General features: G+C 32.6%; 6 protein-coding genes across 8 annotated transcripts; 4 read left to right on the forward strand and 2 right to left on the reverse strand.

The window, feature by feature from the left end:
- Nucleotides 1-19,110: 19,110 nt before the first annotated feature.
- Nucleotides 19,111-39,190, forward strand: LOC108452465 (peroxisomal 2,4-dienoyl-CoA reductase [(3E)-enoyl-CoA-producing]-like). 2 transcript variants are annotated; one of them, XM_053028881.1, is made up of 6 exons: nt 19,111-19,470; nt 20,508-20,667; nt 20,767-20,936; nt 21,026-21,248; nt 38,599-38,892; nt 39,005-39,190. In XM_053028881.1, the coding sequence occupies exons 1-5, from the start codon at nt 19,276-19,278 to the stop codon at nt 38,751-38,753; spliced, it is 903 nt and encodes a 300-aa protein (XP_052884841.1). In that variant the 5' UTR covers nt 19,111-19,275; the 3' UTR covers nt 38,754-38,892; nt 39,005-39,190. The 2 variants fall into 2 exon arrangements, with proteins under 2 accessions (XP_052884841.1, XP_017605747.1); XM_017750258.2 differs by lacking the exons at nt 38,599-38,892; nt 39,005-39,190 and adding an exon at nt 34,506-34,697 and having other exon boundaries at nt 19,115-19,470.
- A 4,622-nt stretch (nt 39,191-43,812) lies between these two features.
- LOC108449971 (uncharacterized) lies at nt 43,813-48,630 on the forward strand. Of its 2 annotated transcripts, XM_017747374.2 has the most exons (11): nt 43,814-44,118; nt 44,231-44,419; nt 44,591-44,644; nt 45,435-45,545; nt 46,389-46,451; nt 46,583-46,837; nt 47,042-47,188; nt 47,309-47,336; nt 47,450-47,520; nt 47,654-47,713; nt 48,230-48,630. In XM_017747374.2, the coding sequence occupies exons 1-11, from the start codon at nt 43,915-43,917 to the stop codon at nt 48,296-48,298; spliced, it is 1,251 nt and encodes a 416-aa protein (XP_017602863.1). In that variant the 5' UTR covers nt 43,814-43,914; the 3' UTR covers nt 48,299-48,630. The 2 variants fall into 2 exon arrangements, with proteins under 2 accessions (XP_052883646.1, XP_017602863.1); XM_053027686.1 differs by lacking the exon at nt 48,230-48,630 and having other exon boundaries at nt 43,813-44,118; nt 47,450-47,573; nt 47,654-47,707.
- Nucleotides 48,631-48,925: 295 nt separating this feature from the next.
- On the reverse strand, nt 48,926-52,681 carry LOC108449972 (DNA-directed RNA polymerases II, IV and V subunit 8B-like). The gene is made up of 4 exons (XM_017747375.2): nt 52,478-52,681; nt 50,091-50,248; nt 49,481-49,572; nt 48,926-49,265 (listed from the first exon to the last, which is right to left on the reverse strand). Exons 1-4 carry the CDS (start codon nt 52,551-52,553, stop codon nt 49,154-49,156), a joined length of 438 nt encoding a protein of 145 aa, XP_017602864.1. The 5' UTR covers nt 52,554-52,681; the 3' UTR covers nt 48,926-49,153.
- Nucleotides 52,682-74,069: 21,388 nt separating this feature from the next.
- LOC108452501 (UPF0481 protein At3g47200-like) lies at nt 74,070-75,855 on the forward strand. Its single transcript, XM_017750296.2, has 2 exons — nt 74,070-74,297; nt 74,449-75,855. The coding sequence occupies exons 1-2, from the start codon at nt 74,208-74,210 to the stop codon at nt 75,853-75,855; spliced, it is 1,497 nt and encodes a 498-aa protein (XP_017605785.1). The 5' UTR covers nt 74,070-74,207.
- Nucleotides 75,856-101,279: 25,424 nt separating this feature from the next.
- Nucleotides 101,280-102,023, reverse strand: LOC108452766 (E3 ubiquitin-protein ligase RHA2B-like). Its single transcript, XM_017750561.2, has one exon. It carries the CDS (start codon nt 101,896-101,898, stop codon nt 101,485-101,487), a length of 414 nt encoding a protein of 137 aa, XP_017606050.1. The 5' UTR covers nt 101,899-102,023; the 3' UTR covers nt 101,280-101,484.
- Nucleotides 102,024-111,625: 9,602 nt separating this feature from the next.
- Nucleotides 111,626-114,010, forward strand: LOC108451914 (hsp70-Hsp90 organizing protein). The gene is made up of 3 exons (XM_017749620.2): nt 111,626-111,979; nt 112,669-112,857; nt 113,106-114,010. Exons 1-3 carry the CDS (start codon nt 111,800-111,802, stop codon nt 113,628-113,630), a joined length of 894 nt encoding a protein of 297 aa, XP_017605109.1. The 5' UTR covers nt 111,626-111,799; the 3' UTR covers nt 113,631-114,010.
- Nucleotides 114,011-144,179: the final 30,169 nt, after the last annotated feature.

Below are 144,179 nucleotides of genomic sequence, written 5' to 3' on the forward strand. Positions count from 1 at the left end.
CTTTCAATCTAGCCCCAATTTTTCCTAAATCCTAAACTTAAAGGAAATCAAGTTTGACAAATGGTTACATTTAGGTCCACTCATATTCAATTATTTACTTTTAAGTCATGTCAGTTTATCCATTTCCATTTTAACACTCATTGTGATTATAAGTCCAATTATCATTATTTATGAGCACATGGAATACATCAATTTTGTTTCAATTTTAGCAAGGCATGTTCATTAATGATTCTTATTAGTAAAATATTAGAACACTTAGCCCTTAGTAAACCTTAGCAAAATACACTCAGATACTCAAGATTCCAACTGAACACTCTAACACAGATTGCACTAAAGGTGCACCCACCCAAACACCTTGAAAAATGGGCTTAAAATGCAATTACATACTATGCCATAAAGTATATATCGTTGTCTTCACACTAAACACCATCTTCAATACAAGTGTACACACTAATCTCTATGGCATGCTAATTATATCATAATTATTTCAATAAATTTACTAGGGCACTTCACAATTTAATCACTTAAGCAATAAGAAATAGTTTATGCATTTGTAAATATATCAATAATCACTTTTAAGTTCTCATTGAGCTATTCCATTAACATTCCTCTCCAATTATTAATGAACATTTTCTCCATTCACAACACAATCACATAAGCACTTATAAGCAAAAATCACTTCACAGTTATATATGTATTATTGATACTATTACACTTATTACACCTCACTTATCACTTGTGTGAGCTATGTCACCAATTCACTTACACACGATCATAATACTAACGACTTCCATTAACGCCTCTTAATTCTTTCTCGTTTTCTCTTAGCAACCATTCGGTTACTTAAAATTTCACACATGTATATAAAAATTATAATTATATTTTTCAGAGCATAATTTCAAATTACTAAAATTTTCGCATTTATAGTTTTTAATATAAATTCATTTCTTCTTGTAAAATTTTCTCATATAACGCGTTCAATACATTTTCACTTAAATTAAGTTATATCTCATTAGTAGTATCACTGTCAAGGTTTTCTAACTGTTTAACACTTTTAACCATGGTTTACACATACATACTTCACTTTTAACTTTTTAATAATCAATCATTCAAATCATATTCACTAAGCTTTTAACTTTAATTTATATACTGACTTTAAAACAAAATTGATCATAATTGCGAGTAAAATCCTTGAATATAGTTTTACTTTTTTAATTTCTATAAACTTTTATCATTTTTGTTTCTCAGCACATGAAACTTTTATTATATATTCAATTTAATTTTTAAATTTTCATTTTATTATAATTATTGATTGGTTTTGTATTTTTAATTTTTTCGCTATATTTGTGATTTAATCGTGTGACAATCAGTACATAATTTTATAACTTTTTAAAATTATTTTCTAATATATTATGCATTAGCAATTTTAAATTTGTTTCTACAAACCCAGTAAAAATTAAAATATTTAAAGATGAAAACTTTCAATTATTTTAATTTTAATTTTAAATTTGTATAACTGTTAAAATAATGATTAAATAAATTTTCATATTTTAATTTTTAAGTAAAACTTAGTTAAATAATATAAATTTCAAATAATATTTTAAAAATGTTTTAAATATTAATTGTGTTTTAAACTAAAATTTTGAAAAATAAATAGAAAAATTAAAATATATAATAAATAATTTAATGTGTTTTGTAAACATATTTATTCTAAAATTAAAATTTTTGTTTTCATAATTAGATGCAAATGTTTAATTAAAGTTAAAAGAATATTTGAAAACAAATAATTCCCTTTACCATTTTTATAAAAAATGTATTTTATTATTGATTAACTATTTAAAAGCTGTGAAAAGCATTTTATTCTAATATTGAAAATTTTTAAAACAATTGTATCAAAAAGTTTTAAAACAAATTTTTAAAATTAGTTTAATTTTTTAAAAATTTATTTTAATTACATATTTTAAGAACAAAGATTTATTTAAAATTATAAATTTGATTATTAAGAAAATAATTAAAAAATTAAATTTAAGAATCTGTTGACTTTTAATTTTGAATATTCAAAAAATAACAATTAATTATTTAAACAGAAATATTGAAAAGATAAATATTTAAATTTACTATATTCTACTTTACAACATTTATTATTTAAATTTTAAAATTTGTTAATGTTAACTTTTTAAGTTTACTTTCAGAAAAAGAAAGAAAAAGTTTAAATTAATGTTAAAAGTAAAAAATTAGTTAAAAGTATTTTTCTAAATAAAATTAAAATATAACTTAATATTTTATTTCATTTTATAAAATGTATTTTAAACTTATACAATTTTTATGTATCCTTTAATTGTTTTTTAAAAATTAAACACGGTTGTAATTACAATTATGTATTCAATTTTTAAAATATATATATAATATCTTTAATATTGAATATTCAATTTTAAATTAAATTATTAAAATAAATATAATATATATATATATATATATATTACAAGGTTTTATATAAAAAAACAATGTTCACATTACAATTTTTTGACATAAGACACTCTTTATTTAAAATATTTATTTTCAATTTAAATAAATTACTCTTTTATTCATTGCCTTTTAATTTTTCTAAATTATTCTGCACCTTTTAACTTTTTTATAATTTTTATATGTTAAATAAAAATTTATTTAAATAAATTATATTTTTATTTTAAGATTTTACTTATTAAATTAAATTTTAATGTTATAATGTTAAATTAATGAATATTAAATAATTAAACTTAAAATATAGTCTTAAAAATCATATTAATAACATTTACCAAATTAAATTTATATTTTTCTAATATAATAAGATTAATTATATTCATATATTAAAGTAGAGGAAAGATAAATATAAAATTAAAAAATAAATTTTAATATTAGAACAAATTAATTTAACAATATATATTATAAATATAATATATATAAAAAATTATTAACAATATTATTTAAATTATAATGTATTCAAACCATGATGAAATTTTGTGTAACACCTTAAGTCAGGCCAAAACATCTAGAGCAAGTTGGAGAGTTACATCAACCGTTCTAAAAGCCACACTACCATAATGCAATCAAATTAAACCAGTCATCACATGTTATTCATCACAATAGTAATTTAAAGACATAATCTTCATAAATCCATAACATCCTAAAACAAATATTCCTAATAATAATGCTAACAGATTATCAATAAGTGTTTGACCGAGCTTCCATAACACCGACCCTATCAAGATTGATTACCATCTGAAACCCAAACAAAAACTGGGTGAGTTATAAACTCAATGTGTAAAAAAGCAATGTAACTCAGCAACTGTGACTCATAGAGAATTTCTAGTTCAAATATTCAATTCATCTTAGAAACATATTTGATCTAGGTTCAGAACAGAGATGTTGCATATGAATACATGTATTATTCCAGTTCAGACATAGCTCACATCAGATTCAAATGCAATGTTTCTATTTTCATCCTCTACACACCAACTTCAGCCATCCTAATACACCACTATGAACATTTAATGCCCGTCCATCCCTACACACCTTTAAAGTGTTCAATGACACTTTCATAGAAACACAGCTTAGCTGCTGGTTCAATGTGCGACAAGCGCCAAAATTAGAGTGATGCTTATTGTGGCATAGCCACGATTTCAATACAAACTCTCCTTCTTCTTCACAATCTCCCACCACATGTTAATGCAGAATACAATAATCCATATCACAAGTTTAGCCATTCTGATACAGTACATAATTAATAACACAGTTCAATAATAAAATGATGTTACAATGCATATCCAAGTATGTGATATTCACAGGTCAGTCTCATATAAGCAAATTTAGTCATTCGTATATCGAGGAAACCAACATCAGAGTTTAGAATCCTTCTCAACTTCAAAAATAGTTTTCGGATCCAATATCTTGCCACACGGCCTGGGCATACGTCTGTTTCCCTGGCCGTGTGGTTCTATTCCCCCAAACAATAAGTTACACGACCTAGGCACACGCCCGTGTCCCTAGTCGTGTAAACTCTGCACTAAAATGGCTACACACAGCCATGTGGCCGCCCGTGTGGTTTTAATTCGATAAACAGTGAGTTACACGACAGTTCACATGGCCTACTGCACGCCTGTGGAGAGCACACAGCCTAGTCACACACTCGTGTGTCTAGCCGTGTGGCATTGACAGCCACCATTTCCAGTGAAAAAACTTGCAAAATCTAAGGTTTCTGATACGCACCTGTGACGATTTCAAAGTAGTGACAATGAAGAGAAGTTTTAAAGCCTAAAATGATCATTCAATAACTCAATCAATCAAGTTTATCAATAATAATGCACAATTATACTGAAAGTAACTATGTCGAAAATTTCGACATCAACTTTCAACGAAACCAAAACTTACAAAAAATAAACGAAGATTACTCGAATTGACTTGCTGAGGTTCACTACTCACAATATCCCCGCCTAACAGGGAAACCAAATGAGTGACTATCAGAGATCCACGCAACACACTCAAACAACCATCTCAAAGTATATTATGCAAAGCAAAAAGAGAAAACCAGAAATTTAACGAATCAACATAAAAAATTACTCGATAACCTTCCGATAGAGAATACTAATAGCATAACTTTAACTAGTCCATATTCCTTATGACAATTAAAGGGAAAAGGGAAAAGTCGAAAAAAGAAAAAGTAGAGAAAAGAAAAATAAAAAGGAAAAGGAAAAAGAAAAAGAATGGAAAAGAAGAACTAACGTTAATTAATTATCAATTAACTTCCATCCAGACTTCCAGTATTTAGCAAAAATATTTTCCTTGTGCATACTACAGGATTCGAACTCAGAACCAGATAGAATACAGACAGATGCTTAACCAGTGAACTAGCAGGCTCATTCTTGTTACACTTTTACAAATAATTGAATTTAAGCGAGTAGTGCGTGCTTGTAGGTTGATTCTAAAACAATAAATTTTTTAATGATGCGACTCAAACTCTAGACCTTAAACTCAAAAGCAGAGCACAGAACCACAGATACAAAAATCTAATTAATGCATATTTTCACAAACAAGTTCTTAAAATTTTGAGGCATTACAACTCTCTCACCCTAAAAGAAATTTCAGCCTCAAAATTTTACTTGAGTTGAACAAATACAGATACAGCCGTTGAACAGATTCCTCTGGCTCCCACGTGGCTTCCTCAGTACCGTGATTCTGCCAAAAGACCTTCACTAGAGGAATAGTTTTCTTCCTCAGTTTCTTAACATCATGTTCTAAGATCTGAACAGGCTTTTCCTCGAATGTTAAGTCTGGTTGTAACTCAACCTCGTCAATCGTAATAATATGTGACGAATCTTATCGGTACCATCTCAACATCGAGACATAAAACACATCATGAATTCGATCTAGCTCCGGTGGTAACTCTAACTGGTAAGCAACATGTCTAACTCGCCTTAAGATACGATAAAAGCCTATAAATCTCGAGCATAGTTTACCCTTGCGTCCAAATTAGAGGACTTTTTTCTAAGGTGATACCTTTAGAAACACTTGATCACCTACCGAAAACTCAATACCTTTCCTTTTTAAATCTGCATAAGACTTTTTTCGACCAGATATGGCTTTCAGTCGATCCTGAATTATTTTCATAGTGCTCTCAGTTTCAGAAACCAGCTCAGGACCCAATACACGGCATTCACTCAACTCCGTCCAACATAATAGAGTACGACACTTACGACCAGATAAAGCTTCGTAAAGTGCCATCTGAATACTGAACTGAAAGCTATTGTTGTAAGCCAACTTCGCTAATAGTAGATACTCCTCCTAACTACCCTTAAAGTCTATCACACAACCCGGGAGCATATCTTCTAGGATTTGAATGACTCATTCCGACTGTCCGTCGGTCTTAGGGTGATATGCAATACTGAAATTAAGTCGAGTGCCTAAAGCTTCATGAAGTTTCTTCTAGAACCAAGAGGTAAATCGTGGATCTCTATCAAAAATAATTGAGACAGGAATTCTGTGTAGCCTCACAATCTTAGCGATATACAGTTTAGCTAACTTGTATAAGGAATAATCCATTCGGATAGGAATGAAATGAGCCGATTTGGTCAATTGGTCAACTATGACCCAAACTGAATCCTTTTTGGCAGGAGTTAAGGGCAACTCTGTAACGAAATCCATTGTTACCTGCTCCTATTTGCACTGCGAAATCTTAACTAGCTGAAGTATTCCAAAGGGCAACAGATGTTCGGCTTTAACCTTTTGACATGTCAAACTGTGGGATACAAAAGTGACTACCTCCCGTTTCAGTACTGGCCACCAGTAGAGTTTTCAGAGATCTCGATACATCTTATTCCCACTATAGCATAGGGGCTACTGTGTGCTTTCTGCAGAATTAAGTGCCTTAATTCTTTGTCATTGGGTACACAAATCTGACCTTTGTAGCATAACAGATTATCGATATTCAAGCTAAAATCAAAATTCTCATCTAAGCCAACATGTTGCAATTGATGTATTTAAAAATCGTCGTTTTGTTGTTTAGCTCGAATTTGCTCTATCCAAACCGGTTTCACCTGGAGTTTAGCTAACAACCCTCCATCCTCAACTAGACTCAAACGAGCTAACATTACTATCAGATCCACCACTACTTTACGGCTAAGGGCATCAGCTACCATATTAGCCTTACCTGGATCATATTCTATAGTGCAATCATAATCTTTAAGTAACTTGACCCACTGGCGCTGACGAAGGTTCAACTTTTTCTAGTTTAACAAATATTTGAGACTCTTGTAATCGGTGTAAATAATACACCTTTCACCATACAAGTAGTGCCTCCAGATTTTCAAAGCAAAAACGACCGCAGTTGACTCAAGATCGTGAGTGGGGTAGTTACCCTCATATGCCTTCAGCTGCTGCGACGCGTAAGCGACCACCTTATCATCTTGCATAACTACATATCCTAACCTGACATGTAAAGCATTACTGTAAACCATAAACTCCCGTCCTGATTCAGGCTGAACCAAAACAGAAGCTTGTGTCAAAACAGACTTGATTTATCGAAACTAGACTATTGTGCTTTAGAACAGACGAATAGAGCATTCTTACGTAACAGCTTTGTTAAAGGTGACGCAATCAGAGAAAACACTTCGACGAACCTTCGATAGTACTCGGCTAAACCCAAAAAGCTATGAAGTTCTGACACGTTTTTTGGTTGTTTCTACTCAACAACAGCTTCAATTTTCTTGAGATTAACTCGGATCCCTTCTGCCGTCACCACATGACCTAAAAAGGCAACCTCCTACAACCAAAACTCACACTTGTTGAACTTAGCACACAATTGTTTTTCTCACAGTATCTAAAGTACAATGCAGAGATGACCATCATGCTCAATTTCAGTTTTAGAGTAGATCAAGATATCATCAATAAAAACCACTACAAATTAGTTCAAATATGGTTGAAACACATGATTTATTAAGTCCATAAACGCCACCAGGGTATTCATTAATCCGAAAGGCATTACTAAAACCTCATAATGTCCATAACAAGTTCTGAAAGTAGTTTTGTACACAACAGTCTCCTTGACCTTAAGTTGATGGTAACTCGAGCGCAGGTCAATTTTAGAAAAGATGGACGCTCTCTGAAATTGGTCGAACAAATCATCAATCCTCAATAACGAATATTTATTCTTGATCATGAACTTGTTGAACTACCTATAATCAATACACAACCTCATTGACACATCATTCTTTTTAACGAATAATATCTGTGCCCCCTACGAAGACATACTTGGTCAAATAAATCCTCTATCAGGGAGATCCTGAAGCTACGCTTTTAATTCAGTTAGTTCTTTCGGTGCTATACGATAGGGCTTAATGGACACTGGGGCAGTACCTGGTACCAGATCAATTCCAAACTCCATCTCTCTATCCGAAGGTACTCCAGGCAATTCCTCGGGAAAGACATCTAGAAATTCTCTCATGGTACAGATATCTCCCATTGACAACTTTTTGGAAGCAGAATCGAAAACATAAGCTCGGTATGCTTCACACCCTTTTCAAACTAATTTGTTTGCTACTAGAGAAAAGATTACGTTAGTGAGGTAATCTCGACACTCCCCAACCATTACCACCTCGCCATTTTCAGTCGGTCTCAGAGTAACTTTTTTTGTTGCACAATCTAGACTAACTCGATACTCAACGAGCCAATCCATGCCCAGAATTAAATCAAACTTGTTAAAGGGCAATTCCATTAAATCAACTTAAAATATCATACCTTGAAGCTCTAAGGGTACTCACCTATATACTCTATCAACTCAAATTGACTAACCCAATAGACTAATCATAGAAACCTCTCTAGCAATATTATCAGCAGTTAAACCCAGAGTTACAGAAACAACACTAGCTATGTACGAATAGGTAGAGCCAATATCAATAAGAGCATAATACGGTACAGAGTGGATAAAGAAGGTACCTGCAATAACATCAACATCATCGCTTCCCTCGCGATGTCTAGTCACATAAACCAGTGCCTGCTGACGAGCCTCAGCCTGACCAGCACCTCTACCCGGTGTTCACTGTCCTCTCCCAACTCTGTTACCACCACCCTTACCAATATCACGACCTCTGAAATGTTGTTGAGTCTCTCTCAGAGGTCGAACAGAGTTTGGGGCCGAAGTCTATACCATACTTGACGCTGAATCAGGTCGACGGGGACAATCCTTAACTTGATGCTCCATCGAACAGAACGGAGGCATGCTCCTAATTTCCTCCAACACTCACCCGGGTGGCGCTTTCCACAACTTCTAAATCTCAGTTACTACAGCTGGTGTCTCAGCCCTCGGGTGCCTGTTAAACCTCGCCCACTTCTTAGGGCGCTGAGCAGAACCAGAGGGACCCAAATCCCTCTTAACTTTATTCTGATTCTTCTCACGGTCTGGCCATTCACATTCAATGTGCTTCACTTCTTCCACTATTTTCACTTTATCAACCAAAATAGCGAAAATACGCTCCCTCTGAAGAGCTATCAAAACTCGCAGATCATATCTCAAGCCTTTTTCGAATCTCACATACTTGTCATAGTCAGATGCTATCAAAGTCCGTGCATACCTGCTCAATCGTAGAAACTCGGCTTCATACTCAGCCACAGATCGAGCATCAACATAGCTTGCCCCACATACTTACCCTAGAAGGTATTATTGAAATAGTCTTAATTCACTTGCCCAGACTGAGCACCTTGCTCAACGGTTAGCCACCACTGGTAACCTTCGTCTTGAATTAGAGACACTAAGCCCCTCAATTTTTGAGTAGTAGTGCAATCAAGATCTGTCATAATATGTTCGGTAGCCTCAAGCCAATACTCAACAACAGTAGGAGCCACTCCTATGACGCCCCTGAACAGTTCAGCACCATTTGACCGGAGTCATTCAGTAATCGACCCTCGGCCTCCTGATCCCGGATGGGTCCCAGCAACCCTCTCAAGAGCCCGAATCATAGCCTAGGACAGTATGTCATCTTCAGCTGTAGAAGTCTGAGACTCTGTATCTGCAGTGGAAGTACCAACTATCTCGCTGGTCTTCAGATTAAACATGCTACCCATAGAGGATGACTAGGCTTGAGCTCCTCCCCGGCGTTCTCGACGCCCCCGCTTCCACGACTACCATTCGAACTCATATTGCAATCTAACTACAATTTCAGAGTACACAGATCAGTTCATACATCCAGCAAACGGTTTCACCAGTTCATACCAAGCAATCTACCAATAACAATTAGGTACCGTAATATTTACAATAGAAATAAAATACTTACTAGGTCAGCGTCGGAGGCTCGATCTTTCCCTAATATTTTAGTGTTTCTATATTAGTTTGGTTACTAATTATTACTAGCCACTGTTCTCACACATTAAGAGCCCAAACACAATCCGAGTGTTCACTAACCTGGCTCTGATATCACTAAATGTAACACCCTAAGCCCGGCCTAGACATCCGAATCAAGTTGGAGAGTTACGTCAACCATTCTAAAAGCCACACTACCATAATGCAATCAAATTAAACCAGTCGTCACATGTTATTCATCACAATAGTAATTTAAAGCATAATCTTCACGCTTTTTTATAAAAATAACCCAAAAAATTTAATTAATTATCAAAATGACCTATTTTTAATTAAACACGAAAAAATCTATAGTAAAAGTTGGTGGAGCCAAAGAGTTTGGCTCCACCAACATGCCATGTCAGCAACCGGGAAAAAAATTAATTTTTTGGTTGAGCTATGTAGAATTACGTCTCCTGTATAAATACCAGAGAAATACTGCAATTTCTAAAAATACGGAGACTTCAAAAAAATTTCCATTTCCTGGTTGAGCCAATTCATTTGGCACCACCAGATTCATCTGACACCCTGTTACTTTTTTTTTTACTTCTTTTAAGTTTTGTCTTTATCCTTATTTATTTTATTTATTTTTGTATTATTAATTTTTAAAAAATTGAAATGTATATTTGAAATTTGTTATAATATATATTTTTAAAATTTTAAATATTATTTTTAAATATTAAATATATTTTTAAATATTAAATATATTTTTAATAATATAAAATTTAAATATTTTAAAGATATAACCTTTCAAATTTATTATTAGTTTTATAATATTTTAATATTTTTAATTTGTTTTATAATATTTTTAATATTTGTAATTTGTTTTATAATATTTTAAATTATGATTTTAAATTATTTTTAAAGATATTCAAACCTTTTTTAAATTCTATTTAAAAGTTAAAAATAATATTTTACTTAAAAAGTGAAATTTGAATAAATTAGAAAAATAAAAAAATATTTGTTAAAAAAGATTTATTTGTTAAAAAATAAATTTATTTAAAATATATATGTTAAAAAGTAAAAATTTAAATTAAAAATTAAAATATATATTATAATTGGTCACATCATGTCAACAATGTAACCAATCATAAACTTAAATATTAAAAAAAAGGGATGAATGTTATATAAGGAGTTTGGTCTCCTTTCGAAAGAAAGAAAAGAGGAAAAAAAAGTAAATTACTTAAAATTTTTATTTTGTTTTTTTATGTTTTATAGTTATTGTACTATAATAATTAATTATATTTTATTTATTTTTTATATTATGCAAATATCAAAATGTCTTCTAGAGAAAATGTGAATAACACTTCATCGAAGATTAACGAAACAGTAAAATTAATTATAAATTAAAAAATCGTTTTAGTTTCTCCGTTTTTCTTGCTAAGCACTATTTTGCTCAACATGTTTTGATTGCGTGAAACTGATATCTATTTAGTTATTATTATTCCTTTTAACTATTTTCTTGCATGAAATTAATCTCTACGTGTTAGTTATAATTTTTAATTTTAGTACACATTCATAAATTTATATATTAATTTTTAATTTTAGTACACATTCATAAATTTATATACTTAATATATATTTTAATAGGTAAAGACAAAAAATATTTTCTTAATATATTTAAAATTTCAAAAACTTAAAAAATTAAATATATTAAAAAATGTTAAGTATAACCAATTTTAAAATTTTAATATATTCAATATATTTTTAAATATATATTTTAAAATGTTAATATATTTAATATATTTTTAATAGGAAAAGAGAAAAAAAGGTTTTAAATATATTTAAAATTTTAAAAACTTAAAAAATTTAAATATATTAAAATTTTAAATATGTTAAAAGAAAATGTTGAGTATAGAATATACTTAATATATTAATATATATTAATATATTATTACTTATTTAATTTAATATATTAAACTTTTTAGGTTAATTTTATAAAAAAGTCTAATTTTTGTAGTTATATAGTTGCCTTTAGTTTTAATGCTTAACTATGATTAGGACATAATAATCACATTTGATTTCTACGTGTTATTATTAATATTTTATGACAAATCTTCATTCTATTATTAATATATTATTAACATATTAATATTTAATTTAACTTAACTTAAATAAAAAATACTTAGAATGGTTACGTTGATATAGTATAAGTGTGATATTTTTGTTTTCTCAACCTTTCAATTTTAGTCTTTAATATATAATTTTATGTTTAAATTATATAGATAATTGATTTATCATATTTTTATAAAAAATTTACTATACAGGATGGGTATTGGGTTTTGAGGTCGCAGTTTCATTTTCCCAAGTACGATCCGGACGAGCGGATCATGCCATACTTATAGTTGGCGGGATTTGGGAACGTCGCATTGATCCGGAGGTTTGACCTGAGGGAGAACTTAATATCCGCCTTGGTTGAGCAGTGGTGTACGGAGACCCACACCTTCATTATGCCGTGCGAAGAGTGCACTGTCACATTGGAAGATGTCACTATGTAACTTGGGTTACGAGTTGACGGTGCTGTGGTCACGTTGAAGGAAAGTGTTGGAACCTTCGGTACTATGCCACAGATTGCTTGGACGATCCCTTAACGATGGGGAACAGAATTTCACATGCTTGACATTGGCATAGTTGAGAGAAAATTTTAAGGAGTTATCGAGCACTACTATTGAGTACGAGGTGATGTGTGCTGTTCGAGCCTATATTATGCAATTGATCGAGGGGTTACTTATGCCGAACAACACGCCTAATAGGGTCCACTTAAAGTACTTGCCTCTATTGGAGGATTTTTCTCGTGCCGGTAGTTACAGCTGTGGATCGGTAGTGTTGGCCGCATTGTACTATAAGCTTTGCCGAGCAACAAAACATGGGGTTAGTAACATGGCTGGTTGTTTGGGTCTACTACAATCTTACGCATTATATAAGATGCCGTTTCTAGGCGGCTGTTAAGCACCAACCATATTCGTTTCCACTTATAAATAGGTAAAAACAAAATTATACTTAACATTTAATGACTCATAAGTGTGGATAATATTTTCCAAAGTTTAACTGCTAACGTGTTTGTTTCAGTTTCAGATTGGCCATATCTCTAGGAATTGGTGCGAGCCAAACCTTAATCATTTATTGCCAAATGATAAAGACGTACGTCGGAGAGAAAGTAATATATATTTATATAGTTTAAGTAACGTTGATTTAACTTATCCACTTGCAGTATGTGATGTGACTTGACTCATTATGTTATATTGTGCAATTCTTGTGGATGATGTATTCTGCACTGAACATTGCAACCCTTATTCCTCAGTGGGTTTACGCTGAAACCCATATGTGGTGTGTTAACACGCCGGTGCTCAACTTCTCAACCGTTAAGTGGTACAACGGTGATCGAGTTATGTGACAATTTGGGTGTAGACAATTTGTGCTAATCGAACCACAATAATTTGTTGATGTCCACGGTAAGACCATAAGGGGGAAACATACAACAGATTGGAGTGTGGAACATCAATCTTAAGTAACACTATGGAATGCCCCGTATGACGGTGGCCTGAGATGCACTCTTGCATGTTTGACGTCAGTCTCTCGACTGAATACATGTAGTGGTACATGACTCGATGGTGCGTTTATTTATATGGTGGACAACTTATGATAGTACTGGGTCACGACTATAGACGTGGAAATCAACCTATGGGGGAGCTAGAAAATCAATATATGGCAGAGCTCGACTCGGAGGACCAACCTTTGAACATATCGGACGAATGGGTTGAGGCTTTTTGTGATGAGTCGTAGAGCAGTTCCTATCACTCGGACATTGGTGGTTCAAGTTCATATCACCGGGACATGGGTGGTTCGAGTTCATATCACTCGGACATAGGCGGTTCGAGTTCATTTCACCCAGAGCAACCACCAATATCATTTGATATGTTTGACAATAACATGTACTCTACCCCTTCTTAGGCCACGTTCGGTCTAGTTGCCAATCCTTCTGATGTGTATAGTACACCCCAACGTCCACCTCGTCAACAAAGGCCTGTAAACCGCTATACCCTGAACGACAATTACACTCCCGGTTCTTTCCAATTTTGAGTTATATAAATTTCAAGTGTTATGTAAGATTTTTCATATTGGTTTAGGGTTCCACAAATTTTATATTAGTCTTTTTTTGTATAATTTATAATATCTTTTAAAGTATTTAAAGTTGCAACTGTTAATTTTAAATAAAAGCTTAACACTAAATAATACAAACTTTATTTCTAAAAGATCATAAAATGCAAACATCAGGTACAACATTTAATTTCTTTCAGACTGTGAAGATTGACCAGTGTAGACGTCTCCATAGGGACATTTGCTCTGACTGTGGCCAACTGTTCTGCATATGGTGCAACGCTTTGGATCTACTTGTTCTCTTATATCCATGTCGTTCCGAATCCTTATTGTTGTCGGTCTACCTTTGACTTTCCTACATAGTGACCGATCTGGCAACATCTCGAACGCAAGCGATTGCACTTCCCACGTCGATACATCCCTTAATACGGGGAACTCGTTACCCCAAATACACAATGTACGTTCAAGAGTGTACACATCGTTGATATATTATTTGACATTCAAACTGTAGGTAGCACATGTTACAACCACATGTGCACACGGATACCGTAGTGTTTGGAACATCCAGCACACACACCTCCTATTTCAGATATCAACTCCGTAGGACCGTGGCGGGATCCCCGACCGACGACCGATATACTCTGTTACTCGAAAAGTTTCCAAATTTTGGGAATATAGTTCTGCATTCATCGACCTAGCCCTTTGAGTGTTCTCTTTCATGGCATCCCTAATTTTTTCGACGTACACGTGTCCTACCTCTAATTGTTTTGCTTGTTTCAACCCCATTTTTGGCATTAAGGTTGCTAGCCTATAAAATGTGGCTGAAAAAATCGTTGAATTTGGAAAGTGACGCGTACACCTCAAGACGGAGTTAATGGCCTCAACGAGGTTAGTTGTCATTTAAACATACCGGTACCCCTTGTCAAAATATTGAGCCCATTGCCACGGCTCCATGCTACCCAACCACTTTTTGAGAGAAATATTGGACCCCGCCATATCAGTCTCTAACCTCGCCAACTTATGTCTGAAACAGTGTACTTCCAGCTCGTATCCTACATATGTATTCTGATAAAATAAGTTACCATCCGAATTAAGAAACAGACTCGAAATAATTACAAGCACGAATTTAAATACGATATTTTTACCCATGTTAACATTCGTTTGTGCCAGTCTTTGTTCTTGTACTCATTGTGGAAGTTGACAGCGATGTGACGAATACAATAGACGGACCTCCATAGAACCTCGGATTGTCAAATCGCAGCTTCAAAACACTTTGATTTTTTGGAGATAATGCAAATGTTGTCTTGCCTAACAACATGTCTTTGCAAGTTTCGAATGAAATATGCCCACGATTCAGAGTTCTTAGACTTTATGATGGCAAAAGTGATCGGTAGTACATGTCTGTTACCGTCTTGTGCAACCACAATCAGAAGTATTTGTGTGTGTTTTCCATAAAGCCATGTTCCATCAACTTGCACGCAGTGGGGGAAGGCTCTAACACATGATCGAAAGTCCAGAATAGTCGACAAAAAACTCTTTTCCCCAGTTCCAATTGTCCATTAGAGCCTCTATAAAGCAATGTTTGCAAGTCCACGACAGTTCCTGGGATGTACTCCACCATCGTTGAAATCCAACCCTGAAGTTCACTGTATGACTCATCCCAGTCGCCGTAAATTGTTGTATAGCGATTTGTTTCACCCACCACGCTTTCCTGTACGACACTCTGTACTGAAATTGTGCTTGCATGTTTGCATTTAATGTTGACATGGGAATGATTGGGCTATCATTCACTAGTGGCATATGCAATTGCAAATACTTTTGACATCCAATTTCCGGTGGTCTTGAGACATACGTGTGACAGTACATGTATGACGCCCTTCTGATTTTCGTATTTGTCACTGTTAAGTCCTCTGTATAAATACAGATCGAACTCGCCAACCACACCCATCACCTGCTCTCCAACATTCCCCAACATATAATGTCGGTGTAGATTTGAAAACATTGTAATCGATCAACAACTTCATGCTGTATTGTTTGATGGCAAACACACAGTCTGCCTTATTCTCGAACTGTTGCCCAAAGAACAACTCCTTGAACTGTGAATTTACCGCCAATCTATGAGGAGGTACTATATCAGCGTACTAAGGAAACTCAGATGCATGCGTTGCATCTGGATCTACGTTCAACATGTCACCCCCAGATTCATTTCGTAAAATAGTGCCATGATTCGAGTTACTGAATGAAGGGTCGTGAACATCTTCAACCTCCTTCGGGCCTTCATCATCGATATCGTCCAGAACCTCATCAACATCAGGGTCACTAAAATCTTCAACGTCTTGATCAGAATCTTCACCATTATCGGTCATTTATCTGACATTTGCCTCTGTGCTTATTATCACCTCAAGATGTATTTGTAGACGAGGACCGAGGGTAGGGTTGTTATACGAACTCCCACCATAATTAGGATTTTTGGGTATCTGCAATGTCCCTTTACATTCCAAGTGGTTTGTCCATCCAACATTAAAATCAAATTCAAATTCGCGATGTTAACTTATTGGACTAACATTCTCAATAGGCTTTAAGTCTGCTAACTCGGTAAATAATTCAACTAGTTGCTGGTTCTCACTCCTAGTTGACCACCATATTTCCATCATAATGCTGAAGTCATCATTATCTAACAGTTGCATCTCACAAAATTTGAACGGATCTGTAGAGACTGGAAACTTGTAAAATAATTTGGACATTGCCCTTCAATAACAGATAGCTATTTTGGCACTGATCTTCCTTTTCATTTTTCCTAGCTTCACATTTTTTTTGCATCGCAAACCTACTCTTTGTCGACCTTGAAATACACAACCAATATCACCTTCTATAATTTCACCATAAAAAAGAACGTACACCAAAAATACCTCATTATTCATCTTGAGTAGATTTTTGAAGTCTCCTATTGAACATAACAATTTCACCATTCTATATATGGTAGAGAACCAAGAGGTGGAGTCATTCTAAATAGCTCCACCAAATAAAATATTAATTTTAAAATTTTAAATTTAATTTAAAAAACGTTTGAATATCTTTAAAATTAATTTTAAAATAAATAATTTATAAAAATTATATTTAAAATTTTAAAAATATTTTAAATATATATTTAAAATATTATAAAACAAATAATAAATTTGAAAGGTCATATCTTTAAAATAATATATTTTAAATAATTTAAAAATCATAATTTAAAATATTATAAAAAATTAAAAATATTTAAAATTTAAAATATAAATTTAAAATATTATAAAACTAATAATAAATTTATAAAGTATTTAAATGTTTTATATTATTAAAAATATATATTTGATACTTAAAAATAATATTTAAAATTTTAAAAATATTTTCAAAAAATATATTTAAAATTTTTAAAATATATATTACAAAACATTTCAAATATACATTTCAAATTTTTAAAATTAATAATAAAAATTAAATAAAATAAATAAGGATAAAGACAAAAATTAATAAAAAGTAAAAAAACAAGAATAGTGTGTCAATGAATCTGGTGGCGCCAAATGAATTGGCTCCACTAGAAAATGGAAATTTTTTTAAAGTCCCTCATATTTTCAGAAATTACAGTATTTCCGTTGTATTTATACAGGTGGCGTCATTTTACATGGCTCCACCAAAAAATTACTTTTTTTCCTGGTTGCTGACGTGGCTCCACCAACTTTTACTGTAGATTTTAGGTCATTTTTGTGTTTAATTAAAAAAAATAGGTCATTTTGATAATTAATTAAATTTTTTGGGTTATTTTTTTAAAAAAGCCTAATCTTCATAAATCCATAACATCCTAAAACAAATATTCCTAATAATAATGCTAAAAGATTATCAATAAGTGTTTGACCGAGCTTCGACAACACCGACCCGATCTAGACTAATTACCACTTGAAACCCGAACAAAAACAAGGTGAGTTATAAACTCAGTGCGTAAAAAGCAATGTAACTCAACAACTGTGACTCATAGAGAATTTCCAATTCAGAGATTCAGTTCATCTTAGAAGCATATCTGATCTAGGTTCAGAACAGAGATGTTGCATATGAATACATGTATTATTCCAGTTCAGACATAGCTTAGATAAAATTCAGATGCAATGTTCCTATTTTCATCCTCTACACACCAACTTCGGTCATCCCAACACACCACTATGGACATTTAATACCCATCCATCCCTGCACACCTTTAAAGTGTTCAATGACACTTTCATAGAAATGCAGCTTAGCTGCTAGTTCAATGTGCAACAAGTGCCAAAATCAAAGTGATGCTTATTGTGGCATGGACACGGTTTCAATACAGACTCTCCTTCTTCTTCACAATCTCCCACCACATGTTAATGCAAAATACAATAATCCGTATCACAAGTTTAGCAATTTTGATACAGTACATAATTAATAAAATAGTTCAATAATAGAGTGATGTTATAGTGCATATTCAAGTATGTGATTCATAGGTCAGTCCCGTATAAGCAAATTTGGTCATTCGCATATCAAGGAAACCAATATCAGAGTTTAGCGTCCTTCTCAGCCTCAAAAATAGTTTTCGGATCCAATATCCTACCACACGGCCTAGGCATACGCCCTTGTGCCTTGGCCGTGTGGTTTTTAAGCACAAACAGTGAGTTACACGACCTGGGCACAGTCCGTGACCGTGTGGTTTTATACCTTAAACAGTGAGTTACACGGCCTAAGCACACGCCCATGTCCTTGGCCATGTGAACCTTGCACTAAAATGGTCACACACGGCCTAAACGTATGCCTGTGTGGTCTTAATTTGATAAAAAGTGATTTACACGTTCGTTCACACGACCTACCACACGCCTGTGTAGAGTACACGGCCTAGTCACATTCCCGTGTGCCTGGCTGTGAGGCGTTGATAGCCACCATTTCCGGCGACAAAACTTGCAAAATCTAAGGTTTCTGATACGCACCTGTGACGATTTCAAAGTAGTGACAATGACGAGAAGTTCCGAAGCCTAAAATGATCATTCAATAACTCAATGAATCAAGTTTATCAACAACAATGCAAATAATACTCAAAGTACCCCCATCGAAAATTTCGACATCAACTTTCAATGAAACCAAAACTTATTAATGTTATAAAAATATTAATGATTTATTTAAAATTTATTAGTGACTTTTTTCAAATTTTGGGTTGTTAGTGCTTGTTCTCGAAATAGAAACTGGGGTTTTAACTTTCCATTGTTTGGTTTGGATTGAAACATTGAGAAAGAGAAAGAAAGAAAGAACTGAGATATAGAGAAGGCCGGGAAATGGCAAAGGAGGAGTCACCATACAAGGCAGATGTAGTGAAAGGAAAGGTTTGTTTGATCACAGGAGGAGGGTCGGGCATTGGTTTTGAGATTTCAACACAATTTGGGAAACATGGAGCTTCAGTAGCCATAATGGGTCGACGCAAACAAGTCCTTGATGCTGCTGTCTCTTCTCTTCACTCCCTTGGAATTAATGTATATTCTCATCACCATTCCTCTATTTTCTCCAATCTCAATTCACTTCGGTCTCTTTTATTTTATTATATTTATGAGAATTGCATGAATCAATAGCTCTGGATTCATTATATTTATGATTTACATGCAACCCAAGACTCGATCCATGTTCTTTTCCTCTGAATTCAATTAATCTCTTTTCCCCCAAATATATGATCTTCAGTTCCAATGTGGGAAGTGGTCTTATCTGATCCCATGAAAACCAATTTGAGCTCCTGATTTTCAAATTAGTGTCCCTTTTCCTTGGGACTTAGTTCATTTATCTTAAATTTTTAATTTTGTTTTGTCTTGTTGCTTATCTTATAAGTCATCAATTAATTCTCCTTGGTATGTGTCATCTATAAAAAAAAAAATAGTATGAATTATTGGAAAAAACCAAACACCACATATTGTACAAGATCATCTTATATGATGTCATATGCATAGAGTTAGAAGCCAGGAATTGTCAAAAACTATGCCATCTTTGTTTGTACTTTGTATTCGCCCCATCAATTCTTTTTCCTTTTCCATTCTTCAATCACATGTTACGTATAAATCAGCTTCAATACATAATGTGAAACTTTCACATGCATAATATATACACATACACAATTAGTTTTAATTAGTTAATTGATTCCTGATACCAATTGTTTGTCTTTTTCAGTGTTACATGCACTGTTGATTTCGTTGTAGTTTAAGAGCCGGTCAAATTGTACTTGTTTGGTTCCTGAAAAGACAGATTGTTCACCAGTATGATTAATAATGGAAGAAGAAAAAAAATATGAATCAGAAGATAAGGCTTATGACGAGATATATAAACTTAACGCACTGCACAATTCTTTGGATGCTCAGTTCTCACTTTGTTGCACCTCCAAGTTTCTGATGATACAAGCATTCAATTGAATCAGTAGCTTGCTGCTTTGTTTTTTGTTATTGATCCAGTAAATGTTTGCATGCTGGTTTTGTACTTTCTGCTGAATGTTACAGACATTTCATTTTACTTTCAATTTTTTGTGAAGGCTGTTGGCTACGAGGGGGACGTTCGCAAGCAGGAAGACGCAAGAAGAGTGGTTGAATCAACTGTCAAGAATTTTGGCTGCCTCGACATTCTTGTGAATGCAGCTGCTGGCAATTTTCTTGTGTCTGCTGAGGATTTATCCCCTAATGGGTTTAGAACCGGTAATTTGATAAGGTTTGCAATGCCCACAGGGTTATTTCGGTTCTAATCATATTGTAAACAACTTAGCTAAATGTATTTGTTCTTACCTGCACATCCAGTTATAGATATTGATTCAGTCGGCACATTTACAATGTGCCATGAAACACTCAAGTATCTCAAAAAGGGAGGACATGGAAGGAACTCATCTAGGGGTGGATCAATTTTGAATATTACTGCTACTTTACACTACACAGCTTCTTGGTACCAAATACATGTCGCCGCAGCCAAGGTTTGTCATATAAACTTCTTCCTCCAATGTCTCTGCAGCCAAGGTTTTACTCTTCATTTATGCTTATTTCTAGAGTTTCATTATGTTAGGCAGCCGTTGATAGCATTACTAGAAACTTGGCACTTGAGTGGGGAACTGACTATGATATTAGAGTCAATGGTATCGCCCCAGGTCCTATTGGTGATACTCCTGGCATGAGTAAACTAGTACCGGATGAGATTAAAAGCAAAACTCGAGAGGTCATGCCTCTGTATAAGATAGGGGAAAAATGGGATATTGCTATGGCGGCTCTCTACCTTGCTTCTGATGCTGGTGAGTTACTTTGTTCCCTATTCTAGCTTATTGCCATTTACCAATACCTCTACAAATTATATACCTTAGAACTGAATCTTAATTCGCATATTAATGGAATGATGTATTATAAACTGCATCATTTTTTTTTTCTTTATGGATATTTCATATTTAAATTTCAGTTGGGAACATTTCAGTGCATATAATCCATTTTTTCTTGCCCGTAAAATAATCAATTCTATATGAAAGTTCAATTTCTTTTCTTTTTTTTTTTTCAATATTAGCTTCAATATGCCTAAGCTCAACATATCCAGATGCTTGTATCACGGGGCTAGAACTTTAACTTTCCAAATTGCGTTGCCTTAGGTAAAAATTTAGCTTCAAATTCACATGAGCTAGTCCAACTCTTGAAAGATGAGAATTTACAAAAGAAATTATCTAAGGGACCGAAATAAAGCGAAAGCAAACTCAAAGACAAAGAAACAACAACCATACATAAAAGCCACAAGAAAACTATTTACAAAAGTGTTTGATTAAATGCTCTCAAATATGTTGTATTACTCAATAATGGGATGATTATAAATGAGGAGGAAGATCTCTATTTATAGTTGAGTTTTCCCAGATCCAGTGGTACAATTTAAATTACATTGATGATTGAGATTAAAACCTTTCTACAAGATGAGTGTCAAGAGATTTAAATACTATATAATATTATCCTTTAGGCTACAAAATATTCACCATGGTAACTCTAGTTTTATTGGAGTGTCTCATTAGGTTACTAAGGCTTCAAGTAGATGGGTTCCTGTATGTGTTCAATGAATCAGACCAATTCATGTGAGTTAAATAGGTCTCACTTGATCAATTGATTTCTATGATTTTGTACGCAATGCTCATGGCTTTTAATTCGTAGCCCATGACATTCTTCCTCTTATTCTCAAGAGGCTTTCGTCGCATCCTCAGAATGATATTGGTGTTACTCGTCTCAAAACTGCCTTAATACCTCAGTCGATTCTTAATTAGTCTCTTTGTTGGGTAGTTCCTTCTCTCGAAACATTTGCCTCGTCTTATACTTCTGTCGTCGTTTAACTTAAACTGTTTCTCTACTTTGTATATCTCGATTAAAAGAGACCACCACTCTTTCTTGTGTTGAAAATTATAGATTCCAAATTAATTATTCATTAGCACTATTCAAATTAAAAGTGATGATTTATCATCTTACAAATTTAATTATTCATAAGTACTATTCAAATTAAAAATAATGATTTATCATCCAATTGATACATTTCCATGGGACATGTTTCTTTTAAGAAGGATGTCCAATATGAAGGGTTGTAGCTCTTCAAAATTGTATTCATTGAGTGCATATAAATAGAGACATTATTGTGCTCACAAAATATACAATTACAATCAATCTTATTTTCAAAAACTAGAGTAAGAGTTAGGGAATTTCTCGATTTTGCTAATCAAAGGAAATTCAAAACTTCGTTGTATCTCGAGAGGACCTTTTTCTTAACCCTCTATCAACTTTGTGTGGGGGAAAATAGTTCTCTTTGGAAAGTGTCATCTGCGACTCGAAGTGCATTGTTTATTTCCATATAAGTCTCTGATTCTATCGTCTCCACTCAAATATCCAACAATCAAAGAGAACTAATTTTGGAGATGGCGACGGAGGCTAACACCGCGTTCAAAGTGATAAACTAAGAGTTTGTGAAACTTGACTGATTTGATGGTTCAAACTTTAATCGTTGGAAGGATAAGATGTTCCTTCTTACTGTCTTAAATGTGGCGTACGTTCTAGATCCAAACCTATAACCCGTAGAGGATCTCGCCCCCAATGTAAATTTCAAGGAAATTGTAAAAGTAGCTGAACTCAAGAAGAAGCGCGAAGAAGACAATTTCACATGTTAAAGATATGTCCTCAACAACTTGTCTGATCGATTGTATGATCTTTACATGTCGATGCAATCCTCGGTGGAAATTTGGAAAGCTCTTGAAGAGAAATACAACACCAATTGACAAGGTACTGATAATTTTTTTATGATGAAGTATTTCGAATTCAAAATACTCGATAGTATCCCGGTCATGGATCAAGTCCATGAATTACAAGTCTTTGTAAGCAGGCTTCGTGATTTGAAAGTTGTTATTCCAAAATTGTTACAAGTTAGGGCTATCATCTCGAAGTTACCCTCGTCTTGGACCAATTATCGGAAGAAACTTTTGCATATGGCAGAGGACTTTACTATGGAGAAAATACTTAGGCATTTGCGTATTGAAGAGGAAACTCAGAAGCGTGATACGATGTATCTTCCCCAAAGTTCTAAAGTGAACCATGTGAACGAGTCCAAGAACTCTCGAAATGGTAAGCGAAAGGTCACATCCGAGACCAAGGACGTGCAAGACAAGAAGAGAAAAAACTCGCAATTGTTATAATTATAATAAGAAATGACACTATATTAAGGATTGCAGACTTCTAAAAAAGAAGCAAGATGCCACAACTTTCAAAGCCAATATGGTGGAGAGCATTGACTTAATGGCCATGATTTTGGAAGGGATAAAAAATTTGGAGATTGGTAGGATTACTGAACTCAACATAGCCATGAATGATAAGTCTTGTAATTGATGGCTCGACTACGGAGCTACTGTCCATGTGTGTAATGACCGACAAGAATTCAAGAGTTATGAACTAGTGGCAAATCATAAAGTGCTTATGGGGCAACTATCAATCAGTTAAGGTGCTCAGTTAAGGGATAGTGGAACTCAGCTTCACATTTGGGAAGAAACTGACTTTGACTAATGTGTTGCATGTTTCCAATGTGAGAAAGAATTTAGTGTTTGCAAGTATTTTATGTAACAAGGGGTTCAAGATTATCTTGGAATCTGGTAAGCTTGTCTTGCTTAAAGGTGATATATATGTAGGAAAAGGATATTGTAATGAGGGTATGTTCAAGTTGAGCATTGATATGAATAAAGTTAATTCTTCTTTTTATATTGTTGAATCTTATCCTTTGTGGCATGCGCGTTTTGTACATTTTAGTTTTAAAACTTTATAATATATGTAAAAGAATGGTTATCTAAATCTAAGTAATGATGAGTTTGAGGATAAATGTGAAATTTGTATTCAGTCAAAAATTACCAAGAAGCCATTTCCTAATAAGTGTGAAAAGAATTCACAAGTGTTAGATTTAATTTATTCCAATATTTGTGAATTAAATGGAACACTAATAATAGGTGAAAATGATATTTTATCACTTTTATAGTCGATTTCTCTAAATTTACTTATGTGTATCTCATGAGAAGTAAAGACAAGGCCTTTGATATGTTTAAACGTTTTAAAAATAAGGTTGAGAATTTGTTTAGTAAGAAAATCAAAGTGCTTTGTAGTGATAGAGGTGGTGAATATTTTTCAAATAAATTTAATATATTTTGTGAGGAACAGGGTGTGGTACATGAGTGTTCTGCGCCTTATACTTCACAACAAAATGGTTTGGCAGAAAGAAAGAACCGTACTTTAGTAGATATGGTTAACTCGATGTTGTTAAATACTAAACTTCCATATAATCTATGGGGTGAAGCATTATTGACTGCGTGTTATATTCTTAATAGAATACCATCAAGAAAATTTAAAGTATCTCCATATGAGTTATAGAAGGGTTGGATGCGAAACTTAGATTATTTCAAAGTGTGAGGGTGTTTGGCTTACTATAGAGTTCCCAACCAACAAAGAACAAAGTTAGGTCCAAGAGTCGTCAAGTGTGCATTCGTTGGATATGTCAAACACTCTAAGGCTTATTGTGTTCTTGACTCAGTGTCAAATACGATAATTGAAAAATAGATGTTGTAGTCATTGAAAATACGGTTTTCAATGATTTAACAGATTCGACAAAAAATATCAACCAATGATCTCAAGTGATCAAACCAAAAGAAGTCTTTGTGATAATAAGGATACGGAGCCAAGGAAAAGTCAAAGAGTGAGAAAAGTAAAAGACTTTGGTCCTGATTTCATTTCCTCGCAATCTCTAGCATTCCTTATTGAGGGAAATAGAGAATCCGTAATTAGGAATATCCCTATAATGTTTAATGTGGATAGTGATCCACAATATTATGGTGAAGTCATGACTTCTAGGGATGCAGCATTTTGGAAAGAGGCAATTAATGATGAAATGGATTCAATATTATCCAACAATATTTGGGTTCTAGTTTATCTTCCTCAAGGATCGAAGCCTATTAGGTGTAAATGGGTGTTTAAAAGGAAGAATACTCCAACAGGGGGTTCTCCAACCTTTAAGGCTAGGTTGGTGGCTAAAGGGTTTAGGCAAAAAGAAGACCTAGATTATTTTGACACTTATGCACTAGTGGTTAGGATGACCTCCATTCGAATTATTATAGCACTTGCATCTATCCAGTAAAAAAGCGAGTTCCATCTTTGACAATATAAAACTTTCGAAGGTCCAAGACGATAAGGTAAAATTGTCTGATCAGCTTCAGCCTGAGATACCATATTCGCCGAGAGCACACTTCAAGTTACATGTACATCAAATGGATGTTAAGACAACTTTTTTGAATATGATCTCAAAGAGAAAATCTACATGGAGCAACCAAAAGGTTTTGTGCTTCCTGGGAATGAACATAAGGTGTGTAAGTTGATCAAGTCATTATATGGTTTAAAACAAGCGCCTAAACAGTGGCATGAGAAATTTGACTCGATTATCTTATCATATAGTTTTTTACATAATAGTGCGGATAAATGTATTTACACTAAATTCACTGATAGGTGTGGTGTAATTATTTGTCTCTATATAGACGATTTGTTAATTTTTGGTACGAACATGGAAGGTGTTCGTGAGACCAAAGAGTATCTAGCCTCAAAATTTAAAATGAAGGATCTCAATAAGGTAGATACAATTCTAGGTATAAAGGTGAAAAAACATGAAAAGGGCTTTACACTAAGTCAATCTCACTACATCGAGAAAGTATTGGAAAAGTTTAAACACTTGAATATTAAAGATTCGAAAAGTCCATACGATTTGAACTTCAAGTTAAGTGAGAATAATGGAAGGGCTATACCGCAACTTGAATACGTCAGCGCAATTGGAAGTCTAATATATGCAATGCATTGTACTAGACCTGATATCGCATTTGTTGTGTACAAATTAGCGAGATTTAAAAATTGTCCTCGTACCTATCATTAGAAAGGGATTTGTAGAATTTTTGGCTATATTAAGAAAACAAAAAATTTGGGATTATTCTATAGCGATTATCCTGCAGTACTAGAAGGTTACTCGAATGCAAGTTGGATTACAAGTCTAAGTGACAATAAGTCCATATCGGGATGGATTTTTGCAATTAGAGGTAGAGCCATTAGTTGAGCATCCAATAGACAAACTTGCATATCACATTCAACTATAGAAACTGAATTTATAGCCTTAGCAGCTACTGGCAAGGAAGTGGAATGGCTAAGTGATCTCTTGCTAGATATTAAGTTGTAGGCACAACGTAGGTTTGCTATTTTCGTATATTGTGATAGTGAATCTACCATGTCTTGAGCGTACAATAAGATGTATAATGGAAAGTTTAGACATATAAGTTTGAGACATGAGTATGTGAGACAATTGATTAGGGACGGTGTGATAACTGTTACATATGTTAAAACCATTTTAATCATGTCATTGATAATGGAAACCCTACCTTATTCTAGCCAAAAGTTAGTTTCAAGGTTCAAAGGGTAATAACAAGTTATCGAATGACAACGTACACTAAAGATCAAGATTTAGTGTTTATATTTTAGAAGGATGAGTTTTACTCTTAATAGATGAACATTAATTGTCATGAAATCCACCTTTATGGACATGAAGTGGTGTCACTTCAACGAGATTTTCTTTATGGTTTTCTCTCGTACATGCTCATGAAACGGGATGAGCATATGGTCATAATGGTGCTAAAGCAAATTAAACTCTTACTCTAATACTTTACGATTATGTGTGAAATTTTCTTGGTATTAACTTTGAGAGTGATGGTTTAAGCGACTAGCCACCATTCACTTTGTTGATACTCTGAGAGTTTGTACTAAAGGAAGGTTCAATCTACGGACACCCTTCTTTATGCATTATCGTTGTGTACTTATTTTCTATAATTCGCAATCTAATAGGGGATTGTTGGAAATTATATATTGTAAATTAATTAGTCATAAGCACTATTCAAATTAAAAGTGATGATTTATCATCTTACAAGTTTAATTATTCATAAGCACTATTCAAATTAAAAGTGATGATTTATCATCCAATGGATACATTTCTATGGGACATGTTTCTCTTAAGAAGTATGTCCAATATGAAGGGTTGTGGCTTTTTAAAATTGTATTCATTGAGTACATATAAATAGAGGTATTATGGTACCCACAAAATATACAATTACAATCAATCTTATTTTCAAAAACTAGAGTAAAAGTTAGTGAATTCCTATATTTTTCTAATCAAAGGAAATTCAAAACTTCATTGTATCCCAAGAGGACCTTTGTCTTAACCCTCTAGCAACTTTATGTGGAGGAAAATAGTTCTCTTTGGAAAGCATCATCCGTACCTCGAAGTGTACTGTTTATTTCCATATAAGTCTTCAATTCTATTGTCTCCACTCTAATATCCAACATCTTGCCCCATTGTAACTTGTTTCAATTAAGATCCCCTTGATCCTCATGAATAGGCTTAGACATGTCCACATTAAACACTAGGTTACCCTTAAGTATTGTCGTTAATTTTGTTTTGTAAGCCCTTCGACTTATCTATTTTAGAGCTTTGAAAGGTACTTTATGTCTTTGCCAAGCCAACAATAAGTCATAATGAAAAACACTGAATAAGTGTTTAAGATGTATCCCGTTCAACATTTACTTTGTTTAATTACTTAGTGTGCATCACTTCTTTCCCCATGAAGTTTAATGTATAACCCATCTCTCTCATAGGTGGTATTCCTATTGATAACTCAATAGGTTTTGTGTCGATTTGTTGCACCTTTAGCATTTCCAATGGGGTCTCCTTAGTATTACGATTTACCAAGTCAATGTTCTCATTGCACAGAACATCCTTGGCTAACTAGAATGTCAAAAGTTTCTTGGATTCACTTATCATATTTTTAACTTCTCAGCACAATGCATTATTTTTTTCGAGTTTTCAAAATACACATGAAATTGGTAAAAGTAACAAAAGAAAGCGACAGTTTTGTTAAGCCTTGAATAACGTCATAATAATCTAAATGAATTATCTCGAAGTCTTCTTTTTCTTTCCACTAACTAATTTGTAGCTCAACTTTTTGTGTTACTCTTATAGTTGAAACCTTTTTGGAATTAATAGTCTTAATCCTCCTAGTTGTCTTGCAAACTATGAAACCAAGTTTACCTTTTTTTGGCATGAACAAATCAGATGTTTCTATATCAACAAGAGTACTTCTCATTTGACTTGCGATGTTGATGTCCACAAACATTAATAATATTTTTTCTTGTGACCTCTCTTCGCTCTTTTGTAGAATTGAGTATAATTGACCCAAGCTTTAAAACCTCAATATTTGGCTCCGCTTCTTTATTGATTGCAATGAACTTAGATCGTTATGGGTAATTTTGCACTCTATGCGAACCACAACATAAGAAACATTGTATCTCACATTTCTTTTACATTGATTTGTTTTTAGGTTTCCCTTTTTCATTCTGTGGTGTCCTATTGCCACCATTACCATTGTCGTTCCCAATTTATCTATCTTCATCTCTCCCACTATTACCCTTCTTTTTTGGGTTTGGAAGATTTAAACTTATCAACTCTTTCTACTTGGGATCCCTCTTTTCGCTTTAGCAAAATTGAGTATTATTGATATAAGATTTAAAGCTCCACTCTCATTGGACTTTACTTTCTCTTCTTTAGTAACTGCAGACAACTTAGATTGTTCCAAACAGCCCCACATCCTATGCGGACCACATCATAAGTACTTCACTAGCTTCTTCTTATTTCTTTTGATCTCTTGGCTTCGACACCACTCACGATCTAATGAAGCTTTATGGGTGTTTTCTTTTTTAGCTCATCATCCCCTTTGATGGCAGAAAACATGGATCGTTACGAACAGTCCCTTACCATATACGGATCGCCACATGTATCTCGCTCTTTTTTCTCTTTTGGGTTGTTGGGGCTTACCTTTCCATTTCGTAGTTTCTCAGTACCACCATTATTATTACACTCAACTTGCATTTCATCTTCCCCATCATTACCTTTTCTCCTTGGATTAGGAAAACTCAAACTTGGCTTTCCTCAGAACAAACTCGATTAAGGACTCTACCACGATCATGGCTTTAAAAAATTCTTGGACCTCTTGACGTTCAAATTCATGTTTAATTCATGACTACAACTCATCTATGAAATAGAATAATACTTCTTTCTCCCTTATATTATTGATTTGGAGTATTAGTTCATTAAATTCCTTCACATATTCCCGAATTGTGTCTTATTGCTAGAACCGACGTAATTTCTTCTCGGCATGTTATGGGTAAAATTGATCCTTTAACTCTTTTCAAAACTCCTCCTAAGTCTCAATTGTGGCCTAACCACACATTTCATCTGTAGATTTACACTGCCACCATAAAAAAAATGGAATCAGTGGAATATCTAGTAGTAGTATTTACCTTAACATCATCATGCTTGATGCCCATGACATAAACTATTGCACTATCTATCACAAGCAGTTATTCACCTCTTTTGTGGACCTTGCTCTTTAAACTTTTTCAGTTTGGGAACTTCTATCTCATTGTTTAGTGTTGCACTTAACACCTTTTTACCCACGACAGCTTGGGACACAACAAGCTCTTCTTTGAGCTCCTCAATTCTTGTGCTTAAAACTCTCATCGTGACCTTAGTTTCCTCCTTCAAAGTTATCACCATAGCCTCGAGAGCATTGTCCCTTACTACCAGCTTATTTGCAGTGGAATTGGAGCACCCCTCTTATATTTTCCATATTGGAATTGAGAAAGACTCCAGTATGCTTTCTTTGAGTTGCTCTTCTATCGAGTCCAACTTTGCAGTTCGTTCCTCAACTACCTCGCATGTCCCTTATATCCCTCATGGACTTTTCAAGATTGACAACTTGACTTTCTAAAGCTGATAACATATTTCTCGATCGACTAGCTTTCCTGGCCCTCCCACGGGTCTCCATTGACTCAACCTGTCTGTCTACGTCTTTCATTATCATGATCGGTGCCATTGAAACCTTAGCTCAGATACCAACTATCACGGGGTTAAAACTTTCGTCTTACAATTCGTGCGGTCTTAGGCGATTTCTTGGGTTCAAATCCGCCTAAGTGAACCTAACTCTTGCAAAGTGAGAATTCTCGATAGAAATTCTCCAAAACACCAAAAATAAAGTGGAAGCAATTCAAACGAAAGAGTAGAAAAAGAACAGAAAATGCCACAAGAAAAGCCAAGTTTTTGAGTAAATATTCTCAATAGTATTCAATTATTTTGAAGGATTACAACTAAGTGATTACAAATGAGGGGAATATCTCTGTTTATAATTAAGCTTCCCCAAATTTAATGATACAGATTGAGTTACATCGACGGTTAAGATTTGCATCTATCTATAATATGAGAGTCCTAAGAGATTTAAACACTGTACATCTTTATTTTTTAGAATTTACAATAATTACCTTAGTAACTCTAGTTTTACTAGAGTGTTTCATTGGGCCACCAAGGCTTCAAGTAGATCGGTTTCTACATATGTTCCATGAGTTAGGTTAGTTCAAACGGGTCAAATGAGTCTCATTTAATCAATTGACTTCCATGAGACACTCTTTGTGCATTGGTCACAGGCTTTGATTTGTAGCCTGTGAGACTTGTACTTAGTTGTATGGCTTTTGCATTTACATATTCTTCTATATATATGAGCAACTTAGTTTTCTCCTCATAACTTTGATACTTTCTATAATTGTTTTAATTTTCTCACCCTTCTATTCTTATGGTATATCACTAACCTATAGTAATAAAAAAGATAAAATTACTTCTTTATTGGATTTAATTTCTATGCTCTGGGTGCAATAGTAGTATCCTCTTTATGAAATATAGAAATATTAGTGTTGTATCAATTGTTAACTAATAAATTATGATTGAAGTTTAATAAATGGAGTTTTAACTGTTGTATGAGTTAGTGTGGTTAGTTATCAGCGAATTGCAATAGGGTACACAAGGAAATCAGTTTTTCTTTTTGTGTTTATTTTATCAATAGTCTCTTTCTTTGCCTTTTATTTGAATAAGAAACTATGTCATTCAGGTTTAGGATGAATGTTGGATATGGGTGTATTCAATTTTTTAAAATGTTTTGTTTTTCATAGTTTTAGAGGATCATGCTCATGTCCCGGGGCTAGAACTTTAGTTTGGCAAATCATGCAGCCTTAGGAGATTTCTTAGTTTCAAATTCGTCTAAGTCAGCCTAACTCTCGGAAAAGTGAAAATTCTCGCAAAAATTCTATAAGGTAAAACTCGAAAGACAAAAGAAACTATGAATGAAGAAAAAACAACATAAAAAAAATACACACCAACTATTTGAGTATATGATCTCAAAAGTATTTTATTACTTTAAAGGTTTACAATTGAGTTATTACAAATGAGGGGGAAGGCATCTTTATAGTTAAACTCCCCAAGATCTAACAGTACAGATTGAGTTACATCAGCGATCAAGAATGGTGTCTATCAACAAGATAAGAGTCTTAAGGAATTTAAATTATATTTATCCTTTAGGATTTACATAAATTATCCTAGTAACTTTAATTTTATGGGAGTTCGTATTGAACCACCGAGGCTTTAAGTAGATGGGGTTCTCCATATGTTTCACGAGTCAGACCAGCTCAAGCGGGACAAATATGTAACGCCCAAATTTTCGGGAATTCTGTGAATGTTGGCAAAATTTCATGCTTTAATTTTGTCATTTGTGAGTGAAATTATGAAATAGGACCTATGTGAAAATGTTTGAAAATGCTATAGGCTAAATTGAAGTGGCCAAATAAATAGGAGTGCAAAATAGGAGGATTTGCATGACAAACCTCCCATTTTATATGAAGTGGTCAGCCATCATGTTGTTGTAGACAATATGTGCACTTGATATCCATAATTTATGGTACAAATTGATAAAAATTGATAATGGGTTAGGTAAATGTTTCATGATAAAAGGTTAGGTAAATATTCCATGATAATGGGTTAGGTAAATGTTTCATGATAATGGTTTAGGTAAATGTTCCATGATGGACATTTCATGTCTTTTGAATTAAAGAATTAAATGGATGAAATATGAAATTTTATTAAAAAAAAAGGGGGTGAAAAGAACAAAGTTTTGTCCATCTTTGTTTATCATAGTTTAAAGTTAGAGAAGAGAAAGGAGAGGAGAAAGCTCTTGAATGTTCGGTCACTTGGGGAAGAAAATTGAAGGTAAGTTCATGGTAGTTTGCTTTTATTTTGAGGTTCATGAGTTCTTGATTCTACCTTAACTCTTGAAGCATATTTTGGTTTTTAGTTGTGTTGTGAGCATTTAGTCATGAATTAAAATGAAGGAAATAGTTGTTGTTTCATGTTCTTTTGATGAAAAATGGAAGATAGGTGAAGTTGAGCCAAACAAATGAGCATGCATGTGCCTTAGATGTTAAAGGGAAAAATAGGCTAATATGTTGTGCTTTAAAATGATGAAATGGAGATTATACTTCAGTAAAATCATAGATATGTGATGACTGATTGGTGATATACATGTTTAAATAACATGCATGCAAGTTATGTGTGAAAGAGTGATTTGGTAATAAATCTGCTTGGGACAGCAGCAGTAACGTGATTTTGGAAAATCACCATAAATTGTTAGAGAAGAGTTAGAAGGTGAATAAATTATGTAATTAAAGCTTGTTGAGTCTAGTTTCAAATGGAATAAACGAGAATATATTTTGAATTCTGTACAATGAGAAATTTGATTCGTAATGAAGAGTGGTCAGATTAGTCAAACAGTGAAACATGCGAAAATTTGAGAAAAATTTGGTATTGATTGGCCAAACCAAAAATTCTAAAAATTTTATGGATATAAGATATATGAGTCTATTTTCAGGGAAAATTAACGGCACTTGATTTGGAGTTTCATAGCTCCAGTTATAAATGATTTAGTAACTGTTGTTCAGGAAGACAGCTTGCAGTGAGATTATGATTATGTGGTAAACATTGACAAAAATTTGTTAATGAGTTGCTTATTGATTTCTTATAAGCTTACTATGATCTGTAGGTGTGGTTGGCTGAATATTGTAAGGCGTTAATACGTAGTTTGTATTTGAATAGTTAGATTAACGTGTTAGTAATCCAATTGTAGGCGGTCGTATGTGGATCTCGTCAGCATATCGTCGCAAACAGGTGTGTAACTAACACCCTCTTTCTTAGTCTGGATCGGCAAAAGTCGAAAAGCTGAAATGTCGAAAATCGGTATTTTGTAGATTTGCGAGTGTGCGAATGCTCGTGAGGTAAATCGATTAATGTTTTTGGTAAGCTACAAAATTTGGACTGCAAAGTGCATGATTTCTGTGCCCTCGATATTTTTGGGCTTAATGGGCCAAAATTGGAATGATGAGCCAACGAGCCCAATTCGGTAAGAACCCTCGGTACGTGATTCTGTTAGTACGTGAAAAGTAGGACTATGCATGAAAAACCCTAAAATAGATAAATTACTGAAATACCTTTAAAAGTAGAAAATTTACAGTTTTACCCCTAGTAGATAAATTACCGAAATACCCCTAGGTTAAATTGACCTAAATGCATGTTTGACTGTTGTTATTTACTGCATGCCATGTTGTTATTATCGATGCATGGGATTGGGATATTGACGGAGGAAGTCTTGAAAGTGGCTTGTCCACGTCTTGGAGGCTTTGCCTCAATTATCGATAAGCGAGCAAAGCAAATTTGCAATCTGTGGAGTGTTAAATTTGAGTGGGTTGAGCTATTCCCCACATGGAGTGTAGGGCTGATGCGGTGGAGTGTAGTGGTTGGTGGGTTGAGTAGTCTCCCAAATGGGCTTGCATATGTTATTGATATTGCATGTATTTTGAAATGGGCGATGGGCCATATCATTATCTGAATAAGGGCTAAGGCCCGTTTATTGTAATCTGAAAAGGGCTCGGTCCAGTACCATGTTACTGAATGGGCTTAGGCCCAATAGGCTTGAGCTGACTTGGGCTTTGAATGGGTTTTTCTTACACACTGAGTTTCCCCAAACTCACCCCTTTTATTTTCATCCACGTAGGAAATCCCCAACCATAGTGTGCTTGGAGCTGTGAGGGAATTCGGAGTGGCCACCCGTTCTGAAAGTTTGGTTTTCTTCTGGTGAACTGGACATTCTATTATTTACGTTGAGGTTTGGGTTTTTTAAATGTAATAAGGCCGCTTAATTATTTTTGATGGTTTTAATATGTATTACTAAGATAGGTATTACTTATTTTAACTGTTGAAATTGGATAGCTTTAGGGCGCGTTTTCAAAAAAAAAAACAACAACAATTGATTTCAAAATAACACGACAACAAGCAAAGCTTCCGCAATGAAAGTATTTTCCAAAATTAATCACTTTTCCTAAAAATGACTTAATCAAATTGGTTTCCTAGAAAAATACATGACGTTAAGGTGTGGCAATGGCGGTGTGCATGTCTAGGATTGGATCCGAAGGGAGCTTGGTACTTAAGTAGTCTGATAGACTCACCTCCTCTTTTCCGGTTTCCTACCTGGTGCACAGCTTCCATTCACTTTAACCTATAATGAAATTATCTTTTAAAACACTAAGTAGGTTTTTCTAGATCAATAATATAAAATGTTTTGAACGCTTCGATGTGGTATCTCAGATCCGGCCATAACGTCTGGGCCGGGTTTGGGGTGCTACAAAATAAGCCCCATTTAATAAGTATATGGACATTCTGTGCACAATAGTTAAGAGTTATAATTCACGGCCCGTGACATTTTCCCCAACCCATTCTCGTGACACCCTCATCGTGTCCTCGAAGTGACATTGGTTTGACTTGTCTTAGAACTATCCCGATGTCTCGCCTGATTCTCAACTAGTATCTTTTTCGGGTAGTTCTCTCCTCGGAACATTTTTCTTCGCTTATAATTTGTTGTCACCTAACTCGAATTGTATTTCTCATTTGTACATCTCAATTGTAAAAGGTCACCGCTCTTACTTACCTCCATTGTGTCTTGCCTTGATTGGGATTACCTTGATCTGCATAATAAGCTTGGACACACTCATATTTAGCACCGACTTAAACTTGAGTATTGTTGCTAACTCTAATTTGTAAGCTTCTCAGCCTACTTACTTTAAAAGGGCTCTTATGTTTTTACCAAGCCAATGGTAAGTTGTAATGTAAAAAAATTAGATAAGTGTTTGTGATGTACCACGCTCATAACGTTTACTTGATCTGATTGCCTAATTTGTATCATTACCTTTTCCACAAAGTCTGATGCATGACCCACCTATCTCATAAATGGTAGCCCCACTGATGGCTTAACAAGTTTCACATTGGTATTCAGCCTCTCTAGCATTTACAAAAGGGTATGCATAGCACTTCGATCTACCAAGTAAATATTCCCAACACACGAAACATCCTTTATTAGCTGGATTGTTGACAATACATTAGTTTCACCTCTCGTGTCTCAACTTATCAACACAATGCATTATTGTTGCCGAGCATCCAAGATACAAAAGTAATTGGAAAAGGGAATAAAAAAGTATTAATCTTATCAAGGAAATTCAAGCCAAGCACGAAATCATAATCATCTAAGTGTATTATCTCAAAGTCTTCCTTGATTTTCCATTGTCTGATCTATAGCTCAACTCCTTGTGCTACTTCTACAATTAAGACCTATTTAGAATTAACAGTATTGATCTTATTGATCGATTTGCTAAATGAGAGACCAAGTTTACCCACGACTTTTTTCGATATGAATAAGTCTGATGCCTTCATATCAACAAGATCACTCCTTCTTTGACCTACAATGTTTATGCCCACATTTATCAACTCTTTGTTTCCGGTTCCTCTTCGTCTTAAAGCCTCACTCTCAACAGGCTCCGCTTCATTTTCTTTAATGATTGTGGATAGCTTAGATTACTCTAGACAGTCCCGAATCATATGCGGACCCCCAACATAAGAAAATTTTCACTGGCTTCTTATTCTCTCTAACTTTATTGGCTTCGATAGAATGAACAATCGAACCAAACCTTATTTATGCTTTGTTTGCTCACTGTCCCCTTCGATGGAAAAAATTACAAATTTCTTTAGACAGTCCCTTACCATTTGTGGATCATCACAAAAGAAATGTTTCATTGGCTCATTCAGTTTGTTGTTGGGTTTCTACTTCTTTTTATGTGGTCTCCCATTATCACCATTTTTATTGTTGTCACTATTGCCACTTCCATCTACCTTATGGTCTCCACCATTTCTCATCTCTTTGGGTTTGGAAGACACAAACTTGTTTTTCCTTTGTCCAAGCTTGATAAAGGACTTCGCCTCGACCATGACTACAATAAGCTTAGTGATACCTTATTGATGCAACTCTTGCTTCACCCAAGACTTCAAACTCTTTCAAACTAGTAGTAACCTTCTCAATCAAGTCAAAAATTTGAAGCATCAACTCATTAAACTCTCAAATTTACTTTATAATAGTGCTTTGTTGCATAAGTCGATGCAACTTAGCTTAAGTCTCCTTCTCGGTATATTGCGGGTAAAATTGTTTTCTCAACTCTTTTTGGAACTCCCCAAGTTCCAATTGTGGTCCCAACTCGTTTATTGTCTATGCAGCTATGACACCACCATAAGAGAGCAGCATTAGTAAAATAAACTACAGCAGTGTTTATGTTAGTGGCATCGTCCTTGATGTCTATCGCACGAAAGTATTGTTCCATCCTTCAAACAAAATTATTCAAGTCTCTTATAAACCTCATCCTCTTGAACTCTTTTGTCTTAGGGTTATCCATTTTACGTTGTTTAGGGATAGAAACTAACATCCCTTTCCTACAGTAGCTCTACACATAGCAAACTCTCCCTCAAACTCCTCAATTTTTGCCATCATTGCCTCAACGTCTTCTTTTAAAGTCATGATCAAAGCCTTGAGAACATCATTACTCTTAGATATTCTCACAATCTGGTCTTCAATAGAGACATTGAGGGTCTCCTTCATCACATCCCAATTAGCACTAAAAGCCTTTTCCTTTCAGTCCTTAAGTTGCTCTCTCATCGAGTCTAATTCATTAATGCGTCCCTTAAACACCTCGATTGTTTCTTTCAAATCATCCATGGGTTTCTTGAGATTGGTGGCTCGACTTTTCAAAGTCGACAGCATATTCCTCGATCTGTTATTTTTCTTATACCTCCCATTGGTTTTCATCGAGACATTTTGCTCATCTCCTCCTTTCGTAATCTCAATCGGTGCCTTTGAACACTAGCTCAGACACCAATTGTCACGAGCTTAGAACTTTAGTCTAACAAATCATGCTACCTTAGGTGATTTCTTATTTTCGAATCTGCCTAAATTAGTCTAACACTTGTAAAAGTGAGAATCCTCACAGAAATTCTCTAAGGCATCGAAGGAAAGCGGAAGGAAACTTGAAAGACAAAAGGAGCTACAAACGAATAAAAAGCCATAGAAAAATAGCACACACCAAGTTTTTGAGTAAATGTTTTCAAAAGTATTTTATTATTTTGAAAGTTTACAACTGAATGATTACTACAAATGAAAGGGAATGTCTCTATTTATAGTTAAGCTCTCCCAAATCCAATAGTACAAATTAAGTTATATCGACAATCAAAATTGGTGTCTATCTACAAGATAAAAGTCCTAAGGGATTTAAATTCTATTTATCCTTTAGGATTTACATAAATTATCCTAGTAACTCTAATTTCACTGGAGTTTTTACTGGACCACTAAGGCTTTAAGTAGATGGGCTTCTTCATATATTTTACGAGTCAGGCCAGTTCAAGCAGGTCAAATAAGTCTGATTTAATAAGTCCATGGAACGTTTTATGCGTAATGGTCACATGTTTTAATCTGCGAGCCGTGGCACACACCATGATCAAATGTGTCAGTCACAAGTGTCAAAACATGGGGTATTTTTTATGTAGTCAATAAGGTATTTACTAATAATATAAGATAAAAGCTGCAGTCGAATAGATGAGACACTAAAAAGAAGTAAAACCAAAAAGATGAAATGTAAAATTTGAGTGGCACCTAAAGTCACCATTAATGACCGATTAGCATATATTTCCCCCATCTTGCCGTTGCTTTTCCATCTTTAATACTTTTCCTGGGAAGTTTTGTGCTATTGATTCATTTGAATGTGAACTTTTTTAAGGTAAATATGTGAATGGCACTACCCTTGTAGTTGATGGAGGACATTGGCTGAGCCAGCCTCGCCATATACCAAAAGAGGGAGTAAAGAAGCTGTCTCGGGATATTGAAAAGAGATCTAGAGATAAACCAGTTGGAGTTCCTACCAGCAAGCTATAATGTTCATCTAAATGCTTCAACATATAGCAAAATCTATAGTTTCATATCTGAACATTTCAATAAGGCCTCTCATGGTGGTTAAATAAGTAATGAAACTGCTTTACCAAGTCTTCTCAAGCTTAAACGACACAGGGAAAAAGTAAGTTCCTTTAAGTTCCTTTCAACACTAAAGGAACCTACGCATATTTCAGCTTTTACTTTCAATCTACCTTCTCAATGCTTTTGTTTTAACCTTGTCGTTGTTATCGTAGGATACAAAATTGGATTGCTTTAATCAAGATTTGATGAGTTGTTTCAATTCATGTGAAAATTTGAAGAGTCGCTATGCGGGTGAAAATATAAATAGAATGTTATTAAGATTGAAGATATTCAAGCATAATATGTTGAAGAAAGAATTGTATGAAACTCTGATTTTATTAATCTATTTTATTTACACACGTGCAGTTTAATTAATATATTATTTAGGTAAAAAAATTGACTTTTTTTATCTCTCTACATATGAAATAAGAAAAATGTTTAGTAAGACGGGGAGTAAATTACTTAATAAAATGGTTAAATTCTTTAAAGTCGACACCTGCTGGCTTCATATCACTGGTTTTTCTGCTCAAATGAAAAATGGAAAATATCATGAATAGTCTCTCATTTTTTATCAAATTTTCATGATAATAAATTGTAGTTACTCTTAATTGTTTTTTATTTTTCAATTGCAATACAATATTAATAGGTTTCAAGCCTAGACTTACGTAGGAAATGCAAGTAAATATAATATTGATTTTATTATTTTTTCTATTCTATATTTTTCTTTAAGTTTTGATAAAATTATGTGGGACCATTTGTGATATTATTCTATTTTTAGTTGAGTATAACCTAAAAAAAATGGCTTGTTTCTATGCTTTAAACTTAAAAATGGAACAATGTCATGAATGTTCCCTCATAATTTTATCAAAATTTCAAGACAAATTTTTAAAAGAAGAAATTAATAAAACCAATGTCATATTTACTTGTAGTTCCACCAAAGTTTTGAAATATATTAATATTGTATTCAAACTGAAAAAAAAAAAGTAACTACAATTTGTTATCATGAAAATTTGATGAAATATGGGGGGACAATTCATGATATTTTACCAATTTGTATTTGAGCAGGGATATAATTATATGGAAGTCAGCAGCTTAGAGGTGTGCATGGGCCAGGCGGCCAGGCCCGAAGGCCCGTCCAAAAAATGGGAGGGTTTGGGTAAAAATATAGGCCCGAAAAATGGGTCTGGACAAAAAACGAGGCCCGTTTAGGAAATGGGTCGGGCCTCAGGTAAGATTTTTTTAGCCTGGGCCCGGCCCGGCCCGACTCGATTTTAATATTAATTTTTTTTAAAAAAATTATTTTTAAGTTTAAGTAACTTTAGTACTTTTACTTTACTCTTTTTAATGTTATTTTGATATTGTAAAACTTTTATTATTAATATAATTTGGTTCTTAATTTAGTTCTAATTTGTTCAATTTTTCAATTTTAATATAATTACTTTTTATTATATTTTTAATTTATGTATTATTTTAAGAATTATTTTAGTCTCATTTTTTATTTGTTTTTGTTTTAATATTTGTTTTATGTTTTTAAATGTATTTGATTTATTATATTTTAAAATTTTTATTTAATAAAAAAGCAAAAAAAATTAATATGGCTGGTCAGGCTCGGACCAGGCTCGGGCCTACCATTTTTTCTGGGCCAGGCTTGGACAAATTTCTAGGCCCGTATTTCGGGCCGGGCCCAGGCCCGGGCCTTGAAAATAGGCTGAAATTTTTTTATGGGCTTGGCCCGAACCCGAACCCGACCTAGCCCAGCCCATGCACACCTCTACAGTAGCTGGAGGTGCCGACTTTGAAGTTGGATCCTTCAACTTCAACCATTTTGCTAAGTAATTCACTTTCCCATCTCTTTTGCTAATTTTTTTTCTTTTTTTATCTTTAAAAGCCAAAAAAATTCTATATAGCAATTTAGTTAAGAGTTCGTATTAGGTACACTGTATAGTGTATTTTTTTAAGTTTACAAGCAATACTAAAAATTCGCCATATGTCTCACTTTTATATATATTACTATACCTTACAGGATATTTGTCTTTACCCCAACCTTGCTTGTGGAGTTTAAAAACTCCACTTGCAATGTATCAAATATTATTTTGGTGATATTTTGCATAGTTGTGAATTTAGTCATTATATTTGAATTGATTAACTTTAATTTTGTACTTTTAAATTGATTAATTTTAATCTTTATACTTTTAAAATATTGAAATTCAATATTGGTCCAAATTGTAGTAGTTAAATTCGTTAAGTTAAATTCGCAATTACTTATGTAATGTAGATTTAGGACATTATCTCTAATTGAATCATTCTTAGTCTTTATATTATTTTAACCTTAACATAAATGACAATGCTAAATCCATTAATTGATATTTTTATAAATAATATGTGAAAATAGTAAGGTGACATAATATTATTAATGTGATAATATGTTGTTGCATCACAATTTGGAAATGGAAAAACTTAATTTAAAAAATTTTATAGTTGCCATGCAGTCAAGACTAAAATTTTAAAAATGAAATAGTATAAGGATTAAAAATGACCAAATTAAAGTATAAGGACTAAATTCACAACTTAAGCTTTGTTAAGGGTGAGTATTTGCTTTGGAATGTCTCACTCCCTCAATAGGGTGTCTTTGCTCTGTTTTAACTAGAGTTTTTTTTCTCCCTACTATGAGGAAAGCCAAAGGGGTTCATTAAGTTTCGATGGGAGCACTTAAGTCCACCAATGAAATGTTTTATCAATTGCCTTTACCTTTGGGCTCTCCCTAGAGTAAGCAAAAAGAAACTCGAGGCTAAAATCAAACATAGACACCTCAGGAATAATACCTCCACCATTGAGGGAATGAGTCACTTTAGAGTAGATACTCGCCCTCAAAATAAAAGGCGCCTTTTATGAGTTTAAACCCCACCAAGTCCAAATCATAAATCATTTTCTTGGTGGATCTAAGCACTTCCACTGAAACTTTGTGAACCCCTTTGGGCTCTCTTTGGAGTAGGAAGAGAAAAACTTGAGGCTAAAATCGAGTATAGATACCTTAGGAACAATACATTTACTGTTGAGGGAGTGAGACACTACAAAGTAGATACTCACCCTTAACATAAAAGGTGGCTTTAATGGGTTTGAATCCCACCAAGGCTAAATTATAAAATATTTTCTTGGTGGACCTAAATGCTTCCATTGAAACTTCTTGAACCCCTTTAAGCTCTCCTTAGGGTATAAAAACCAAAACTCAAGGCTAAGATCGAGCATAGACATCTCGGGAACAATACTTCCACCCTTGAGGAAGTGAGGCACTCTAGAGCAAATACTTGCTCTCTACAAGCTTAATGCAAGAACTCCTTTGGGCTCTCCTCAAAGTAGGGAGAGAAAAACCCGATGTTAAAATCGAGCATAGACACTCTAGGAACACTACATCCACTGTTGAAGGAGTGAGACACTACAAAGTAGATACTTACCCTTAACATAAAAGATGGCTTTAATGGGTTTGAATCCGGTCAAGGCTAAATTATAAAACATTAACTTGGCGCACCTAGATGCTCCCACTGAAACCCTATGAATACCTTTGGGCTCTCCTCGAAATAGAAAAACAAAAACTTGAGGTTAAAATTAAGTAAAGACATCTTGAGAATAATACCTCCACCCTGGGGGAAGTGAGACACTTCAGAGCATATACTCACCCTCAACCAGCATAATGCAAGAACTAATAATAGCATTTAGTAAAAATGGTATAATATATATGGTAAAGTTTTGGATTCCTAAATACAACTTTGAATAGTATTGCAAATTATATTGTAATTAAAGAAAAGACATTATGAAAACATAACCAAATCTTAGTTAATTAAATGGAAAACTTTTACAACAATTATATATTAAAGTGAAACAATATAAAATATGGATAAAATAAAATAAAAATTGTTATTGAAAAGAAAAGAATATATACGAGAATAGAATGGAGGTTTCATCTCTTGACTTGGTATGTTTATATACAAGTCTATATAGTCTATAAATAAAGAAAGAAAAATAAAATAAAATTCTAAAATAAAGACTAAAAATTTGTAATATTCTCCTCAAGAGCATAAATATTGATCATGTGTAGTTTGTTACATAGATAGTTAACCCAATTCCTATTAAGTGTCTTTGTGAACAAATCAGCAAGTTGTTCTCCTATCCTCACATAACTTGTAGAGATTGACTTATCCAAAATTTTCTCTCGAATAAAGTGAAAATTGACCTTGATGTGTTTGGTTCTTTCATGATAAACCGACTTTGAGGCGATATGAAGAGTTGCTTGATTATCGCTAATTCACCCAAAATTTCGAATCTGAAGTTAATTACAATCACTGAAATGAGTTAATCTTCCTTATTGATTTAATTGGTTTAGTTGTTTGTTTATTTTATTGTTTATCTATTTTTGTTATTTAATTTCATATTTTTATTTCTTTTATGATTCATCCTAATATTTTTTAATAGATTTAATTCATCCTTCATTTTGTACGATGCTCGGAATATTTCCCTATATTCCATTGTAACACAATATTACATTACAATTTGATCCGTATGCTTATCAACATCATTGCTTTATTTCTTATATTTTTGATGTAGTATTTTCCAATTAAACATTCACACGTTTGGCGGTGGTCAGCGAACCATTGATAGCATATTAGATAATTAAATAACTTGTGTAGTTTGAATGTTGAAAGTAATTTTCATAAATCTCAAGTCATGTATGGTTTTATCTAATCTATACGTGAGGTGATGAATATATTTGGCTAAAAATGTCAAAATTTATTGAACTTATGGAGTAAAATATAGAACTAAAGCGAAATAAAAGTATGAAGTTGGTCGAATAAAAACCATACTAGGCAAAATGTTCATCAACCTCAAATATATGACACATATATGAAATTAGATAAAAGGAAACTACTAGAGATAGTTTAAAAAATAACAGAACTTTTGGGGGAAAAATTAAAATTCCAAAAACTTATAAATCCTGAAGGCTACAAAAGGCAGTAACCAGCCATCCCAGCCAAATCAAAACAGAACCAGCGGCCAATTCTTTTATCCTTTGAAGCCTTTGTCTTCTAAAATGGCAGTATCAGCCTGCAATAACCTATTTTCAACTCTAGCTTTTCTTCCTAACAAAGTCTCCATTTTCACCAAAACTTCTCAGTTCATCACCGCTTTGAATGGTTCCAAAACGAGATTATACTCTTGCAAAGTAAGCATGAGCCTAAGAGCCGGCATTGTTGGTCTTCCTAACGTCGGCAAATCAACTCTCTTCAATGCTGTTGTAAGTTTTACTCATTTTTGAACTTTGGGTTTTCCATTTTTTTCCCCTTCAATAGAACAGGTAAGATAGATTTTGATGAGTGATTTATTAAATTTTGAATGAAATATTGTAGGTTGAAAACGGGAAAGCTCAAGCTGCGAATTTTCCGTTTTGTACTATAGAGCCAAACGTTGGGATTGTTGCAGTTCCGGATCCTCGACTTCATGTTCTTTCTGAACTCAGCAAGTCTCAAAGAGCTGTCCCTGCTTCTATTGAGTTTGTTGACATTGCTGGACTCGTTAAAGGTGCCAGTCAAGGGGAGGTAAAACTTCTTGTAATATTTGTTTTTGTTGCTATGGTACAATTTTTTTTTTCCATTGCAACAAATTGCATTTCATATGTTAGCAAATTTTTCTCTTTAACACTATTATCTTTGTTTTTAAAGATTCTGTTGCAAGTAGGTTCTTAATTTCTTATCTGTTATTAATTGTAGGGTTTAGGAAATAAATTCTTATCTCACATCCGTGAAGTGGACTCCATTCTTCAGGTTCTTTTCCACCATTTACCTGTGTTCTATTGTGCATTTGCATATGTTCAACTGATTGATTTTCTTATATTTCTTTACATGGTGTCATTTAAATGGAGCTTTCCTAATAGGAAACAAAGGATAAATGACGAAAGGCATACATATGCTAGCACAACCATCATTTCGCTATCTAAAATTAATGGTGCTTCGATCTTGTAAACTTTCCTGAGAGGAGTTTAGCTTAGGCACGAATGCATACTATGCTCTGTGTTAATCAGTACCTCACTTGAAACATTAATTCTCTGGGCGCCTACCTTTCTAATACTTACCCAAGTCTGAATGAGTATATATTTCAATCTCAGTAGACCAATAACCTTGGAAGCACAGATATGGATACAGTACCGCATGACAGGATATGGACATAGAATTTTCTAGAAGAATAGGACGCAGGGCATGGACATAAAAATGTAAAATTGATGTTTTTCAATCAAATATAAGATGCAAATAGCTCTTCAGTTTTTTAAAATCAATTCTGAATTTAAAAGCTTGAACCTTAAAAAACTCAATGGCACCAAATAGCTCACACTCAAAGGCCAAAGCACTGGAGACTGCTCCGTATATTTAATAATTAAGGAATCCAACTAAAAATCCCTGCCCTGAACGATTTCTGACTCTTTTAATTGAATCTGAAATTATTCTTTTGGAGACTTTGTTGAATTTTATGTGTTATCATTGTCCATTGAAAGCTGAGCTTCCTTATCATTAATTTTTATGTTTTGAAATAAAAATGCTGGTTTGATTACTGTTTCAGGTTGTACGCTGTTTTGAGGATAACGACATTGTTCATGTGAATGGAAAAGTTGATCCTAAGTCTGATATTGATGTTATCAATTTGGAACTTGTTTTCTCAGATTTAGATCAGGTATGCCCAATGGAGCCTTAATGCAACTTCTGCGTCTTTCTCGAAAAAGTGGGGATGCTGATTTAATAGTCTAGAATACATTACTATCATATGAGTGCATTGAAAACATCTTTTACAATGAACATTCTTTTTGCATGGCTTGTGCAGTGTCTGGTTTACTTGTTAAGATAATTTTAAGAAGAATTTGCTCATTTACTGCTCTCTCATACACTTGGGGCAGTATTGATTCAAAGAGATCTCTGATTGCGAAAACTTCCCCCCTTTTAACAAAAAAAGGGTGGACCTATTTTCTTAATTGATGTATTAATTTGAGAATCCTAGTTATATCTGATTGATAAAACACATCCCTCTGTTTAATGGCTTATGGTGATGTGAACCAAATTTCTACTTGTGTCTTTTGCATATCCATTGTATAATGTGGATACATACAGCTAAGCTATTCGCATACCATTGCATATTGCATCCTGTAAATAATATGCAGGTATACATTTCATATCAGTGTCAGCTTTTCCCAACATCTGATATGACATTAACTTTATGTACTCTCATATCCTTGTGCATGCTTGTGCTCCTTATCACGCAGATATTTGTTTACACACATTTATTCATAAATTCAAATTAATAATTTACTGTTCGTGTGTTATGTTTTTACTCATGCACTAATGGTCAATAAATTTGCTTGACTGTTCTTTCTTAATGAACCTCATACCTTAAATAGGTTTTCTTGAATGCTTTTTTCTCAATAACCTTTATGAACTCCTCTATGGCCTTAGTACCTTCCTTTGACAGCCTACACCCAAATGGGGCTATATGAAAGTATTGTATCTTTTATAACAAATGCAGATTGAGAAAAGATTGGAGAAGCTTAAAAAGGGGAAGGTGAAGGATTCACAATCTAAACTAAAGGTGAGGTTATTTTTCCTGTTCCAATTTTATTGTAAGTAGCCTCTTATCTTTTGCCTGTCGGTCTGTCTATATTTTCCAATATGGTGTTTGTTCGTGTTAGCATTGACTTTTTTAAAGTAATATTATTTTAGGAGGAAGCAGAAAAGTCTGGCTTGGAAAAGATTCGGCAGGCTCTTATGGATGGAAAGCCAGCACGATCAGTTGGATTAACTGACTACGAGAAGGATGCTGTGAAACATCTTTGCTTGCTGACAATGAAACCAATCATATATGTGGCTAATGTAGCAGAATCAGATCTCGCCAAGCCTGGAAATAATCCCCATGTTAACGAAGTGATGAATCTTGCATCTGAATTGCAATCTGGAATTGTAACAATTTCTGCACAGGTTTGGTGATACTCTTGAAAAGCATGTTATAGTGGCAAGTAATACAGAGCTTTGCATGGTTGAGCCTGTTGGCAGATATTGATTTGGTGTCATCTTTCACTAAAATATGAAAATCTATATGTTCATATAATGCCTGTTGTTGATTGATGCTATATCAGCTATTATTCTATCATGCAGAGGAACTAAGGAAGCTTAACATTGCAGGTTGAATCAGAGCTCACCGAACTTCCATCAGAAGAACGAACAGAATATTTGAAATCTCTCGGTGTCAGTGAAAGTGGACTTGGAAACCTTATTAGAGAAACATATAGCCTTCTAGGGCTGCGCACATACTTTACATCTGGGGAGAAGGTGAAAAATACTCTCAGAATTAGTTTAACGGTTTTTATTTAATTCTATGAAAGTTAATTTCAAGTCTGCATGGATCTTTATTTGTTGCATTAGTTGAAAATGTTGTTCTTAATGCTGCAGGAATCAAAAGCATGGACAATACTTGCAGGTAGCTATAGCTATGCTGGTGTTTGATCTGTACTATGTGCAGGCAGTCTTTTCTTTGTCATGAATCTTAAATATGTGTGCCAATGTTGTCCAATTTTGTTCTTTCTTGATCAGGAATGACTGCTCCTCAAGCTGCTGGAGTCATTCACTCTGATTTTGAGAAAGGCTTCATTCGTGCCGAGACAGTAAGCACCATCAATAATTCTGTGGAAGCAGTTTATCATTGATTTTTATCCTTGTACGGTGTATGTTTTAGCATTGATCATGAAATGAAATATATGCTCATTTTCTTATAAACAACTTTCTTGTGCTTAATAGGTATCCTATGATGATTTCGTCGCATCTGGTTCACTAGCAGCAGCAAGAGAAAAAGGACTTGTAAGTTGTTCCATTGTTCTTAGCCTATAAACTCCGAATCCATGATAAATTTCTTGAATGGTATGTGCTTAATACCTAGCATCAGTTTCACTTTTGCAATTGGGAAGGAAACATTGTTTTGCATGTATGTATTTTGCCTCAAAATGATGAAAGTCTTCTTAGGTTTCTATCTTTGTTGCTCTGGTTCTCTTCATTTTCCTTGAAACATCCATGTCCAACGCACAACTAACATGTGTATGGAGGTACGATCCTTAAAGATCCTCCAAATACATGGAAGGACTTATCTGACATATGCTTATATCTGACACTGAAATCCAAATCGGAGTAATAATTTCCTATTATCCCTATCCAGCAAAACCTACATCAAACTTGTATTTAGTTTCATCTTTTCCCTCATTATTCTTTAGCTTCATGCATATATCAGCTACCCGCATTACCAAATTTTCTTCACCTCTCTCAGACTTAACGCTCTTATATTTTTTTTTTTCTGTCTTGCTTATATTGAACTTTCTGCAGTTGAGATCCGAGGGTAAAGATTACGTAGTACAAGAAGGTGATGTGATGCTGTTTCGTTTCAACGTTTGATGACTGTATTTCCGGAGCTGAAGGCAAATTCATCATTCTTTTACTTATCAAAGCACCAAACAAGAAATGTAAACGTCGATGGTTTTATATCATACAGCGGTCTAAGACCATGTTCAATATCAGAAATATAGCATAGGATTGCAATTATTCTTTCACCATTGCTAAACCGAGAAATATATATATTCAGAGATTTTGCTCGAAGAATTGTTTGTTTGTAATCCAAAAGTAAAACAAAGGTTCTTACAGCCACCCTTGAGTGTCGGGATTTGGAGTTCAACATTTATAACTTCTTCACTTAATGCAATTCGCAGTCTCGTTTAAACCAAAAACAAGTTAAACATCTGTAATCTCATTCCTATTCACAGTTGATTTAAACCCCAATATGTATTACCCTTTTTTCTTAACTTGTAATATTGCAGTCATAATGTGAAAAAAATCTAATTTCTGCTATTTTCTTTCTTACTATAGTTGTGTTTGTGTTTCGACAAATCTGAAATGCAATACGACCTTGAAAATGTTGAATATAATATCTCATCAGAAAATTGAACTTGAGAGCTTCTGAGACTAATATGGCAACGTACTATCCTTTTCTTTCTGGCCAAAAGGCAAATTACCATCTAAAATGCATTTAGCTTAATTTAAATATTTTTAATATGCTAAAAGATTAATGGTGTAATATTCTTTTTTGAAATAATAGGGTAACCTAAGTAATTACAAATCAAACTATGAAAAAGAATTTGAAAACCAATTTTTTAGCCGTTGAGCTCATTTCTGACCACTTGAAAACTTATCTAGTTATTTTTTTATACACTGAATTAATTCAATGGATAATGCGTATTAGATGCAGTTAAAGTTTCAGAGCTTCCTCATGAGAAGAAATATTCTCTGGTCGAGTTCAAAATGGGAGACATGAGAAGCTTCTCCCCTGAGTAGCATTAGAAGCCCTCCATATGAAACATAGAGCTCCCTGAAAATAAGAGCGGATATTTAATTCTAAGCTCAAGTAAGGAGACTATAGAAGCACAAAGAGTTCACATCATGTAATGTAGTGTAATAGCAACAAGTTCAATACTCTTGGATATCAAGTCAGTAACTGCAGCAATCAAGAAGCAATAATGGTGGAATATATAAGATACTAGTGAGACACAAAAAGGTAATGGCTAACTAGGTTAATAAACATACGCTTTAAGTCCTTTGCCTGAAGCGTCATCTGTTATCTTGTATAGCTTCCCATGCATGACATACTCGTACTTATCAGCAAGAGACTTCCTTCCCTGTAAAAGAAGTCCAATTTGTTAGGTAAATGACAACAAAAAATTGCATATCTGAATGATAGAGGTTCCTTTACATATATACATGTAATATATAGCAACATAGAGCTAATAAGCCATGGCAAACTCAATTTATGCTAATTTTCTATTTTACTTCCAACTGTGATAATGTTTTCATATATGAAGGGCAACTAGAAACAAGATACAAGATGACATACAAAAATATAGGATTTTGGTGTCCTAGAAACATACTTTCGGAATAGCTTTAACGACAGGCAAGATGGTTTCACCTAGGAATCATATTAGGGATACAAAACACCCACTAGAACCAAATGGAAACTGAAGCATAGTTCAAGTTTGCACTCCCATAAGAAGTGGATGTGATAAATGCTACAATCAAACTCAAGCCCTGGAAATAATAGTCATGGTTATCTGAATACTTCTAAAAAGAAAGTATTCTGTTGCAGCAAAGAGATTAGAAAAGAGTGCTAAACGTTAAATTTCATCTGTAAGAAGACTACCGGAGTGTAATAGCCAGATTCAGGAGTTCCATCCAAATTCAAGGTGTGAGCTAAAGCCATTGTGAATTTGTCACCAACATGCATGGGGTATATCTCTGTATTCACATCTAGGTGCATGAACATGTCACAGTTTTGGCTCCGTGCTTCAATTCGAGTAACTGCATGATTTACAAACATGTAAATGGGAAGTACTAATAGAACACTTAAACTAGAGCAATTATAAGTGCATTACAAGGATGTTGGTGAACAGACTCACAAAGCATCTCCCAAGTATTATAGCAAAGAACCAGAGTGCTTTCGTTCATGGGAGAAGCATTTTTGACAATATATTGTTTGCTCAGGAGTTGGTTAGAGGATATGGTACAAGCACACTTTCACCAACGTGTGCTTTGAAAGTTGATCCTCCAAAAGTGTTTGATTCAATCAATTGGGAGTTCATAATGACTATTCTGGCAGCTTTTGGGTTTCCTACATTGTTTGTAGATTGGATAGGAAGTTGTGCTACAAATCGAGGTTCTCAATCTCTGTGAATGGAAGTTTGGTGGGTTATTTTAAAAGTGCTAGAGTAAGGCTGGGGGGATTATGCTATTTGTCATTGCTAGAAATGTTCTCTTTAAGATACTAGATTTAGCAGCAAGTCATGGTCTGTTTAATTACCATCCAAATGTTATAAAATAAAGCTGACAAACTTAAGTTTTGCTGATGATCTTATTATTTTCTCCAAAGGGAATCAGGATCTATTATAGGTATCCAATGTGTGCTACATCAGTTCTATAATTACTCAGGATTGCAGTTGAATTCTACCATCAGGGAATGATCGAGCTGGGTTCCTTTCCTGTTAGGTACCTTGGAGTACCTTTGGTTACAAGAAAGTTGACAGAAAGTGATTGTTCCCAACTGATTGAGAAGATAAAAAGAATAATTCAGGAATGCAAAGCTAGGCAGCTTACTATGCTGATAGAGTCCAGCTCATACAATAAGTGCTTTTCAATTTACAGAATTATGGTGTAGACAATTTGTACTTCCGGAAGCTGTCATTAAGACTATTAATTAGCTTTGTGCCAATGTTTTTATGGAAGGGGGAGAATGTGGCTGCTAAGGGAGAAAGGGTGGGATGGTCCGTAGTATGTAAACCGAAAGCTGAAGGAGGCTTAGTGAGGGAGTTAGAAATCTAGAATCAGGCCTGCATCATGCAGCAACTGTGGACAGTTCTTATTCAAGCAGGTTCTCTTTGAATAGCATGGATAAGGGCCTGTGTGCTTAAGGAAAAACAATTGCTGCAGATTTCACCTACTTCAACAAGTAGTTGGAGTTGGAGAAGATTGCTCAAGATGAGATGCTGGATTGGGCAAATGATTGATCTTCAAACAGGGGATCTTGTTATTTCAAGACATAAATACCCTGTTAGCAAAATCAGGAATCTGGAATGGAATTAGAAGTAAGGAAGAAAAAGTCCCTCGGAACAAGCTGTTATGGTTTCCTTTTCATATTCCCAAGTACTCTATGGTTGCCTGGATGGCAATCCTCAACAAATTACCCACAAGAGATAGATTGCGGGCAAGAGGGATGCAAATTGATGGGAGTAGTAATCTGTGTCATGCTAAGATGGAAACTAGAGATCACTTGTTCTTTGAGTGCACTTACTCAAGGCAGTTCAACAATACTCAGACAACTGAACAAGAACTTCTAACAAGAATAATCGATATGATATGTTCTGGGCATGGCAGCAATAATCAAAATAGGAGATGCTGTAAAAGATATGATTTGTATAGCTTGGGGTATAAGGGATACTATTTATTGTTTTTTATTATTTTTTGGCAAATTGGCCACTGTTATACTTGTGGCATAACACCGCCTCTGGATAAATGAAATACACAGCCAATTCATCCAAAAAGAAAGTTCGATCGGTACCATTTATTCTTCTTTCCAAGAGATATGCAGAATTAAAACTACTCCATATCTACCACTGATAAACATTATTCCTACAAAGGTAGTACTCCGAATACTTAAGCTTTGCCATAAATTTTTTCAAATGGCATATGAAGAATAAACTAAGCAACTATATAAAAGCTTGACATCAGCATAATTGCAGTATTATCTTATTTTTCCTGTATAGCTCACGTATCTATTTTAGTTTTAGATTATTATCAGGGAAGTTTTAAACAAGTTTGATGCCATTCAATAATAATAAAATAATTGGGAAAACAAGAAATACTCGCAATAGAAAGCTTTCATGCTTAGAAAATTACTTTATCACAACAAAGGTAAGTTGACAACACATACATATACTGGCAAAATATTACAAAGAAAAAGGGGGACAAAACCCAAAACGATTAAATTATAAAATGATGAAAAAAAAAAAGCGAAGGAAAGATTAAAGATTTGACCTTTATCAAACTTTTTACCATCTGGGTCAAGCTTATCAACCACAAAAATGTCCTCGAAAAGTATTATGCTTGACATCTTCAGCAAATTTTACTCTCTACACTAAATTCACAGCAAAAAAGACTTTAAAAGGAGTTTAACAATGAGAGTGGCTCTGAATGAGAAGGGAAGGGAAGGTTATGTTGGTTTATGGAAAGCCGGAAACCATGCATTCGGATTCGGAACAGCTAATAAACTTATATTCTTAAAATTGGTAAATATGTTATAAAGTCCCTCTATTACACCTCAAATTGCATTTTAGTTCTTCTAGTAATAAATAAATAAATTAGTTCTAGATAAACGAATAAAATAGTCACTCCACAAAATTTGTGCAGTTAAATTATTATTTTGGTGTTTTATAAGAATGGATAATAAATTTAGCCTTAAACTTTTAAATTTGTATTTAATTTGGTTCTTACTCTTTTATTTGAAGTAAATTAATTTTAACTCTCCATTATTAAGTTGACACTATTTTGTTGTATATGTCATATTAATAAATAAGTTAAATTTTATAAAAATAATAAATAAAAATTTTAATTCCAAAAATTCTAAAAATTATAAAAAATCGTTAATAAAAATTACAATTCCAAAAACTACAATTCAAAATTGAAAAAAAAACTAAAAGTTTTAAAGAATTCATAAAATTATAAAAGTTTTTCTAAATTTCAATAAAAATTAAAAAATTTAAAAATATTATAGAAATGCTAAGGAATTTTATAATTTTTTAAAATTTCCAATATTATGGAACAAAATTAAAAATCAAATATATATTTTATAAAATTAATTACATCAAATGGTTCAAATATTTTTATAGGTCAATAATATTCCCACAGTTTTACTCTTAGATTTACCAAAACCTTTATTTATGTAAATTTAATAATTGAAAATAGGGTTTAGTGATAAAGATTTTAATTTTACCGTAAGTCTCCAGATCTTGATGTTTATGTTTTGAGACAATAGGCTTGTCTCGAGAGTCTAGATTGAATTTTCTATAGTTTAATTTCAATGTTTTATATCTCGAGATAATGTCACTATGTCTTGAGACTTGCCACCTTACATATCTAGAAATGCATGAAAATATTTTTATGGTCTCGAGACATGTTCTTGATGTCTTGAGACATCAATGCAGAAATATAGAAAAATGACATTTCAAATCATGCAATTGATCCCCTAAATGCACCTAAATATGTTCATTATGTAACCAAACTATTTCATACATAATTGACATACCATAACAAGTCTAAAACATACATTTACATTACATATAACACATTAGATCAAAATCTCAATAGGCATAAGCAAGTAGAATGTATAAACTATGTATAAGGCATATAAAATCACTTTCAAAATTCATCATAAATGTAAGCAAAAGCGGAATATGGTATAAAAACATAAACTACATGAAAACACCGAAGTTCAACATTAAAAGACATAATCGTTACCTAGAGACTTAGGTACATGCCATTTTATAAAAGACCTAACATACAAACTCAAGTAATAAGATCACCAAACAAACTTGAGAGTACTTTAGACACTTGAAAACAAAAACAAACTATATGCACACTAAGCAATAAAAAGCTCAATAATGCTAACATAACCAAAATTCTTAATATAATAATGTTAAGCGATTAAACATGCTAAATGCTAATGTAACATAAAGTTCATTTTTTATGAACATTATAGAAACATTAATCATCATTTAGCAAGTCCTATTCAAGAGCAAGTCAAACAAAAATAAGATAAATAACATTCTCACTTAATATTCAAATGATCACATATGTCAAAATCGTCAACATATCATATTTAAAGTTCATCATACATCATAGAATTTTAGAAAAATTTCAAGCCCTATTAATCAAATGCATAATTAAGCAAGACACATAGATTAGTGCACACAAGTACTAATATAAAAGTGCGCAAATGCCTAATGAAATGCATACAAGTGTCAAATTCTTCCTCCAACACAAAGAAAATTCTATGACAGGTCAACTATGCTCAAATTATTTCTAACATTGCTTAATAGGACAAATAAGATTAGAGAAATTTTTGAAGTCTTTTAATGCCACCAATTATCGAAAAATGTCATTTATAATTAGTTAATATTTATACATTAATACTTTCATATGACTTTCTTAAATATTTCCATGACTTACATCACAACTAAACCAAACATCAAAACAATCATTCTTTAAGCCACACACATATAAGATATATATTACCAACATTCAACATTATCAACGATTTCTAAGTTACATTACTTAAAACAAAATTATATCCACAAATTCAATTAAGTTAGCACAAATCGAAAATTGTCAAAATTCGGCAACCTTTCTCCTTCCCTTTAGCCCTTGAGAATTCAACCACTTCTTTCGCTACAATTAACAATCAAAATAATGAAACATAGTTATAAAAATATACTCAAGTAGTAACTTCACCTAGAACTAAACATGAGATAAGCGAGTATCAACCAATTAATTAACCAGTTAGAGGTCGGGAGGTAATAATTGGTTAATTAATAGCTAATCTACCCTAAAACCCTAATCTGAAGTTAATTACAACCCCTGAAACGAGTTAATCTTCCTGAGTGGTTTTATCGGTTTAGTCATTTGTTTATTTCATTATTTATTTATTTCAGTTATTTAATTTCTATTCTTCATCTATTTTATGATCTGTCGTAATATTGAATTTAATATTACTATTTAGACTTATTATTGTAAAGATATTCTCAGTAGATTTAGTCCATCCTCCCTTTGGTATGATTCTCGGAATAGTCTCCTATGTTTTGTTGTAACACAAATACTATATTATAATTTGACTCGTATACTTGCGGACACCATCGATTTAATTATATATATTTTTGGCGTGATATTTTTACTATAAACGATAACACATTTATAGACGGTCACCTCCCCATTTAAGGTTGGAATAATCCCTCCAACGGGGATTGTAGGTATTTGAATAGGGATATCAACCTTTATTACCTATGTAGCTTGCTTTTTCTGGTTGGTTTTCAAAATATGGCTCCACTCTCGTCGACTTGACAGTCGTCTCCAAACACTTCAGCTTCTTTAGGATTCATTAGTATCAATCATCTTTGTTATTTTCGATTATAGCTTTTACCATTGGAGGCTTTGATTTGTATGTGAACCTTTCATTGGGCCGCATATAAAAATTCATAGCCATATTATCAATGATTTTGTAGGATCGTTCGTACATGTGGAAAATGATAGATCCTTCGGCTACTCCGTCTAGGCTGGACCTAATATTATTGTCAACACCGTTGTAAAATATCTGAATTTGGAGCCACGCTTGTAGTCTTTGGTGTGGGGACTTCTTGAGCATCGATTTGAAATGGTATCATGCCTCGTATAGGGATTCACATTCTTATTTCTTAAAGTTGGCGATTTCTCGCCTAAACTGAATGGTTTGGCTAATCGAGAAAATTTTGTGTAAGAATTTTTTCGCTAAATCATCTCATGTGGTGATGGAACTTGGTTCTAATGAATCGAGCCAATCAGCTGCATTATCGCACAAAGAAAAAAGAAATAATCAAAGATGCACAGTATCATTGGATACTCTGTTGTATTTGAAGGTGTCATACGTTGCAAAAATCACTTCAAGTGTTGGTTTGGATCTTCTATCATATTCCCCTTTAATTACAAAGTATTTTGGATAATCTGAATTGTGGTCATTATTATTTTAAAATTATTGGTGTTGATCGTCAGCTTTTCTATATTGTCTTGCACCTCTTTGAGTATGTCCTTTGATCCATTGGGATTTCTTCTTGAATATTTGCTTGTTACTCTTATGGATCGTTGAACAGCGGATTCTCCCAAGGTTGATTAATTACCACGGGCGGATTGGTGTTCATCAACAAATTATGGCGTCTAAGTATCTACTCAGGGTCTGGATATGGATCGGTTAGGGTGTTTCTACTTCGGGTCATAAACAACCTAAAAATTAAAAAGAAATTCAATAATTATAAATAATTAAAAATTTAAAAATAAAAGAAATAAAAATATTGTATCTATAGTCTTTAATGTTCCTATTTATCTTATTAATTGCAAAGATATTTTCTAGAGTTAATGTCAATATCTCCCCAGCAACAGTGACAACAACTTGACCGCCTATAAACGTGTTATCGTTTATTGTACATATATCACACCAAAAATATATATAATTAAATCGACGGTGTGTGCAAGTATATGAGTCAAATTTTAATATAGTATTTGTGTTTATAACGGAACACATAGAAGTATTTCGAGGATCGTACCCAGGGGAAGATGGAATAAATTTGTTAAAAATTTCTTTACAATAATAAGTCTAAATAGTAATAATTAAATCCTATATTACGACAGATCATAAAATAGATGAAAATTAGAAATTAAGTAACTAAAATAAATAAACAATGAAATAGACAAACGACTAAACCGATAAAACTAATTAGGAATATTAACTCGTTTCAGGGGTTGTAATTAACTTTGGTTTAGGGTTTTAGGGTGGATTAGCTATTAACTAACCAATTATTACCTTCTAACCTCTAACTGGTTAATTAATTGGTTAATACTTTCTTTCAAAAGAAGTAGCTTTAATAGTTCTGTTTATTTTAAGAAATACGATGATGGTTCTTTTGTATATCTACTCTTATAAGTTAATAACATGTTGATAGCACCCAAAGATGAAGGAGAGACAAGAAAGGTTAAAGCCTAACTTAGTAACTAATTTGAGATGAAAGATGTAACACCCCTTACCTGTGTCCAACACCGGGACAGGATACGAGGCATTACCAGACATAAACACAACAAACATACAAAATCGGGCCATAAAATTTCGTTCAAATTAAATTCATTCATACATATGCAAATTGTTTCTTATATGGGCCTAGAAGCCCAAAATAAACATTGAGAGTAATTCGGGACTGAACCAAGAACTTTAGAAAACTTTGGGAAAACTTAAAAAATTTTCATGAAACAGGGTCACACGCCCGTTTGGGTAGGCCGTGTAGTCACACATGCCTGTGTGGCTTGGGACACGCCCATGTCCTCAACCTGTGTAACTTTCTATTTATGACGTCATCAACACAATTAAGGTTGCATGGCCAAGTCACACGCCCGTGTGCTTAGGCCGTGTGGTGAATTAAATTTCAAAAATTAAGTGCAGACTTCACACGGCCTAGGCACACGCCCATGTCCTGAGGCCATGTCCTTCACACGGCTGAGACACACAGCTGTGTCTCTGCTCTGTGTTTATTACTGGGCATTCTTTTTGCCTAATTAGAGTGCAGGTGACACACGGCCGGATCACACGCCCATGGGGCAGACCGTGTGTCACACACGGTCTAGACACATGCCCGTGTGTCTACCCGTGTGGACAAATTCTAGGCTAATTTCCAAGCCATTTGCCACCCTTAAATGCTCACTCACTTATACATTTTTTATGGCATGCAACATAGCATATTTAGTCACTCAAATACTCACAGTCATGATTAATCCATGAATTTGAATTGTCAACATATCACATACTCAAACCATCATGCTTTCATATGGCATTCCATACCAATTTCATATTTATTCTTTCTTATAAACCTACCTTCAACCTACTCAATTATACCATGAACATGGTCATACCTATTAGTCCCAATTCATTCATTAAGCATATGTGCCATTTATCATATCCATTACCAACAAGCAACCACCAACCACATCACAAAGCATAAACACATTGCATGTATGCATAAATAATTAAGGTTACAACCCGAGAAGCAAATATAAGCCACATCTCATGGCCTTATACAAAATGAATCATAATACCATCATGAGCCAACTCATTTGGCTAATCAATATGACACATAACAAAATGACCAAATCCCCTATACATGCCATACTCAAAATGTTGAGACTAACTATACCCAAATGTTCAATTGATAGTGTGATCGAATCTCTGACGTCCTTCAATCCTCGAGCTACCTTGGTGACACTATAAAAGATGGAAAGGAAGGGGGTAAGCATTAAAACTTACTAAGTTCATATGCAAATAACATGCTATCTAAACGAGTATTTAATATACATTTAACATAATGAACATAAATTTGTATTTTATCAAATCACTTAAACTTACTCATCACATAAACAACCTTGTTATAAGTTCATAACATACCAATGCGTTACTCATGAGTTCGGTATACATACCTGTATCAACTCATAACATAATCTCTTACTCATTCTTCTTATTGACTTACCCCTTGGATCTTCTGTCAAGTTACTCGATAATTTACCCATTGAACACTCAGAATACTATTGGATACACGGAAGGCTCGCACATAAGTGTCACATACGTAGCTAAAGCTACCTCATATCACATAACACATAAAAGCTCATTCTCGAGCTACTCACGGGTCTGCTTATACAAGCTGTCGGTCAGGATGTAGCTACACAGGCTGCTCACACAAGCTGTCAGGTATCCATAACACATGTCGAACTACCCAGCCATCGTTAAGACGTACAAGACCAGCACCCGGAACCACATAATCATATATCACATATCTCATGAGATCTTAAATCACATGGTTTCTAGTGACATGTCACTTGTATCCTAAACTATTCCTAAGGTTCAAATGGGATTTTTCGATATCACATCTCTATCAAGCTTGCTCGTAATGTCGATTTCAATGTCCATAATACCAATCACTTACTCATGGAGTAATCAAAGCATAACTCATAATAGTATTAAAGAATTTGAATTCATATAATACTCAGACATTGAAAATATAACATAACATCACATTATTTGTATATGAGCTTACCTCGGTACAAAATGATGAAAACAAGCCCATTCTTCGTAAACCTTATTTTTCCCCCGATTAAGACCTGAATCACGTTTTTCTTGATCTATAATGCCAAATTTAACTTATGTAATACATATATTGTTCGAATCAACCCATAACTCATACTTTGATAAAATACCTTTTTACCCCTAACTTTTCACTTATTTACAAATTGGTCCTTAGGCTCGTAAAACGAAATGCATGCATTTTCTTTGTTACCTAAACCTAGCTGATTCATATTTCTACTCCTAGCAGCCCACATTTTTCTTTATTTCATATATTTACTACCCATTTTACAACTTTTACAAATAGGTCCTTTTTAGGTGTTATCCTGCAAAATCACTTTGTAAAATATGTTTATCACACATCAAATTTTCATATTCTTCCATTAAATATCAAAATACATGCAAGTCATACATGGGTAAAATTTTTAACATAAATCCTACTTCAAAATAAGGGTACAAATGGATAGATCACGCTTCAAGGATCTCAAAAATGTAAAGAACATTAAAAACGGGGCAAGGGTGTACTTACTATCAAGCTTGAAAAGTTGAAAAACCTTAGCTATAGAACCCTTAGGAATTTCGGCTATGGCATGGAGAAGATGAGCAAATTTTGCTTGATTTCCCTTTTTATTCTTTTAATTACTAAATGACCAAAATGCCCTCAAGACTTTTCTTTCAAAATTTTCCTATTCATGCCCATTTTTGTCCAAAATTTTAGAAATTGGTGAAATTACTCTTTAAGGACCTCTAATTAATAATCCATAGCAATTTCATGCTTAAAGCTTCTAGAACTCAAGTTTTGCAACTTATTCAATTTAGTCCCTAACTTCAAATTGGACACTTTAGGCATAAAATTTCTTCATGAAAATTTCACACTAACATGTAATCATATCATGGATCATAAAATAATCATAAAATAGTTATTTTTATTTCAAATTTGTGGTCTCAAAATCACTGTTCCGACTAGACCCTAATTCGGGATGTTACAAAAGATTTGGGAGCAGCAAAGAAGATATTTGGGATGGAGATTCTCAGAGATAAAAAAACATGTAAATTGTACCTAAGTCAGAATGGGTACATTGAGAAAGTTCTTCACAAGTTCAATATGCAGAATACCAAGCCTGTTAGTACTCTATTAGTAGCCCACTTCAAACTTTTGTCAACTTTGTCTCTGGAATCAGATGATGAGATTGACTACATGGCATGTGTTCCATATTCTAGTGTAGTGGGATCTCTCATATTTGCTATGGTTTACTCACGTCCAGATTTATCATATGCAGTTAGTGCAGTTAGTAGATACATGGCGAATCCCGGTAAAGAACACTGGGAAGTAGTTTAGTGGATTTTCAGATACTTATGAGTTTTTACTGATGTTTGCTTACAATTTTGAAGAACTAGAGATGGATTCATTGGATATGTTGAATCTAATTTTGCTGGAGACCTTAAAAGAAGATCTCTCATCGAGTATATCTTTACTATTGGAGGTTGTGCAATCAGTTAAAAAGTCACTTTGCAAACTACAATTGCTTTGTCTACTATGAAGCTAAGTACATGGAAATTATCGAGGCTTGGGAAGAAGCTATTTGGTTAAAGAAACTCTTTGGTAAACTTAATAAAGACCTTCATATCAGTACAGTGTTTTGTGATAGTAAGAGTGTCATCTTCCTTACGAATGATCAAATGTTTCATGTGAGGACAAAGCACATTAATGTTCGGTATCATTTTGTGTGTGATATTATTGCTCATGGTGATTTTGTTGTAAGCAAAGTTAGTACTCATGATAATCCTGTAGATATAATGACTAAGTCACTTCTTATAACCAAGTTTGAGCATTGCTTGGACTTGGTTAGTGTTCATTGTTGAAGAATACCCTTAAGGGGTTTTGTGGAAGAGGTGGAGAACTTATTCATTGAGAATTCGTGCCAAGGTGGAGATTGTTAGATTTGTGTAACCCAAATTCTAAGAGATTGCTTGCAAGTCAAGTTAAACAAAATATATTTTCTTTCTAGAAGATTTAGAATTTATTAGTATAATATATTTAACATTTATAAGCATAATATATTTGACATTGATTAGAATCAGGTTTTTTCAACCTATAAATAGATGTAGTCAAAACTCCTCTTGTATTCATTCGAATTTGACATTAGTGAATTTTCTTCTCACCTGCCTGTGGTTTTTTACCGAAAGGGTTTTCACATAAAATCTCCTCGGCAACAGTGACAAAACTTGACCACCTATAAACGTGTTATCGTTTTTAATATAAATATCACACCAAAAAAAATATATAATTAGATTGGCAGTATCCGCAAGTGTATGAGTAAAATTGTAATATAGAATTTGTGTTTACAACGGAATACATGGAAGTATTTCGAGGATCGTACCCAAGGGAAGATGGAATAAATCTATTGAAAATTTCTTTACAATAATAAGTTTTAAATAGAAAGAATTAAATTCTATATTACGATAGATCCTAAGATGGATGGATATTAGAAATTAAGTAACTGAAATAAATAAACAATGAAATAGACAAACGACTAAACCGATAAAATCAATCAGGAATATTAACTTATTTCAGGGGTTGTAATTAACTTCGATTTAGGGTTTAGGGTGGATTAGCTATTAACTAACCAATTATTACCTCCCAGCCTCTAACTGATTAATTAATTGGTTAATACTTGCTTACCTCCCGACCTCACTTTCTCAACCAGTATAGATTACGATTTACTCGACAAACTTATCTCTCGAACTCGTTTAACCTATGATTACTTCCTAGGGTTGTCAAACATATGGCTTAGGAATACGTAATTTAAACCAACTAATCTTATCGGGAAACCCTAAATCTTCTGCTAATCACATCCCCATCCACTCGTTAATCTCCCCCTAAGGGATTTAGCCACTCATGATATTCATAATTTCAAACTCAATTGAAGTAAGCGTGTAGATAACACGAATAAATCAGAAAAGAGAAGAGATTAGAATAATCCTGATTTGATTTTAATTTGAGAACAGAGTAACAGATCTCTTGATTGAAATAATCAAATCTTGTTGCTTTTGAAAGAGAAATAACTGAATACTTTGATATTATAAAATAACTCTTTGATTGAAACTGATTCCAAAAGGAAAGAACAAAGCGTTTCTGAAAAACAAAGGAAAACCTAATCTAAATCCTACTCCTAAACTATGAGGGTTTTTGAAGGTGTCTAAGATGACTTAGTTACATCAAACCCCTAAGGTTTTATTGTAGAAGTGTTGGCAACTCGAATTAGGTCTTTGGCATATCCTAAATCTTCGTATAAAGTTGATTATGCAAACTAAAATAACCCTGGAATACTTGGGCACCACGTTAGGTCTATGTCGGGCCATGCAAGGCCTATGGCACAACACAACAGGTATTTTGTTCCTTCTTTGTTTCGTGTCTTGCTTTCACGGCCTAGGAAGTTTGTGCATCACTCGTCCCTTACTCCCACATCCATTGGGCCTATAATTCATCATCCTACACACTCAATTACACAAATTAGAACTGCCTAGGCCTATGTCAGCCTAATAGGTCACAAACACTCACAAATGTGTTGAAAAACACTTATCTTACTAATATTTAATACTAACTACTAAATACTGAAAATGTAATAATTATTAATAAAAGTGCTAGAAAACAAGTGTAGAAATAGACTGAAATAATTATTACATTTGATGTTAGGTCAAGCACTGCATTTAAGTGCTTAATGAGGGCCCTAGTGCTTGGTGTGATAGTTAGGTTTCACCTTTAGTGCAATAAGTATATGATGTTCGATTGGAATCCCAAGTATCCTAGTGTATTTTGCTAAGGTTTGATAATGGCAAAAATGTTTAAAATTTTGCTAATAAGAGTTAGTAATGAACATGTCTTGCTATAAGGGAAACAAAGGTGATATGTGGTAAGTGTTTTAACTAATGATACTTGAAATTAAAAATGCAATGTGTTTAAATGGGCATGAGCAAAGTGCTATGGCTAAAAAGAGAAAGAAATGAATAACTGATTAAAAGTGGATCTAAGCATGACCAGTAATGTTATCAAACGGCGAAAATTGTGAGATAAGAACTTAACTTTAAAGTACCATATGAATTTCAAGGCAAAGAATTCAAATGATACATTTATAATATCTGTATTAAGGAAACTTAAAAGCATTAGTGAGTAACCCATTAATGGTTAAAATGACCTTTAGCTTAAATGAATGCTCTATAGAAAAGTAAAAGAGCTAGTTAAAGGTAATCGTCTTTTAAGTTTATAAATTGATTAAACTGAATGAAGTCAATCCTTTTAGTGAAAGAAATCATTAAGTGAAGAAAATTGAATTTCTCATTAATAAACGACAGATTAAGGTGAAACCTCATAGATAAAAAAAAAAAACATCATATAAGGGTAAGAAATGAATAACTAAAATATTTTAATGTATAACCACGAAAGTTCGATACTCGTCTTGAGTATAAAATATCATTAAAACTCGTGGCCAACATTTATTTCTTTAATAAATCTATAAAATATGGAAAATTAATTAATGAACTTACTTCAATAAATATCTTAATAAAAAATTTTAATGTCAGCGTTAATTTATAAATGGAATACCTATCCGAAAAGTTTGAAACCATTTCAATGAGAGATCACATTCCCATATGAGATGAGATTTAAAGGACACAGTGAATTTAGTTGTATTACTTAATATTTAAAGAATATAACTTTATTTATATTAAAAAGCTCACTATAGCATTAAAATTGGATCCTATTTATGCGGTGTCTTCGAGTCCATTGAAATCCTTGTCATAGTCGAACGTTCTATTAAAAAAAGGGCCGGGGGGTTGGGGAGGAAAGTCAAAGCAAAGCTGTATATCTCTAGTAATCTATGATTATAAAGTTACTAATGACGTATTTTTTAATACGTAGCATGCTGACATTTAGAGAGGTTCGATTTTGGTCCAGGTTGTCATCATTAAATTTATTTTATGGTTTATATTAATTTGAGTATTACTATACTTATTCATAGGTAGAGTCACTCAGTTAAGTTTGAATGTTCGTCTAAAATCTAAAAAAGTTTAGGTAAAAGTATAAATTCAAAAAATGAGTTTAGTCAAAAAAATAAAGTCCGTTTAAAAATTGAGTCGGGCCTCGAGTAAGACATTTTTAACTTTCGCTCGACTCGAATTCACTAAAGGAAAAAAATAAATTTTTTTTATTTTTTAATGCTATTTTCTTATTGTTTCATCTATTTTGTTACCATTTTACTATTATATTCTGCTATTTTGTTGTTATTGTTTGGATATTGTATAAAACTTGTTTTATTGTTAATTTTATTATTATTTTAGAGGCATTTGTTAATTTTGTTATTATTTTAGAGGCATTTACTTGTTAAGTTATATCTATTTTAGTGTTATTTAAGTGTACATATTTTTAAAATTTATTTTCAATTTGTTGGGAAATATTTATTTTTTTGTTTTAGTATTTTTGATGTATTATATATATTTAAAAATTATATAAAATATTATAAAAATTAATCTGAGTGGTCCAGTTCGAGTTTTAGAAATTTTATCCGGGCAAGGCTTGGCCAAAATTTTAAGCCCATTTTTTGGGTCGGGCTGGGCTCGAGCCTAGTTAACTGGCCTGAATTTTTAGTTGGGCCTGGCTCAAACCTGGCCCGACCCGTGAACACCTCTAGGTGCTACTGATCTATTCCCAATTAATATTATACATATTGAAACTAGATATGAGTAAAACCTATGATAGAATAGAATGAGTTTTTGTGGAAAATATGATGAGAAGTCTTGGCTTTTGTGAAGGATGGGTTTCACTAATAATGAGATGCATTAAAAGCGCCTCCTATTCAATTGTGCTTAATGGGGAACAAAGTGTAAGTTTCAAACCCACAAGAGGACTAAGTTAAAGAAGACCCACTAAGTCCATATTTATTCATTATCTGTGTGGAAGGTTTCTCAAGATTGCTAAACACTAAAAAAAAGGAAAGGAAAAAATCGAAGGAGTAAGGGTAGGGAGAGCAGGGTTATCGCTAACACATCTATTCCTCGCAGATGATAGCATCCTTTTTGGTAAGGCAACATTGGAAAGGGCTCTGGTGATAAGAGAAGTGATTAAGGGCTATGAAGCATGTTTGGACCCTTGATTTATTTTGACGAATCCTTGATTTATTTTAGCAGAAATACAAGTGAGGAAGACAAAGTGTGAATAAGAATCAATTGGGAGTTAGAATGTCTAATAATCCAAGTATCTTAGGTTAGCAACAATGGTCAGAAGAAAAAAGAAGAACGCGTTTACCAATTTAAAGGAAAGATTTATTAATAGAATAAAAGCACGGAGTACACGCAATCTATCAATAGGGGAAGGAGGTATTTATCAAATCCATTTTGTCATTCCAATTTACGCAATGCAGTGCTTTTTAATGTCAAATTCTTTATGTCGAGAATTAGATATTATGATGTGCAAATCCTAGCGGCGCGATTCGAAAACAAATAAAGGAATTCATTGGTGCAATTGGCGTTCTATGTTTACCGATTTAAGGAGCTATTATTTGAGATTTTAAGGAATTATGAAATTTGAATTTCAAAAATAATGTTTAACTTTCGAATAGAATTTTGTTGTCTACCTGTTCTTAGTATGCTAATATATATTTCTCTCTCATAGCTTTAATAAAATAAGGTTGATAATAAATGCATAAAATGATGTTCATAACAAATGGGAATGTATAAAGACTCTACAAAAGGACGGGAAAAACAAGAAATAATGATATGATAAATACAATCTTTATGCTTGGAAAACTTGGTAGGTTTTTTATAAGGTAAACTATTAAAATAGTCACTTTTGTTTGTCTCATGTTACATTTTAGTTACTTATGTTTGAAATGTTATGTCTTAGTAACTTAAGTTATCATGTTGTAACATTTTAATCACTAAGCCGTTAATTACCGTTAATGGTGTAACAGTAGGCTGATGTGTCATGTTAAATCATCATTTCAAACGAAAATTTTAGGTTAAATTATACAATGGGTCCCTATATTTTTTTTCGTTTTGAGCAATTTAAATTTTTTCTTTTATGTTCTTTTAACTTTCTTCTTTTTTATCTTTTTTTTTCAATTCTCTTCTTCTTCTCCTTCTGTTTTCCTCCCTTTTCCCTTTGAGATGATCTTCGTCGTTGATGCTCCATCTCTCCCTTATCCAACAACAACTCCTAGCCTGCTAGTTCTCATCCTTGCCTCTTATCGACACTTCAAACGTCAACCCCAACAATAAAAAGCGTTTCTTTTCTGACACTTTCGTAAGATGGGTCTCCGAAATCGCTGTTGGTTTGAACTTAGGTGTAGCCTATAGAGTCATTCAACTTCAGCTTCAAATTGGGGTTTTTTTTTTCAAGAAATCCTTTTTGTCTTTTTTCGAATGGTTAATGAAAAATGATGAATCTACTACCAATGATTCAAAAATAGTGTTTCATAAACTAGCCCTCTCTGACAATATCTCTAAGTTCATCTTTGGAGGTTATTTTTCTTCTTTCAAGTTTCTCTCAATCTATTTTTTCTTTTAATTAGTAGTAAAATGTAAAAATAAATTTGATGGTACATTTTCATTTTCCATTGTAGATGTGTATAAGAGGAAAGTTTTCTTTAACTATGAGAAGCGATTAAGATTGCGGAGTCCACCAGAAAAGGTAAATGGTTGAATACTTCATTGATTACATTTGGTTACTTGCCTTTAGATTGTAAAGATATTGTCTTTTGCATTGAGTTAGTAATTTGTATTTGGTTTTTGTATAGTATCTTGTAGATATTGTTGTTATTTACTCTTTGTTGCTTCTTCATATATCTTCATGCTTGCAGGCTTTTGAGTATTTTTTCTCTTTTCAAACCTCGAAAGGGGAACTGTTCATGAGACCAGTTAATCTAATGCGAGTTGTGGTTGTTGTTTTTCTTCCATCTGAATCCCACCTTGTTAAAGATGGCTATTTGACAGGGGAAAGGAAAGTTAAAAGAACGTAAAAGAAAAAAATTACTCAAATCAAAAAAATGTGGGGACTAATTATATAATTTAACCTAAAATTTTAATTTGAAATGATGATTTAACGTGCCATGTCAACTTACCATTATACCTTTAATGGCAATTAATGGCTCAATGACTAAAATGTAACATTTCAAACATAAGTGGCTAAAATGTAACTCGAGGTAAACAAAAGTATTTTAATAGTTTACCTTACTTTATATGCCTTTAAGCGAACAATGTATTCCAAAGATCTAAAAACAAAAAGGTTAAATTATGTTATTAGTCTTTGTATGTTATGAAAATTGTGGATTGAGTCTTTGACCTTTAAGTTGGTCATTGTTAGTCCTTATCTTTTCAAATTTTAAAATTTAAATCATCACCAAATAATAATTGTTAAATTTATTAAGTTTTGTTTATTTCTAAAATCTATTGGGAAAAATATTATCATATATCTAATGTCATGTTGGCTTGTTATTTTCACATTTTACTCAATAAAATCTAGTTAATGAATTAACGATTGTCATTTGCGTCAAAATTGAAAATTTAAAATTTGCAAAAAAAAAATAGGGACTTAGAATAACCCAATTGAAGAATATATACAATTGTGCATATAATATAGGACTAGTAATTGAATTGCACTAAATAAATTTAATTGTTATTGTTTAGAATAGGACTAAAATTTCAAAATTCAAAAAGTATAGAAACTAAAATTGATTGGTGTTAGAGTTGCGTGACTCATATTCTAAGAGATTGCTTGCAATTCAAGTTAAACAAAATATATTTTCTTTCTAGAAGATTTAATATTTATTAGTATAAGATATTTAACATTTATTAGCATAATATATTTGAAATTGATTAGAATTAGGTTTTTTCAACCTATAAATAGATGTCGTCGAAACTCTTCTCGTATTCATTCGAATTTGACATTAGTGAATTTTATTCTTCTTTACCCGTGAGTTTTTCCCGAAAGGGTTTCCATGTAAAATTTGTGTGTTCTATTTTTCTTTCATTTTCTTTGCGATATTTCTACATTGCCATTATCGACGTTCAGATTTTAACAAACTAGTATCAAAGGGTTTTTGGGTTGTTTGTTTCGATCACAGTAATGACGACAATGAAGTATGATATTCCGCTATTGGATCGGAACACCAGATTCTCATTGTGGCAGATAAAAATATAGATAGTTCTTGCACAGATGGATTTGAAGGATGCCCTGCTAAGGGTAGTTACAATGCCTTTGACATTGATGAAGGAAGAGAATAAGCGTAAAGATCGAAAGGCTTTAACGCAATTACATCTACATCTATCAAATGAAATTTTACAGGACGTGATGAAGGAGAAGACCGTTGCTGCATTATGGCCAAAACTGCTACAGTAGCTATGCATGTTGAAAACCCTAACTAGCAAGTTGTATGTGAAGCAACGTCTTTATGCTTATTTTTTTCAAGGAAGATGCATCTATGCATGAATACTTAACTATGTTTAAAGAAATTCTCTTGAACCTAGAGGCCATAGAGGTTCAGTACGATAAAAAAAGATTTAGTGTTAATTCTACTCTGCTCGTTGCCCCCCGTCTTATTCAACCTTTAGAGACACGATTTTGTATAGCCGCGAATCTCTCATAATTGATGAAGTCTATGCTTCTTTAACCTCATATAATAAGGTGCAACATCTTGTGGTTAGATTCGACTCTTAGTAAGAGGGTCTCATTGTTCGTGGGAGACAAGAACGAAAAATTGAGGATGATTGTGGAAGGACATAGGAACGAAATTTTCGCGATAAAACTAAGGGTAGATTGAGATCTTCAAATAGAGGTAAAACCTGTAACTTCTGCAAGAAGAAATGACACATTAAGTCTGAGTTCTATAAGTTGCAGAATAAGATCAAAAGGAAGGTGGCGAATCTAAAAGGAAAACAACTAGAACAATCTGGTGAAGCTAATATTGTAGAAGACTACAACAATGGTGAACTCCTAGTTGCTTTTGCCAACAACCTAAAGTGAGTGATGAGTGGATCCTTGATTCTGGTTGCACCTTCTATATGAGTCCCAATCTAGATTGGTTTACAACATATGAAACAATGTCTGAAGGTGTTGTCTTGATGAGAATTAATGCTTCATGTAAAATAGTAGGTATTGGCATGATCAAAATTAAGATGTTCGATGATGTCGTCAGAACACTTAGTGGCGTACGACATGTACCAAAATTTAAGAGGAATTTGATTTTGTTGAGTACTCTTGATTTAAAGGGGTACAAGTATATAGCTGAAAGTGGGGTTCTGAAAATTAGCAAAGGTTCCCTCATTATGATGAAAGGGTAGAGAAAGACTGCCAAGATATATGTTTTGCAAGGTTTAACTGTTACTAGTGATGCAGCCGTCGCTTCCTCTTCCTTGTCAAATGATGATATTACTAGATTATGGCATATGAGTCTAGTGTATATAAGTGAGAACGACATGACAGAATTGAGAAAAAGAGGGCTTCTTGATGGACAAGGCATTAACAAATTGAAGTTCTATGAGCACTACGTTTTTAGGTAGCAAAAGAAAGTTTGATTTATCAGAAGAATCCATAACACGAAAGGAACGCTGGATTATATTCATTTTGACTTTTAGGGACCATTTAAAGAGCCTTCGAAGAGTGGTGCTAATTACATGTTGACAATCATTAATGATTTTTCCAAAAAGGTTTGGGCATTCTTCCTGAAGTAGGAAAGTGATATATTTTCCACGTTTAAGGCTTGGAAAAATATGATCAAGAAGCAGACATGAAAATAGATAAAACCCCTTAGCACAGATAATGGCTTGGAATTCTGTTCTGATGAGTTTAATGAATTGTGAAAATCAGAAGGGATCGTGAGAAAGGATCATGAGACACTTGACATTTCGTCATACCCCACAGCAAAACAATGATGCAAAATAGATGAATAGAGCAATCATGGAAAAGGTTTGATGTATGTTGTCGAATGCTTGTTTATTGAGTCGTTTTGGACTGAAGCAACCTCTACTGCATGTTTTTTGATTAATCGGTCTCTGTCCAATGCCATTGGAAAAAATACTCCACAAGAAGTATGGTCTGGTAATCTTACTGATTATTCTGATTTGAAGATTTTTTGGTGTCCTGTATATGCTCATGTTGTTAATGGGAAATTGGAACCTAGACCCATTAAATGTGTTTTTCTTGGTTATAAGGCTGGTATTAAAGGATATAAGTTATGGTGTCCTAAAAATAGAAAAGTAGTGATTAGTAGATATGTTGTTTTTTATGAAACTGCTATGCTGCCTAACTTACCTCTTAAAGACTCTTCCAATGAAGACCAGTAAAGTCCAATCACATATGTGAAGTAAGTGGAGCTACAAATTTATCCAGAATCTACAATAGAGTCTATTCCTCATGTTAGTACAGAAACTCAGAGTAGAGTTGCTTCTTCACCATAATATTCTATTAACAATAATAGACCTAGAAGAGAAATTAAACCTCCAAAGAGGTACGTCGAGGTTGATCTAGTTGCTTATGCTTTTAACGTGGCTAAACATATAAATGCAAATCAAGAGCCATCTATTTATTCGAAGGCAATTAGTTGTGAAGATTTAGGAAAGTGGATGTTTGCCATGCAAGAAGAGATAGAATGGCTCTATAAGAACAGAACATGGGATTTAGTGAAAGCTTTCTAAAGGTAAAAATGCTATTCGTTGTAAATGGGTGTTCAAGAAGAAAGAAGGGACCCCAAGAATTGAAAAACCCAATTATAAAGCAAGGTTGATTGCAAAAGGTTACAGTCAAATTCCAGGTGTAGACTGTACAAATGTGTTTTCTCCAATTGTGGAACATAGTTAGATTCGAGCTTTGCTTAGTAGCCATGTATGATTTTGAACTTGAACAATTAGATGTAAAAGCAACATTCTTACATGGATAACTTGATAAAGATATCGGCATGCAACAACCAGAGGGTTTTATAGTCTCAGAAAAGGAGGATTATGTTTGCTTGTTAAAAAAGTCCCTTTATGGCTTGAAACAGCCACCAAGGCAGTGGTACAAAAGATTTGATTTTTTTATGACTACTCATGATTTCAAAAAAAGTAGCTTTGATAGTTGTGTTTATTTTAAGAAAAACAGTGATGGTTCTTTTGTATATTTACTCCTATATGTTGATAACATATTGATAATAGCCAAAGATGAAAGAGAGATAAGAAAGGTTAAAGCCCAACTCAGTAAAGAATTTGAGATGAAAGATTTGGGAGCAACAATACTTGGGATGGAAATTCTCAGAGATAGAAAAGCATGTAAATTGTACCAAAGTCACAAATGGTACATTGAGAAAGTTCTTCACAGGCTCAATATGTAGAATACCAAGCCTGTTAGTACTCCATTGGTAGCCCAGTTAAGACTTTCATTGGCTTTGTCTCTGCAATTAGTTAATGAGATTGACTACATGGCATGTGTTCCATATTCTAGTGGAGTGGGATCTCTCATGTTTGCTATGGTTTGCTCACTTCCAGAGTTATCATATGCAGTTAGTGCAATTAGTAGATACATAGCGAATCCTGATAAAGAACACTGAGAAGTAGTTTAGTGGATTTTTAGATACTTCTGAGTTTTTATTGATATTTGGTTACAATTTTGAAGAACTAGAGATGGAGTCATTGAGTATGTTGAATCTGATTTTGTTGGAGACCTTGATAAAAGAAGATTTCTCACCGGATATATCTTTACTATTGGAGGTTGTACAATAAGTTGAAAAACCACTTTGCAAACTACAATTGCTTTATCTACTATTGAAGCTAAGTACATGGTGATTACCGAAGCTTGTAAAGAAGCTATTTGGTTAAGGGGACTCTTTAGTGAACTCAGTAAAGACCTTCAAATCAGTATAGTATTTTGTGATAGTCAGAGTGTCATCTTCCTTACGAAGAATCAAATGATTCATGAGAGGACAAAACACATTGACGTTCGATATCATTTTGTGCGTGATATTACTGCTCGTGGTGATATTGTTGTAAGCAAAGTTAGTATTCATGATAATCCTGCAGATATGATGACTAAGTCACTTCCTATAACTAAGTTTGAGCATTGCTTAGACTTAGTTAGTGTTCATTGTCGAAGAATACTCTTAAGGGATATCATGGAAGAGGTGGATAACTTGTTCGTTGAAAATTCGTGTCAAGGTGGAGATTGTTAGAGTTGTGTGACCTAAAGTTTAAGAGATTGCTTGCAAGTTAAGTTAAACAAAATATATTTTCTTTCTAGAAGATTTAATATTTATTAGTATAATATATTTAGCATTTATTAGCATAACATATTTGACATTGATTAGAATTAGTTTTTTTCAACCTACAAATAGATGTAGTCGAAACTCCTCTTGTATTCATTCGAATTTGACAGTAGTGAATTTTTTTCTTCTCTACCAGTGGTTTTTTCCCAAAAGGATTACTATGTAAAATTTGTGTATTCTATTTCTTTTTCTTTTTCTTTTTCTTTGCGATATTTCTACATTGTCATTATTAACATTTAGATTTTAACAATCGAATTAAGGTACAAGGGCTAAATCAATAACTTTTATAGAGTACAGGGACTGATAGTAAAATTTAACCAAAATGAAATATTAATATTTACCTTTTTTTTTTTTTTAAAGACAAATATGTTACTTCATCCTTCGTAAGAAAACATTTCAATGATTTCATCACATAGAAGAGGCTACCAATGGAGCATTTTCTTTGTCACTCCAAGCATTTTAACATGTCACCCTTTGCTTGGAGACCATTTAAAAACGAATTAAGGCCATATTTGTGCAGCAAATGTGGAAAATAAACACAATCTCATATTATTTGTCTTTTCTAAAAAAATTCAAACTCCAGCTAAGCGGGAGAGATGTTGTAGTAATAATATAATAAAAATCTCATTATCATGATTGTTCAAAATTGAGAGCATTTAATTGCTATTAATGAAATGTTTCCCAATTTGCAATAAAACTAAATAAATGTATGCCTAATATCTTTTTTTTACCTAAATAATAACCAACCACGTTATCCACTTAACCATATGGTAGTTAGTACACTCATGGTTGAATAAGAACTATTTATTTTTAAATTTTATTTACATTTGTTTTGAAATTTGAATTCTGTCATATATTTTATAATATAATAATATAAAAATTAAGTAAATGATATTACATAATTCCAAACTATCACATCATCATGTGTTAATAGTTTTTAAAAATTAAAATTTATTGCTTGGAGACAAATATAAATTAAAAGAAATTTCAAAAACTAAGTTTGAAAAAAATTGTGGAGTTTAGAAATTAAGATTTTTTTTGTTTTTATAAAATAGAGAACATTAAATAAAACATATTTGATTATAAATTTTAAAAAAAATTTGAAAAAATAAAAATAAAAATGTGAATATTATAATTATTATGTACATTTTCTTACATTCGAGAAAAGAATCCTATAGAAAACCATACATCTAATGATCTAAACACTTAAAAAATAATTAAAGGTTTATAAAAATGCCGTTGAAAACACTCCTTCCGCGAACTAAGCGGCCATATGAGACGAAGGATAGTTAGAGCAGAGGAAGGGTAGAAAAATAATTTAATAGACTGAGAATCATAACAACTTGTATGCTATTTTTTTAATTTATTAATCATTTTATCAAATAGAAATCTTACCAATACGTCTACATATAAATAATATATATACCTTTAAAAACTCACAAGTTTTGGTGTAAGTTCATTGCTTCTGTAGTGGAAACGAGCTATAGGAAGTGGAAGCAACATCCTGGAAGTATTTGGTGAGAGATATATATATCATTCCACTCCCACCTAACGGATCAAGACGACGGAAAAAACCAATCTCATGTCTTCGGGGAAACCAGATGAACCTAACCAGCTTCCTGAAACTTCTTCAACCCATCCTTTCCTCATCTACATCTCTGAGGATGAAGAGGTAAACTAGGTCCAAGCCTTTTCTTTGCTTTCCTTTTCAATTTCTCGAGTTAAAACATTTAATGTATATTACCGAGGTGTTAGACCCTCAGCAACTTCGGTAATGTGGTAACAATCATAATTAATGTATATTTTCTGACCATGAAATGCAGCTTGGAAATGATGTAATGCAATCATCGAAAAATGAGCACCAACGCCAATCTTTGGAGATTGACATTAAAGCTTTGGAGATTGACATCAAAGAAATGATGCTCAAAAGCAGGAGACCGCCTTTCCCCCCTTGTATCTACAGGGTCTCATCTGTACTTCGTGATGTAAACAGAAAGGCCTACACCCCTCGGACTGTTTCTATTGGTCCTCTTCACCATAACAACAAAAACTTGAAGGGTATGCAAACGGTAAAATTTCAATATCTTGAGCAATTCCTTAAACGTGCCACCAAAACTGCTATGCTAAACGAGCTTCCTCACTGGGGAGATCCAATGGGTTTTGTTACTTCCCTGGATACTGACCTTCAAATAGGGAAGCATTTTTCTTGCTTAGAAAGGTTTTTGGGGTTGTTAAAACCTACCGAAGGTGATATTTGGAATAGTTATGCAGAAGATGACTTGAATCATATCACCCTTGAAGAGTTGTTGAAGATTATTCTCGTCGATTCCGCCTTCATTATCGAGCTCTTTCTTGGTTTTCATTTTAAACTTTCTAAATTAACAGCATTTGAGATAGCTTCCATAAGGATGGACCTCTTGTTAATAGAAAATCAGGTTCCATTCTTTGTGCTGGAAAATCTATACAAAGAAGCTTTTGGCTCTTATCCCAACATTTATCCAACCATCCTTGAACTTTCTTGTGAGTTTTTTGAGCCTTACAACGACCCAAAAATGCAAATCCAAACAATGAAGCATTTTACAGATTTGCTAAGAACCTTTCATCTCCCAATAACTAAAGATGGTGAACACGACAGCAATGGTGGAACCCCTGAAAATGATAGCAAGAATCGAGAACCCGATGATAGCAATGAACATTTGAAAAGCGCAACGCAATTGTATGCAGCTGGTGTGCAGTTCAATGTAAGTTCAAGCAAATGCGCATTTGACATAAGCTTTATCGAGCCAAAACTTGAAATACCATGTCTGCATATATACGATGATACTGAAGTTATTTTCAGGAATGTGATGGCCCTGGAGATATACCATTATCCAAATAAAACCCTCATTTGCGACTATGTCTTATTGATGGATTATCTTATCAACACCAGCGAAGACGCGGAGTTACTTGTGGAAAAGAAAATTATCACCAGCCGGCTTGGCAGCAACCAACAAGTGGCCTTCTTGTTTAACAGGCTTGGCAGGAACATTGTGAAGGGTATCAATGACAAAAAATTAAAAAGTTTGGTTCAGGACTTGAATGCATACTATGATACACCTTGGCACACAACGAAAGCAACCCTTTGGCTTAAGTATTTAAGCACACCTTTGAAAGCTGCTTCCACAACTGCTGCTTCTCTACTGCTTTTGCTCGCTTTGATTCAAACCGTATTAACAGGAATAGCCTTATAGTTTATGAGCTTTGCCCGTTAATTGTACTCCTTTAAGTGAAAAAATGAAGACAATAAACTTCTTTTAATCATGCCAATGTTGACCTAGCAGTATATTATTCCAAGCTGCCTGAAGAACTGACGTTAAAAAATTTATCTCCAGTTTCAAAGAGAGAAAACATTTAGTCACAATTTGATGTAAATTATGACAATATTCAAACTAAAATTGCGACAAGTGACTCAATCATGTTTTTTCTATTTATTTTCTTTAGTTTTAAATTATTCATTAATTTTCAGTTTTTAATTTTATATCCATTAATTTTAATAAAATCATATTATTTTCACCATATTTTAAAATAAAATATTGTTTTTACATGATAAAAACTATTCAATATTTATGGCCTTTGTATATATTCATTTAAATCATAATTTAAAACTAAAAAAATAATAATATAATTAAAAATCTAATAATAATAATAATAAGTTCATTCCCGCACTAAAACTATGAACATTCAGTTATATATGATTTAAGTGTAACCTTTTCTTCACTTATTAATTCTTTTTCATCATTGAAATCTGGGGAGGGGAAAGAGTATATGGTTTGAACATTCTTATCTGGTTTTCCTTTAATACTTCAGATTATAAAACTGCACTTCCAACCCTAAAACTATTGTATATGTATTTTGGTTTATCTTCTCTTTTTCAATCTATTTTAAGTTTCAAGCCTTAGTCATTCCTTACTTGCAAATGTCCAAGTTTTAAGGTTTTTTTAAAATTATTCCATCGCATTTAATTTAGACATTATAATAACTCAAAATTGGGCCTAGAAATTTTAGGGGTATTCTAAGAATGTTAGCTCTAGTGAGCTCGAGAATTTTGTTAGCATAGTATGCAAAAATATTTTTGACTATGACTTTTAGAAAATTAAATCATTTTTTTGAAATTGAGTTTTAAAGACTATTAATTTTAAAGATAGGATTGATTTGTAAAAGTGTCAAAATTTTGTATGTTTATGAAATAGTTTTACCAAATTTTAAAATTCAACCTATTTTTCCCTTCTTATTTGATCACTTTTTTATTTGAATGATTAAATGGCTTTTTAAATAAATGAAAAGGGACTTAAATGGTAATTAAATCATTATGAGAATTGGTGGACGTTAGTGGGCTTATAAATTGTTAAAGTTCGATTATTATAAGGGTAAAAGAGTAAATTATTAAATAGGGATATTATAATAAAAATATGATAAAATTCATTATCATCATCTTCATTTGAAATCCACCACCGAAACCCTAAAGGAGAAGGAAACATATTCAGCCAACTTTGGCTTGGTAATTTGGTAAGAAAATTTTGCTCGTTTCTAATAATTTTTATGTTTTTGAGATCGTTACAACTAGGTCCAGTTAGCCCGTACCTTCGTTTTTGAAACTGTTAAAGATTGTGAATTTTTTCATTGATGAATCTATATGATTTTAGATGTTAAATGATGAATTTGAAGTGTTGGTTGATATTTAAAAGTATTTTGTTAAGTGATTTTGATGAATTTTTCGATTAGGGATTAAATTGTAGAAATAGTAAATATACAAGGATTTGATGTGAAATTGATGCAAAAATGGGCTGTATTGGATGCCATGAATATTCGATTGGCATGGTTTTGCTTTAAAAATGGTTAATTTGCATATTTTAGGCTCATAGACTAAATTGAATAAAAGTAAAATGTTAGGGGCAATTTTGTAAAAATATAAAAAAGACTAAATTGCATAAAATAAATTTTTTTACTGTCTAAATTAATAGATTGAATAAAATTATTAATTTAGATCAAGATCGGGTGAAAAATCGAGGAGAATGAAAAGGGATGGTGATGACCATCTAATATGAAAAGGGATAGCTTCCGCTATCATTTATGAAAAGGGATGGTGAGGACCATCAACTACGAAAAGGGATAACGACCATCGAATATGAAGAGGGATAGCTTCAGCTATCGATTATGAAAAGGGATAGCTTCGGCTATCGATTATGAAAAGGGATGATGACGACCATCAACTATGAAAAGGGATGGTGACGACCATCGATTAATGAAAAGGGATGGTTTCAACCATCGAATATGAAAAGGGACGGTTATGACCATCATTTAGTACACATTGTGTGAGCTCCGATAAGGGTTTCGATTAACTTCACTATGACAAATATGGAAAGGTATGATGTACCAATGACCAAAGTATGAATATTCATGTTTATGAAAGGTATGATATAAGTGATGCTATGTTATGTACCCATATCTTACCATGTGATGATATTTCTAAGTTATGTGTTTAATCACTAGCTTGTGGCTATGGTTAATGTTATGTTTATGTCTTATGTGTATGCAAATGAAATGATAAGTGTTCAATATGAACTCAATGGAATGGTGATACATGGAAAAACATGATATATTGTGATGGATGATGAATCCAATTGAATCATACTCAAATATAATGGTTATCCATGTCAAATTCATATGAATCATGTCTAAATGAACTAACATATGTTGTTGATGTGCTAGGGATTATGCCAAGCTTATGGATATGATTGAAGTTTATGATTATGCGTGTACTATGCATACTAAAAGTGTAAGAAAAGAAAATGAAACGGTGAGTATGTAATTGGGATGTATTATGATGTATTATATGGGAGCAAATTGCTTATGCTATGGATAAATACATTGAATTGAGAGTTAGTAATATTGTTTAGGCTTATGATAAGAATTGGGGACGGAATGGAAAGTAAGTAATAGAAAGATATATAATCTTATAAAAGGGATTGATGATATATATTTATATCTCATGAAATCCTATCATGTTATGAATGGTCAATAAATATGCAACATTAATAAATTTACTCATTTCTAAGTTGGTGATCATATCGATTTATGAACTTATAGCATTGGCATAGATTTATGTTTATTCTATAAAGTTTAATATCGAAATGGAATATTATGTTTAGAGTTTGTATGAGCTTAATAAGCATTCATTACTTACGTAGTTTTTCTTTTACCTTACAGATTATCAGAAGCTTGATCGGGTTGAAAGCTAGTCGGAGATCCATCACACTGTCCATCGATTTTATTTGGTAGATTTATATGTTTTGGTCGCCGTTATAATGGCATGTATAGGTGTTTTGTGCTTGATGATATGGCCACTATATTGGGCTTGTAAATATGGTTCTATGATTGATGACATTTTGGCATTTTTGGGCTTGATGACATATGTTGAAATGGTTTAGTAATGATACGTTTTGAATGACCAAATTGGTATGCTTGTGTGAAATTGGCATGTAATGTTGTTTTGAATTCGTGAAACTTATTATATTTGATGCATTGATGGTTGGTGTGCTTTAGGCACTTTGATGTTTAAAAGTTGGTGTGTATAAGATCAAATTGATGCATGGTTCTATGGCCAAATTGGTAAGAGTTTGCATGGTGGCAAAATGATCTTTTATGGCATGTATTGATATAGAATTAAATCAAATGTGTTTAGTTGAATTATGACCATTTGGACATTAATTTGGTATGTATATATGTTGGTTGTTGGAACCATTTGGAAATGGCTAGATTGATAACATTTAAATGGTTGATGCATGTGAAAAGTGGTTCAAATGATAAGGTCATTTTGATATGTTTTCATATGGACACAAATAAATGGAGAAATAGTTAAATATGCACATGTTTAGGTTTGTTTAATGTATGTGTTTGAGGTGCATTTATGGCATATTGGTTGAATGGAATTTAGTCATTTGAAATTGGTTTTATGCATGGTTGAACATGTTTTCATACCTTAGTCATATGTACAAATGGCTGGTTTATATGTGCTTGAATTGGGTGAAAGAAATGACTTGAATTTGACCTATTTCTTGGCCACACGGTCTAAGACACGAGCACATGTCTCAGTCGTGTGTAACACACGGCCATGTGACACGACTGTGTGTCCTTTGTAGATTTTTAAAGGTTGCATTTCGAGATTTACATGGCTTGGACGTGTGAACCAAGACAGAGAGTTACACAGGCATGGACACGGTCGTGTGTCTCTACTTCGAATGTCCACATGGCCTGAGACACTAGCATATGTCTCAACCATATAAGTCACATAGCTTGGCCACACGGCCATGTAACCCCTATAGTGTGAATTTTCTATCTTATCTATAAAGTTTAAAATGTTTTCGATTTAGTCTCGAATCATTTTTAAAGTCTTTCTAAGGCCTCGGGGGCTCGAATAAGGGACGACATGCATGTGTTTGGATGAATTATGCTATGATTTATGAAAAGATTTGGAATGAATTATTCAAGTTATGTTTTTATGGTAATGCTCCATAACCCTATTCTGGTGACGAATACGGGTTAGGGGTGTTACAAAAATACCAAAAAACATCATAGATTTTTCCATTGTCTAGCTTTAGGGTTTTTTGAGTTTTCGATCAAATGCTCAATTTTTCATCATCTATGGTAATGATTCGGCCCCTAAATAGTTTTAAATGTAATTTAGTCTTTAAAATTAAGTTTTTAGCCATTAAATTGCATGTTTTGAATAAAAGCCAAAAATTGGCTCGTTAATGGTGGATTTTAGGATTTTGGATAAAAACATGGTTTCAAAATGATTTTCAATTAGTTCTGATGCAATTAGAAGGTTTTTGAACTTACTTTGGAGTTTCGTTAAAGAATTCTTGAGTTTTAATAAATTTTCGTTAAAATTTCCATGAACATGTCGAAAATTTCAATACCAGGAATTGAGTAGTTTTGTGTAGTTTAAAGGTTGAGAATTAGCCGTAGGTAATTAAATAGATGAATGGAATTAGTTTTAGATGAAAAGATTATGTATAAACCAAGATATATAGAATTCAAGTTTTCTATGTTGAAGGTTTCAGTTACTTGAGAACTTAGTTTAAGTTTATGTTTTTTATTGCTTGAGTTGAGTCTTTAACTAATTTTTGAATGTGTTGTTATGTGTTTTGTTGTGTTAAAGTTTCGGATTTGTCAAGACCATCTACGAGTTAAAGAAAAGCTAGTTTGGACTTTCAGCATTTCGACAAAAGCGTAATTGGTGAGTGTTTAGAATAGCTACTTGTGGACACGATTCAATACGTTAATTGGGAATTTAGTAGTATTCTAAACCCACACTCTAAATTCAAGTGTAAGCTTTCTCACACTCTTGATTTAATATATGAATATGTGTTGTGAAATTGTGGATTAAACTGTGATATTATGACATGTGATATAAGCTTAGGATGGTTATTGTGAAAAAGTTGATTGTGGGCATGTTATACATGCCATATGACATCGATTATGTCGTGAATATAATCTGATTGTGTAGTGAAAAAGTGCAAAAATGGTAAGTAAAATATGTGTTTAATAATGAATATTTTGGCCTTGTGAACCTTGAGGCCATTAGATATAGTTGGCATGCCATAGGATTGTGAGTACTCACCTATATGTGTTATGTGATTTGGGCATTAAGACCTTGAGACATAATGAAGAGATAAAAGAATGTGAACTAAGCTCTATTTAATAGGACATATTTGGTGTGATAGAGATTCTTAGCTATATGCTTCACTTTTGGGATACGTTCGACTCTATGAGTCATTTAGTGTGTTGAAAATCCGTGTATCCAATGAATGGTGATAGAGCCCACTTTATGTTTCATAAATTAAGTGACAAATTATCTTAAAATGTAAATATGTGTAATGTGATGTAAGCCTAAATGAGTATGTGGTTGCTATGTAAATGAATCAATGAATAATGCATGATAAACTATAAAAAGATATTAAAGATGAGATGTTGTAATTGTGTTAAATGGATGTTTCGATAATGCATGATGAATTGTTTACATAGTAGATGTTCTAGGCATTCACTAAGCTTGTTAAGCTCACCCACTCCTTTTAAACCATTGCAGATTAGTTGTGTGTTGGTGTAGGCAATGTGGTTCCAAGGGATTGATCCAAGCGGTACTCTAGTATTACTTCGTAGGTGATTTATCATTTGTTTATGATTTGGGGAAGTAAAGGCAATTTGGTAGAACTATTGCATAAATGTTACCATGACGTTTTGGTTATTTTCATAACTTATTAATTCTTAGGATTTATGGATACTGCCCTTTTTATATTGCTTGGTTACTTGGACACGTTTTCGATGATTGAATTGTTATTGTTGTCATTTTGATGTTTATTTGATGAGGTATTAGTTACGTGTTGAATGGTTTATGATTGGGATCGATTATTTACCTTATTACATTGTATTTTTCGGTCTGGAGCAGAGGTATAAATATTCGAGTTTTAAAAATGACAACCTTTGTGATTTTTGAAAGTGTAGGAAGTTAGAATCATAATTTGGTATCGATAACATATCACGAGTATCGATACTCAGGGTAAATTATTCGATACTTTTTGAAATGTACCGATATTTTTTGAGATTTTATTTTTAGATGAGAAACAGAATGCTATTTTGTTATCAATTTTTCAATCAGTATCAATACCATTTAAAGGAAAGATCTGTATTTTTGTTTCAATACCGATACCTATGTAGTCAGTTTTGGAATTTTTCTAAATAAACCGTATACATGTTTAATTATATTTGTAAGACTATTTGATGTATGTTTAGTATGTATTAAGGATGATTAGAGTAATTTTGACTCATAGCTTGTACGTATGTTAAAATAGGAAGACGTTTCTTTAATAATAAGCTCATTTGTATTGTGTATGTTGTGAGACGGTGGTGTAGCATCCTAATATTCGGGCTCAACGACTGGTCGGGTATATGGTGTTATAGGTTTTGACACATTTTTCAGTCTATCATTTTGACACGTATGTGTCTACTTCTTTGCACGCTAGTTGTCTGACGCAAACTTCCTTATCTGTTTGTGCTTTCGGGTTTTTCTAGTATTTTTTAGTATTCATTTTTGTGCATGGGTTTTGTGGTATAGATGCTCGTGGTTTGGTAGGACATGAAAAACGATGGAGGAGGATGATGTGATTCAACTCCCAAGTTCTTCGATTGGTCACAGTTCTCTATATGATTTCTATTTTGTAGGGTGTTTTGCAACTACTAGTGTGATACATTTTTCTACTGTGCATCATACTTTGGAAAATTTATGGCATCCTTTGGAAGGGATACAAATTACAAATTTCAAGGTGAAACGGTTTTTATTTCGGTACTTCAATCGTGTGGACTTTAATAGGGTTGTAAAGGGCGCACCCTAGACCTTTAACAACCATCTTTTGGTTTTTCACTATCTAGGGCCTAGTGAAGACCTTCTATCGGTACCCTTGGTCTATTCCTATTTTTGGTGGCAAGTTCATGATCTGCCACCAAGATTGTTTTCAGAGGCAGTTGCTTAAGCATTAGGAAATTTTGTTGGGCTTTTTGAGGAGTATGTTGTTAAACAAGTTCTTGATGGTTCTGTTTCTTTCTTGAGGTTGTGCGTCCATATTGATATCCATTCACCATTAAAGTGTCGAAAAAAGATTTAATTATCCCTCAGAAAGTTTGTTTATGCTCGATTTTGGTATGAGAAACTTCCTCTCTTCTTTTTTTGTGTAGACATCTGGGACATGGAAATAGTTTCTGCCCCATTCGGTTGACAAGAGATGTCACTACGGATGATATGGGTTGGGATATTTCTCTGAGAGTGGTGGGACGTCGAGCCGTAATTGTGGACAATATATGGCTACAGAAGGGAACTACTGATGGTTCTCCTAAGGCGGTTCTTTTGAGTACATTTTGACTTGTGAATTTATTGACGATTATCGACGATTCTTTTGAGTACATTTTGACTTGTGGATTTATTGACGATTCCCTCAGCGTCTATTCAGGCATCTCTTAATTTGATTTTGGGGGTAAATTTAGAAGGGGCTATGTTGAGGGCTATTAAACATATTGCAGGTGTGCACAGTACAATGCCTATGGTCCATTACTCAGAAGATGCTCCTTTGGCAGGAATTGATGGAAAAAAGAGACAATAAATTGTATGTTCCTCTGGGTTTGTTTCTGAGGGGTCGGATTCACCAGGGGTTGGCGACAAGCGATCTACTGTAACACCTCAAAATATGGCCTAAGAGTTTTAAGGGTAATTTAGAAATTTTAGCTTTAGAGTTATCGAGAATTTCGTTAGCATGGTATTAGGAAATTTTTTTTGTCTATGATCTTTAAAAAATAAAGTCAATTTTCGAAAAAGATGTTTAAAAGATCATTAATTTTGAAATAAGGACTGATTTGTAAGATAGACAAAATTGTGAGCATTTATATTACAGTTTTACCAAAGTTTTGAATTCACCTATTTTCCCTCTTCATCTTTATAAAACCTACGTTAGATTTCTCTCATACTTTGTGTTTGTCATCCCTTGTTTCCTCTTTTTCTTTTTATTCAAGTTTTGATTCCAAAACTCTAATCTTTTTATTCCTATCAACATCCATAGATTCCCAAAAACACTATAGATTCCTCCATTGTCAAGCTTTCGAGTTTTTTAGGTTTTCAATCAAATGCTCAATTTCTCATCTTCTAAGGTAATGATTCAACTCCTAAATATTTTTAAATGTTATTTAGTCTTTAAAACTAAGTTAGTCATTAAATTGCACGTTTCAAATAAAAGGTGAAAATTGGATCGTTAATGGTGAATTTTGGGATTTTAAGTAAAAACATGGATTCAAAGTGTTTTTCAACTTATTTTAACATGATAAGAAGGTTTCTAGACTTACTTTGAAGTTTCACTAAATATTTCTTGAGTTTTAATGAATTTTTTAGAAAATAGCCATAAATATGCCGAAAAAGTTGATATCATGAGCTGAGTAAATTAATTTAGTTCGAGGGTTGAGAATTAGTCGTTGGTGAATAATTAGATGAACGGAATTAGTTTAGGCAAAAAGATTAACTATAGATTGAGATATTTGAATTTTAAGTTTTTTATGTTGAAGGTTTCAGTCAAAAGAGAACCTAGCTTAGGCTTGTGTTTTTGAACTGTTTGATGTAAGCCTTTGGCTGAATGTTAGTTGTGTTGTTGTGTGATTTCTTTTGTTGAAGCGTTGGAATCGATATGACCTTCTTTAAACAAGACGAAAGGCAAGGAAAAGCTAGTTTAAGCTTTCAGCTTTTCAGCAAAAACATAATTGGTGAGTGTTTGGAATAATTGCTTGTAGACATGATTCAATGTGTTATTTGAGAATTTAGTAGTAGCCTAAACCCTACACTAAATTATGAATGTAAGCTTTCTCATACCTATGTCATCTTGTAAACTATGTACTTATGTGTTTGTAAAAATGTGAATTGAGATGAGATGTTATAACATGTGATATGTGGTTATGATAATTGTTATGAAAGTGAAAATGTGTACACGTTATGTATATGTTAAATGTCAGTGACAGTGTTTTGCTAAAAATGCAAATATACAGTGATAGTGCATGAATAATCGGTAAGTGATATGTGTTTGAAATATGATATTTTGGCCTTGTGATCTTGAAACCATTAGATATAGTTGGCATGCCATAGGATTGTGAGTACTTACGTATATGTACAGTGATTTTGGACGTTGAGGTCTTGGGACATGTTGGAGAGATAAGGGAATGTAAGCTAAGCTCCATTCAACGAGACATGTGAGGGAAATAATTAGAGTGTTAGCTTTATGTTTCACTTTTGGGACATGTTTGACTTTATGAATCTATGTGTTGTGTTGGAGATCCATGCATCCGATGAGTGGTGATAGTGCTCACTTTTACGTTTCATAACTCAAGTGCCAATTTATATATAAACATGTTTTTGAGTATTGTGATATATGCTTAAATGTTATGTGATTATATGGGTATTGTGATATATGCTTAAATGTTATGTGGTTATATGTGCAATGTGATATATGCTTAAAAATGAATATGGTTACCATGTAAATGAGCTAGTAATAATGCATAAGTATATGACACTAGAGTTAGAACTATTAAGGTTGTGTTATATGGTTTTATTGTTGATGCTTGATGAATTATTTACACGGTAGTTATTCTAGGCATTCACTCTTGTTAAGCTCACCCACTCCTTTTAAACCATTGTAGATTAGTTGTGTGCCGGTGTGAGCGGTGTGGTTTCAAGGGTGATCCAATCAAGTCTATTTCCTTGATTTCGTAGGTGTTATTGTTATTTGTTTATGTTTTGGGAATAAGGCAATGTGGTATACTTTTACTGATATTTACCATGATGTTTTGGATGCTTCCATAGACTATATGCTCCTAAGTTTTTGAGATTTGTCTCGTATTATGCTGATTATATCTCGGACTTACTTTCAATGTTTGAGACTAGTATTACGGTCATTTTGATGTTTATTTGATGACGATATGTTAGCATGATAGATTGGTACATGTTGGAATGGTTTATATGCTCAAGTATGTTGTATTTTTCTGGTCTGGAGAAAAGGTATCGATATTCGTGTTGTAAAAATGATACCTCTATGATTTTAAAATGTGTAGGGAGGCAATAACATAATTTGGTATCGATACCCTATCACGAATATTGATACTCGGGGTAGAAATATAGATACTTTGGCAGAGGTATCGATAATTTTTGAGGTTTGGGTTTTTAAGTGAGAAATAGTAAGTAGTTTTGGTACCAATTTTCCACGCAGTATCGATACCACTTGAGAGAATTATCGATACCTCGCCTTCAGTATCGATACCTACGTGGTTAGTTTTGATATTTTGCTAAATAGACCTTATGCATGTTTAATTATTATTACAAGACTATTTGATGTATGTTTAGCATCTAACGATGATAACTAAAGAGTAAGATTGACTTAAAACCTATACGCATAATAATATGAAAGACATTTCTTTTAGAATGAGATTTTATTTGTTGTGTATGACATAAGACGGTGGTGTGTCATCCTGATATTTGGGCTTGGCGATCGGGCTGGGTTAGGGTGTTACATCTATTGTTTGTCCTTTGAATTTATTAGCGGCTGTCAAAGAGCAAGCTGACTGGCAGCCATGAGGATCTTTTACTAGAATGTCCATGGGTTGGGGAGTCCATGGGCTATTCGTAGGCTTCGGTATATGTTGAAATTGTACAATCCCCATATTGTCTTTTTTATGGAGACAAAATTGGATTGTGACCATATGGTTTGGGTGAAAAGAAGGTGTGAGTTTTTACATGGCATAGAGGTATCGACGGAAGGCATAAGGGGGCTTTAGTTTGGGATGGAGTTCGGATGTACTTATGGAGTTATATAGTTTTTCGAGATTTCATATTGATGTAGATGTCCAGGAGACTGCTAAGGAAGCGACTTGGTGCTTTATCAACTTTTATGGCTCTCCAGACTTGCGATTTCAATCTACGATATAGGACACACTTCAAACTTTGGGACGTGACTAGAGTTTGCCATGGTTGGTGCATGGTGACTTTAACGAAATATTATTCTCTTTTGAGAAGGGGGCATCTTGCGTGATGAAAGATGAATGATGGAATTTCAAAATGCCTTATCTGATTGCTACTTAGGTGATCTCGGGTTTGAAGGTCTCTAGTTTACTTAAGAACGGGGAAATTTTACGGCTAACAACATTCAAGAGTGTTTAGATAAAGGTTGCAAACTCTATGTGGTGGGATCGCTTTATAAATTTTTCTCTGAAGCATTTGCCATATACATTTCGGATCACTGCCTTCTACTCCTTGATACTGTCTGTTCGTTCCGTTCTAGTATGTGTTCTTTTCGATTTGAGGCTTGGTGGGTTTTTAAGGAGTCTTGTGAGCCATAAATTCAACATATCTGGGAAAGTAGTATGGGATGCATTCCGTAGGCTTTGCCATGACTTAAAGGGTGGAGCTGCTAGTTTGAGCAGTGGTAGGGGGCCACTCTCAATCGTTTGCACAATCATGTTACGACTCTTACCATGATAGACAAACATGATGAAAACATACTGGATTTGTTGAGTGCAAAACTTGACTTGAATATGGATATTGATAAGGACAAGTTATATTGGGAATAGAGAGTCGGGTGAATTGCCTGAAGATGGATGACTGAGATACAAGGTTATTTCATTAATCGACCACTCAAAGGAGGTAGATTAATCGGGTTAGTTGCTTGATGTAGGACGATGGTCGTTTGGTCTAGGATATAGAGGTTTTGTTTGATATAACTAATACGTACTCTAAGAATTTATTCAACTCTCAAAGGCAAGGAGACCCGAGTCATATTTTGGAGGGGTTGGGCCTTGTATTATTGGTAACATGAATGCTAACCTTATGACTCAGTTTACGATGGAAGAAATTGTCTCAGCTTTGAAGTCAATGGCACCAACAAAGGCATTAGGACCAAATAGACTGCCTGCTTTGTTTTACAAAAAGTGTTGGCATATCGTTGGGCAAAATGTTAGTGTGTGTTTTTTTTGGAATGTTTGAATGATGGTTTGTCCCTTGATACTATTAATCAAACACATCTTGTGCTAATCTCGAAAGTAGTGGCCCCTATCCGTATGCAACAATTTTGTCCTATTAGCTTGTGTGTTATCTTGTATAAGATCATTTCAAACATGTTGGTTAATAGATTTCAGATAGTTTTGCACTTGTGTGTGGATGAGGCTCAAAGTGCTTTTGTTCATAGCTGGCTAATTACGGATAATATTATATTGGCTTATGAGATTGTCAATACTTATCATCGGAAAAGGAGAGGGAGGAAATGGCACTTTGCTTTAAAGTTAGATTTGAGTAAGGCCTATGATAGGGTAGAGTGGGATTTTTTGGAACTTATGATGTTGAAAATGGGGTTTTCAAGACGCTAAGTGGATCTTGTCCTTCACTGTATTCGCTCTGTCTCATACTATGTAATTTTGAATGGTGAAGTGGGTTGTGAGTTTTCTCTGGGGTGGGGTCTTCGGCAGGGTGATCCTCTTAGCCCATATCTTTTTCTTATATGTTGTGAGGTTCTGTCCTCTCTTATGCGACAACTGCTCCGAGATAATTTGGTCAGTAGGGCAAAGATTAGCAGTGGTGGACCGCAAGTGTCATATTTGTTGTTTGTAGATGACTGTATTCTTTTTGAAGAGGCCATAGTTCGAGGTGATTTGGTTTTAAAAGGTATTTTGACTGAGTATGAACGTTCTCTGGGGTAGTATATCAATTTTGATAAGCCTACTATCCTTTTCAAGTCAAACGTTGATGATTCTCTTGTGGTTTCTATTTCTACTTGTTTAGGCGTTCGGGCTTTTACAGAATCTGAGCGGTATTTGGGACTTCCGAATCTGGTAGGATGTAATAAAAAGATAGCTTTTTAGGTTTTGAAAGATCTTTTGCGCTCCAGGATTGAGAATTGGTACGTCAGGCTTTTGTCCTAGGGCGGGAAGGAAGTATTCATTAAGAGCATTCTATAGGCTATCCCTTCTTTCACTATGTCCTATTTTTTATTGTAATGACCCGATAGTCACAAGTGTCGAATAATATATTTTCGAGAGTCCGTTTCTATAAATTAGACTCGTAAATATTTATTAGAAATATTTACGAAGTTAGTTGTATGGTTAATTAAGTTTTGGTTTGGTGAATTTGCATGAATTAAAAGTAATTAGGTAAAAGGACTAAATTATATAAAGGGTGAAAGTTGAATTATAAACTAAAGAAAAACTAAAAAGACTAAAGAAACAATTATGTCATTGCTCATAAATGATGTGGCATAAGTATATTATTATAAAATTTAAAGTAAAAATATATATTATAATATTATATAATATTAAAACTTAATGTCTAAGTATATATATATATATATATATATATATATATATTATAATATAAAACAAAGAAATAGAAAAGAAACAAAGAACAAATGAAGCAAGAAGAAAAAGAAAGAAAGGAGAAAACTAGGGCTTCAAAGTTCCAAGTTTAATTGGCTAGTCAATTTAATCATTTTTCTTGTAATTTTTATGTTTTTGGAATCGCAGTATTAAATACCACCCGACCTATGTCAAAATTTTAGAAATTATTGAGTTTTTAGATGTTGTTAATGTTGAATAACTTTAGTATTAGGGATTAAATTGATAGATTTTTAAGTTAGAAATGAAAAATGATTAAATTGTAGAAAAATAGTAAATTTTGTGTAATAGGGACTAAATTGTGAAAAATTTGAAATTTAGGAATTTATGTGAAAATAGAGAGTTAAATCTAGTTTAAAGTGGAAATTGAATGAAGATAAAGAATTAATTGTGAAGAATAAAAGTTAGTCTTAGTTTAGGGACTAAATTGAAATTTAGGAAATATTTGAGTAAAAATTGAAATATTCAATATGAAATTGAATTGTATTGTATTGATGATTTTTAATTGTTTTAATTTCGTAGTTAACGTCGTACTAGAATCCTCAACTAAAAAGGGAAAAGATAAAGTCGACAAGGAATCGCTTGGAATTTCTAGTTTGTATTTCTATAATCCGAAACTAGTTATTAATTGTTGTAATTTTTATTTAATGTAAATGGTAAGTGTTGAGGTGAGTAATTGATATTTTGATAATTGATTGAATGAATTGAATTAGTAGATATATATATTGAATGGATTGATTTTTGAATTGAAATGAATAAATGTGTAATTATGTGATTATACGAAAAATCAGTATTAGATATTGATTATATTTGAAATGTGTAATTAAACCCTATTAACTGTATCGGGCTGAGTCAGATATAGATGGAATGCCATAAGATTGGAAGAGATTAAAGATTTCTTCGATTTCGAGTCGATGAGACATTGGGTGTCAATTTACTACTTTAGATTAATTCGATGAGGCATCGGGTGCCAATTTACTTCGGTTTAACTGATGAGACACTAGGTGTCAAATTATTACTTCAAATTATCCAATGAGGCACTAAGTGTCAAACTGATGTGTTTAGTTAAATCCGTGTATCCGTCCGAGTCCGAGTCGTGTTAATAGTGGTAATTAATTGAAATTGTATTATGATTAATGTTAGATGATATTGTATGTTAAATGAAAATGGGACAGTGAATTGAAATATAGATTGAGATATATGAATTGGATATGGAATGAACAAAATTATTGTTTAAATGATATGTGTATTATATTGTGAAAAACTATTTATATAGCAAATATGAGAATTGAGTTATTTGTGAAACAAATGAAATATGATGTGGTAGTTGTAAAAATTAAATATTAATAAGTGTTTATATTGAGGTCATATTATGACATGTTTAAGTTCATGTTTAAATGAACATGACTTAGACAAAATATATTGAATTTCGCATACTTACAAATTAGACTTGAATGATACTTTGATGATATGATTTGATCGATAAGCTTCGATAATGCTCCGAATCCTTATTCCGGTGACAAATATGGGTTAGGGATATTACATTTACTACCTGCTTTATTTTGTTTCGATTTGGAAAAAGTTACTAGTCGATTTTGGTGGAAACAGTCAGGGTGAATAGGAGGTATCCATTGGTGTGCTTGGTCAAAGCTATGCGATTTAAAGTCGAATGGTGGATTAGGTTTTCGTGCTTTGGCGAAGTTTAATGTGGCTCTACTGGCAAAGCAAGGTTGCCGATTGCTTAAACACCCTAGTTCGCTGTTGGCATGAGCACTCAAAGCGAAGTACTACCCACATAGTGATTTTATGAATGCGAATCTCGGAACTTACCCTTCTTACCTTTAGAAGAGCATTGGGGCTGCAAAGGGATTGTTGCGTCAGGGCCTGAATTGGCGTGTGGGTACCAATATTCAGGTCTGGGACCATGTGTGGATCCCAGGCCTACTTGGTCGTCATTTACAACACATAAGGGTTAGTTCCTCAGACCTTTTTTGTTTCAAAGTTCGTCGATCAGACTACTAGACAGTAGGATGAGCAACGACTTACCAGCATATTGGGTAGGGATGTTGCAGACAGAGTATTGTGTATACCCCTATCATGAGTTGCTCATGAGGATTTTGTGGCTTGGAGGCGGAGCACTCAGGAGACTTCACTGTGTGTAGTGGTTATCGGATACTTACTACATCGGAAACTACCAGGGATGCAAATCCTTACAGACCTTTTTACAACATTTTATGGAAGATGAAACTTCCGGCAAAAATAAAGATTACAGTATGGCGTATTTTTCATAATTTTATCCCTAGCTATTTTAACCTTTACAACAAGAAAATTCGTGCTTCCTCATTGTGCCCGTTGTGCTTGGCATCGGCTGAAACTCTAGAACACATCTTCCGTGACTTCCCTTCAGTTTCTAGTGTCTGGGAGGAGCTGCATATTACTTGGCCTAGTGAATTTTCCCAAATTTCGTTTTACGATTGGTTGCTTTATATTCTCATGTGTATACTGGTTCTGTTTCTCGGTCTATGATGTGTGCTTTGTGGTTGATATGGAATGCAAGAAATCAGCGGGTTCACAAAAATGCATAGTTCAAATTCAGGATATTGTTTGTAGGGTGCAGGCTTTACCTCTTGGATTTTGATGCGGTGCATGTGAAGTTGCCTGGTCGTCTGATTCAGGATATTGTTTTGTTTAAAGGTAAATTTTTTATGCTGCTTTCAATGCGCCTGTGCTCTCTTCCTCTACGGGGATAGTAATTAGAAACAACATGGGTTTCGTTATTGGATCAACGTCAGTGGTGAGTACACACATACCTTCTGCTTTTGCTGCGGAAGCCGTGACATTTGGGTATGCTGGAGGTGGATTTTGAAGGCGACTCTCTTACTGTGACTCGCAAACTCTGTTCCCCTCACCATGACAAGTCGATCATTGGGCCTTACATCCCGGACATCAAGAGGCTAGTCGAGCAGTTTAGAAGGTGTCGGTTTCTGCATGTTAATCGAGAGGGGAATACAGTAGCCCACTTATTAGCTTCCAAGGGCCTCCGAGGTGGGGGTCAGGTTTATCAGAGGGGGGATCCCCGATTTCGCTGAGCTAATGGTGGAGAGAGATCGTCATGCTTCAAGGATGGGTGCGCCAACTGCCTCGCTGCGATTTCCCGATGTTTAGTTTCTCGCGAAATGGAATTTGGGTTGTGGGGAGCTTGGGGGTTTGTGGTAGATTTGGGTTCTTTTCTGGTTGTTCTCGGACCTCCGTGTGTAGGCCTCTAGTTTTGTCAGCTTGGTGTCGTGTTCTTGGCCGTTGTAGTAGTTGTTTTCAGATGCAATCGGCGGCGTCTTTTTGGATTTGCTCCTTTGTTTTCCTAAGGCTTTTTTGGGGACAACTCACTTTTGTTCTTTTCAATGTATTTCTTGTTTGCTGCGTTTTGGGAGCTGTTATGATCGGGCTTTCTATTTAAGACTTTTGGATTGTTTTGCTTGTTTTGTTGTTTCGGCTTTTTGGGCTGGGATTCTCTTTGTTTTTTCTTTCTGTACTGCTATTTTTAATGAAAGCTCGTTTTCCTTAAAAAATAAAAATATATATATATATATATATGATTTAATGCATTAAAACTAATTATATTTTTTATATTTAAGGCCTTCCTATGTATTATATTATATTTACTTTACTTTTTGGTATTTAATGAACATAATTCAAATAAATTATATTATATTTAATTTATAACAATTTAATATAAAATTGAACATTCAATTATCATTTTTTTGTTCAATTATCATTTTTTTGTATATAATAAAAATTACCTTTTATTAAATTATATTATAAATACATGATAAATAATTCCATGTGTTTTGTGTAAATTAATTTAAATAAATTATATTAACCTTTATTTTTTCAATTATTTATTTTATTAAGTTATAAAATTGAACATTAAATATTATTTAAATAAATTATGTTGCGAAAATCAACATTCATTTCTCATATTTATTTGTGTATGTTAATTTAAATAAATCATATTATATTTATTTAATATTATTTAACATTAAATTATAAAATTAAACATCAGATATTGTTTAACATAAATGATTTATAAACAAATACAACAATTCATAAAATTATACACAAGCCCATATTGCGAAAAGTGGTGCATCTCCTCTTTTCTATAATTTTAAAATAATTTATTTAATCTCTATTATTAAAATTATTTTATAACTTTCTAACTCAATTATCCTTTCAAAAATATTTAATTTGATAATATATTTCCAAATATTTTTTAATTTTATATTTTTAAATTACTCCTTAAATGCTTTTTTAGATAAATACAACTTAAAATATTATTATCTTTTAATTTTATTTTCTTATTAAAATTTTAATTTTAATAGGAAATTTTTATTAAAATACTATTATCTTTTAACTTTAATTTAAAAGAAAATTGGGTATAATTGCACGTAAAATCCTTGAATATATTATACTTTATTCATTTTCAATAAACTTTTATTATATTTTTCTCAGTGAATGAAACTTTTATTATATATTCAATTTAATCCATTTTTGCAAATTTAATTTTTATTATAATTATTTATTGGTGTTTTTTCCTCCAAATTTGTGCTTTAGTTGTGTGACAATCTCAAAGTACGTACAAAATTTTACAATTTTTAAAATTATGTTATAATATATTATGCATTACCTATTTTAAATTTGTTTCTACAAAACCCATTAAAAATTAAAATATATAAAATAAAACTTTCAATTATTTTAGTTTTAAATTTGTATAAATGTTAAAATGATAATTAAATAAATTCCATATTTTATTTTTTAATTAAAACTGTAGTCAAATATGTGATAAATAATGTTTTAAACAGTTTTATCAAATAATTTTTAAATATTAATTATGTTTTAAATTAAATATTTAAAAAATTAGAAAATTTAAAATATATGATAAATAATCTCATGGTTTTTGAAAACATATTTATTCTAAAATTAAAATTTTAAAAATAATAAAATACTTTTTGTTTTTATAATTAGATGCAACTGTTTAATAAAATTTAAAAGAATATTTGAAAAACAAATACTCTTTACGATATCATAAAAATGTATTTTATTATTTATTAACTATTTAAAATCTGTCAAAAGTGTCACACCCCAAAAAAGAGTTAGTAGAATTGAGAAAGTAAGATAGGGGTTAGTGAACTGGAACTTGTAAATAGGTTAGATAATTAAATAATTCAAAATTAATTAAATAAAATATTAGAATAATTAGAATTAAAAATTTTAGGTAGGAAATTAAAATTAGGTGTTCAAGAATTAATTTGGTTAAAACATATTTTTAAAAATAGGTTTGATTTGAAAATAATTTTGAAATTTGTTTTAATTGAAAAGCAATGACTTATTTAAAAAACGAAAGAAACTAGAAGTGGCTAAATGAGTAATAACCCAATTTTTAAAAATTTGGTGCCTATTTAACAACCCCACAAATCCTTCCCTCACATTTTTCATCTTCTTATAAAATTTGTCAAACACCAAATCAAAGTTTTTCTTCCAAAATTAGTTAACTTTTTTTTACTCCTAAGCTCAATAAAACACAAAATGATATTTAGATATGTAATTAAATAATATTTAGATGTATGAAGTTGAAGTCTAAGCTTAGAAGCAAGATTTGAGTGGTTAAACACCAATTTCGACAAAACTAGTTAAATTTTCGATATAGAAGTCAAGAGGCTTGGATCTGTGATTTTGGATTAATTTGATTATGTATGTTGCTGTTAATAATGCATTTGTATTGTGTTTGATGTGTATGTAAAGTGCCAAGTCATTTGAAAGCTGGAAACACAAAAATATATAGACTTTTTCAGCACCTTTTAAGCTCTAATTCGTGCAGTTTTGTTGTAATTTTTGTCAAAATTCATACTTTAATTATAACATAATTAAATTGAACTTGAATTATTAAAATATTGAATTTTAATTATTTTTATAATAAATTTTCACAAATTTGATTTATTTTCGACAGTTTTGCACATAAGGTAGGCTTGGCAGACACATTGAAAGGCTTGAACCGTTGAGGAAATTTTTGCATCAAGTGAACCAAGAGCATGACTAAATTATTTTCTAGCCAAGGACAATCCAAATAATTCTTATTTTATTTACTTTATATTTAATTTTTATCCAAAATTAATTGGGTTAAAAATTAATATAAAGCCTAAAGGAAAAAGTGACCTAGTATGCTAAGTATAGAAAACTGATCCAACAAGCAAATTGGCAACCCAAAACCGTCCCTATGGTTGATCCAATCAGCTTATTTTAGCTTATTTTATTAATTGAAAAAATAATCCTTGAGCTTCTCCTAAATGTTATTCAAACCCTTCCATTTTCTATGCCTTTATCTTTTTGCCCCAAACTAAATATAACAACCTTGAAACATTCAATTTTTGCACTATGTGAGCCCGGCCAAGAGAGAGTGAACGGCTGAAATTATTTGCTATTGTTAGCAGCCATTCACACCTATAAATACCCCCTTCCCTTCTCATTCAACACACCATTCATTCTCACACATCTCTCTCTCTCTCTCTCACTTTCTCTTTTTCTTTCCCTTCTTTGTTTTCCCTTTTTCTATTTGATTCCCTTGTTGATTTCCCTCTTGAAAAAGATCTTTCTTCCACCTTGGAATAGCAGCATTCAATTGCTCGTGGAGGCCTCGGTTCAATAGAACGAACAGAGAAGAAGAGGAGCGCACTAGTCTGGCTTTAGAGAAATACTAGATTTACTTCCTAGTTCCCTTCTTTTTAATTTTCTTGTTCATGTTGTGATTATGAATATGAATAATTGTTGTGTTGTTGTTCTTGTTCTAATTAAAATGGCTTAAATTTAATTCATGTTAGATTGATTTCATTCTGGCCACTTAAATTATTAAAATCATGTTTGTGTTGTTATAGACCTAGTAAGTTGTTCAATCAAATAAAATCATGCTTATGTTATACTTACATTATAAAATGTAAGGTAACGGATGAATTAATTATTAAACGTATTGAAATTTGTAATTAATTGACACAATATTTAATTAGTGCATGTTTAATCTTCTAATGTAACTGAATGTTAAATTAGCGACGGTATTAAACAGTACATTAGCCTTGCATAACTTGCAAGATTATTGTGATTAAATTATTTCAATATAGAAATATATTGTTACCTTACTTAAATCTTATATGCACTTATGAAGATTGATTAATTGTTTGAATTGATATTGAGAAATGTTCAAGAGATTGGTTAATTTAGTAAGTATGTATGTGCAGTAGTTAACAAATTACCAAGTTGACGTGAAAATATTAGTAACAACATGAACATAGATTTAGTAATTCTAAGTCAAGGAATGTAATCGTTTTAACACAATTATGTCATATTGATTAAAACTCATCTTTTTGAAATCGCTCATTGGAGTTTTTACTTTTTATTTTTATTACTTAGTTAATTTTTAGTTTTTAAATCACTTCTTCAAAACAACATATTTTTCTCATCACCAAAGTGTTTGATTTACATTTCATAAGTATTTTTCTTTCATAGTCTCTGTAGGTACGATAACTTGAAATTTACTTGTTACTTTATTACTTGATACAATTGTGTACACTTGCACATTTCAGTCATTCCAAGTTTTTGGTGTTGTTGCCAAGGATTGTTTTAAAAGATATTATTTGTAAAATTATTAATTTTGCATTTTGATCTATTTATTTTTCTATTAAATTTCATTTTTATTTTTTCGGTGATTATTTCAGGTGTTTATGAGTATTGATCGAATTATCGACTTACTCCTTGTAGACTTTGAGATTGAACGGACTTTTCGACAAATAAGAAGATAAGCAGTTCAAAGAATGACCGAAAGATGAACTTTGAAAATTAGAATCAAGGAAACATAGCAAATCATGCTCAAAATCCTATCCTTATTATTGATGATAGGGATAGAGCTCTAAGAAAATATGTCGTGCTAGTGTTTCATGAGCTTAATTCGGGTATTAGGAGACCCAAAATCGAGGCACAGCAATTCAAGTTGAAGCTAGTCATGTTCTAGATGCTTCAGACAGTGGGCCAATTTAGTGGAATGCCTACCGAAGATCCTCACTTTCACTTAAATTGTAAAAAAGTCAAATGTTAGGGGCAAAATGGTAATTTTGTCATATTATGAAATTGGACTGAATTGAATAGAATAATTATTAAATTAGTTAAATTTGATATTATATAGATCAAGAAAAGCCATTTTCGGATTTAAACCGGGAAAAAGAAAAAGTAGTGGATTGATCGCTTGATTTACTCCGTACTAATTCAAGGTAAGTTCATATAATTACATTGTGTATTTATATGCTTTAATTGAAATATATGTATGTGAATTTAGTAATTATGGTGTATAAATATTGAATGCATAACTAATATAGTACTAAGAATACCGAGTGTAACAGCCTAATTTTCAATGGTGTCGGGAATAGAGATTTGATATCACTAAATCTAACGAGTGAGTCAAAAATTTAACAAATTAACACCTATGAGTCAAATGTGAATATAAAAGTATTTTTGAATTAGTGAATTTGGTGATTTAAAAGAATTAATTAGGTAAATTGAGTTGAGAATGAGGTATCAAGACCTCGACTTCATAAACCGAGCCATAAATATTTTTAGAAATATTTATGGAGTGTTAGTGAGGTAGTATTAAAATTTCGTCAGAAAATTTTGACGTTTGGGTGGTTAATTAAATAAAAAGGACTAAATTGAAAAAGGTGTAAAAGTTCCTAAAGGGATTAAATAGCTCAATTATCAAATGAGGAAGGACCTAAAGTACAAATAATCCCAGAGGAGATATTTTGGGCGGTAATAGCTGAGAAAAATCAGGAAAAGGGTGAAAGAAGGGCAAAATTGGAAAATTGCCAAAATTAGCTAAATAAAAATGGGACCAAATTGGAATATCTAGAATTCTTTTTATTTTTTCTTCATTCTCATCAGCCAAAACACCATAGGACGGGTTCTTTAAGCTGGTATTCCATAATTTTTGCACCAAGTGAGTTAATTCTTTAGTACACTTCACGTGTACCACCAGCGTATCTAATGATATTCTAGATTGTTCAACGGACATAGTGTTAATACGGGATTATACAAGTTCGATATGAAAATGTACTAGTATTTACATGGAATTGATTGATATTTAATATATGGATTCATAGCATAGACGTTACAGGTACAAGGAATTCAATTAATTGATGAATTCATATATGATTATCGGTGTTATGTGAATATATGACTAACATGATTATGGATTGTATGATAGGCTTTGGCCAAATTGAATTGGGTTATGTTTTGAGTCATTTACCTAAAATTGTAGTTATATAGTAAGTTTTATTCTATGATTTATGAACTTACTAAGCTTAATTGCTTACTCCATTTATTTGTTCATGTTTTATAGCATTTCGGAAGCTCACTCAATTCGGAAATCGTTGGAGATCACGTCACACTATCAAATACTCATTTTGGTACTTTGAACTTTACATTTTGGGTTAAATGGCATGTATAGGTATTTTGGCTAATGTGGCTTATATGTTTTGTGGTGTAACTAGCCAATTGATTTGGCTTGAAAATGATATATGTTTTGATAAGTAATTAGATATAAATGTCCTTCTGATATATTATGTATATTTGCTATGTGAAAACCATGTTGATGAATTGGTATTAAAAGTGCCAAGTGGTTGAAATTTGAGAATGAATTTAATTGTAATTTCATGTTGTGGTGTAAATGTTCATGTTATAAACTTGATATTGGTTGGTTTTGAGTACTTATTTATGCCATGGTTGTATGCCAATTGATGTGTATAGGCTAGTACCAATTTGGGTGAGGAATATGGCTTGGAAAATGGCCTATTTTTGTTTACACTGGCAGAGACACGGGCGTGTGTCTCAGCCATGTGTCCCCTAATGCTTCTTTTGAAACCAAGTCAGTAGCTTCACACGGCTTAGCACATGGGCATGTGGCTTGGCCGTGTGGCACAAGTCTGTATACCCTCCAGTTTTCACACAGCCTGACACACAAGCATGTGAGGCCATTTTGAAGGGTACACGGTCTAGCACATGGACGTGTGGTCTGGCTGTGTGGCCCAAGTCAGTGAGTTACATGGGGTCGGACACGGCCTAAAACACGGGCGTGTCCCATAGCCACACGAGTGTGTCCCCTGGCCACAATGGCATGTGATCCTGTACTTTGAAAATTTTGCCATTTTTTTTAAAATTCGTAGAGAACTCGGTTTAGTCTCGAACCACTTCTAATGTCTATTTGGGGTCTCGAGGGCTCATATTAGAGACTATATAAATGCATTTGAATGGTTTTTGAGATGAATGATAAATGTATATGAAATGTATGATTGTTTGACTTATAAGTCCGATAATGCTCCGTAACCCTGTTCTGACGTCAGATACGGGTTAGAGGTGTTACAAAGGGCACTTGTTCGAAGAATTCCCATCAAACCCAAAATTCGTGTATTACATGGTTAACCAGAACTAGAACTGAGGAAGGCAATGACTGCAATCTAATTTTTATAACCCATCTTGGTGAAATCATCCTAATTTCTCTTGGAGTAACCAAAGGGCTAGAGCCAGTAATACTTATGCACAACCTAGACCGACCCAACCACTTGTATTTATCCAAAAGTTCAGAAACAACCTCAAATTGAACCTTCCAATGGCTTAGAAAACCTGTTAAAGGCATACATAACGAAAAATGACGCCTTAATCCAAAGCCAAGCTTTGAATAATCAAGTAAGAGAGATTGAATCTTTGTAACTAATAAGATTATAACATGTAAAAATAAAATAAAATAATAATTTCAATTCAAATTAAATGCTTTAATATATAACAATAATAGATTAGGGTTTATTTAACTATAGAATAGTTGAATGATTTGTTTAGACACAATAGTGGTTTAAGAGTTTTTTTTTGATATATTAGTCATATTTAATTAATTTTTATTAGTTTCTTTTATCAAATCATATCTTTTAAGAGCTTATAGGTATAAATATAACAAATTACAAATAAATATTAAGTAATTAAAAATAGAACTAGACTATTACAAAACATAAGATGAAAATTTTGAATATAATTGGACGAAAACTATACATGGCAATTACAAATGGTTGAATTAAAGACTCACACATAAAAATTATGCATTATAAAATTCGAACTTGAATACTTAAGAACTCAACACCTTTATTTTTATCAATAATATGTTGTTGCGTCATTAGCTAGTTCTCGCCATATTTAAATCATTAGGATTATATATAATAGCAAGTATTAACAAGAGATGTAAGTTGGTCTAACTTATATTATGTAAGTCTATTGATTATATGTTATGAGTCAATCGAGCACAAATTTAATTGAAAAAATTAAAATATTAATTTTTGATAAACGCCAAATATTATTACATTAGTAATTATACCTTTTAATAATTTATATGAAATCTTTAAAACAATCTACTTATAAATACAATACTAACATTCCAAACCTTAAATCTTAAAAGTAGAAAAGTCTCGATCATTGCTCTAAGAGAATATTGGCTTTTTAATTTTAAAAAGTAAAAGTAATTTATTTTTTTTAAAACCATAAACCATGCGCGTGAATTCATCTCAACTCAAAATTCGTGTGATAAGCGAAAGGAATAAACTCACATTCAATAGAAAGGTAAGGCAGCTAATAAAATTCCAGGTAATGGAAATTCATAGACTTACATAATACATATGTGTAATTATACCGACACTAGATATAGATTTCCATAGTCTGTCAGACAAGCAACTTTAGCTGCTTTTCTTCACACTTAGCTCCTCCAGCAGTAAAGTACGTACCATATATTCTTAACGCAGCCATAAGGTTTCGCGGTGGTTTGAATCATCGAAAGAACAATAATTGAGAAGTATGACTTCCACGGTGGGGGCGCCTAGTTTCAGAGGTCGAAGTAGAGGACGGCGACATATGGGACACGTAGAACCCCGATACCCGATCCATCTATCCAAGCAAACTTTGTGGAAAAAATGGTCACATCTCAGTTCTCCAATCTCGTCATCGTCGTCAATGTTGCATAAACAAATGGCACACTCGGAAACAGCGTTATCGGAGTCACCTAGCTTATTGAAACCTTCACCAACAATATATGTTGGCATGTGGTAAGGGAACAAAGAGTAATGAAGCAGGAAGTACCAAGCCCATTTCAGAGGCCGAACCACTGAAAGCAAAGACAAGAAGTACTTCAGAAACTTGTAAATCGCCATGATCGAAGATATTGAGCTTGCAGAAGGCAAGCAAATTAAGACGGGTTACTTATAGAGTTAAGCCTCTTGAAAATGAAAAAAATGGGAAAAATGGAAATTGATGGCTTGAATAACTGATGCACAAACCATTCAAAATGAAGACTTTTAAAACAAAGGAAAAGTAGAGGAAAAGAAATCATCCTACTTCAGGAAAGTCCTGCTTTAGAACAAAAATTTCTAGTATTATAGTAGAAATTTCGACTTATAACATTATGTGCAGAGGTGGATACAAGGGGTGGGCAGTGGCATTGTCCCTTAAAATGGAAAATTTATATTTAGGTCATTGAATTTTTTTTAAAATTTTAAATTAGTAAATATAAAACTATATTTTGACCCCTTAAAATTATAGAAATTCAATTTAATTATTTAAAAATTATAAAGATATAAATTATAAAAAATTAAATTTTCATTCAGCCCCTAAAAATTTGTTCGGTTTCACCCTGATTATGTTGTATGTATTTCAATAGTTATTTCTATCAAGTAAAGTTTCTTTAAAAAACATTATTTGCACATGGCCTAGAATTTTGATACATTGATAATTTAAAATTTCCTTATGTGCCATGCAATTATTTAATTTAATTTAAAATTTTAAATATTTCATATAATAATATTTTCATTTTATTTATATTTCATGCCCCACAATATATAGTTGGTGCACTAAATATAAATCTTCTTAATTAATTTGTCTTATATAAATATATACTAAAAAACATATTCAATAATCAAACACATGTTTAATAAAATTTATTCATCAATTTCAAAAAACTTATTTTAGTATTTAAAAATTATTTTATATTTATATTTATATATCTTTATATTTAAAATACAAAAATAATTTTTTCCAGATAAATTAATTCCAACTAATTTTTTTACAAGTTTTATTCGATTTAAATAAATATTTTTGAATCCAACAAATTAAATAAATTTAATTAAAAATATAATTAAATTAAGAAAACAATAAGGATTGTGGTCCAGCTTTAGAGTACATTCCAAGGGCCAACTAAAATTGTTGTAAACCCTTAAAATCAAAGTAACAAAATGCTACAAACCCCAAAGTAGTAAATTGAAAGATAAATTTAGTCATTTTTACCTCACTTTGTCTCACATGAGATTTAATAACAAATAATTTAAATTTAGTCCTCAATATTTATATTTTTATCAATTTGATCTTTATTTTTTAATTAAATTTAAAGCAATATGTTAACATGCTTCTCAAGGTAATACAATCATAATTACACATTTACTTAAGTTCTGGTCAAGTTGTTTTCTCAAGTCATAGTTACTAAATTATTTATATCTAAAGCTATGGAACTCCAAATTAATATCCTCTAATTTTCCCTGAAACTAGACTCACATATCTTCTTACCATAAAATTTCTAGAATTTATGAAATAGCCAATAAGTACAGTTTATTCTTCAAAGTTACCCCTATTCTGCTGTTTGACAACTTCGACCTTTCTTTAATAAACATAGCACAGGATTCGGATAATGTTCCTGTCTGTTTCTCTTGAAAATAGACTCATTAGAAATTTGGTCATATGAATTCTAATCCATAATTATTTTTATACAACTTTTAATGATTTTTCAAAGTTAAGACAGGGAGCCCCAAATCACTCGACCTATTAATTATATATAATTTATTGTCACTATTAATATATATACTATAACATATGAGCTTAAAAAGGAAACAAATAGTTATACTTATATTATAGTTTTTTTGACACAACACTCTCTATTTGAAGCACTTATTTATAATTTGGGTAAATTACTCTTTTATTCTTACCTTTTTTAAATTATTCCATGTCTTTTATTTAAAATTTTTATTTATAACTTTTATATGTTAAATATAAAATTGATTTTAAATAAATTATCTCTTTATTTTTATGATTTTACTTAATTGAATTAACCTTAAAATTAATGAATATTAAATTGTTGACCTTAAAATATAGGTTAAAAAATCTATATTAATAACATTTATCGAATTAAATTTATATTTTTCAAATATAATAAAAAATAGTTACATTCAAATTTTTTTTCAAATACAATTTTAACATTAAGACAAATTAATTTAATAATATATAAAGTAAATAACATGTAAAGAATTATTAGTAATATTATTTAAATTATAATATATTAAAATTAATATTCAAATCATGATAAATCTTTCCATTATTTCAATATGAAATACTTTTCAAATTAAATAATATTAATATGACCTTTCTAAAGTTAGTTAAATATTTTTAAAAATATTTTGTAAATACATCACTTTTTCAATATATTAATGATTTTTGAAAATAAATCATTAAAAATTTAAATAAAAATAATATTAAAAATAATTATAAATTTAACACATATAACAAACTCGTGCAATACAGGAGAATATAAACTAGTTGTAAATATTTCTTTCATGTTATTAATAAATTATTTACCATTATAGTTTCATTCATTTATTTAATTTTAATTATTTTTACTTTTTAAATTTAAAAATACTGATACAAAATTGTGGAAAAGGTATTAAAATCTATAATGGTAAAGTATTATAATATTTGTTGGAAAAATCCAGTTCAAAAATAGTTTTCTTACATAGCAGAAAATAAAAATTTTAAAAACTAAGCCGATTTGTGATATTTATAACAATAAATTATTTACCAAAATCGTACGTGTGTTTTCAGCTAGACGGATTCTTGTTGTTTCTAACTTTCAGCCTAACAACCTTTTTTACTATTCTCGTAGCACAAATTGCTTCGAGTATGGACTCGAATGAATTCAAACCAAACACAAAATTAGCCATATTGTAGTAAACATGTAACTATTTTCTAATTATTTGAACGATGAACAAAAAAATAAAGTTAATTTCACATTTCACTATTATATCTTTTGTATTTATGTCTTTTATATTTTGCATGCATAGAGAAATTATGACAAACAAATATTAGCTTATTGATTGTCTAAACTTCAAACTGAAGATAAGTGGCATTGTTAAGAACGTTTACATTGCATGAAAGAAAACTTACTTCAATAGATAATTTAAATGAGCCCATAATCCCATAAAAGAATCAAAGAGAGCATTTGATTCAAATATTGAGAAGAATTATTATGTTGTCTACAATTCCAATTGGGGAGATCACTTGTCTTAGCTATCAGAGCAGTTGACTCTACGAGTATTCATTGGTAGAATGATACATTAGACTAGACCCAAATGAATTAATTCTAAATTCGTTTGTGAATTAGTTCACTTGTGATGTTCATGGTGTGATTTACCTAAATCCTGAGTTAGTCACTGACCATGCGTATGTAACTCATGTGCTTTGATATAAGTGGAGGCTTATACTCTAAAGATGATCGAGCCCATAGCCGATATGTTTGGTACATGACTTGTGTATGGCATGGCTTTACTAGCAACAGTGAAATTCATAGTTCAATTAAAGAGTTAATGATATCCGCTCATTGGCATTATGTGGATTGATAAATATGGAACATGGCCATGAGTTGCTAGTTCTCGAATGAGTAATTTATCACAGTCATTTGTTGACAATGATCATATTAATCATTAAGAAGATACAATAGTGACAATAAGATAAAATAGGATTGTATTGAGTGAACGAATTTAACTCAAAGGAATTAAGGATATCATATGAGGGTAACACACACATGATGAGATCATTGGACAAAACAGTTGGATGAATTGCTTTCGTAAAAAATATACAATATAGAGTTTTCAATCATGGTACTTCTTACTTCTTGTGGATTGAATCCATGATTAAGTAATTACGAATTATCAGAATGATGATTTTGGACATAATTACAATCATTAAAGCCTAATTGTATATGTTCGATTGGTCCCTTCACTAGCTCAACAAAAGCTTAATCAAATAGCATTTGAATTAGAAGAAAATTTTACTTTGAATTAGAAGAAAATTTTACAACTTTGGGAATAATTTAATTGATTCGATTTATTCGATGTGGAATTAAATTAGATGGTTGTAAGAATTGTTCAACTAGAGAATTTGATTAAAGAATTTTCTTGAAAAATTAATTTGGAAAATCTAAGTGATTTTTATAAAATTAATTTTGATAAAGTAAAATTAAATTAATCAAATCAATTAAAATTAATATAATATTTTTGAAGTTAATTTTCAAGTTAGATAATTGGCCTAACGAGTAATTGAACTTGAAAATTAGACCTAAGATCCTAAATTGGGCTCGAGAGCCCAAAACTGAGAACAAGACCCAAAACCTGATCGAACCGAGCTCGATATGTGAAACCGGACCGACAGTCCAACCAGTGGCTAGACCGGACCAGTCGGGTCGTCATTGATTCAAATCGAATTGGTAGCAGCCGAATAGGCTCTGGGTGCCCTACAGGTGTCACACCTGCATCACCGAATACGGCGGTGCTAGTGGCTGCGACGGCTGCATCCCAGTGGCCAGCGGTGGTTGGTCATCGGTGGTTGAGCAGTGAAAGAATTACACTCCTACTGGGACTCTACTAGAGAATTTGATTTCAGATTAATTATTCTAAAAATAATATTATTTTAATAATTTAATATTAAATTAAATTTAATACTTATCTTAATAGTATTTTATTACTTTAATATTAAAGTGATTATCTTAATATTAAATTTAATTTAATGTTAAGATAAACATTCTATTATTTTAATAAGATTTAATATTAAATTTAGTTTAATATTTATCTTGATAAATATTATATTAATTTAATATTAAAGTGATTAAGTTTAATCATAGTTGGATTCTCTAAATTCTCCTATATAAAAAGAGCATTGGGTCATTATTTACACATACTTAATTTAAGAGAAAGTTGTAGAGAGAAAATTCTCTGAAGAGATTATTCCAGAAAATTTCTAGAAATATTTTTCTAATTTACAACTTAACCCAAAAGTTTAGAGAAATTGCAAAATTATCCTATGATAATTTTTGTGAAAAAATTTCTGATTCAAAGCGAGCCCACACTTGGCAGATGTGAGCTTGAATATAGTGGAGAGGAGTACTTGGTCGAAGCGTTCATCCTAGATGAATTGAAAATGTACAATTTTAATTAAATGTTTATTACTTTAGATATCACAACCAAGATCTTGTTTTGGAAAAAAAATTAAAACTCTTATTTTTCCCTAAATTTATTTTCTGCTGTATTTTCCAAACCTATTTTTTCCAATAGGGTCATCTTTCCAACCACCTATTTATAGACCAAAATGATCTACATCGACTAAAGGCGAACCCCAACAACCACAATCCCGCCTGGAAGCTGAACCTAGAAGGAATCCAATGCGTAATCGTTGATCACCCTGATGTGGCACAGATTCTGACTAGCATATGCACTGATGAATTGTATATTGTATCATTTAAGAAAATGAAAGTTCTTTTGAATCTTTTGATTATTGTACCATTAAACCCTAATCAAAATGGAAATTTATTTTGATTATTTTTACATAGCATAACAATAAGATTTGATTTGAAAAGAAATATAAAATGTTTTTGTTGAAAATTCACATGAAGAAATATCAATTTTAGTTTAGTTTAACAATGACTAACAAATCTCATGAAGACATATATTGTAATGTTTAATTTCGATGTGGACATGACGACATTGTATGGGTCGAGTTCCTACACCACCTGCATTACCTCTGTTGGTTTGAGTACTCCCAAATATCCATGTTGTCAAGTATAGCACAGTTGACCTTTTGGTTTGTGACGCAATTCGCTATCAGGTAACAACTTAAATGGAGTAAGCGATAAAGGCGGCCACTTACGTTCATCTAGGACTGGTGGGAATACATGTCTCTACACGTTGTACAAGTTTTCTAATTTGTACACTTTGTCGAAAAAGCTTATGGGATCCAAATAGAGATTCACACAGCCTACAATTGCATGAGTGCATAGAAAATGAAGTGCGTCAAATATCCCACAGTCACAAGTCTTATGTCTTAGGTGTACCTGGTACACTCCCCTGACAATACCTTGGTCCGGCTTGTCAAACCCCGTCACTCGAAACTATAGGTTGTCACTCGAGTGGCAAACTGCGTGCATACAGTTGGCTCGTATCTTACCATTATTAATTTGTTCCAGTACCATCAGACACTATACATGACCTCCCTGCAATTACCCGACATAACTCGCAGCTCGTTTTGGGAATAATTCTGCCAAATAAAAGTATGTCTCTTTCACAATAGAGATTATCGACAAATGATACGTTCTTTTCAAAACAGAATTGATACATTTCGCTAGGTTCTAGGTCATGTGGCCATATCGTAGCCCACCGTCATATGCTTGTGTCCATTATTCAAATGGTTTGTTAGTAAGGTATGATGCCCCTGTCGAGTTAGTTGACCGCAATATTTCTAACATCTCATGAAAATGGTCCTTCATGATCTTGTACCCTATCAATATAAGTGCATAGCAATGATTATATACCAAAAAATATAAAAATACAAACAAAATATTACAAACCAAATAATATTGGTGGCGATTAAATACCTATGTTGGTCACTTATCATCGCTCAGTGGTAGACCAATTTTGCAGGTAGTAATTGGACACTATGTGCCTTAGACAATACCGATAGTGTGTGGAGGCTTCCCTATCGTTCAATTACAGATAGTATTCCAATTCCTCGATCCGAGATGATGCACATATCAGGTTAGGGACAGACATGCCTCCTCAACCTAGACAGAAAGAAATCCTAATCATCTGCTTTCTTTCTCTGTGTTATTGCAAATACAATTGGAAGGATCTTCCAATTACCATCTTGTGCCATAGCCAACAACAGCCGATGGGTATATCTAACATACATAAAGGTATCGTCTATTTGTACCAACGACTTGCAGTATTGGAATGTATCCCAACATTGCTTGAAGGTCCAAAACAAACGCTTGAACATTCTGTACCAACAGAGCAAGCGATTGTTGTAGTATGTGGGACCTGTTTCAAGATCTGTTATGCAACCTAGTACGTACCTCTCTAACACCTGACACCACTGCCATACCTCGTTGTATGACGTGTCCTACTCATTATTCATCTTTTCCAAGGCTTTCTGCTTTGCTATCCACGCCTTGCGGTAGGAAGGTGTGTAATTGAATTGGCTACGAATATTGGCAATTAAAACTGACTTAATAGTTTTCAGATTCGCTTCCACTATTGATAGTATTAGGCCCACGATCATATCTAAATCCAACTTTGGATGATCCTATGAAACACCTGCAACCCCATGAGAACGTTAAATTAATTAGAAATAACCCTAAACCCTAATAACCTAGTGATACTATACCAGAGGCAACACATGCATGAGGCCCAATGAACTTTTTTATCATCCATAACCTCGTCTTCTTCTTAACAAAAGCCATGATTTTCTATGAGCAGCTATTGTCTTGCATTGCACATTTCCCCTCAAACTTCTATAATTTGGATTTAACGACATAGAAGTTAACCCCGTTTTTAATGTTGTATCAGTTCAATGTTGCGAGAAAACCATCTTTACTGGAAAACTCGCTGCCCACTTCCAAATCACCCGAATCCAACGATGCACTTCCGTGGCCAAGCCTCCTGTGTGGTAGTTCTGCAAACTCTAACGCATCCTCTGTCGAAAGATCGACATTATACATGTGGGTTGGCGGTGAGTACGCCGGGAATCGTGGATCTTTTTCTTCTTCATTTTCACCCCATTCACTGTAATCAAGTTTAGTTGGAATATACTTCAGTTCAGAAAATAATGCAACTTTTAAACCGTCGACACTGGGCTCTCGGAATGGATCCTTATAGAATTTATTAACATCTTCATTCTCCGACCCACCAACATTTGCCATGTTGGAAGTCCTCTTGCCGGTGGACGTCGTAGGGAGTACATCATCTCTTTTTGTGTACGTTTTGGAATGTCCAAAATCACATGTTGATTGTCAACCATTGGAAGATGATGTCATTCCCTAGTAAGTATTCCTAGCATTGAACATTGACCCACCAAGGTGCATATCCCATCTACTAACTGAGTGTCGTGCATGGCTCGTGTATTCCGTTCTACCACCAAAACCCGATAGTTCGGTGTTTTTCCTCCCACGATTAAAATCTAAGGCTGAGATAGATGAGTGTCTTCCCATTGATAATTTCGGGATATCATAATGGGAACTTTCTAACAAAGTGGTTGTACTATCGACATTTTCAACCATTAAGGCCTCTCGAACAGGAAAAGATGTTGAAGTCCTTCATTTGGTCTTGAAAATTCCACATATAACTCAAGAAACGATGACCCACTTTCGAGGTGCGTCTGCACCACCGCCTCCATGGCCCGAGCACCTTTGATATCAAATGAGTCATATCTCACTGGATTGACCGAAACATAAAATAAATACATAATAGATGAACCTCTCATTGCCATAGATTCGAAGATTTTTCGCCTAATTCTTTTACGAAGTTTTGTCAACTCTATGTTTTGGTTAAAAGTCAATCGCGCTGTGTTCTCCGATAAAAAAATCACATCGTTCTCGGTATCACGGACCTCACCGTCGTAATAAATAATATTAATAATTCGTCTAATTATTTTCAACCAATTTATCTATCGACAGAAATTCGAAACACGAAAAACTAACACGAAAAATCAAAACATTATGCAATAAATATAATGCTTCATATAAATATTAACACGAAAAATCAACTTATACCTTCAACCCCAACTTCTATTCTTCTGAACTTCTTCAATTTCTATTGCTCCAACTTATGCCACTAAATGATAAAATATGGGTCATTTATAGCCTAAGGATAGCATCACACTCCTTTCTGTAAAATGCCACAGATAGTGGGGGTTGAAATTTGTAGAGGAAAAACACTCCAAATAGGATGCACTATTAGAAGCAGTACTGAAAAGGGCGTCCAGCTAGAAGTGTTTTCAGTACTTTTGCTGACAGTGCATCCTACTTGGATTGTTTTTCCTCTACAAACCTCAACCCCCACTATTCGGGGCATTTTTCACAAACCTCATATCGGGAATCCCGAGATATTTTTTTAGAACCATCTCTTCAAATTTATTTTCTCAGAAGCAGTAGTATTGAAAAAGGCATCTAGCTGAAAGCGTTTTTAGTACTTTTACTGACTATGCATCCTACTTAGAATGTTTTTTCTCTACAAAACTCAACTCATATCATCAAAATTACTTCTTCAAAGTTTATCCCTACAAAATTATTTTTCAAAAACCATCCTGTACAAATTATTTTTTTAAAACCCCTAAAAATTAATAAAATCCTAAACAATTAAAATTAAAAAAAAAACCATAAACCCTAATTCCATAAACCCTAATACTAAACACTTAAAAACTAAAAAAAACCCTAAACTCTAATTGGTACTGGGAAAACACGAGCAAAAACGCGCTGACATGGGCACGTTTTATTAGTCATCAGAGAAAAAATCGTTGAGCTAAACGTGCTTTTCTACATTTCTCCTGAAAATGACATCAACTCAGCGCATTTTAGGTAAATCGATCCTTTCCAATAATTTTTGAACAAAACAACCCATTACTGTAATTTATTTTGGAAATGGCTTTTTTTTTTATAATTTAATCAACTAAAGTATACATTCTCGTTATAAAATTGTTTACAACAATTTTTATCACCTTATCAATAATTTCCAAAAAAATTATATAAATAACCTTAAAATTATATAAATAAATTATATAACAATAACAACAATAATAATAAATCCTTAGGCATGTCTAATTACAATACACTGCAATTACCATATTTTATGGAAACTCCAACTCACTTTTTTTTTTTTTTATGTCTTTCTCTATATCATTAAAAGGAAATCTGTTCCATTGAGAATCTCATAACAGATTAACCAGATCGGAAGAACTTGGTGGCGGGTGAATATGGCGACGTCGTCGTTTAACAAGATCGAGAGGGCCCACCAGATGTATCGAGAAGGGAGGTATGAAGAAGCCCTTGTTTACTACATGGAGGCGTTGGCGGTTGCTAGGACCAAGCCTCAAAAGATCGCTTTGCACAGTAATAGAGCTGCTTGTTACTTGAAATTACATCATTTCAAAAAGGTTTTCCCTATTTTTGTCAATTGCCTATGATTTTGCTTCTTGGGTTTTCTTATTCAGTAGTTTTTTTTTTGAAATAATCTTTGTTCTGATTGAAGTATTCGGATTTTGGGATCACCGACAATTTCTTTTTTCATGGGCAGAAGTTGGTTTTGTGAGAGTTTTTCCAATCTTATTTTGATGGATGAATATGAAAACAACAAATCAATTTTAATTCTTGTTTCATGTTTCATTTGGGATATTATGTATTATAATTTCAATGCTTTTGGATATAATGTGTGTGTATATATATATATGGGTTTGTATTTGATTTTGTATAAATTTATAAACTAAAATCATTGTCATAAAGTCGTAGTATTAATTGATACACATTGCAATTATATATAATTCGTCATTGTATAAATTCATTTCCACATGTTTATTCTTTTTACATATTTATTTTTGTACTATATCTTAAGGTCATATGTTGTCCTTTCAACATTGCATTTCTGATGTGGGATTGAGGCACCCTTTCTACCTTCTTCCTTTAGAGGGTTTGCATATCTTAAGATGATGTGGTAAAACTAGTTATGAACAAATTATGTTTGCTTCTATGTTTTTTCCTTTTATATGTGTGGCATCATAGTTTATCCGTTTTACTTCAATGCATGGAAAATGTTGTCTGCAAACTGATGTTAGTAATTCAACCTTAGGCAGCAGAAGAATGTACCTCTGTTCTTGAGCTTGACAACAAGCATACTGGAGCTTTGATGTTGCGAGCGCAAACACTCGTCACGTTAAAGGAGTACAATTCAGCTCTCTTTGATGTCAACCAGCTCATAGAGTTGAATCCCTCTTTGGAAGTTTATTATAACCTTCAAGCTCGCTTGAGGACGCAAGTGGTACATCCTCTCATTACTGTTTGGTTGTAAATCTTTCTCAACTATTTTGTGTGGCGTCTTGTTTGTTACTGCAGTACTTTTTCGTATCATTTCACATAGACTCTGCCATTATTTGCTCTTGGCGAATATAAAATCAATCATTTGTTCATCATCGTTTCAAATGCTATTGCTTCATTTGGTTCCAATAGGTCTGTTTTAAGTTGACATGTGTTTGATCTTCAGATTTTGTTTTCTTTGTTTAAGGGAAGGCTCTTGCTCCAATACCCGAGTCTGAAGCAGAGTTGGAAGAAGAGGAAGAACATGGGGAACCCTATACAGTGGAGGAAGGAGAGGAACAAGATGATGCAAAGGAAGATATTGTACGGCCAGCTGTTTGGGAAGATCGGAATGCTCAGCCTAATGAGGATCTGGTAAAAGAAACAATGATTTTCCCCAATGTTAAAGGATCTGCTGAGCAGGAAGTAGTTGCTACACCTCAAGGACCAAATGAAAAATATTCCAAAGGACACGACAAGATACCTAAACCCAAGGGACACTCAGAACAGAAGAGTGTGGCTCAAAGAACTGTAGTTGCTGCTCCTATAGAACAGGGCATCAAAGATTCCAAAGGATGGCATGCAATCCCCAAACCGAAGGGACACTCAGCTTTGGACTATGCTCGGTGGGATAAAGTTGAAGATGACTCTAGTGATGATGATGATGACAGTGAAGAGGAGTCTCAGCCTCAATACCGGTTCCGGGTAAGAACTCTTGGCATTCAACCGGTGAAGTGAAATGGGATGAGGTTAATAGATTGATATGAATGAATCTTCCAATTCCTAAACATTTTCGTAAAGAGGAGTTGGAGAAGTTTTGATTGATCTATGATGTACATCTAAAGCTAGGGAACCATATTTTACAGTTGTCTCCCTGCTTTGAATTCCTCCATTGAAAAATTTCAGGTTGCGTTGGATATGTAGGAAATGGCTGCACATATTTATATCATAGTTGTCGTCTTCTTCTTTTTTCTCCTTTCCTGGAAAGTTAATACAAAATCTGTATCTTATTTATTTGTATAGTTGGTACTGAATATCTAAAACTCTTTGTTATATGATATGTATTTGATTACTATCTGTCACTAACCGTTGAATCTATTGGCATCGCATTTAATAAACGATTCCTTTTCATTGTCATATATACGCCACGCTAATTTATTTCATTCATATTTTTGCAGTATATCTTATTTAACATTTGCCATACTAATTTTGATTTGATTGTAGAATACGATAATTTCCATAAAAGCCGATTCAATGATTTTATATTTTTATTCATTTTCATAGTTTATTGCAATGGAGCTAAGTTTTATTTTTTTTAAAATTAAAATAAATTAAATAATTAAATCAATTCAATTTAATTAATTAATTAATTTCGTAACACCCTAAATCCGGCCTAGACATTATGGCCGAATCCAGAAGTGTTACGAAGAAACATTATAAATCCAACTTCCTTTTTATATGAAATTATCGTAAACCGTTGTTACTTAGAAAGCCCGATTTGTTTGGAAAACGTGTGGATATACTTTTTTAAATTAAAATCATTGTTTGTTTACATCTTTAAGTTAAAATTGAATATTTTGCAGTTGTGTTTCTTAAAACGTTATACTTTGGTAAATCGATTTTGCTTCCTTGAAAATTGTTATTTTCGGACAAATTGTCGTTTTCATAAAAATCGTTTAATCTATCATTATGCTAAACAAAAAAACCGAAATAAAAGTTCGAAATCAAAAACAGTTCTAAAAGTTCAGAGAGTCCAAATTATACAAAACTCTCAAAACCGAAATTTAAGTAAGCCAAATTAAAGTAAAAGTAGTTTTACGGTAACATGGGCACAACCAAACTCCCGTCGCACCAACCCGCCCAAGTCAGAGGGTTACTTGAAATTCTCAGATAGATAGAGAGTGAGTTTTGATAACTCAATGTGTAACGCATACATAAACATAAATTCAGATTCAATCTCATGGCAGTATATATACAGACATAAATCTTTTGCACAATCAGAATTATAATAGAATCACACAGATATAGATATGCAAAATCCTATCCCTATCCTCTACACACTAATTCCGACCATCCCAACACACCACATGCGGCATAAACCACCTACCTAGCCCTATACACCGCATAGTGTTCATACTACACTTTTCAGAATAGTCGCAGCTTTGCTACCAGTATATTGGCGAAATATCGCGTTGTACAAAATACTTAATCCTTTTAATACATAACCCACCCTATAGCCAGATACAGATAGAACATCAGATAAAACATAATAACAGATACTAGAACATATATCACATGCATGCTCGTATAACAAATATGTTATACTAAACATGCTCATACATATCATATTACACAATGCTCATGTAGATATTATTTACGTCAATTTCAACCTAACAGAGTGACAAATTTCATGCTTTAAGACTTATACCTCACATACCGACCCTTCGGAAGACCCACAGTTGATTAGGATGACATGTACGACCCTAGAGAAAAAATTTAAAATTTGGGCCCATATGCCCAAAATGGCCTAGCCCGTGTGTCACATATAGCCTCGTACACGGCCTATCACATGGCCGTATGGCATCGACAGGCCCCAATTTCGATTTTCACCAATTTCTGTTTTTCGAGTGTCTCGTTACACACTTGGTATTTTTCTAATGCTGATGCAACGCAAATAATCCCAAAACCTAAATTGATAATTAATGTAACTAAAATTAATAATTAATGTAACCAATTTAAATGACAATTCGCAGAAACATAACTAATAACGATCCCCAATTGAACTAAAATAACCCTCCATAACACAACCACACACTTACCGATGAACGAGTTGCCATTACACAAATTCTAAAGTGTTGGAGGATCGTCCACTCCCTCTTGCTCTACTCCTAAAATGCATTAGAATTGATACAAGGTAACTAATCTGATTAAACACAATCCAACGACCAACACCTCTAGAAAAACGCATAGTATACTAAACTTGAATACTTACCGTTGAATTGCAATCAAAGAATCAACCTATGGCTTCAAAAATTAATAGCAACCCACGCTAAAAGAAAATTCTCAAACAAAAATTGAAGGAACGGACAAGAAGATGAAAGCAAGAAAACTCATTTTTGAAATTGGGGTTAACTTGGGAAAATATTAGAGGAAAGAAAGTGGGTTTTTCGGTTTGTAACAAAATAATAATAAAACAAATCAAAGGTAAAATGGATTTAATTAATCTTTGATGGATAAAAAGTAATTTAAATACTTAATTTATTTGTTTATTTCAAAACAAACCCAAGAGACACAATATTTAAAATAACCACTTGAGTTATTTTTAATATATATTTTTAACAAATTCATTTAAAAACACTTTAAAATTATTTTGACAACAAAACATATTTTATTTAAAATCAAATACGCTTAAGAGTAAAAAAATATGATTGAATTGAGAATCGAACTCAAGATCTTAAACACAAAATTAATATACTTAACCACTAATATCAATGGTTAATTAAGATGAAATTTGTAATACAGACTTTAATAAATCAGGAGGTTGCAAATTTACTAATTAAAAAAAATTGTGAAAAAATACACACATTTACATAGACACTCGAACTTAGAGAGCTAAGTTAAACATAAAACTCAGTGACTTTTATGTTAGTTGCAATTCAGCTCATTTATTCTTTTAAAGCTCAGACATAAAAGCCAAATTATTTGAGCTAATATAATTATGATATTGTTTGAAATTATTTTAGTAATATAAAAAAATAGATTTAAGTGTAATTGTTTGTAATTATAAATGTGTGGCATATTTGTTTAACCATTATAATTCATGGATCTTACTAAATTGAGTGTAATAGGAAAAGCCCAATTATTAGGGGTTGAGAATTGAGGGTAATTTTATGAGTAATTACAATTAAATACACTTAAATATAAGTCTCTTATAACTTTCCAAACACTTATACATTACTTAAGTTTAAGAAATTAGTTTTATACAAGTCTGAATTTGACAAGGGTAAATTACAATAGAGATCACCCAACTATAGTTTTTTTTGTTTGGTCATCTAACTATAAAAAGTTATAAAATAGTTACCTAACTATGTTTTTTTTCTTTTTGGTTGCTCAATTATAAAAGTTACAAAATAATCATCCAACTATTCAATTTTTTTATAATCAGATAGCTAACATAAAAATAAAAACACCAAAAATTCAAGATAATTGGGTGACAAAAAGATAAAATTGAATAGTTGAGTGACTATTTTATAACTTTTCATAGTTGAATGACAAAAAAAAAATTAATAGTTGAGTGATTATTTTAATAATTTTCTCATATTATAAAGACTATTATTCTTGCATGGACACTTAATGTTAATAGCTTAGCATAAATGTTATAAAATCATTTTTATAAAGTGTATAATATAAATTTTATATTATTTTTCTACTTCGCGTGAAATAATACTCATATAAAGATTATAAAAGGATTTTAAAGTTAGTTTACCTTACGTATAACTCAACTGCAAATTATGCTTATAAAAGTCAATATAATTGTAAGATACAAAGTTAGTTTGCGCTGTGAACTATTTCGTTTACCAATTAGGAATAATATTTTGTTTTCGTATCTAAGTGCTGATAGGGTCAGATATAATTTATAAAATTTTAAATTTGTAATGATAAAATTATATTTTAATCCTTCTAAAAATTATAAAAATTAATTTAATCCTCTAAAAATTATAAAAATATAAACTATTAAAATGAGCGAAATTATATTTTATTATCATAAAATATATAAATTGATTCCTCCCAAAAGAAAATTAACTTTACCCTGAACCTAAATCGTATTTCTAAATCCATATGGACAATCTTAAGTTTTCTATGTACTTACTTTTGTGGTTGTTTTACCATGTCTTTATGTATCTCTAAGAAGGGAAAAAAAAGAGTAAAATTTACAAAACTAAAAACATATTTTTCATCAATTGAAATATCTAATCATTTATATATTACTTCCTATTTTGTATTTTATGGTCTACGCACAATGTTGTCATTTGGCACAATTTATGTTGTCACAATTTATATCCTTTTAACCTTGTTTCAATATTTTTTCCCTACCTTTTTAACATCTAGATGAAATGGTTGATATTGGGTACCTATGACCAATCAGTCCTTATAAAGCCCATTCTAACAAGGGCATTATTAAGATCACTTATTTACTTCTTTGTTTTTTTCCTTGTATGACTTTATATTGTTCAAACTCTTCCCTTTACTTAAAATATTCATGTACAAAACTTATTTCTAACACATGAATATGGGATATTACTTCCAAAGGCCTTTCGGGTACATGGAAAAACTTATGATACAAGTATGGGCCCAAATTTCAAGCCAATAACATATTGGATTTAACCTTTCATAAGTCCATTTGACAAGCTCAAAAAACCACAAAACTTGAAGTCCAATTTTGGATATGATACATGCGTGGACGAGGTAAATTTCATAACTTAATTTCATTGAAGTTACTAATTTTCAAGCTCAAAAGATCAGTTGACTTGCAAATAGTTTTTAGATGGGATCCATGAATTTATGAGTTGAGATGTATTTATACCATTCGAAGAGTTAGCTCTTAATTTTGAAACGCACTTTGAATCACCTAATTTCAAGCTCGAGAGTACAAGTTATGGCTGATTTAGTGAAAATTGTCCAAACAAAATGTATGGACGAGATTTTTAAGAAAAATTACAAGTTTCAGGCTTTAATTCCAGTTTAAATTATATTAGGTTAGATTGTAAAACTTACTTTCGGTTATATATGAGTCCAATATCATATTTTTTAGGTTTTATATTATTATTATTTATTTATTCTGAATTATAGGTTATTTTTATATACTTTAAGTTGTTTAGGACTTTTATGTTTGATCGCGTGATTCGTAACAAGTAATAAATATTTATAATAAAGATCAAACCTAGACTAACTATTATCACGATGAAAAGGCAAGCGCACCTATCGAACAATAGTATAGTAATGGCAAGACTGGGATATCTTACCTAAGGTAACCAAAAGTAGTAGTAATAACTATCTTTTTATTATCTAGCCTAGGAATAAAAGGGTTTGTTTATTAAACTAATTATCTAAGCTAATTAACTAATTTGATTAAAGCAAAGAGAAAATTTGGAAAAAGACTTGAAGAAAAGCAATTGATAAAGACGACACCTAAGGAAGAATCCACCTAGATTTCACTTGTTATCTGACTCTGAACCGGACGATTTATTCACTTGATTTGATCCGTGGGACTCCCTAACCTATGTTATTATCCCTTTCGAGACTAATAACGTCTAACCCTCAGTTGAATTAATCGAAATTTCTTTCTTAATTAAAACCCCTAGAGAAGTAGTAAATCACTCTATGGACTCCCATATTAGGTTTCACCCTAATCCGAAAAAATCTCGTAACCCTATTTCTAGGCGTCTGATCAACCCCGCTTAATTATGCCAAATCTACTCTTAGACAGGGTCTATTCTTCCTCTGCATAAGCACATCAAATCATGAATTAATACCCGGAATATCAACTCAAGCATTAAGAACACATAATTAAGAACAAATCAAGTATTTATCATACAGTTCAGATAATAATAACAAGATCCATCATAGGTTTTATCCCCCTTAGGTATCTAAGGGGTTTAGTTCATAATAAAATAAGAGTACATCTCAAAAGTATAAAAATAACAAAACATGAAGAAAACTCTAAAAACCCCTGAAGGAATTCTGAGGGAGATCTTCAGTCTTGGAGTAGCTCCAGCTTTTGAGATGGATCGTCTGGCTTTCTTCAAGAAATTCCCGGTGTGTGGTTCTATCTTCTAGAAAAGTTCTGGAAAAGAGCGGCCTCCTTCTAGGTCACACTTAGGGTGTTTATATAGGCTTCGGATTGGCTTTCTTCCTCCCTAAGTACCCTTTTCCGTGTAAAATACAACTCTTTGAAAAAGGGACACGCCCGTGTGCCACGGCCGTGTGACGTGATTACTAGGCCGTGTTCGATCTGTTGAATTGCACACGGCCGTGTGGGCTCAATGGCCAGGCCGTGTGAATCGTGAAAACCTTGGTCGACACCCCCGAAGGCCACGGGTGTGTGAGATGCCCGTGTGGCAAGGCTTAGGCCGTGTCATCTTCTCGATTTGGTCCGTTTTGTCCCTTTTTAGCTCGTTTTTAGCTCCTTTTGACTCTTAGTGGTCTCCTGAGTACAAAACATGAAATAACCGGAATAAGAGCACCAAAATCCACAAATATAGTAGTAAACATCCATAAATATGCTAAGTATTTGGCGTAAAATTATGTATAATTTGGTGTTTATCAATGTTTCTTAGTTAACAAGAAAATTTAGTTCCACTAAAATTACCTCTTATTTAGATTAATTAGAGTTTCATTCTACTTAAGATTTTTATTTTGATGTAATTAGCTAGCCTATATAAAGACATCTTCATTATTCATTAAACACACAATCATTGGTTAAAGTTTATCAACTTTGAGTTTTTTGCAAGATTGCTTTCTTGTGATTTTTAGAAGTTTTTTCTTCTTGGTTTTTCTTAGTGAAGCCTTGAGAATCTCTTCACCCTCCAATTTACTAGGTGGTTGGCCTAAGGATTGGTTAGAACCAAATGTAAAGCTTATTGGAGATCATCTCTTCAAAGGGCTTCAAAGGGCATTGTTTTTCATATTCTTTCATTCACTCTTTATCCATCTTCTCTATATCTTTTTAAATCATTATAACATCCCAAAAATTTTTGATTGTATACGTGGCCCTACTCCGGTGATGGATATAAAGAATCGGTGAGAAAATTTGAAAAATGAGTTGGATAAAGGAATCTTATGAAATAAAAGATGATAATTGAGTTAATATTTAATGAAAATAAATTCAAAAGAGGAAAAGTGATAAAAATACTAAATAAAAAATTTTGAAATGTTAAAGGATTAAAATGCAAACTTAGTCTATAACGACCTAATTTTCAGTGCTGTTAAAAAATGCAATTTTGAAACCTCATTTTCATAAATTGAGTCTGTAAATATTAAATAGGTATATTTACAAAGTTAGTGTATAGATATATTGAAATTTGGTTAAGCAATTTAGCCGAATATATGGTTAATTATGGTCCAGGGACTAATTGTAAAATTTTAATCCCTATATATTTTAATTAAAAAAAAGGCTTGAAGACTTAGACAACAATCATCCAAAGGACCAAAATGATAAATAAACCAAATTAAAATAGATGATAGTGGGATTTGATGGTTGATCACATTATGTTTAGTTAATTGGTGATTAAAGCATAATTAAGTATGATTAAATTAATCAAACATGTTTAATTATAAATTAACTCAACTATATAAACTAAAAGAAAGTGGGAAAAGATGACCAAGTTATCATCTTCTTCTCAAGCCATCGCCCACCATGTTAGAAGAGAAAAAAAAAACTTTAAAACCTAGCTTGATTTTTGACTAACTTTTCAAGTAATTTTTTTCCATTTTCTTTTGATTGTGTATAGATTTTTTTTTTATCATGAGAGCTTAATTTAGGTAGATCATGTATCATTTTGTTCAACTAGTGATATTTTGATAAGTTTTCATGATTGAGATTTGATTGAATTAGGCTTGAAATTGATAGGAATTAAGCTTGGATTATAAAAAGGACTAAATTGTAAAACTTAATTATTAGCTTTGTTATATCAAAGATCAAATTGAATAAAATGCAAACATGTTATGAAATTATGGTAGGAATAGAAAGTATATGGTCTCTAATTTATTCTTTCAGTAGAAAAGTAATTCTCTCAAATAGAAACCGATAAAAATTGTAATTCCTAGAAAGTGAAATTTATTCTTAAGAAATAAAATCCCACTAATTTCTAGCAAAATTAAAATATATGAAACTTGTGTGTTAATAGATCTACTAGTTTCATTATTTATAGAAAGAGATAGAGGATCCTGATGAAGAAGAATAGCACAAATAATATTTATTTAATAGAAAACACTCCTCTAGTCTAACTGGGAAGAGAGGGGTGGCACACCCTAAGTACTATCACTAGGGTTACTGCCCTTCACATGTAATATGAGGGCTTTTGGATCTCTCTTATATCGGGTGCAATTATATGTACTTTCTGAACTTTTGACCCAACACTTTATAATTTAACCCAACTAAATAATTGTTTTCTATTTCAAAAATAAATATTATTTAATTTAATAAATTTAATTAATTCCCAATTAAATAAATTTTCAACCAAATTCTAATTACGTCAAAGTCATGACAACTTTAATCTAAAATTATATATGAGGAAATATATTTGAATTTCACATTCAAGTGATTCATAATGACTAATAAATTTAATTTCATTTTAAACTTTAATTATTTAATTATAATTAATTAAATAATAATTCAAAAATTTTAAATTAATTCTTAAGTCATTTCTACACTTAATGAGAAAACACATTAATTTGTGAATGCAACATATTTCTCTAACTTCATCATTTCCATTAATTTATGTTGTTTTGGTTCTACACGTAATTCATTTCTTATTTCAACGAGCTAGTGGAGGGACCAATTGGACATATATAATTATTGCTCAAATAATTTATAATTAAGTTTCAACTTTTTGCTTATTAATTATTAACTTATTTAGTCACGAAGTCATTTGATCTATCGTATTTACATATGTCAAATTAGGCTATTTAAATACTTAAAAAGTTTATTCTCGAGTATTTTATAGTGTCTTTTGTTATTTTTGAGCACTTTTTTGGATTTCATGTTTAATTTTAGTTTTAATAGCATCTTAATGTTTTCCTGATTAGATGGCAAACAGATGTCATTATGGACTTAATGTTTGAGTTGAACTTGTTTCAAGTACTTAGTTAATGCAAAAATAGAAATAAGTGTTTAATCTGGAGCCAAGGTTGGGTCACTAAGGAGTGAATGTCACGACACCAATCCTTTACCATCAACTAGGAAGTTGGACTTCATCAAATGGCATGATTGAGTGAACAATATCTAAGGTCACAACATCAAGGAGTTGGTAAAAGTTAGACTTTTGAAGTTGAATTTTGTTTAGATTTGAGTTAGATTTATCTTTTAGAGTTAAATTAGATTTTTAAGTTTAAAGAATAAATTTCGATTTGAATTTTATTAGATTTAGATTTCGGGGATTTGAACTTGAATTTAGACTTCAAGATTATTTTGGAGTTTAGATAAGGATTATAAAATTAGAAATCTTAATTATAAGGATCCTCTAACATTGTAAGGATGTTCTAACCTTCCACACGTATAATTGTACTCCTGAATCTAGATTTTGGTATGAAATCAAGTATTAGTTTTTAAATTTTTTTTAGAATTAATCCTAAAAATTTAGGCAATAGATAACTTAACGACCGAGTCATTTAGATTTATATGTCTTGCTTGTTAAGTAGTAATGACAAGTGATATGAAGTAAAATTATTTTTGTGATATTATTTTTTAAGAAGATAAACTTAATAGGGATGAAGTTGAACTTAATAATAACATTACGGAACCTTTTACTTAGAGGACAAGTTGTGGACATAAATGTTTAGCCATGATATTCTTAGTTTGTTTCATTATATTCCAGGGAAATTGTAGTTGACAATATTGAATCCTACCATTTGACCTAAATTCTAATTTCTGTATTCTTATTTTTTGCCATCCATAAAATGTCCATTTCAAAATTTAGCTAACAACTTTCAAGATACTTGATTGGATATATGAAGTGATCTTATTGGGACAAGGAAGAAAAGTATTAAAGTTGCCCACGATTGGATCCTTAATTAATTGGAATTTTGTTTTTTAACTTTGTGGAAAATATTGATGGATTCATACAACATCTTGTACTACTTAAACAAGAAAATAAAAAGTTTAAGCTAGGATAAACTGGGCACATTAACTAACCCTCCAAAAAAAAAAAAAAAAAAAAAGGTAAATTGAGATTTTCTTTCTTTCAAACTCACTGTTTAAGTCTTTGGAAATCATTTCTCAAATCTTGATAGATTCTTACAAATGTTTTTATGTCTGGTTGTGAACTTGCATATATTCATGTGTACATATATCTATATATCTGAAGACTATGACAGGCATCTGGTTTCCTGCATTTTTGTGTACTACCACTCAAAAGCAAAGGGGCAGATTCTTTTTGTGTGCCCTCTTGTTTATTGCTAACTTTGTTTTCTCTATCTACATTTTCGATAAAATTCTTGTGAATTTGAAGAAATGATGTAACATATAAGAAAATATAAAGAAAATCATGATTTTGATATCATAAACTTTATCCCCCCCCATGAGTAGTGGCAAAGCTAAATCTTAATTTAGGATTTTTAACGCTTTCCAAAATTTTCAGTTCAAGAAAGTTCCTTAACTTTGATTAATTTATCACAAAATCTTATTTTGGTGGATTTCTCTACTCTTTTTAAAGCAAATTCTTTTATTAAAAGTAATATTTTTAGGTGAGTATTTGATATCTTGATAATAATTTTTTTATTTTACAAATAGTCTTAAAATTGACATGTGTATTTTTAATATATTTATTTTAATAGAAATTATTTAGTATCTTGTCGTTGAAATTTTAGATTTCACACACAAAGCAGTCGAGGTTAACAAGTATCCTCTAAGAGATATTAAAATATTAAAAAATAAATATTTAAAAAGAAAGGCACATGCCAATTTTTTAATATTTATTGTGGAATAAAAATAGTATACTATCAGTGTACCAAATACTCACTCTTTCTCAATGTTTTACTATATCTCTATATGACACTTTTTAACCCCTAACATTGCTTGTGAAGTCTAAAATTTCAATGACAATGTACCAACTATTTTTCTATATTTTTGTTGTGCTAACTATTATTCAAAATTTAAAGTTGTAAGCAATCTTAAATTAACTAAGGGATAAATTTAAAATTACGGATGAACATTGGTTTAATTTATATTGTTACACATAAGTTTTGATTTTGTTTAATTTTATACATTAAATTTTGATTTGATTCACTTTTCACAAACCACTAATACAATTATTGATATAGCATTATTTTGCATGTAAAAATAATCATAATTATCAATACAAAAATACATTAATGTATTTATTTATTAAATATGTAGAATTGAATTAAAATAAAAGTTTATGTATATAATTGTATCAAATCAAAATTTATGTATCATAATACATATTCGATCAAAATTTTATGTTTAATATTGAAATTTATCCCATTAATTAAAAATAGTGGGATTTAGCTTTACAAAACTGAGAACACTTGTATATACAAGCTGGTTAAGACTGTACTATTTGAATGTGTTTTGAGTTTAAATTATTAATAATGACCTAAATTAAGTAAATTTGTTTGGATTAAAATAAATATATTTTGTCGTATTCTATGTTATTACTGCATGAAAAAGAAATGAAGAGATGAAAAGAAAAGAAAAGCTTGAGAAATCTTTGAACAAGAATCTTGATCTAGGTTGGCTAAGACAAACAAAAGAAGTGTACTGTGGAATAGAATAGAGAATAACCTTTCTAAAATAGTTTATGAAAATTAAAAAAAAAAATAAAGGAAGAAAAAACTGGTAACAAAATCAGCTAAGATTCAATCCGAGCAACATGCAACAACATGATTGTGTTGGACCATGTACCCCTTCAATATCAACAAACGTTTTTATGTTTATGTAAATATAAAGGGAATTATATTGAATGGTCGGGCTGCTCTTCTTTTTTGAAAAACTTGGCCCCAATCGAGGTTTTGCTTGGCTAGAACTTCAAGTTCATATTGGTTTGACTGTGAAATACTATTGATGTGATTGGTAACCAGCGTATCCATCAATGTCTTAAATAATCAATGTAATCAATATTAAAAGATTATATTTTGTGGTAAAATGTTAACAGAAAATAAGTTTTATAATTTTATTAAAACAAATTTTTGAACCACTAGTTTGGACTTATCCAAGAGTTGAGAAGTTCAAATTGGGTTAATTAACTCGTCTGACCTAATAGGTCCGACTCAACTTGAGCTTGACTTAGACAAGGTTTTTTGAACTTCGAGCCGGCTTAGCCTAGCCCAAATTCAATTTAAATAATAAAAATATGTATTTAAATTAAAATTTAATTATAAAATAGATGTAAAATAGTAACTAAAAATATATTTTTAATATTTTATTAAATTTTGAATAGTAAAATGGGCCTTTTAAAAGGGATGGTTCAAAAACAGGCTTGGGCTTGAAAAATATTTTGGAATCAGACCTTGGCTCAACCCGACCCATGTAACACCTCTTGGTCGGAACATTCGATCGACAAAACGAGGTGTTACTAGAAGGACTGAGCTCAAAGCACAATATCAAGAGAACAAGGTTTCATTTCTAAGTTTAATAGATGGTAAACAGTAAATAGGTCATGTGTAACACCCCAGTTCTAGCGGGTACACAATTTGACAAATAGTCCTAAGGTATTATGACTGGTGGAGTGGTATTCGCCTAGGTACATTTTGGGCGTATAGAGTGGGCGGATACAATTATGTGTTTCAATTAATGAAAATGCTATGTGAAATGACTATGTCAATTGGAATAAGGTAGTGACCAAGTGGAAGGGTATTGAAAGTGTGAGTTCAGGCTAGAAGAATAGTGCACCTTTAATCGTGGTACTGTGCAAGTTATGTTACAAGGTAAGTTGGTTAGGAACCATGTAACAGCCCGTTTTTAGGTCAAATCAGAACAGTGGTTTTGAGACTACAAATCCAAAGTAGAAATATTTATTTTACTATTTCTTTAAGGTTTACAACATGATAGAATAATTATGTGAAAATTTCATTAAGAAATTTTGTTGATCGAGTGCTCAATTTAGCTAAAAGGACTAAATTGCAATAGGTGCCAAACTTGAGTTCCCTTAGCTAAAGGTGTTTAAGTTGTTATGAATTTTTAATTAGAGGTCCTTAAAAGGTAATTAGACCATTATGCTTTAAGGTGGACAAAAATGGACATGGTTAGGTGAAATTTTAAAAGTTATGCATTAAGGGTATTTTAGTAATTTGATAAATAAAGACAAAATTAACTAAAATAAAAATGTCCATCTTCTTCAATTTCATCCCACATAGCCGAATTTTACAAGGAAGACATAGCTAGGGTTTGGCCAACTTTCAAGCTCGATTATCAAGAAAAACAAAGTTTGAGTTTAGATCAGGGGAAAAATAAAGTAATTGACGAATAGATCCTTTTCGCCGTTTTTGCAACCAAGTGTTACCAAACCATCAGATGAACTAGAAGAACTACTTTTCTCCTTCCTACGAAAACCTCCCCTCAAACAGATCATAGTTGTAACACCCCTAACCCGTGTCTATCGCCAGAACAAGGTTACAGATCATTATTGGTGTTTTCAAAACATTTACAAATAATTCATGTCAATTACTATTCATTTTTCGAGATTATTCATAACATCCCTTAAATGGGCCCTCGAGACCCAATATGAGGATTAGAATTAAGTCGAGACTAAATCAGAAACTCAGAGAACTTTTCGCAAAATTTTTAAAATTTTCCTAGATGCAGGGCACACACGCCCGTGCTGCAGGCCGTGTTTGACCCTGTGTAACTCTCTGACTTATGCTACACGGCCAGCCACAAGCCTGTGTGTGTAGGCCGTGTTATCAATTTAATTTTCAAAAATTAAGCGCAGGGTTCAAATGGCCAAGACACATGCCTGTGTAGCTCACACGACTGAGACACATGCCCATGTCTCTGCTCGTATGCCCAATTCTGAGTATTTTGTTTCTAAATCTTAAGATGTAGGGGACACACAGCTAAACCACACACCCATGTGCCAGGTCGTGTGTCACACACGATCAAGACACATGCCCGTGTGTCTATCCATGTGAACAAAATAAAGTCATTTCCTAGCTTTATTTCTCACCCAAATTTTTCCAATAACCTACACCAACACTTACAAGTATATACCAGCCAATTCAAGCATTATAACCAAACTAATTTTAACATCTAACATGGTGTATCATTACATGCATACATATTTAAAATTTTGTTTTTATTAAGTATATTCGTTTAGCATAACTCAATCAATCCATAATATATACTCCTGATATTACTATAGAATTACCTTATATACTAGCCGTTCTAGTAGCTAGATTACAAACAACATTTATAAACCAACAATGGCCAAGTTACCTATACATGCCATTATGCCAAAAATAAGTTTACTATATACCAAAACAAGTTAGTGGATAGTGTGATGATGCTCCAACCTATCTCCAACCTTCGCGAGCTTCCGAGCACTATAAACGGAGAAAATAAAACCTAGTAAGCATTATATGCTTAGTAAGTTCGTATAATAGGTATTAAACTTACCAATTTCATTTATTAAATTTAAGCATACAATAACATGTTTTCCATTAACTTGGCAAATTAGCTAATCACATGCACTAAATCAAACAAGTTAGTTACATAAATCTCATGTATATCAAATAAGTATAAATGAGCTCATTATGAAACACTTCATCAAATAATTCAAAAGCATTAAAGGCATATTTCTATTTATCTCATCATTTTCTCATGTAGAGAGTTTTATCCGTTGAATTATTGAAATATCGATGGATACTCAAATAGTACACTCAAGGTGTACATATCTATAGCCGTCAATTCTTATTCAGGGAGCATACTCTCGAGCCACATATCAGGATGCTCAAATGAGCCATGTAATCATGTAACAGGACATTTATCCGAGCTAATCAGAAAACTCATAAGAGTTTTTACCCAGAAAGTCCATAGAGCTTATTAGATATCTCTGAAGAGATACTATTAAGAATCACCGAATAAGGTAAGAGGGAGTTCAAGCGAGCTTAACACGAAACTCATGAATAGTTGCATTTGTGTCAGCATTATATGCAGGATCACAATCGATTGTATGTCAGGACGCTCACAAAGAGTTGTGGTAATATGTAACAAATGCAAGATCACTACCGATTAGGATGCTCGCAGGAACTATATATCTATCAGTATGCTCGATAGGCTATATCAGGATTACTTGTCCAAGTTAAATCCCTTCTGCAACATATGCAGAGCCACATTCATATACGGGAAATCACATGTGTCCATCGATTATCATTATTCCAACGGAACTTAACATTTTAAATACATTTCCAATCATGTAATCATTTCAAGTATTTATAACATTCATATAAATCATATAAACATATATCATATCCAACAATCAAATTAACATGTTAATATGCATAACTAAGTTACACGAACTTACCTTGATAATAATTCGTACAAGAAAATCTAGTAATCCTAAACTTTCTTTTTTCCTCAATGTAGCTTTGAATTTGTGTTATCCAGATCTATATAAATGAATTTAAATATAAATTTATCACATTTCATATTCTATTGAACTCAATTTACATCCTAGGCAAAATTACTATTTTGCCCCTAAACTTTCCATAAATTTCAATTTCGTCCCTAAGTTCAGAAAATGAAATTTATGCAATTTACTTCTTATTCCAAGCCTAACCAAAATTTCAATATAAAATTTACAGCACATATATTCTATAAAATTTAGAATATTTCTTCAAATTTCACAACTTTACAATTTAGTCCCTAAATCACAATTTCATCAAAATTCACTTTGTAAAAGTTGTTTATCTATTAACAACCTTTCATTTTCTACCATAAATTTCAAATTTTCAGCACATTCATCCATGGCATAACTTCTATACTTTGATAACTTTTTAGATTAATCTCCCAAATAGATGAATTAGACTATCCCGGTTTCAAAAATATAAAAATTACTTAAAACGAGACAAGATTACTTACTCAATTAAGCCAAGAAAGCTTGTTTTCTCTTTCCTAGGGTTTTCATGTATTTTGGGGAAGAAGATGATATAAAATAAGATGATATTTTCTTTTTAATTATTTATCATCTTTTAATTAATTTAATTTCAATTTAGTCCTTGCCCTTTTTTAATTTTTCTATGGATGATTCATCAAAAATATCTACTAACTTTTATTTAATAGTCTAATTACCATATAAGGACCTCAAAGTTTGAATTCCATAGCTATTTGATCCTTCTAGTTACTAGAATAAAAAATTGCATTTTATGCAATTTGGTCCTTTCCATAATTAAGTACCTAATCGATAAAATTTTCTTATCAGAATTTTCATATGACAATCCCAACATAATGCAGACCATGCAATAATATTAAAACAAATTTTCTTTACGACTCGAATTTGTGTCCCAAAACCACTATTCCGATTTCACTGAAAATGGGCTTTTACAACTCTCTCCCCTTAAGAATTTTTATCCTTGAAAATCTTACCAGTAAAGAGATTTGGATATTGCTTTCTCATGGTATCCTCCAGTTCCCAGGGAGCTTCTTTTATACCATGTTGTTGCCAAAGAACTTTTACTAAAGCCACCTTTTTGTTTTTTAATTTTTTTGTTTCACGGGCCAAGATTTTAATCGGTTCTTCATTATATGTCATACCAGGCTGAATCTCTACCTCTGATGGAGAAATAACATGTGAAGGATCCGATCGATTCCGTCATAACATAGATACATGAAAAACATTATGAATCCGATCAAGTTCTGGGGGTATGGCTAACCGATATGCAACAGGTCCAATTCTTTCTATGATTTCATATGACCTAATAAACCGTGGACTCAATTTTCCTATACAGCCAAATTGGAGAACTTTCTTCCAAGGTGATACTTTCAAGAATACCTTGTCATCAACTTGAAATTCTATTTCTTTTCATTTAAGATTAGCATAGGACTTTTGACAATCAGAGGCTGCTTTCAAACTGTCCTGAATTACTTTCACCTTTTCTTCAGTTTCACGTACTAAGTCAACACCGCGTATCTTTTTCTCACTATACATTTTCGACCATACAAAGCTTCGTACGGTGCAATTTTGATACTGGACTGATAACTATTATTGTAAGTGAATTCAACTAAAGGTAGATATTTTTCTCAGTTACCTTCAAATTCCAAAATACAACACCAAAGCATATCTTCCAAAATCTGTATCACACGTTCAGATTGACCATCTGTCTAGGGATGGAATGCAGTGCTGAAATGTAACTGTGTACTCAGAGCTTCTTGCAGTTTACTCTAGAATCGAGATGTAAATTAAGGATCTCTTTCTTAAATAATAAAGACAGGTACTCCATGCAATCTGACAATCTTAGAGACATATAATTCAGCCAATCTATCCAATACGTACTGGAATTAAGTGTGTAGACTTTGTCAATCGACCAACAATTACTCAAATGACATCTTTTTTCTTTGGAGACAGTGGTAATCCCAATACAAAATCCATGGTAATTCTTTCTCATTTCCATTCTGGTATTGTAACTGGCTATAATAATCCCGAAGGCAACTGATGTTTAGCTTTTACTTGTTGACATATCAAACATTTTGATACAAACTCAAAAATATCCTGTTTCATTCTTGGCTACCAGTATATCTTTTTTAGATCATTGTACATTTTATTACTACCAGGATGAATAGACATGTTACCATTATGAGCTTTATTCAAAATCTTTTATGCTAGTTTTGAATTTTTCGGTACACATATTCTGCCTTTGAATAACAAATAACCATCAGTCCCGATCTAGAATTCTGAATCAAGAGTCTATTCACACTGAATCCGTTTTACTTGTAACTTACTATCATCTTTCTGGGCTTTAGAAATCTGCTACAAAAACATCGGTTTAACTTTTAAATCAGTTATGGTTGAACCATCATTAGATAACATCAATAGAAAATTCATTGCTTGCAAAAAGCAAACAAGGATTTTCTACTCAGAGCATTTGTAACTACATTGTCTTTTCCCGGATAATAGTCTATAACCAAATCATAATCTTTCAATAACTCAAGCCACCTGCGCTGTCTTTTCCCAGATAATCGTCTATAACCAAATCATAATCTTTCAATAACTCAAGCCACTTGCGCTATCTCAAATTTAAACCTTTTTGTGAATCACATACTTCAAGCTTTTATGATCAGTGAATATATGACATTTTTCACCGAACATATAATGTCACCATATTTTCAATAATCGGGTAATTTCTTTTATGTGGTTTTAGCTATCTTGAAGCATAGGCTATTACTTTACCTTCTTGCATCAAAACACAGCCTAAACCATTTAACGATGCATCACTGTAAATTACAAATTCCTTACCCGATTCAGGCTGAACTAACACAGGTGCTTCTGTCAATAAGGTTTTCAACCTATCAAAACTCTGCTGACATTTATCAGACCACTCAAATTTCACATATTTCTGCCACAAATGAGTCATCGGAGAAGCTATCATTGAAAAACCTTTCACAAACCTCCAATAATATTAGGCAAGTCCCAGAAAACTTCTAACTTCAGACACATTTTTCGGTGGCTTCCAATTAACAATAGTTGAAATTTTATTTGGATCCACCCTTATACCTTCTGCAGATACAATATGTCCAAAGAAACTAACTTTCCGTAACCAAAATTCACATTTACTAAATTTGGCATACAACTAATTTTCACGCAGTGTTTATAGCACAATTGTAACACCCCTTACCCGTATCCATCGCCGGAACAGGGTACGAGGTATTAACAAATCATAGTACATACTATTAAATAAAACCGAGACAAAAATATGGCGTGCAATTAGATCATGAATCATTATAACATATGCCTTTAACAATACTAGCCAATTTCAAAGGCTTCGTACAAAATAATCAATCAAATACTATAATTAATATTTTAAACCTAGGCAATTATGACACGTAACAAAATAACTAAGTCTACTATACATGCCATAATTCAAAATGTTCAGTTCAAATACCCAAAAGTATTGATAATGTAGGTAGATCTTCAACGATCCTTGACTCCTGTGCAAGCTGGACGACACTATAAGACAAAAGAGAGAAAAGAAAGTAAGCTTATAGCTTAGTAAGCAAGTATATAAATAATGAATAAAGAATTTAATATGTTTATACAATAACTCAAGTGTATCTACTTCTAATTTCACTATTTACTCCACTTTGGTCAAGCTGTCTCTCCTGCGTCATATTCACTAAATAAATCATAACTCGAGTTACAAAACTCAAAATTAAAATCCGTAAAATTTTCCTAAAACTAGACTCATATTAATTCTTACTAAAATTTTTCTAGAATTTTTGGTCCAGCCAATTAGTACAGTTTATTAGTTAAAATTTCTCTCGTTATACATTTCATTGATCGACCTCTGTTCACTACGAATTGAATTTCTCCTAGTACACAATTCAAATAGCCACGAAATTTGTTTAATTTAAAACTATACTCAATAAGGAATCTATAAATTTAAACTATATTTCTTAATTTTTTTTTGTAAAATTTTTAATGATTTTTCAAATTTAGAACAGGGGATCACATAGTCATTCTAAGCGAGTCACACACAAATATAAATATCTCAAAATATAGAGTTCCTTTACTTGCTTTGTTTCTTTTACTTGGGAATAGACTCATTAAGCTTTAATGTCCTGTCTCATTCAGCCTCTAATTAAATTCCTACTATTTTTGGTGATTTTTCAAATTCACATCACTGCGACTGTCCAAAACAGTATTATTGCTAATTCACTCTTTCACACTTTATTTGTATTAACCTCATTTTAACATGCATATCACAATTCATTGTTACCACATTTCATACATCACAAGTATAGGTCTATGATTACAATGTCACCATAAAACCATCTCGTTGAACAATTCGGATCAATCCTCGATACTTGATGGTTTCAGCACACAGCCCCACCATCATATTCCATATAATTCGGCTCTCTTGTACACATGGTGAACACTTAGTACCACCCATGTGACCTAGCCATTTTATCTCGTAGCTCTCTTTTCTACATGGTGTCCTTCACTTGGAATCACACATGCGACCTAGCTACATTTATCCTCTCCCGTAACTCTCTTGTCTACATGGGATACATCCCGTATCACACATGCGACCTAGGTACTACATAGTATCTCGTAGCTCTCTTGTACACATGATGTGCACTCAGCACCATACATGTGACCTAGCTACATTTCATCTATATTATTCAATCTTTCCGAAAGTTCAACCGGGATTACTCTCGCTATTACTTATTTCCATTCTTCTAATAGTCGATTTATGATTCAAAATCAACTAAAATATATAAAATAGGCTGAAATATAAAAATGTAAATGAAGTTAATGTATTATTTACATACAAACTTACCTCTGTGCAAAATATGAAAATTTTGCAATTTAGTCCAAAACCTTTTCCTTCCCCCGTTCGAGGTCGATTCCACGCCTTTCTTGATTTATAACAACACATTTAGCTCATTTAACACTCATAATATTTATTTCAATCCAAAAATCATATTATGGAAAAATTACATTTTTGCCCCCTAACTTTTACAAAATTATGATTTTGCCCCTAGGCTCGGAAATTTAATTTCAGCCCTTATTCTTATGTTTTATGACATGCTGAACATTTTTATCTTCTATGACAACATCATATTGTCACTCTAACATGCACTTATGAGCATTAGGTATTTTTACCGATTATACCGTTTTGCTCGTTTTCGCTAAAAATCGCTTAGAAAAGATCATTCTCCTAACCTCAAACATTCATATTCTACCATAAAACATCAAAATACATGCATATAATTCATGGGTAAATTTTTAAACATAAACCCTAACTCGAAATAATGGTAGAAATAGGTAAACCGAGCTACGAGGATTTCAAAAATGTAAAGAACATTAAAAAGGGGGCTTGAATGCACTTACTATTGAGCTTGAAAGCTCGAAACAAACCCTAGCTATGGAGAACAACAAGTTTCGGCCAAGCTAAATGAAGATGAACACGTATTTATGTTATTTTTCCCATTTTATTTCATTTAATATGCAAATGACCAAAATGCCCTTACTACTAAACTTTCTAAAAATTCCATCCATTTCCAATTTTTTTGTCCATATAAAGTAAAATGGTCTAATTTCCATTTAAGGACCTCTACTTAAAACCCCCATTTCAATCAAGTGCTTTATGAACTAGAACACACACATTTTCACCTATTTCAATTTAGTCCTAAACGTCAAATTAAACACCCAATCGATAAAATTTCGCAACGAAATTTTCACACAATTATGCAATCATAATATAAACACTAAAACTTAATTAAAATAATTTTTTTTCAACCTCAGATTCATGGTTTCGAAACCATTGTTCTGTTTTGGCCCTAAATCGGGCTGTTACAACAATTCTCAACTGATTTGCATGTTCATTTTCATCTCGGGAATAAACCAAAATATCATCTATAAATACCACCACAAACCTATCTAAATATGGTTTGAAAATTTTGTTCATCAGATCCATAAACACTGCCAATGCATTTGTTAAACCAAATGGCATCACAAGAAACTCATAATGTCCATACCTGGTTCTAAAAGCTGTCTTTGGCACATTTGAATCTCTTACCCATAATTGATAGTAACCAGAACGAAGATCAATCTTTGAAAATACAGTTGCACTCTTCAACTCGTCAAATAGATCATCAATTTGAGGCAATGGGTACTTGTTTTTTATTGTAACTTTGTTGAGTTATCTATAATCAATGCACAGCCTCAAAGATCCATCTTTCTTCTTTACAAACAGAACCGGTGCACCCTATGGTGAGAAACTAGGTCGAGCAAAACCTCTGTCAATCAGTTCTTGCAACTATGCTTTCAGCTCTTTTAATTCGGTAGGAGTCATTCTGTAGGGTGCTATAGATATTGGTGTTGTCCTTGGTACAAGATCTATAAAGAACTCCACTTCTCTAACCAGTGGTAAGCCAGGTAATTCCTTCGAAATACATCAGGAAATTCACATACAATCAGTATTGATTGAATCTTCAACTCAGATACTTTAGTGTCCAACACGTCTACAAGATAAGCATTATAACCCTTTCTGACATATTTCTGCACTGATATTGTTGAAATCACATTAGATAACCCATCTAATTTATCAGATTCAACATGGAGTAACGCACCACTTTGACATTTCAATACAATATATTTTCATTTACAATTCACCATTGCACCATGTTAGGTTAACTAGTCCATTCCCAAAATCACATCAAATTTATCAAATGGTAATAGCATCAAATTAGCTGAAAAGCAACAACCCTTTTCCATCAACGAACAGTTTTTACAGACTTTATCCACCATAACATACTGGCCAAGAGGGTTTGAAACTTTAACCACAAATTCAGTGAATTCAATAAGTAAATTTTTAATAGACACTAAATTTGTGCATATGTATGAATGTGTGAAACCAGGATCAATCAAAACAGTAATATCAGTATCAAGTAGAGAAAATATACCAGTAATAACGTCTGGTGCAGAGGTATCTTCTCTAGCACGAATAGCATATGTCATTTTCGGTGCTCGTGCCTCAGATTTAATTGTGTGTATCCTTTGTAGTACCTTGGCTACCACTGATATTGCTGGGATGACGAGGTGGTCTGCCTTTTGAAGCGGGATTAATCGGCTTTGAAGTTTGATCAATATATTTTTCAATTCTTTTTAGGCAGCCCTCAAGAAAATGATCAAGAGAACCACATCAGTAACAGGCTCCATTTCTCAAACGAGATTTCCCACAATGAAATTTGATACAAAATTTACATTTCAGTTTAGGATTACCGACACTACCAACATTGGTTACAGATATAGACAAGGATCTCGGGTTAAAGCATTGAGAACCTCGTTCTTTTCTAGAATATCCCGCTAATGTTGTAAACCGATCATAGTAGTTCTTTGATTTATTAGAAGCAGATGATTGCGATTTGCTCATAATTCTTTTACCAGAAACTCGAGCTTCTCTTTTAGCTTGTTTCTTTTCTTTACTTAATTCTTCAGCTTTATGTGCTTGATCAACTAACACCATAAATTCCCTCAATTCAAGAATTCCAATCAACAACTTAATGTCTTCATCTAAACCCTCTTCAAAATGTTTCACATATTAGCCTCGGTTGGAACCCAGTCTCTAGCATACTTACTCAATCGAACAAATATTTCTCGCTCATACTCAGACACAGTCATATTTTCCTGTTAAATTTTTAAAAATTCTTTCTTTTTTTGATCCAGAAATCTCTGACTAACATACTTCTTTTTGAATTTAGTTTAGAAGAATTCCCATGTAATATTTTCTCTCTGTACCACAGAAGTATTCCACCAATAATAAGCCGTGTCTTTCAGTAAAGATAGTGCACATTTCAAACATTCAACTGGTGTGCAAGATAATGCATCTAAAACCCGGATGGTATTTTCTAGCCAAAACTTAACCCTTTCTGGATCATCATCTGCAGTAACTCTAAATTCTTCTGCCCCATACTTATGGATTTTATCTACTGGAGGCTTACCAATTCTAACAAATTTAGCACCTTGTGGCATTTCAAGAACTAGTTGAGGAGCAGGTGGGAAAGGTTGTTGTACAACGAGATTTGTTCTTATATACTGAGTGAATCATTCATTCATCATTTGAAAGAAGGCTTGTTTTGCCTTCTCACTTCGACCCTCAAATATGGGCCTTTCACTACTAGATGAAGCTCTTTGAACTGAAGCTGAAACATTGCTCTCAACTTCCTCGGATTCAGCTCTAGCTTGGTTGGATGCCATTACTATATGAAAAACACATTTACAATGGTCAAGTGATATCACATTATCACAAATTATATAATGGCATGTATAGCTAAACTCATACTTGATACATTCAATCTGAAAATAGACTAAACCGTAGCTATGATACAAATAAATGTAACACCCCTAACCTATCTCCGTCGTCGAAACAGGGTTACGGAGCATTATTGGTGTTTTTAGAACATTACAAACAATTCATGTCAATTACTATTCATTTTCTGAGATTATTCATAACTTCCCTTAAATGGACCTTCGAGGCCCAATATGAATATTAGAATTGAGTCGGGACTAAATCAGAAACTCAAAGATATTTTTGCAAAATTTCTAATATTTTCCTAGATGCAGGGCACACACGTCCGTGTGACCCTAAGACACGCCCGTGCTGTAGGCCGTGTTCGACCTCGTGTAACTCTCTGACTTGTGCCACACGGCCAGCCACACACCCGTGTGTGTAGGCCGTGTGGTCAATCTAATTTTCAAAAATCAGGTGCAGGGTTCACACAGCCAAGACGCACGACTGTGTTCCAGGTCGTGTAGCTCACATGGCTGAGCCACACGCCCATGTCTCTGCCCATATGCCTAATTTTGAGCATTTGATTTTTAAATCTTAAGATGCAGGGGACACACGACCAAACCACATGCCTATGTGCCAGGCCGCGTGTCACACACGGTCAAGAGACACGTCCGTGTGTCTACCCGTGTGGAAAAAATAGAGCCATTTCTTAGCTGTATTTCTCACCCAAATTTTTCCAATAACCTACACCAACACTTATAAGTATATACCAGCCAATCCAAGCATTATAACCAAACTAATTTCAACATCTATCATGGTGTATCATTACATGCATACATATTTAAAATTTTATCTTTATTAAGTATATTCATTTAGAATAACTCAATCAATCCATAATATATACTCATGATATTACTATAGAATTACCTTATTAGATATACTAAAACATAACCATTACTAGCCATTCTAGTGGCTAGATTACAAACAACATTTATAAACCAACAATAGCCAAGTTACCTGTAACACCCCGTACCCGAGACCGTCGCCGGGGTCGGACACGAGGGGTTAACAGACTTCGTTCACTTAATTGCACCGTTCATAAAAAAAAAAAAATTTCCAGACAGTTGGCTAACTGTGTCACTATCACCTTAAAAATCATATCTTGAGTTCTACAACTCGAAAATCAGTTTCGTGATTTTTCCCTGAAACTAGACTCATATATCCATCTACAAATTTTTTTCTAGAATTTTTGGTTGGGCCAATTAGTACAGTTTATTAGTTAAAGTCTCCCCTGTTACAGGGTGCGACTACACTGACCTTCATGCATTACGACATGGATATCTCCCTGTACAGGGCTTCAATATTGATGCTGTTTGTTTCTATAGAAACTAGACTCAAAAAGGAATCTATAAATATATGGCATGACTTTTAAATGTCTCGGGTTAATTTATAATGAATTTCCAAAGTCGGAACAGGGAATCCAGAAACCGTTCTGGCCCTGTTTCACGAAAACCTAAATATCTCTTAACATACAACTCATATGACCGTTTTGTTTCTTCCATATGAAAGTAGATTCATCAAGGTTCATTTACATAATTTATTCACTATTTATTTCCATTCCTACTATTTTTAGTGATTTTTCACATCCACATCGCTGCTGCTGTCAGCATCTGCCTTTAAGGTAGACTTTACTTATTTCATAGTTTCCATGATTCAATTAGCCCTTTTTGCATACATAGCACAAAGTATAATCATGATTAACCATTCCAATGGCTAATCGTTTCCAAACATTTCCATACCTCTTAATGATCACGTAAAAATGATTATAGTACTATGCTAAAAACGTATATAAGCCATTTTCGCATGGCTATCCAAAGTTTTACATACCAAAGTTCAAACAAACATAATAGCCTATACATGCCGAAATGTTCTCTTAGACCAACTAAGAAGAAGATACCAAAAAGTTGCAAGCTGGTGTGATGACTTGATGACGGTCCCGAATACATAAAAAGTCGAGTCCAAGAAACCTAAAATGGGTGACAAGCAAACACCGAATGAGTATATAACTCGAGAAGTCATAAGCATTACACTACCATCCATTAATAAAATTTTCACAAGAGGAAACAACGAAATGAGGCTAAGTACTCCATCCATACCGAACTATGCCATAGTTTCTTAAACCTTACGATTCAATCTCATTCCAAGTCCTACATTGACATTTCATACGCAATTCAATAGGATAATTGAGGCATTTCCATACATCATTTTATTTTCGTTACAATCATACAACTAAACGAACTTTCACCTATTCCACGATGAACCTTATGTACGTGACTTCAATTATAATCATCACATAGGTCCAAAACTTACCACGCTCAACTCCATATATAAACATAGCACCTATTAGCCATGAACTCAAGGTACTTACCCTTTCCGCTGTTCGAAATCGACTCGGTAAGGTCGCACCCTTAATATAAATAATTGATAGAAAATATATATTTATATATATATTTATATAGTGGGTTCGCACACATAGTGCTTAATAATCAACTATGCACACTTAGTGCCATGTACTTTAAACTCGCACACTTAGTGCCATGCATTTCAAGCCCGCACACTTAGTGCCATTCTCTCAACCGTGAACACTTATTGTCAGCACACTTAGTGCCGAAAACCAGCCACTATATACGCTTCACTTCCTTTTTACATTCGACAATTTCATCTCATTAAACACAATTGCATAGGTATTACGATCATTTAAATCAATACCAACTATATGCTTAATGACTTACCTTGTGCTGGGTAAAATAATTCCAAGTCGGCTACTCGATGACCTTCAATTTCCCCTTGTTGGACGCCTCTCCTTTAGGATCTTGAGCTTAAACAAATAAATTAACTCATTCAACCGCTTTGCTACATATATTGGTATTCACATTTTAATGATTTTATGACATACGGAACGGCATGGTAAAATTTTTATCTTGCTACCTTATGCTCTTAGCTATTCGGCTAATAACCATATGCTATCGCCCTACTATCAATAATCCAATCACACATGCATATATATATATATATATGGCCGAATGTACAAAGCTTAGACTCATCATCACCTATGCTCTTAATTTGATGGCCGAACATGCATACATATATATATATATATAATATCAACTATACTATCATCTTTAATTCACCTAAACACAAAAAATTCATCTCATGAACACTTGACTGAATTTTTCCTAATCTAGCATGGCTTCACATATATTTGTAACATCCTATAAATCCACATATATCACATTTCTACATAAATTTTCTTTTACTTTTCCTCTACTTCCATTCACAACATCAAAAGAACCATACACATGTATCATTACAAAGCTTCACACTTAGCATGCAAATGACATCAACACAAATCCACCTTAGCCGAAACTTAACTCATCTTCATGCCTCATTACCACAACATCAAACATCAAACATCAACCAAGAAGACAACACCCATGGCCGAATATCATCCCCATCTCATAGCAAAGATTTAAACCATGGGCTAGGTAGAACTCAAACTAACAACTAAAAACATGCATGAATCTCATGGACAACATCAAACATACCTTAGTCTAGCAACCTCCCATGGCTGATTTTCTCAAGCTCTTCCCCCCCTTCTTCTTAGAACATTCGGCCAAGCCAACAAAATGTGAAAGGATGGACACTTTTTTTTTTCTTTTCATTGTTTTCATCATATTCCTTTTTCATTATTTATTCTTTCTAACATAGCCACTAACTAAACATGTTTGCAACATGTTTCCATTCATAGCATGGCCGGCCACTATGCTTAAATTTTGGGTAAATTGACATGCAAACCCAGCATTTTCACAACATGCATTTATAGGCCACCTTACATTTGCCTAGCACATTTCTAAATTTTCTCACATAAGTCCTATTTGATAAAATTCACTTACAATTAACAAAATCCAAACATGAAATTTTCACACATGCATATATACATATAATGAGCATCAACTATAACGGTTAATTATTTTTATGACTCGGTTTAGTGGTCCCGAAACCACTTTCCGACTAGGGTCAATTTAGGGCTGTCACATTACCTATACATGCCATTACTTCAAAAATAAGTTTACTATTTATACCAAAACAAGTTAGTGGATAGTGTGATGATGCTCCAATCTATCTCCAACCTTCGCGAGCTTCCGAGCACTATAAACAGAGAAAATAAAATCTAGTAAGCATTATCTGCTTAGTAAGTTCATATAACAAGTATTAAACTTACCAATTTCATTTATTAAATTTAAGCATACAATAACTTGTTTTCCATTAACTTGGCAAATTACCTAATCACATGCACTAAATCAAACAAGTTAGTTACATAAATCTCATGTATATCAAATAAGTATAGATGAGCTCATCATGAAACACTTCATCAAATAATTCAAACGCATTAAAGGCATATTTCTATTTATCTCATCATTTCCTTATGTCGGGAGTTTTATCCGTTGAATTATTGAAAAATTGATGGATACTCATATAATACACTCAAGGTGTACATATCTATAATCGTCAGTTCTTATTCAGGGAACATACTCTCGAGCCACATATTAGGATGCTCAAATGAGCCATGGAATCATGTAACATGACACTTATTTGAGCTAATCAGAAAACTCATAAGAGTTTTTACTCAGGAAGCTCATAAAGCTTATCAGATATCTCTGAAGAGATACTATCAAGAAGCACCAGATAAGGTAATAGGGAGTTTAAGCAAGCTTAACAGGACACTCATGAAGAGTTGCGTTTGTGTCAGCATTATATGCAGGATCACAACCGATCGTATGTCAGGACGCTCACAAAATGCTGCGGTAATGTGCAACAAATGCAAGATCACTATCGATTAGGATGCTCGCAGGAACTATATATCTATCAGTATGCTCGAAAGGCTATGTCAGGATTACTCGTCCGAGCTAAATCCCTTCTACAACATATGCAGAATCACATTCATATACGGGAAATCACATGTATCCATCGATTTTTATTATTCCAACGGAACTTAACATTTTAAATACATTTCCAATCATGTAATCATTTCATGTATTTATAACATTCATATAAATCACATAAACATATATAATATCCAAAAATCAAATTAATATGTTAATATGCATAAATAAGTTACACGAACTTACCTCGATAATAATTCGTTCAAGAAAATCTACTAATTCGAAACTTTCTCTTTTCCTCGATGTAGCTTTGAATTTGTGTTATCCAGATCTATATAAATGAATTTAAATATAAATTTATCACATTTCATATTCTATTGAACTCAATTTACATCCTAGGCAAAATTACTATTTTGCCTCTAAACTTTCCATAAATTCCAATTTCATCCCTAGGCTCGAAAAATGAAATTCATGCAATTTACTCCTTATTCTAAGCCTAACTGTAATTTGAATATAACATTTACAGCACATGTATTCTATAAAATTCAGAATATTTCTTCAATTTTCACAACTTTACAATTTAGTCCCTAGATCACAATTTTATTAAAATTCACTTTATAAAAGTTGTTTATCTATCAACAACCTTTCATTTTCTACCATAAATTTCAAATTTTTAGCATATTCGTCCATGACATAACTTCTATACTTTGATAAATTTTTAGATTAATCTCCCAAATAGATGAATTAGACTATCCCGATTTCAAAAAAAAATAAAAATTACTAAATACGGGACAAGATTACTTACCCAATTAAGCCAAGAAAGGTTTTTTTTTCCCTCTTTTCTAGGGTTTCCATGTATTTTGGGGAAGAATATGATATAAAATAAGATGATATTTTCTTTTTAATTATTTATCATCTTTGAATTAATTCAATTTCCAATTTAGTCCTTGCCCTTTTTTAATTTTTCCATGGATGATTCATCAAAAATATCTATTAACTTTGCTTTAATAGTCTAATTACCATATAAGGACCTCAAATTTTGAATTCCATAGCTATTTGATCATTCTAGCTACTAGAATCCAAAAATTATATTTTATGCAATTTGGTCCTTTCCATAATTAAGTACCTAATCGATAAAATTTTTTTATCAGAATTTTTGTATGACAATTCTAACATAATGGAAACCATGCAATAATATTAAAAAAAATTCTTTTTAGCTCGGATTTGTCGTCCCGAAATCACTATTTCGATTTCACTGAAAATGGGTTGTTACAGTAATGCTGACAGATGTTATAACCGCAAAGCTAAAATAATGCCTCAAGTACAAATAATGCACTCCAAAGTGAATAAGAAAACCCCATGTATTTCTAACAACAAGTACAGTAACACGACCTCTAAAAAGCTGAGATCTACACAAACATGCTCGCATGATCCAAACAAGAATTATAACCGTAGCAAATGTAATAAGCCCCAAGGCAATGTGAATCCTTTACAGATTGACCATATATGACAGAGTAGACAATAAGATCAATAAGAAAGCCAAGATAAATAAGTCTAAGATGTAAAACCCTACTAAACTCCTGAGAATATAACTCATTCATGTACTATCAGAATATGCAAATTTATGAGCCTTCTGAACATGCTTGTCCACATCCAA

The sequence above is a fragment of the Gossypium arboreum genome, chromosome 5 (assembly GCF_025698485.1).
Source record: "Gossypium arboreum isolate Shixiya-1 chromosome 5, ASM2569848v2, whole genome shotgun sequence".
NCBI classification, from domain to species: domain Eukaryota; kingdom Viridiplantae; phylum Streptophyta; class Magnoliopsida; order Malvales; family Malvaceae; genus Gossypium; species Gossypium arboreum.

Coding starts and splice junctions, on each gene's coding strand:
- LOC108452465 (XM_053028881.1), top strand. CDS start 19,276: ATGGCAAAGGAGGAGTCACCATACAAGGCAGATGTAGTGAAAGGAAAG. Junction 19,471..20,507: donor TTCACTCCCTTGGAATTAAT/GTATATTCTCAT, acceptor TTTTTTGTGAAG/GCTGTTGGCTACGAGGGGGA. Junction 20,668..20,766: donor CCCTAATGGGTTTAGAACCG/GTAATTTGATAA, acceptor CTGCACATCCAG/TTATAGATATTGATTCAGTC.
- LOC108449971 (XM_017747374.2), top strand. CDS start 43,915: ATGGCAGTATCAGCCTGCAATAACCTATTTTCAACTCTAGCTTTTCTT. Junction 46,452..46,582: donor ATTCACAATCTAAACTAAAG/GTGAGGTTATTT, acceptor ATATTATTTTAG/GAGGAAGCAGAAAAGTCTGG. Junction 47,521..47,653: donor GCTTCATTCGTGCCGAGACA/GTAAGCACCATC, acceptor TGTGCTTAATAG/GTATCCTATGATGATTTCGT.
- LOC108449972 (XM_017747375.2), bottom strand. CDS start 52,553: ATGTCAAGCATAATACTTTTCGAGGACATTTTTGTGGTTGATAAGCTT. Junction 50,249..52,477: donor TGGTAAAAAGTTTGATAAAG/GTCAAATCTTTA, acceptor TAAATCATGCAG/TTACTCGAATTGAAGCACGG. Junction 49,573..50,090: donor AATCTGGCTATTACACTCCG/GTAGTCTTCTTA, acceptor CTTCTTTTACAG/GGAAGGAAGTCTCTTGCTGA.
- LOC108452501 (XM_017750296.2), top strand. CDS start 74,208: ATGTCTTCGGGGAAACCAGATGAACCTAACCAGCTTCCTGAAACTTCT. Junction 74,298..74,448: donor ACATCTCTGAGGATGAAGAG/GTAAACTAGGTC, acceptor CATGAAATGCAG/CTTGGAAATGATGTAATGCA.
- LOC108452766 (XM_017750561.2), bottom strand. CDS start 101,898: ATGGCGATTTACAAGTTTCTGAAGTACTTCTTGTCTTTGCTTTCAGTG.
- LOC108451914 (XM_017749620.2), top strand. CDS start 111,800: ATGGCGACGTCGTCGTTTAACAAGATCGAGAGGGCCCACCAGATGTAT. Junction 111,980..112,668: donor AATTACATCATTTCAAAAAG/GTTTTCCCTATT, acceptor ATTCAACCTTAG/GCAGCAGAAGAATGTACCTC. Junction 112,858..113,105: donor CTCGCTTGAGGACGCAAGTG/GTACATCCTCTC, acceptor GTTTAAGGGAAG/GCTCTTGCTCCAATACCCGA.